Raw genomic sequence first — 143,750 nt, forward strand, 5'->3', positions numbered from 1 at the left:
AGTCCCCCTGGTCAAGCTTCTCTCTTAGAGACTCCAGATCCTCACTTTGACTTTTCCACTGCTCCCTTTGTTTTGCATTTACTCTCTTTCCTATGAGCCTTCACTCCCTTGCTGCCGTCCTGCAGTTCCAGAGCATTGTCTCACTCAAAGCAATTATTTATAGTCAATTAGAAGGTGTCCTGTAGTCAATTTTGTAGTCAAGTGGTGCACCAACTTTACCTGTGATTTTACCTCAAAGTGAATTTATATAGCCCCCCCATGTAACTTATTTTGATAATGTGTGTTGCTATTTTGAAGTTTTCTTTTAATCAAACTGATCATCTGTCTTAAGTTATCGTATAAAAAATGCAGTTTTTTTTGGTGTGCATTCTAAAGTTAACAATGAGGTGTTTGTTTCCACTCTTTCCACATTTCTGTCTGGACGCATTTATCAACAGCTCGACATGCATTAGATTGAACTGTAGGGTATGAGGAAACACAGCAGAACCACAGTTGTTCACTAATCATTTTAAAATGTAGTTATTTGTATGGTAAGACAGCTTCCTTGTATTCACTCACAATGGTCACCAATGATTCGTTTCCTGGAGCTGGGGAACCAAGCAGTCTGCTGGTTTGGTCTTACTTTGAACTGTGAAAATATCAGAAACAACTTTAGATCCAAATAACCCCGGAATGGTGAGTTAAGTGTGTAACCTGTGGCTCTCTGGGACCTTGCTTGGCCACCTCTGTATTAGGACATCGATGTAACATAAGTACTTGTACTTAAATGCTGTAAATCTATGAAAACGCACCAAGTTATGGAGGTGTACTTCTTTGCCAGTAGCCAGAGCCAAGAATTGAGAAACAACCTTTTGAGTCGAAAGTGAATTCCACATTTCCATCGGCTGCAGTCAAACCGTCTCGTAGCCATATCCTCGAGCTGTGAGCGCGGAGACATCCTGTCTTCCCTGCCAGACGCACACCCCGGCCCTCCCTGGTGCCCTGGCTGTATGTTTGAAGCTCGTTTTGTCTGCGCATACCGTGCACGCAGACATGGATGGTAATTTTTTATGACTTCCAATTTTGTGTCATCTCAGCATCTGTAATTAGTCATGCAGGGAGAGGGGCTCAGGGAAATTCCCAGGACAGACTGAACCGATGACACAGAGCAAAAATTTTTAAAAAAAAAAAATCTCACTGGCCTTTATATAGCAACATTCTTTACTATATTCGTTGACACTTTCATAGGTTCCCAGAAACTGGGGCGTTACAGCTTTTCGTCCATGTTTTTAGCAGTACCACTGGGGCATTCGTGTTGTTGGGAATAATTGTGAAGTGTCCTGGTGTGAAGCAAGGCCAATGTGCCTGTTTGGAAAAAGTCTTTGTTCAGTTGTTGACAGCTGAGGCCCTGAGGTCAATGTCCCATCTCACTCCAGGAATCCCCCAGAACATCACAAACATTTTTCCAGGAAATTATAGTGACTTGCCCAGGGTCTCTTATATTGCATGTTTAGCATTTTTCCAGCTGCAGATGGATGTCCAAGGAGCAATTCTTGTCAAAAGCCGCAGCTTCTCTTTACTCCTGTGAGTCCAGTACCGTGAGTGAAGAATTGCATTATTCAGTGTGTGTAGCTATATAATACACTTTTAAAATTGGATGGTATCTTGCCAGTGCCGAGCTCCTTGCAATGCTGTGGCCGCGTGCTAACCTCAGAAGCCTTAACTGCCAGGTTTCACTGCTTTACGACTTGGAATGTTTCCATTTCTTATTCAAACTTCTGGCATTTTTATTACCTGGCAGACCTGAAAATGAATAAAATGTATTGGCCTGACAAGATAGCGAATGAAAATGAAAAGCTCAATTCACAAACACAATGTTTTTTCTTCTGTAATGACTATACAACAAACAATGAAAGCAAATCAGCTGGATATTTAATTTGCCCTTTTCAGTCCATAGGAAATACTGTATATGAGTATTTTCAGATAGCTTAGCTAGGAGATCTGTATTTTGGTGAAAAATAAAGCCATTATATACTGGCATTAGTTGGTCTATCTGGATAAAATCGAAGCATGTGCTCTAGAACTAGCAACCCTGTGTATCAGTAATCAAATTTACTCTTGTGATTGCAAATCTCAGATTATTCATACAAGTCTGGCCTTTTGTCTCTATGGGACAGATGCGTGTTTCTCTCAGCTGTCATACTGTACCTGTCTTTAAATAATTCAAACCTCTGGCACCGGTGAGGGCTGGCCCTCTTGTCCCCAGTGCTCTGTCCAGTGTATTCATTGTCTGGGCCTGTGTGGCCAGTCCCTACACAATAGGCAGGCTTTGTTGGGTAACAGAATAAGGAGGGTGCCTGGATAGAAGGCCCCAGATGGGGCCCTAGTGAATGAGGACGAACCCCGTGCTGGTGTGGAGCCCACAGGAAGTGTGAAGGTCAGCTGGAACAGGAACAATGGCAGCCTTTCTGTTTGGACCGTGGCCCTGGACAGACAATGGAGTGGGCCATGTCACAAACGTGCCATCTACAGCATCTACGAGCTCTTGTTTGTTTGTGCTCTTGCCATCCCCCTTCCACACCACCCCAGCCCCTCCTGCCTATATTGACCATCAAACATCACTAGGTTTGGCCCCTCAAAAACACACACACAATCAGTGTTCATCCCAGCCCTTGCTCAGTAAGCAGTAAGCATTATATATGACCTCTAGGTTGAGAGTCACCTGTTGTCTTTTGTGATTTTCTATTCACAGTGGTCTCCTTCCATCGTACACTGCAAGAGTCAGCATTTACAAAAAAAAGTTTTTAAATTCAAGTGTTGTCATACTAAAAAAATTTAACTCCTGTACGTGCACACACATAAAATATGTGTCCACAAAACATGATATGCACGGGTGACTCACACATACCCGCAGGGAGAAAGATAGGCATGTACACGCACCTACAACTGCAGCTGTACAGCTGTGTCCTCCCAAAATGGAGGGTTGTCAGCAACGGTGATGGCTGCAGGAATTGTGCGAGATACTGGATCTTGCTTGAAAGAGCGCTGGGACACAGCTGGGCCCATGGCACAAGATTGTTATTGCTATGAGAGAAAAATTGTGGGAAAGGACCTACAAACACATTTTTTTCTGAATGTCAGTGGATCTCGGAAAAAGTCAGACCATTCAGAGGACAAGTGGAGCAGCTACATTAAAATGGGGGAGAGGAGTCATGGTAGCCTTGCTTTAACCTCCAGTTGGCTAACCAGATGTTGGAGCGTTTCCATTCTCTCAAAAAGAAACAAACCTCAACCACCCCTTCCATTCCACTCAGTATTAGAAACCACAACCCAAATTTGAGGGAAGTTGGGAAATTCTGGCCACAATTCTGATTCTGGAATTTTGGGAATTTCACAAGCAGAGGAGCTCTACAGCCAAGAAAATCTTAATGGGCTCTGACCAAAGAACTGTGATCCGAATGCCTCATTGGGGGTTGATGGTAAATGATCCTTCCTAATGAGGGAAATATGTCTGGAGTCAGACCCTGCAAATGGTGACTTTGGAGGATGGAGCGGGAAATGTTTTAGTGAGCGCGGTTGGGAACTGCCCCAAGGAGATTCGGAATTTTCTCTGGGTTCAAGAAGTCAAAAACACCATTTGATCAGTATTTTAATGAAGTGACATTCATTTCGCATCAGACTGAGTGCATGAAGTCAAAGGAGGAATTCTCTGTGGGGAGACATGTATTTCACAAAGCAGGACTTCCCCTAAAAATTCCCCAGAATCAAGTCAATATGGTATTCAAGTCATGTTTATGGCCACCTTCATATTAGAAAGCGTACATGAAATCCATTAGGGAAAATGCTGCATATATGCTACAACCTATGAATCATATAGGGTATTTGTAGTTTTCCTCAGAATTAAATAATTAATATGTAATATGTGAAAGTAATATGTATTGTACAATTAATACATTTAATACAACAAAAGTACATGTGTTGAAACATTAAACTAATGCAAAAGGCTTGGGGTTGAAGGGCTGTTTAGGCTATCATTTGGGTACAAATGGACATTGCAATACTAAAACATCTATTTGGGAAAGGATTTCCACATACTGGATTTTGTATGACCACATACAGTGATCTCAGTCTCGCACATTTCTCACCTTCCTATAATCTAACATAAATTTTCCATGTGTGTTTGCTGCCATATGTGTTAATAATATGATTTGTATTGAACACATAAGAATCTTGTAGATTTTGATACTTTTCCCTTTGGGTGTAGGAAGCTAAGTTTGTCCGAATGCTTCTTAATAAACAAGAGCATCAGTGCACCAGACAATTTATACTTTGCTCTCACTGTCAGCACTAGCATTTGGTGTAGGTTTTACACCATTCAGGGCTGCAGAAGAGGTGGTCCCCACCTTTACCCCAGTGTTCACTGAGAATGTGAACCCATGACCTTCTAGCTAAAGTTTCCATTTTTAGCACTGCTTCACATGGTTGTGGATTTCAGCTTAAGCCATGTTGGAGTAATATGGCTGATACTCCGGGGGAAGGGATACTCAAACTGCTCATTCTTCCACTCTTAATTAGGGCTTAATTACAACCAGGGACACCAGACAAGTTAAATCCCTGGCCAATCGATTGATGCTTGGCATTAATCGATCAATTAACTATCAGATAGAAAATGAATCTAGGAGTACTACTGGCCTGGAGGGTGGGATTTGAGTATCCCTGCCCATGGGCTTTTTGGCCACATCGCAGGCCTGCCATATATTTTAATACCCTTGGAGGTACTGGCAGTGGAGATTAGTGGGAGACGTGGAGAGGGTATGACAAAGGGCAGGTTTCTGGGGGGAACAGGCCCCGTCCCAAAGCCATAAACAAACACCTTTTCCGCCTCTCTCCTACCACGGGCTGTCGATTGGAGTGCTGCCATTTTTAATTCCTTCCTTCTTGCTAACATGTGCAAAGAGTCCCGGAGCAAGAGGGACGCATGTAGAACACAGCGCGCAGTGAAGGAGAGGAGACATTCCTGTATCCTGGCCAAACATTACATATGTTTTGATTTCCCTTTTTGGAGAGAAGAATTTCTTCATGAAAAAAAGCAAACAAACAAAAACAGCGACTCTAGCATTTCAGCTTTTAGTTGCTTTTGGCTGGAACCACCAACGGTTTTTATGCCTTTTTTGGGTTATAGATAGGGGCGAAGGCACTCTGGCGCTGATAATGCATATTCTGGCACCAGATGAGATTGTGCCCTGACAGCGGTGGTTCTGAAGGCTCTTCCTGCCTCTGAGCGCTGGGCTCTCACTGGGACACGGTCGCACAGGAGCCCCGGTGGTGACCGAGGGCTGAACCCCGCGCTCAGTCCGTCCGCGCGCCTCCTGGACTTCAGTCCGGCTACACTGTGCCTGCAAAATACTGCAGGGTCCCCAGTCGCAATAATACTCTGTGCAATTCTTTCTTGGCTTTATAATCAAAGAATAATCCTTTTGTATTTTTATCAAGCCCTTTAAGAAACAAAACAAAGAAATCATTTTGAATAAATGAATATATATTGGATTTTATGTGCAGGAATGTGGTAATTATTTACATGTCAAATCCTGCCTCTATATTTTTATCCTGCCATGCTCCTTGAGAAGTCTAGGTATGCATTTCATGAATATTGCTTATCAGAATCAATGTCAGGTAGTTTTGGGATGACATTTTTTAATGCAGTCACCAGCAATGGACGAGGAGTCCTCCAATCGTGCACATCTGTGAAACTCAAGGGTGGGGTTTTCTATGTCTGGTACACTACCGTACCGTGTCACTGATGAGTTCCTGTTCTCCGTAGGACTCCATTTCCTGTGACAGCAACGCAACATGCCTGAGGGGGCGCAACGCGGCAGCCAAAGAAAGCACAGAGCCGAAGGTCAGCGTGCGTGTGTGTGTGTGCGAGTGTGTGTACGCCTCTGTGTGTGTGTATGAGTGTATGAGTGTGTGAGTGTGTGTGAGTGTGTGTGAGTGTGTGTGTGTGTGTGTGTGTGTGTGAGTGTGTGTATGTTTTTGGTTTTTATGTTTACATTGGGATTATTGTTTTATGTTATGTCTTGTTTGTTGATTATAATTTATAGGTTGACTCATATCAATAAATAATTTATATGCACTCAACATGACTTTTTGACCATGGCATTAGTTTAGCCAGTCACAACCATTAGCACAGACTGCAAGAAAGTTAAGATGTACTGAAATTGTCATAGGTGAGAAACAATGCATACAATTCAGGAAATACATTCCAGAAACCTATGTTCTTCTTAATAATTGTGCAAAAGAAAATGGTCAAACTTAGTTTACATTACTGTACTACTATTGCACTCAAAAACATTATCCACGGAGCAGACAAATAATTGCCAAGATTCTGTCATTAAATAATGGGAAAAATAAATCACACAGCAGCTACACCCAACAGCATTGGTTAATTTGGACCCACACGTATTTAGCTTTTGACTGTTGGAAAGGTAGAATAATTTCTGTTCTCTTCAGACAGATGGATGTCCGTTTTACTAGATGCTGCTGGGCCTGCACTCAGTATTTTGTCAAAGCAATGAAAGTGATGAGGGAAATAGAGCCTTTGAAAATGCAGAGGAGGATCCATACTCTTTTTAAGAATACAAACTGGCGGGCACTGAATCTAAGAAGAGGCAGAAGTGTATTCTGAACTGTCTCATTTTTCTTACAAGATGAGGTGACATTATTCACTATTAATGCTGTAAAATAAATAGTTTACTCTTGCACTTGCAAAGATTAAACTACAGTATATGCATTGTAATATGGCCTGTGTTTACATTACTACTGTAGCTGCTTGGTGGCCTGAAACAGTACAGGAAGCTGTCTTGCTAACAGACATCCACCATCCGTGTGGTATAGTTCTGATATATTTTGTGCGGGAAAGGAAATTGGGTTTGATGCTATGTATGGCATGCTTGTCTGTGAACAACACATTTCACTGACAGTTCATTTCTGTATCTGCCCCAATTTCTGAATACCCAACCAAGATAATTTCCATACACTCAAAAAAATACTTGTTGGACTTACTTAATAAAATTGTGGACAGTGTTTACAAGCAATATGATTAAGTGTATACGAATTCAACAGATTAAGTAAGCACTTATTTCAAGTCACATATTCTGAGTAATATTGTGTGCAACCATTGGCCATAATTTTATTAAATTATTATTATTATTTTTGCATAGTCTAACATTTGAGGAAGTTGGGGGGCTTTTAAAAGACCTCATTCAGACATGAAAGCTGTAAGAGACATGGAAGTGTAGCTTTTAACCTCCCTCAGTTGAAAAGTTTAAGTATCTCATTCCTAGAATACAAATGCTATAAAACCGCCCAAGATAAGGACTTCCGCTCGCAAATTGCAGAACAATTTCGTTAGTCAGAACTGATCAAAGAAAGGAGAATGAAGAATTCTGGGAGGGAACAAAGCTTATCTATTTTTAGGTATGTTTTCTTCCGGGTTTTGCTTTAGAGAATGGCTGCTTACATTATGAAAGTCAAACAAGCCATAAGTGTCCTGGAAATACAGGACAATTACAATTGTTTCGGAGGTGGTGGTTGGGGGGGGGTCCAGCTCTCATTGGATAAGTGCTCCATAAACATGCTATAGAAACTAGAATGTGCCCCTGGTGTGCAGATCTAAAGCTGAAATGTGAGGCCGGTTGCAGTCAGGCCTGCGAGGACCTGTGATGGCTCTCGGCGTTTTTCATAATCAGCCACCTGGGTCTCAATATATACCCGGAAAGGGCCTAGGTGCCCACAGCTCCACTAACCCCATTCAACCCCAGAGTATATCTTCACATTTTATTTATTTATTTTTAAATTGCCTTGTGGAACGTCCAAGCAGTTATTTACTGCTGTGCTCATGTGGCATTCCCTGTGGTCCCGCTTCAGGTGGGTTTAGACCCCCTGTTTTTGTCCGAAACACACGGTGTGACCAGCCTGCTTCTTTTCACTCCGCAGCCTGCAGGCCCGGCTTGTGAAGCCAAGCTACAAGCACTGGCCGCCTGAGAGTTTCTTTACAGTGTTGACTTAAATCTACACTCAACAAGCACTTTATTAGGAACATTTTTACTTTATCACGCCTACTTATTCATATGATTATCTAAGTAGCCAATTGTGTGGCAGCAGTATAGTGCATACAATCATGTAGACACGGGTCAGGAGCTTTGGTAAATGTTCACATCAACCATCAGAATGGGGGAGAAAATGTGATCTAAGTGACTTTGACTGTGGAATGATTGTTGGTGGTAGACAAGGTAGTTTGAGTATCTCAGAAACTGAAATAAATCCAGTGAGCAGCATTTCTGCAGACAGAAATGCCTTGTTAATGAGAGACGTAGGAGGAGAATGGCCAGACTGGTCAAAGCTGACAGGAAGGTGACAGTAACGCAAATAACCACACATTACAACAGTGGTGTGCAGAACAGTATCACAATGCACACAATGCAACATAACTCCAAGTGGATAGGCTACAGCCGTAGAAGTCTAAAAAATAAGTCTAATAAATACCTAATTAAGTGCTCAATGAGTGTATATGTTCATTAGTTTGTTACTCCAGCACAGCCACAGGCTTCTGTTATTTATCTTAACCAGTTATTATTTTAGGTTTAAGGCCTTAGGTAATTTACCAAAAACAGTTACCTGCTCTCAGCCCCTTTTAGGTAAGTCAGGGTGCCTGCACTTGTCATGGCCATAGGAAACCAATGGGAAGCTTTTCACACTGACACAAAGAGGGAATTTAGTATACTGATATTTCAACCCCTTTAATGGATTCTGAAGTGCAGTCCAAGATGAGAGAGCTGCTTTCTGAGCCGACTGAGTGCTCTATTTCACCCGAGTACTGTATTTCTGCGTGGGAGCGGAGGCCTTTTGGTCCTCTTGGTTTGCTCTCAACAAACTTTGAGAGCCTCCTCTGCTTGCTTCTTATTAGGCTAAATTGAGCTTTTATCCGGTCGCTTGGCAACTACCCGAGATTGGCCTCTGAATGAAATGAATGAAACGGAGGCCGGGTTGGGCCGGGTGGGCTCATCACGTGCAGACTCCTGTGTGCAGTGCGGAGAGGGGTGGTTGTGTCAGCTACATGCGAGCTCCCCACCAGGGGCCTCCCCGCAATGCTGTCATCTGTTTGCAGAGGTCTCAAGCCGTGCCCCAAAGTTACCCATATTCCTCAACACCAAACACCTCCTCAGAGAGTGTATGGAGCCAGGTGCTGTTTTGGTGCCTGTGTTCATGGCACAAGCAACCCTGCTGACTACATTTACTGAAACAGGAAGCCGTGGTTGAAAAAGAGAAGGTGCAAGCATATGCAGAGACACAGACACACACACGCGCACACGCATGTACGTACGCAGACACGCACATACACAGTCTGATGGATTAAAAAAGGCGTGGTTTCCGGCCGGATGTGCTTCAGTCATATGAAGAGTATTGGGGCGAGTGTGCTCACAGTAAGCAGGACGAAGCAGCACTATCGTCATTGGAAAGTCATCGATTTAATTTTATTTAGTGAGTTTGGGGTTAGAACACAGAGTGGTGCCGTTGTGCTGAGGACCGCAGGTATCAGTGTGGGGTAAGACACCCGGAGGGGTACGCTGCTTCCCCCAGTGCTGAGGCAGTGAGGAATTGTTTGGGTATGGAAGATAACCCATGAATGATGTGTTTTTCTGGGGTTGAGGCATAGACAGCCTGATCTTGTGTGTTCTGGAGGACTGGTGAGATGGTGATCTCACTGTTGCAGGTAGGTGACATTTTTCTAACAGCTTGCATGAAAGAGCATTTTATACGTAACTCATTAAGGTAGTTGCAAGGTGGTATCCAGGTCTCACAAACATTCTGTGTTTTGACTAGATCTTAAGATGAATAATATTTATCTGTCCCTGTGGGCCACAGATGCATATTCCTCTTGCTCCTCTGACTCTTTAGGGGATGACCTAACAAGCAGTCATTTAAAGCTTAGATAAGACAGTACTGTGAATAATCCAGCACAGAAATCACACTTTCTATAGAATGTGATTTGAGTGTGCATTTCCCTCCTTGTCTGATGCAATCGATATTTTTTTATTTTTTTTTGGAAATTGGTGAACCAAGAGAAAGACAACCCTTAGAAAATGTACACAGTGAGTGGTGAAAATGAAATGAAATAGTGTTTTTACAAATTTTGATGTCATGGGTTTATATTGGTACTGTTGAAGAGTGTGATGAGCTCACGTTGATCCGTGCTTCGACAGTGGGACCTAGGTTCGGGTCGAGGAGAAGGAATCAGTTGATAGTGTGCTCCGGAGCCAAATGCCTAAATATGGAGTTGTTGTTTTTGTGAGTATTCGAGGCGCAGAACAGTGACAGGTAGTTCGGTTTTCTGCAGGAAGTGGTGGTTACCTTTTGCCCCCCCGCCGCCATGTAGCTCTGGCAGCCTCCACTTTCCCTTGCCATCACAAATGCTTTTTTTTTAAAAAGAACAATGCACAAAGCTGGGATTAGTCTGTTCTGAGTAGTTATGATCATTGTTTTCATTATTTGAGTGATTTGCCAGCTGCTTGGTGTGCAAAAGGTTAAATTTCATATTCTGGTTTTGACTAAATGTTTCTGACCTTTGATCTGCTGATTTTTGAAGTGCTGTTTTTCAACCACGATAGGCCACACGATGAGCCACAGAATTGGCAGAGTAAAGTTAGCTTTGCTCACAGCCAGGGAAGGCTTTCACCGAAGGATTGCAACCGATCACTAATAGAAAAACAGAAAAAAACAGCCAAGCTCGGTTTTATAGCAGCTTGTAGCAGGTTGACTGGTTAGACCAGCTCCATACTCAACATGGTTTGGCCAGCTCAAGCTTTGTTTTGAAACAGCTGGCAGTTGGTATTTGAAGCTGGTCATAGCTGGGTTTTATACCAGGCTTGACCACTGCTTGGTGTGAAAAGGTTGAATTCGCTAATTTCACATTCTGGTTTTTTTCAATGGTTTTTGACCGTTGGTCTGCTGATTGGTAGTGCTTTTCAACCAAGATACTGTAGTCCAGTAATCTTGATTTGCTCTCAGGGAAGGATTTCTCAACAGAAATGAAGATAGATTACTAATAGAAAAAACAAATACATACATTTCTGTGCTATATTGTTGAAAATTTGGATTCTGTGATACGGGAAGTGTTCTGTGAAATGTGTGCTGTTGAATTTGCGTGTTTTGGGGGCTGGGATATGGGTGAGGGGGTTAGTGCTGTCTGTTTCCTGTGGAGTGTTTCTGTGCAACAGTGGTGCCTGCTGTTTTGTAGCAGTGTGTGGTTTGTGTCAAACTGATTTTCTAATTCACACCTTTGAGGTCGTGCTCATTTCCTGCTTTGCAGAGAGCTGTAACAGGTGCAGCAGTGCATGAAAAAGTAGGCTGCAGGCTTCTGGCCTTCTACAGCAAGTGTGAATTACGGATGTTGTGATCATGAACAGTTTACCTTCCTTGAAAAACAAGTCTTTCTGTGTAATTGGTAATGGCTTGGTTCTGTCATAATGCAGCAAGTACAGTTGGTTGGCACATGATTGTTTAGTCCTGGGGTGCCACAAGGCCAGTAGTACTGCTGGTTGTCTTTCATAAGTAGTTAATTCATTGACTAATGCCACTGATTGGCCAATTATTCTCCTGGTGTCCCTGGTTCAAATCAGTAGGAATGAAATCAGTCCCTCGCTTGTGAACCTGCAATATTTTCACCTAGTATATTTAAATTATTGAGCAAAAATATAAAAATATAGGCTCAGGCGGTAAGAGCAGTCTGAACAAGACACCTAACCCCTAAATGCTCCTGACGGGCTGGTTGGTGCCTTGCATGGCAGCCATTTGCTATTGGGGTGAGATATGTACAGTAGAACCCTATCCTTCTCAAGCTTTCAAATTACTTGGAGGCTTAGGTGATGGTATGATGTGTGTTCTGAGTCACAGTGACAGTGATCCTGATGCATGCTGCCCCCTACCCCCCCCAGCTGCCCAACGCCCGTCCTCCGTGTCCTCGCTGAGCGGCATTGTGGGAAGGATGGCCTCCTCGGAGCGGGCCTCCCGCGGGAGCTGCACCTCCGTCAACACCGTGTGCTCTGACAGCGACCGCGCCGCCAGCCTGAGCTCCTCAGCCTCCTCTGCCTCCCTCCAGGAGGGGCAGTCCTCCTCCTCCTCCTCCCTGCCCGCCTACGCCCCGCCCCAGCGCAACGGCTCCGACATCAGCCTGGACCTCACCCCGCTCTCCCAGCTGCTGGAGGAGCGTGGCAGGGGGGCCGGCTGCACCTCCCCGAACGCCTCCGCCCCCAAGCTGTCCCGCCTGGAGAGGGTGGTGCTGGAGATTGTGGAGACGGAGCAGGCCTACGTGCGAGACCTGAAGAGCATGGTGGAGGTGAGACCCCTTCCCCACCCGACCTCGGTCGCCGCACAAAAGCACACTGCGCAAGTCAAACATATTTCTGTCTAGCTCACATTTCAACACTGATTTGTTGCCCCTAGATAAAGACACAGTGTTGGCGCCACAAAGCAAGCTGTATTATATGTTTGCTAAAGGGTGCCAGGAGTCCATGGAATGTGCAAAAATATTGGAAAAAATACAATACAATTTTGACTCTCTTGGGTTCAAAACTGCTTTTTTGACCAAGACCTTTGTCAAATGCCTGTATATAATTCTTGGTTCTCCTCCCCATACCACTTATGACTTTTTTGACTGTGACCTCAAGACAATCTGTGTAGGCTATGACTTTCTCAGTGTGTTGTCAGCTAGGGGCAGAATTAAGATGGCCGCTGATTAAAGATAGTCAATTCTCCAGTCACTTGAGAAAGAGCTCTTCTGCTTCTGCAGTGGGGCCTGGCTCCCTCCAAAGAGCAGAGGCTGTTGGAAACTCCCTGTGATGCGTATCAGAATTACGGGCGGTGATTTGCTCTGGAGGCTTTGTGTTCTGCTGTCAGCATGTTTATTATGTTCTGGTGGCTGGAGTCGGGAGAGGGAGAGTGTGTGTGTGCTTTAGGAGGGGAAAGTGAAAGGGTGGGGGGTGAGAAAAATGTTTTTTTCCCCCAGGAATTTTGAAAGAAAGGAGCTTGTTGGATTTTGTAACTGTTCCATTTCGCTCAGTTCATTAACTGGCAGAAAGCTGCCAAGCAGGCACGGGACACACACACGCTGGCATATACCCTCCACCCTCAGACAGGGAAAGTGCCCTTTTGGCTGCATGGGGTTTTTCTTAAAGCACACATGCCCTTAGTGATTGCTCCTTCTCACCCCCTGCCAGATTGCAGAGATTTTGCCTAGAATGACAGGGTTTGCAGCTTGACATCAGACTGATATTGAGACATGACGGCTGCTGTTACCTGTGAGGTTGGGTGCGACCAGCTGAAATTCTCCAGGAGCAAGAAGCAGTGCACAGTACCCAGATTGATGGGCAGCAGCATGTGTGAGTGGGTGGGTGTGTCTGTGTGTCACTGTGTGGGGGTGCGCGTATGTTCGTCCTCATTTTGGATGCAGATAGAGACGTTCTGTGGCTTTGAGCACACTTGAAAGGTATAGAGGTTTGCCCCATGCAAAGGATGTTGATTGACATAGTGCCAGCACCATTTGGAATGGTTGGTGATGAAATCTGTATGACATCACATTATGAGAAGTGACGCATTCTGTGGATCCTTCAGTGGCATGACTCCCACCAAAATATGAAGATTGTGGGGGACCGGATGAAACTGGGGGGGGGGGCAGAACATTTGCACTGTCAATGGTACAAGTAACGCCTGCAAGCTCAGACATTAACTGGGTTCGTCTTGGCAGAGGGAGTCTGGTTTTAATTGAGAGCCCAGGGAAAGATGATGTCAAAACCGCTAGTAATAGAAACCAACCATGACAAGAAAGAGTTTCTGTGTGTGCATGTGTGTGTGTGTGTGTGTACAGTATGTGTGTGTTTCTCCCTGTGTGCATGCATGCCAGTGTGTGAGTGTGCTTGTGTAATTGCATGCATGTGTGTGCGCGTGTGCATGTCTGCCTTCATGTGAGTGTGCGTGTGTGATTGCATGTATGTGTGAGTGTGTGTGTGCATGTGTGTCTGTGGAAAAGGGACCAGGAGAGTGCAAGAGAACAAGAGAGTGAAGCCCCTTCTTCCCTACTTCTGTATCCCAGCCAACTAGGACAGGAAATTGGGGGGAGGGAAAGGTTTTTTTGGCTGTAACCCCTTTTTGGAGAACTCAGGGGAGCAAACAGAGGGGGAGACAGAGAGGGGCCCACACTTTGTGAAGGGGCAGGGCTCCTCAAATCTCTGACCTACTTTCTGAGCCCAGTCCCCTCACACAGTCCTGAATACATGGGCCTCTTTGTGCCATTTCTTCTTTCGTTCTTTCGTCCTTTCATCCTTTCTTTCTTTACTTCCTGTCATTCTTTACTTTTTGCTCCTTGTCCTTTCTCTCTATTTCTGTCAGTTTTCCTGTCTCTCTCTTCTCTCTTTTTTCCTGCTCTTTCATCCATTTCCATTGCAATCAAGATTAGAATTCTTTACACCGATTGCCAACTCGAGTCTGAAATGAGTCTGCAACTAGAGATGCTGCTACAGCACTCCTTTGCCTGTTCAAGGTGAAGAATTTTACACCAACACCCAATCCCACCATCATTTTCCCTCCACGCAGCCTGACCCTGCATTGTTTGACTTTTACAGCACTCTGCAAAAAGAAGAGACATGCCTCTCTCCCGGAATGTGCAGAGGGGGTACAGTTTCCCCCGGCCTGGGCTGCATTCTTTTGTTTGTTTGTTTACTTGCGACGATTTATTTTTAAAGGGTTGGGTTGAAACTTTTTGGGCCGATTTGTTTTCACTCACCGACCTTGTTTGGACGTGGGCCCGCCGTCCCGGGAGAGTTAGCTTTCATGGTAACGGAATTCTCCGGCATCGCCGTCGGCACTCAGTGATTTTCCAGTTTGCCCAGTGCTCGGAAGAATCTCCTGTCCTTCCAAGGGGCTTTTTATCAGATGAGCGAGTTAGGCTGTTGAAAGGGACAGCAATTTAGGGTAAATGGGGCTGAAATGTTTCTGATAAGCGCCGAGAAATCATGCGGGTAAGTGCTGTTTGGTGATTAGACCCGGTTTAGGTTCAGGATGGCATCAGTTGGTACGCACTGCTACACCACATCGCCGCCTCGCAGGAGAGCATTCAGTTCTTCAAGTTCCTTACAGAACATAATACAAACACTGGCAAGCCCAAAAGCACTTAAATATTTTGCTGATCATGCTACAAATATGTTAAAAGTAAAGAGAAAAGTAAACTTTTATTATTAAAAAAGACAAGTTAATCACATATACAAATACATAGCGAATGGAATGTTCAGACGACTTGCGCTTGTGAGTCACTTGCCTTTTTTATGCTTAAACATAAATACACACACACACACACATGCACAGACACACACACATACACACACACAGTATACACACACACATATGCACACACACATGCACAGACACGCACACACATACAGTATACACACACATATGCACACACACACATACACACAGACACACACACATACACACACATACAGTATACACACACATATGCACACACACACACATGCACAGATACACACACATTCACACACTCATGCAAACACACACACATGCACAGATACACACACATACACACACACGCACAGACACACTCACATACACACATACATGCACACACATACGGTATACACTCACATATGCACTCACACACACACACACACACACTCGCACGCAGGCATGTACATGCATTCAGAGCTGCCAGGTGTAGCGTTTTTGTGCAGAATAGTTTGGATTGTCACTGACAAATCCTTGATTTTCTTCAGCTTGACAGGAACACATTTTGCTACAATAGTGAGATAGACTGGATCCTGAGCATGGATAGCCATGTTAGCTCTTTTGTGACTAGCTCAGTCATTTGGCAGTTTGGTCTGTTTTTGGCCTTTTCCAAAATAGACATTCTTGAGGGCACTTAAGAGTTTAGCTTTTATGTTAGCTGTGGTAATATCATGGCTTGTGCTTTGGCTGTCAAATGTCGGTTTGGGATTTTGAGGTCAGCTGGGAAACCATAATGTATATCTATAGCTGACATGTAATGTATGTACATGCAATATATCGATGTACATGAATGTATACATTCATGCAGATATGCACATACACACATGCATGTATACATGCATGCATACATTGGTATGTACATACATATACCCATTTCACAATTTTATGTTTTTTATTATAGATATGTAGTTATTTTGTGCACGGACATTATTCATGGAGATGAGTATTTTTGGATTTTTGCATATTTTCAAATTTGTAGCAAACAAAGTAGCTCATCCCTAAATAAATGCCAGATCATTAGCCAATTACTGCAGCCATTGACCCAATATAAACTAATCAAATGAGTTGAGGCCAAAGCACATTTAAATTTTGACATGAATCTCAAATTCATGCCAGCAGTGTAAAAAATAAATGGCGGTGTGAAGATTTGTGAATGACGGGGGCTGTGTGTCCAAACCGCCTCTGGCCGAACAGCTTGTGTTGGGCTTTCACCAACGCCAACTTGCTTGGCTTGTGAGTAACACTGACACATTTTCTGAGGTCTAACTGAGGCTAGGGGTTATGTGGAGGGGGGGTCAGGGGAGGGCCGGTGTTATGGATTCTTGGTGTTGGTATGGGTTTTCTCACGAGACTAACGCATATGTCTTTTTCCCAGGTTAGAGGGGAAACATGGGGAAAAGAAAAGACAAATATTATAACAGTGAGGCCTTTAATGTAGTATTAATTGCTTAGTTTGCTTTCTTGGGCAGCTCAAAGTGTTTATATTTGGGACCGGAGTAGAGATCAAGTATACATATTTTCTCAGGGGGAAAGCTTCCTGGATAATTCAATTAGGACAGACAAAGAGATATCTCAGAATGTGTGTACGCTAGGCAGCCCATGGAAGAGACAGGGATGTAAAAGGGAGGGCTATTGCCCCCCCCCCCCCCCCCCCACCCACCCCTTGAAGAAGATACAATAAGATTATGACTGTGTGTAACCAATAAAACCAATCTTAGCATTTACATTGATCTGCTCCATGTTACTCCAGTGCTTTTGTGGCTAACTCATGTAATACAGTCTAAAGTAACACCCCAGATAATACTTTATAACCTGCTTGCCTGAATTAAATTCTGGCAAACATTGATTTCACAGAACTCCCAATGGGCCAAAAAAAAAAATCCTCATCAGTCAAAAACTAAATATAGCATGTGTGGTCATTGCTGTGGTTATGTCTGTGTCTGCTGTTTGTTTGATCAGGTTTAAATGTCCACTCAGCACATTATAGCGTCAACTGGGGCCTGGAATTCATAAATGAATGATCTGTGATAATGGATAAAATCATTTGATACAGGCTGTAAAATCTGAATATTTTTAAACATCCTATTGGGTATAAATTGTGCCAGTAGTCTTAATTTACAGATCATGTAACCATAACACCGTGGCTGCTTTGTAGTGCCTTTATTGGCATAAATGTGACATACTTCATCTGTGTATTGTTTTGTGTTGTCAGTGTATAATTTTTGGAAATGCTCAAAGTAAGGTCTATGTCCCTTTTACTCAGGATTACTTGGGCTGCATCATCGACTGCGGGGATCTGCCTCTCAAACCGGAGGAGGTCAGTGCCCTCTTCTGCAATATTGAGGACATCTACGAATTCAACAGGTGAGCAGTCTCGTTCCTAAGTGAGTTTTTCACCCGGTTTCTATCTTCGCCGAGACTCATCGTTGAGCTTGTATGGGTCTGGTAAACTGTCCAAATGCTGATTGCGTCATAAACAATCTGCTGGACTGACTGCTGTGGGTTTGTTGTGCTGCTGCCGAACCAGAACTGCTTCATGCATCAAATTTTGAGGACGGTCTGTGTTTTCCTGAGAGGCTGCAGAGGGATTCGTTCCCTGGCAGGGTGGAAACCTCCAGCTGAAATTACAGAGACTGCAAAGTGGCTTAGAAGACTGAGTAATGGAATGCGACAGGGTTTATTTGAAAAATGAAAAAAATAAATAAAATAAAATCAGCACGTTTTTTTTCTCCACCAGTCCCCCCATCTCTCCCTTCATCGCTCTGCCTGATATTACCCAGCTCTGGGCGGCTGCTGCGCTCACTGTCTTTGCCAAACCCGGGCCCTGGTGGTGTTTACACCTGCCTGGGTGGCCGTAATATCCTTTTAATGTTCCTCCGACCAAAAGCCTTAGTGCGCAGGCCAGGCTGATGCAGACAGTGAGCAGACATCGGTGTTACCCTTCCCTCTGTGTCCTTTCCCTCATATCTGCGCAGCTGCTCCCCATCAATGCGAAACGGATCATCGGCTTATCCTCTGCGTTGTTAGCGGTATGAGTAGGACTGCAGTTTCAAGTGTAAGTGTGAGTTATGAGAGCAAAGGGAGCCGTATGGTCTGGTCCAGTTTGAGCCTGAGATCAGTGACCGCTTTCTGGCCTCTTCGTAGAGTGGTTGGCTTCTTTCTCTATGCAAAATAGCTTTTTGCGTGTGGCGAACAAACATACTACACATATACTTAGAAATATATATAGTGAACAGAGGTGGGTAATTCGACGTGTCTGTGGCCGCAGGAGAATGTGTTTTCTCCAGTGCACCAATCACACAATGTAGCACCTCTATAGAGGACAGATCTGTATGTGACAAGTCACTTTCTCTGGTTTTCATTTTCTCGCAGGACAGCTTTATAGGGGTCCTTTAGCTTATTTCCGTGGTCTACATCGGAAAATATGGAAAAAAAGGTTTCGCTGTCAGACAATTTGTCTGTGATCCAGCAGGAGTTATTGATTCAGGGTGTTATATGTTATGGAAGGACATGAACAAAGAGTGTGAGGGAGGGAGGGGTTGGAGCAGACCCAGAAGCAACTGCTTCTTTTTCTTCATGTTTCCACATCATCACACTCCCAGATGGTGTGAGTGTGTGTGTGTGTGTGTGTGTCCCATCCCCCATCCCCTCCACTGTGTGCCTTGTTTTCACACTTGTCTTTGCTCCAGGGCCAGACCCCTTATATGTGGTTTTACCCAGACCCCGGAGTGCCATGACTAAGTGCACGTCTGCTGCAGAAATCTGACGTGGCTCTCCTCTCCTCTCTCCGCATACTGGTTCACATGGGAAGATATGCTCCTTTTCACGGCAAAGAAGAGGGGATTTTAGTCTGAGACGTGGTGGTTCTCAAAATATGAGACTGTCCTGATGTCTTTACCCCTGCCATACTACACTGGTGCGTGCTGTTGTAAATTTGAGACAGACAGACCTCTTGTTCTACCACTTCTTTCATGAAACCCATTCCAGCACCTCCCCTCTGAGCAGTTGCTGACTCCTAATTTTTTTCTTCTACTATTTCATTTTCAGAGTTTTCTTGACTTCTTTTGTTCACTCTCTCCCTCTTTCTTCTTGATCTCTGTCTCTCAGAGGAATGAGAGAGATTGGTTTTTTTTTTTCTTAAATCATCTCATCACCTCCAAAGAATGTGGTTCCAAGTACCCATGCCGGTGTTGTTATGTCTACTTTCTTGGCACCGACCACCTCACTCGGCAACATAGGGACGTCGTTTTTCCTTTAGCCTTAGCCAAGACCTGAGATAGTTCCTCTCCTCCGAGCAGAATGACCTATAAAAGTGAGCAGTCAGGCAAAAGGGCAAGCAGTAGGCCAAAAGGACAGACAGTAGGCAAAATAGACAGACAGAAGGGGAAAAGGACTGACAGTAGGCCTCTATGCTCACAGCTTTCTCTGTTCTGACAACCATCTGTCAAGGGCTATTAGAGCAACAGCCATCAGCCCCCCTAAGTTGTGGGCTTACTATAGCAGTGAGACATACACATTTGCTGTGAAATTTCCACTTGTCTGTTCAGATTATGTCTTCCCTGACATATGTTCACACGAAATGCATTTTTTAAGAGGTCTCTTAGAAAGTGGAGCCTCAGAGAACTATTACTTGCTTCCAAGATTCAGTTTAGTTAATTTTTCTCGAAAGAAAAAACCGCAAGAAAATGACCAAGGATCATTTTACCAAACTTAAATCCATGGGACAGCCATTAATACACCAATGGTTAACACTGATCCAGGATAAGTACTTGTGGGAAACTATGGAAACTATCCACGGTGCACGCGGTTACAGAGCTACTGGCCAATAAGACCCAGCATTCTTAAATAGATTGTACATGGAATCATGGTGCTAATGCATTTGACCAAAATGTTCCCCTTCAGTTTTAAGGTAGGAAAAGTGTCTAAAAAGGTACAAATGCTTGTCGCTGGGGCAGTACCCTATAGGTGCATAGGTTGCACCAGTCTTTGCAAACTCTAGAGGCTGGAGAAAATCCCTGGAGATCAGCAGTTTCTCAGATACTCAAGCCACCCTGTCTGCCACCAACAATCTTTCCATGGTCGAAGTCACTTTGATCACATTTTTCCCCCCATTCTGATAGTTGAGTAACTGAAGCTCCTGACCCATATCTACAGGATTGTATGCATTGCACGGCTGCCACACGATTGGCTGATTAGATAATTGCATGAATAAGTAGGTTTAATTAAGTAATAATTTGTTTAATTTGTGGTCCTTTTTATATGGTAGAGTAGGGATTCTTGCTGAGAATAATGGGAGTTTGGCTTTGCCATGCCTGAGAAGAGCAGTGGACCAGGGGAAATGGTCTTATGAATTAGGCTGGAGCGTGATGGGGAAACAGCCAACTGTCTGCTTAGTGTCAGACCTCTCTGGCACTGACAGTAAACAAGAATGTCATCTCTGCATCATGTCAACAGCTTAAGAGCTTTGATTTGGTTCCAGCCCAAATGATATGCTGAGAACTGTACTCAATGGCAGTAGTCATTTCTGACTGCCTTCTGTACGTAATTATAAGCACTGTAAAGCGTTTCCAGTATACCTGCAAACTTATATTTGGCTGCTTGACTTGGCATTCTCGTTCATCCATAGTGGATGATTTTGTAGACAGTCTTTAGATAAAGTAGCCCAAGGGAGTGATACGCATTTGGGAGAGATTGCCAGATCATCCTCGATGAAGGATCTTCCTCAGTTGATCTCCTCTCCAACACATCCACCACATTAAGGGATCTAATCTCCTCCTTTTTTTACTGCTTAATTTCTCTTCTCTGTCATTAATTTACAACTGGGCTGATTCAAAGTTGAGCCAGTCTTGCTAAAAGTAAGGTAGGTAGAGAGCAGCCGGAGGGGTGGGGTGATGTGACGCAGCAGGTGACGGTCATGAGAGGCACGTGGCGTGTCTTTGGCGTGAGGTATGGCGCGTGGGAGGCCAGACCTGACACGAACACTTCATCACCCACTCAAAGGCTCATCGCTCATGCTGGCAGCCGTCAAGGGGGGCTCTCCTGAAAGACTCCTTCCGCTGCGTGCCGTCAGGGCCTCATCTAGCACAAACGCCGGGGTCCGCTGGGTCACACTTCCCATGAAGGGGAGCAGGGAGACGCCGTTCATCACATTCCCTGTCTTATCGCTCCCGCCTCCCCTGGGTCAGGAGTCACCTTCCCCTGGCTGGAGTCCGCATCTCCCTGCCAGGCTTCTCCTCCAACACTACTGAGACAGAAGGCCTTTATCTGATGGGCTAAGAGGGGTTTGGGAGAAAGAGAGAGCCCGAAAGAGAGAGAAAGAGAGAGTGAAATAGAGGTGGAGGCACACTGGGGGGAGAAGTAGAGTGGCACCCTGAAAAGCCATGCCATTTAAGAATTTCTACATTGGTGATGGTGAATGGTGGCAGTGTGAGGGAGCTTAGTTTGATAAGGAAGGAGCATTAGTAAATGTTTGGGCGGAAGGAGATAAAGGAGACGGAGTGGAAGGATTTGGAGAGGAGGAAAGAAAGAAGGGGAAATGGAAGGAGGGAGTGGGAGTGACCAGAGTGATGGAAAGAAAGGGATAAAGGAAGAAAGGGAGGGAGTTCATTAGTCTGTGCATTGAAAGGGCTGTGTGAGTGACTCCCTCACACGGTCATAACTCTTCTACAGCATGTGATCCTGTAAAATTGTAAGTGGCCTCATTGAATGCCTAGGAGAGGATGGGGAACAGGAGTCTGTCATAGGGAGTATTATTATTACTTTGCAAATCTGACAGTTGCTCACATGGTTTCTGTTAGCATTCTTGATGGCAGATCTTGAGGGTAGTCTGATCTGCCCTTTCATTTGCCTCTGATAGTGACATTCACACACACTTCAGCTGTCTCAAGCTACCACAAAACCTGAAACTGCTCCTCTTGTGTGTGCTAACTACAAGTGCTTTTACTTTGCACTTAAAGCTGGCAGTCTAGTCCTGAACTGAAGTTTAGGAGTGACCCTCCGGTTTGCGTTTACAGAACCTCATTCAAAATCAAAAGATGCAGAAAACCTGTACAATGAGTAATATTAACTTTACGTGTATGAGAACTAAAGGTCTTTGATTAGGTTGTCTGGATGTGGAAGATTTCCTGTTGATGCGCCGTTGCTTTTATTTTGTCCTGAAGGTATTTGTTAAATGGCATTAAAATGTGTTCTTTGGCACTAATCCAATATTGTTTCATTGTTTGAACAAACTATATGCATTTACCACCGGTTTGTCAGTGTCCAGTAATTCACCGTAATCTTTAGTGGCCAGCTGGAAAATGCATATCAAGCCATTTTGTGCAATAGTGTTCACCATATGTTCACTAAAGTGGACCTTCATCTGGCCAGTGAGAGGATGTTTATTTGACCAAATATCTAGAATTAGAAATTTGACCAGGACACCAAGGAGCACACAACTTTTTAAGGTTGCTTCCATGGGAACTGATACCTCCTGAGACCAAACTTCCAGCAGAAACCTGGTTTTCCAAAGAGGTTTCCTATACAAATACTTTACATGAACACAGCAGGTCCACTGTAGCTTCAAGTAGCGGTAGAACAGCTTTTGTGGGTTTTTCCTATGATCTAGTAGTACTGTAATTGTATGTTTGAACAAATCACTGAAAACAATCCTTTGTGTTTGTGTTGATGCCTGTTTGCATTCCTTGGCAGTACAAATTTAAAAGATTGATGACCATTATTTCATTACCAGTCCATCATCATTACAGTTTTTCAGCATTTCACAGGAACTCTTTGCCACACTGAACTGAAGTATTACAGTTGTTATTTCTAATTGGTTATGATTGTTAAAATTCACATAAGACAATCATCTCTCCATAATATCCAGTTTGGTCACAGCGATTTGTGATTAGTTAATTAACTTCCCCCTTTTACAAGATTCAGATGTCATCAGACGTGTCACCCAAAGAAAATCCACAGGCCTCCATTTTCCTGAAAAGAAAAAAAAAACACTGCAAATTTCCGCCCATCATTATGAATGGAAATGAAGTCTTTCACCACAGAACATGCTGTAGTGGGGCCGCGGTGAAGGGAAGAGAGCCCGACACGAAAGGGAAAAGTGCCGTGGTTTACCCCCAAACCATTCCCCCGGCCACTTTAAAGCGGAAAGCTCCAGCATGTTTACAGTGCGCCTCTCAGTTTTATCTTGAAAGACATGATCCCCAGGAGACGCGATGGCTCAGTCAAACCCCGGGGCTTCTCTGAAATGGCCGTAGCCGCAAATGAGGTGATGTCTCTGGTGGGGCACTGCAAAGTTTTGCTGAGGCCCACGAAAAACAAGGCATCCATGCCCCCCAACCCAGGGATGCCGAGCTGAGCTTTCCTGTCGAAAAAAAATGTCAAAAGAAGGCCTCCACGCCATCAGAGGAGGTTTTCAACCTCAGCAGCTCCACAATTCTGATAAAGACTGCCTCACCACATGCTAATCCTATGAGAGTAACAGCCTCAAATCAGATCTCTACTATTGTGTTTTCTGGTCTTGTTGCTCTTGCGTGTTGTTGTGGAACTAAATCATTGCCTGACTGTTTTTGATTCATTTATGTCCTGAAATAAAGTATATGTGAAACCTCCACACCCTGGCTGCCTTTTAGAGAGCTTGTTTGTGTGTGGTTCATGAGGCCGATGTCTGGGTTTCGTTGAGCCTTGATGTCGTGGGATCAGAGCTGGTGACTAGTCGATAGTCGAAGCCTTCCGCTCCATTGGCCGTTAGGTCTGCTGTTGGGGGATGGGGAGGGAGGTGTTGATTTGGAACCAGCATCTCATAAACCCCGTCTGCATTCGTTTAAGGGATTGCCAACTCCAGTCTGACGGAGAGGAACACAAAAAGGCAGGATTTGGGATTTACCCGCACACCGACTCCAAGGATGATTTTGCCGTCCTAGCATGGGAAATGCAAGACTGGTTCTCCTAAATGAGGCTGATAATTGTTGCTATTTCATGGGAAGTTCTGACTCCAGACCTTGAATCTCGTGGAGGGCACAGATGCCCTCCTTACTGCAAGGGTCTGCACAAGTTACGCAAAAGGATTTCAGGAAAAGCTAATGACATTTTACATGCAGCAGGAGCAAGTTTTGTCTACAATGGAAGCTGACACCGTGCCTGGCCTTTCTGTAGTTCGACAAGCCAAGACATGCTTGTTTCTCATGCAAGACAAATCTCCCACCAATAAATAAATAAATAAATAAATATAACTAATTCTAGATTGGCAAGGGGTTTACAGATAAATGAGATATGTTGATTTCTAGATATCGTGCATTTGCTTGTACCCTTATTTTGGGACTAGTTCTCATAAACTTCAAGCACTATGGATACTTTGTATATCATGTGAGCAACTTAAGTCTCCCCAGAATAGGGTGACTATTTGGGCCAAAGGTATGCTGTGGCAATTTAAAAGCTGGAAAAGTCTGCCTGTGACCTCAAAACCTCAGTAGTTACCAAGTGATCAGGGGCTGTGGTCCCCGGTTAGCCTAGTATTTTCCTAAGTGGTAGTGTTCCTCAGTGTCAGTCCCCATAAGGTTTTATGTTTCGTTTTTTTTCATTTAGCCAAGTACTTGATGACAGAACTCACTCCTTTTAACCAAAGAGTTCTTGGCAATCAGTGAAGCAATGTTTGTGACTGCACCCTCAGTTTGCTGCAGTTGTACAATTTATTTCCATATGCCCTTTGAAATGACTGTATAATGAAGACTTGAAATGGAGCCCTCAATTTACATCCAAATTTCTTTTGAGAAATGCACTGTAAAACATGATCTTCTCAAGCCCGGAGCTAAAATGCACTGGCAATGGAAGAAGCAAGTGCACTGGGTTAAAATCCCCCAATACTGTTGTTTCTAGGCATAGAGACTGATGACTCTAAAGAAACACAGTAAGGACAAAGACTTCAATTACTGTGATCACATGAAAAAGAACGATGTGATTTTACATCAGAAAGTCTCTAAATTCTCCGCTCTTGAAAATATGGACATAGTTACAGCATAGACACTAACACACCTGTTCGAAAGGTGCCCTGAGTGAATTGCCTTGAACAGTCCAGCACACCGCAGAATAATTCGAAGTAGTAATATGGTTAATTCTATTGTAAGAAAGCCTTAATGCAGCGTACAATCTGGCTGGAGTCGGGTGAGCCTAAAATGGCAGTGGTGGACCATGTGATGGACCTCCCTGGACAGACTGCGGGGTGTCCTGTTTCCCCGCTGTCCATTGTAAAGGCTCTTCTCTCTCCACAGTGAGCTACTGGAGGACCTGGAGCGAAGTCCCCATGTGGCAGCCATCGCAGAGTGCTTCGTGGAGAGGGTGAGTCTACAGTCCAGTACCCCGCTAATTCTGCACACATTACCAACAGGAAACCAAACCGTAGTCCACCTAGGCCAGGTCCTGCTATTTCCCACCAGTGCTTCTTGGTAAGCGCTGACTGGCTTTGTCAATGTTGTGGCTGTCTGAACTTCCTCCCTGCCCTGGCTGTGGACAGGCATCAAGTATGCAGCGCCCCCTTCAGGCTCTTTTTATAGCCCCGAGATTGAACTCATTTCAGACTGTTAAATGCATTGTTTGTATGAAATACAGGGTGTGAGTGCTGTGCTGTGTGAGGGCGACGATTCTGTTTCCAGATAACAGAAGAGAATGAGCCACCAGTCATCTCCATGCATTGACCTTTTCAATGTATGCACACATCATAGCTCTGTGGGTTTGTGCTCCTGTTTTGGGTGTCACAGTTGTTAGGAGTAATGTCATAACTATTCTATTCTGTAACGATGACAAGAGCAATAACACTGGGGCCCAACAAGAAGGCCTTTGTGTTGGTCGGGAGGGGAGCCAATGAGCCAAAGAGACCCTCAGGAGTTGGATGCACCTCCCCTCCCCCTCCCCGCCAGACAGTCCAAGAGGCCCGGCCGGTCCTTTCCCAGGCAGAGCAGAGCAGGCCCGGCCAGTAACCCCCCCAGCCCGACCAATCCAGGCAGTCAATGGTCCACTGTTTCAGAGAATGAGAAAATGAGGAGCGGAAACGCACACTATATTCAATAAAGCTATTAGCAGGAAGATATTTTTGGGCTTAGCTCACATGAAGCCTGGTCACGTTCCTTGCCTGAGAAGAGATTTGATTTAGTCCTTAGCTCGGCCCCTTCTAGAAGGAAACGCAGGTGCTAGCATGAGGCCTAAGTCACTGTGCTTGCCCTGGACTGTGCACCAACACATCGGCCAACTATAAGTCTTGTGCTCATAGACTGTACCAAACCGCTAGGTGAACAGAACTGTTTGGTTGAGGGTTCTTAGGAGGTGAGTCTGCATTGCTAATATCACCCAAAATAACTAATGCCACCTGTAACTTCTCTCTTCAGAGTGAGGCCTTCGACATATACACCCTCTACTGTATGAACTACCCCAAGTAAGTATGTAACTGTGTATACTGTAGCACGAGCACTGTATTTCACCTTGGGCTGGCCATCCCTGTTCCTGGAGATCTACCATCCTGTAGGTTTTCACTCCAACCCTGACAAAGCACGCCTCATTCAACAGGATCTTATAGAGCTGTTAATTAGCACTAGTGTGCCGAATCAGGGTTGAAATGAAAACTTACGGGACGGTAGATCTCCAGGAACAGGGTTGGGCAGCCCTGCCTTTGATAGAACTAGACTATAAAATGGCCTGTCACTAGATATACAGATGAACATACAGAACGGCATACGTGCTTATTTTTACCTGTGTATTTGTGTATTGCTTCTGGTAAACTTAACCAAGATATAACTTTAGTCTTTAGACATCTGTGTGACTTATGTAGTGTCACATATGTCACACAGATGTCAAAATATGAAAAGGAATAATGTCTCAGTGCAGGTCTGCACTGTAAGTCATGGGCTCTTTTCCTGTAAGGCCACTGCTTGACGATGATATCATTAACAGACAGCGAGCCATCAGCTGAGAAAGAGATTACAGTGGCTTTAGTTCTGTATGTTGTGAGATAAATATTTGTCTTGAGAGGAGGATTTGAAGCAGACGAGAAGCATAAGCTAAAGGCATTATGCTGCATGGTAAGATTAACTGCAGTCCTGCTTAATCTCCAACCCATGTGCCTCCACAATCCCCTCTGTCCTCTCTTCTCCTCATCTCCGTCCCTCGACCAGTCTCTTTTCTTTCTGTCCTCTTCCCCTCATACCTCTCCTTTGTATCTTTCCCTCTCGATTTTTTGCTTTCCCCCGCCTTACTTTCTGTCTCTCTCTCTCTCCCTTATGTGACTGTGCAGTTTTGTTTGTTTAATAATGGAAAATCAATAGTTCCCCCCCCCCTTCCACAGCTCAGTGGCTGTTCTGAGAGACTGCATGAAGAACGAGACTCTGGTCCGCTTCTTCCAGGAGAGGCAGGCCACCCTCTGTCACTCTCTACCTCTGGAAACCTACCTGCTCAAGCCGGTGCAACGGATCCTGAAATACCACCTGTTACTGCAGGTCAGAGTGCGTCGCTGCGGTCCACCGCTCTAGACACTGCCTTCTGATTGGCTGGGAAGTTCCAGGCTGGGAGCCTAATCACCTTGCCTCACAGCGATGTACCTGTATTACAGAAAGACTACAGGGTACACTCCAAGCATAAAGTGACAAGATGACTGAATAAGAAGAGTGTATTGTACATTCCTGGTGACTAATCTCACTATCTCTCTGTCATAGGGCTTATTGGTAGCACATATCCTATCAGACATTGTGAGCAGCAAGTTATAATGTAGCATATAAACTGTGAGCACTCTATTAGGTAGACCTGTACACCAGCTTGTTAATGCGAATATTAATCAGTAATCAGCCAGTCATGTGGCATTAACTAAATACATAAAAGCATGCAGACATGGTCAGCTGTTTTTCGGACCACATGTTTAGAATGGGGAGGAAATGTGATCTAAGTGACTTTGACCATGAAATGATTTTTGGTGCCAGACAGGGTGATTTGAGTATCTCATAACTTGCTGATCTTCTGGGATTTTCATGCACACCAATCTCTAGAGTTAGCAGAGAATGTCAAGAACAAAAAACATCCATTGATCAGCAGTTCTGTGGGCAGAAATGCATTGTTAATTAGAGAGGTCAGAGGAAAAGGGCCAGACTGGTTGAAGCTGTCAGGAATGTGACAGGAATGCAAATAACCACGCATTACAACAGTGGTATGCAGAAGAGCATCTCTGAACACACAACACGTGAAACCTCTAAGTGAATAGGCTACAGCAGCAGAAGACTTAATAAGTTTTTAAAAAGTGCAATAAATACCTAATAAAGTGCTCATTGAGTGTACTCATGGAAACGTAACGCACGTAAGCCTAATGCTGCCCTCATCTGTGAAGTAATGGCTCAATGTCGGCCCCTTGTGGTAGGAGCTGTCCAAGCACTTTGACAAGAGTGACCCAGGGTATGAGGTTGTGGAGGATGCAATTATCACCATGACAGCCGTGGCCTGGTACATCAATGACATGAAGAGGAAGCAGGAACATGCTGTCAGACTACAGGTACACTGCCCAGGAAGCGCTTGTGACATCACAAGGTTCACCTCATGATTTAAACCAGTTTGAAACGGGAATTTATTTCAGTCACCTTTCCACTCATTTGATTTAGGTCTTATTGTAATCCTATCCCCCGATTCAAACATTCAACAAGATCCGCAACTGTTTAAAAGTGTTTTCATTGATTTGTATTTCATTCAAAATATGACTGCAAAGTTTCATATCCATATTTTTCACATAAAATGAAAATTTATCACTGTACTTATACTGCAATATACTGAAAGAAAATTCAGGACAGGAAAGGTATTATAACACTTTGAAATATAAAGACAAATATACAAACTGTTGCTACTTTCAGGTATTGCAGTCCTTTGGAAAAAAACTATAGTTGAAGAATGTATATAACCTTATATTTAAAATGCATATTGCAAAGGCAAATATTGACATTATAGTAAATATAATTTTATACTTGTTATGCGTAGGGGTGCTGTTTGATTAACATCAGTGCTAGTCGGGGCAGGAAGACAGTGTGTGAGCTTAAAACTGTGTAAACTGTAAACTGCACCGTGCTGCCGGTAGGAGATCGAGAGCCTGCTGTTGAACTGGGCCGGGCCGGATCTCAGGGGGTTTGGGGAGCTGGTTCTGGAGGGCTCATTCCGTGTCCAACGGGTCAAGAAGGAGAGGGCTTTCTTCCTCTTCGACAAGATGCTCCTCATCGCCAAGAAGCGGGCGGAGCACTTCATCTACAGCACCCACATCTTCGTAAGTGCTGCCATGTCGCCGATTCAATGAATGAAAGAGCGCATCTATGCAGGTACTCAAGTCATCACTTGTCCTCCTTAAAAGTGAAAAGGACAAAGTCCACGCAGCCAGCAAACATACAGTGCGCACTAGTTGCACAAGAGTGGCCTGCTTTTTGCATGACTGTCATTCCGCCAGTTCACAATGTGGCAGTTCGCAAGTGGACAGAGGCAAGGAAGTGGACAAGTGTGTCACCAGTTTGAGACCTTAGAATGATATGGTTATAAAAATATGAGTTGGTGTCATAAATATGTTATTTATAGGGCAATTTGATAGGATTTTGATACTGTACATTCAGAGTAATTTTGGGGTGTCTGTCATTTTGATAGATAAAGAACTGCCCCGCATTTCAGTTTTTCTGTGTTAGGATGTGAAAGTTTCAAAGCTCAATATCTCAAAACTACTCTAGGTCATGGGTCGGTGAAAGGCCATGCCACCATAGAGCTGATTTAGAAAATGTTCCTGCACTCACTGCTAGCTACCATCAGCATTCCAGTGGGTGCTGGCTTGCTTCTCTAACTCTCTTCTTCTTCACTCTCTCTAGTGTTGTAACCTCCTTCTAGTAGAAAGTATGAAGGACCCCCTGTGCTTCAAGGTTTCTGACCAGACCATCCCCAAGCAGCTGCATGTTGTCCAGGTGAGAGGAAGGATAAAGGAGCGTGGGCATGTTCCCAAGGAGGGAGGGGGCATACCCTGCTGCTGTGTTTCTTGTGGTATATTTGCTTCACAAAAGATTTTCGTCTTAAGCAAGACAGTATCATAGGATCCATTTGTCCTTAACATTTCTTACAGAACAATTCAGGTGCTAGTTGCTTTCTTCACAAATGCAGTTTCTCAAGTGCATTATGACAATTGCTGTATTCACCAAGCAATTGAGTATAAAGCCAATGTAGTCAATGTAAGGACATGTCTTGATTGAACCTTGCTCAACACCATGTTTGTTTGCATTTATTTGCAAATGGGTGGCTTGTAGCATAGTAGTTAAGGTAAATGGGTGGCTTGTAGTGTAGTGGTTAAGGTAAATGACTGGGACAGGCAAAGTTGGTGGTTCGACTCCCAGTGTAGCCACAATAAGATCCGCACAGCCATTGGGCCCTTGAGCAAGGCCCTTAACCCTGCATTGCTCCAGGGGAGGATTGTCTCCTGCTTAGTCTAATCAACTGTACGTCGCTCTGGATAAGAGCATCTGCCAAATGCCAATAATGCAATGTAATTTATAATCAGCCATGAGAAAGTGTTGCATTAATTGAGATTGGGCAACTGAAGTGGGCATCCATCCTGGCCGGAGCCGTCACATTGCCTGGGCATCACTGTAGGGTGATAGAGCCTGATACACTAATGAGGCCTCTCTCTCTCTTTCTCTCTCTCTCACCCTCTGCAGGCCAAGAACCAGGAGGAAAAGCGACTATGGCTGCACTACCTCAAGAGACTGATTGTGGAGAACCACCCTGCTTCTCTGCCCCAGAAGGTGAATTCCAAGGCTTTCCTGAATTCCAACACACTTTCTGCCCAGGAGTCCAATCTGTGACACATAGGATTTAACAGCAGTGCGCAGGCCTGCAGTCTCACTTGGATACAAGTTTTTAAGTTCCCCTTGGTACATGCTTCATGCTGGACTTTTACTCAGCAGATGGTTCTTCTGTTCACTGCTTAAGCTGTTGAAGAACATCAGTATTAAATAATTCATTGGCAGGCCTAATTTATGTAATGTAGAAAGATTGCAAGGATTTGCAGGAAAGCACAACTAAAGCCATTAATCTTTGGTAGCTTTCTTCTGGTTTAGATGTTTTCCTTGTGAGGATGTACTGCCCCCTTGTGGCCACATATATTCACAGGGCTTCCGTGTAGGTATCAATAAAGTAAATAAGCTTGCTTAGAAAAGGACAAAATTGGATCATGGGGACTTGGTTTCTGAAATGGGTAGATATTATACTATTTTCTTAAACTTTTTATTTTTATTTTCACACTGTAGGCAAGACAGGTCCTTGGGGACAACATTTGCCAATGTAAGTATCAACTTTACTTTTATACTTTAACAGATTCAGGAACATTTTTAAGTGTAAGTTTCATTATTCATGAAATGCTATGATGACAACATAACCGTTTTTTGATGAACAGCTCTGCAGTTTGACCAGGAGCCCATCAGAAGACACGCCCCCTCCCCGCGATTGGATGACTCACGAGGATACCACCGCGGCAGGCGGCAGTCAGGTTAGCGCAGCTCGGATCTGGCTTTTCTAAAACGTGGGACTGTGGTTTTGGCCCATGGCTGATTGTACTCAGTGAGTCAAGGCTTTGTGAGGATGAAAAAATGTGGCATCTGGTCCTTCTTACAGAGCCTCCAGAGTTCATCTATACCCCAGAGAAAGCCAAGAAGAGCCTCCCTTTACTAATGGAGGGCAACCTGCCCTACCGCCGGGGCAGGAGGCAGTCTGGTGGGTACCCCAAGCAACAGTAATATGCACCACTGGGCTGACAGACAGCAGGTCCCTGGTTTGGATCCTTCCTGGCAGTAGCTGCAGTTCCTTTTATATTGTATGTCCTAGCTAGTATGTGACTACCTCCCTCCCCTCTTCCATAATCAAAATACCCTCCCACCGCCCTCCTACCTGCCAACCCCACCCAAACTCGGTTCATATTTTCAGCAAATCATGAGTAGGACACTCGTTTTTTAGACCCATAAAAAATGTGAACATGGATCATGCTGAATAATGCTAATAATGATGCTACTGACTTGGTACTTTTGTCTAAACTTTTTCAGAATAAAATCCTTTTCGAGCTGACTGGCAAAAAGTAGAAAACAGCGAAGCAAAAAATTAATATACAGATATTGCTATACTCTGAATTCAGGCTGCCAGGTTATTCAGTTGTCTGTCTTCTTTGTTTAACACAGCCCCTGCCAAAGACATCGAGGCATTGTTTCAGCCCAGTGGTGAGTACATCTCTTTACAGCTTTAACTGCCTTATTCTCATGAGCTACTGATTGGTTGAGAGGTGTCCAGGGGCTGGAATGGAGTGTTATTTGTTCACAAAGTCAGAGCTCACAATATGTCTGTGGCAGGAAGCGGAGCCATTTATTCATTTATTAACCATTAAACTATCAGTTCCTTAAAGGACATGTTTGTTTTGAGAAGTTTTGCCCCATATTTAGGAAACGGCTACACTGATGGTGATACACTGAATAAGATCAACTGAAACAAGCGTAACAGCGCTCCTCTAAAGCTCAACACCAGCTATGGTGCCACTTTTGGTATCAAATCATACACAATTTATGGACACCTTGCAGGTCAAGGTGAAAATTGCTGGGTGGGTTATGAACAATGTGATTAATAATGCTTTCACAAACAGTTTTGGAGTATTGTCATAGCCTGAGTTAGCTGCAATGTTGGTCCATACTGTCTAATGTCTTGTGTTTTTTTTTTTTTTTAAACCCTTCTCACAATGATCTGCCTGGAATACTGCTGATAGTCGCTTTGAAGGTGAGCAAAAATATACCTTTCTTTCCCACGTGACTTGACCCATACCTCATAGCATCTTATCACAGCACTGAACTTTAACATCAAAATACAACTCACAATGAATTAAGCAATATTTATTGAGGTAAACTTTGGCATCGGCAGGGAAACAGGGAGTGACTACAACCCCCCCACCCTCACGCCCCCCCCCCCCCCATTGGAATCTTGGGAAGCAGAGCTGGGGTGGTGGTGATGAATTAGGCATAGCAGGATAATTCTAGCAAAAGCAGCTATCAAAAATCAAAAGTGGCCATAACATGCAATATGGGCAATGGTAGCATTCTGAAACAGGCAGTGCAGCAGCAAGAGCCAGACAGTGCAATGGCTTTAGCATGCAGAATGAACCAGGCAGCAGGGCAGCTTTTTATGATTGCATCAGGGCAGATGCAGCAACAGTTAGGAGGCAGCGTAGCATGGCAGAGCATGCAAAATGAGCAAGGGCCTAAACAGGTAAGGTTAGGGGTTTATATAGCCCCTCCCATTAAACATAAGCATCATGTGAGGGGACGCCACTTCTCAAGTTGTCTGCCCGAAATAGCTCTGCAGGCTTCGCATCATTAAAATGAATATTGTCCAAATGTTCTAGCAGTTTTGTCATGTCTGACAAATCAGTACAGATCTAGATGGGTTTGTGCAACCATATTAGGTACCATACTGGACTGTGTATTACTGCCATTGTGATTTAATTCCAGTGATACAATGCTTTCTTTGTAGGTCGGTACTAATGTTTGAGAAATATTCTAGGCACTACATAATGAATCACAGTCCCAAAATAACATGTTTTAAGTTTGGAGCACTTCAGATATTTCAATAGAATGCCCGTAGTGCTTCATTATTGCAGTCCTGTGCTATACTCTACCCTTCATGTGGCTGTGTGTTTTCACACCTGCAGGCATGCAGCGAGAGTGAGCTGTACCCCCAGGCAGACAGTTTGGGCTCCTCTGGCAGCACCAGCACCCTGGCGTCCTCGGTTATCGAGGTGGAAGCCGGGCAGGACGACCTGGGGCTGGGCCCAGATGAGGACATGACCCCTCCCACCCTGTCAATAACAGAGGAGATCCTGCAGTTCATCAACCAGAGCCGCGCACGGGAGGGCCTTCCCGATCTGCTGCCCGACACAGTACGCAAGACCTGCTGCGCATATACAGATTTTCAAAACAATCAGGGTTGTAAATAAACATTTTGGCGCATTAGCCAAAGTGGCTAGTTGATCTCAGCCACTAGCCAAAATGCTTTTTCTTAAGATCATGAAAATATAGGAAGCACCTGCATCCATTGCATTGTATTTATTCAGAATGATCATTGTTACATAAAATAACATTGCATTGCAATTTAGGCAATTTGTTTCACATGTATCGGCACATGTAACTCCTGCAATCCTCAGTTTCATTGTCATCTTCTGCTTCTTATGGCCTTTTTGCATCGACAATGCAGTGCCACATTCTAGCTCATCGAAATGAACTTTGATCACTTTTTTGATCACAAATTATGCTGGTTATTCTCTAGACATTCATGATGCCAGCAGCATTTTAGCACACCCCAAAACTTGAGTGTTCATGGGAACTGTAATATCAATTCTTACCCCTAGTACATTACATGTTATTTGGCTGACACTTTCATCAAAGGAGACAATCCCAACAACAGTTGATTAAGCAGGAGGCAATCCCCCTGGAGCAATGTGGGATTAAGGGCAAAAGGCCTCGTGGTCTCAGACCTTTGGACCCCACTGTGAATGTTTTCTATCACATAGCTTAACAGTTATTTAGCTTAACAGACAACTTTCAAGTGCAAAATTCCAGAATATTAAGACATGCAGAGAATATGCAGATAATATGCTACATTTTTCAAATTACATTTTGCAACCAAAAGTTACTTGTATGACGTAAATGCAGCTATGTGCAATAATTCTGGAAAGAAAATTTTGAACTTTTTTTCTTGTTATAATGGATTATTTTCTATGATTGTGAACAGGAGCAGTCCTCCTCTGGGCCCGTTAATGATGCCAGCAGTGGGCAGGATTTGGCTGCTGTGGCCCAGAGGCAGGAGAAGGACCAGGGCCAATCCCAAAACCTGGGCCAATCCCACTGGGATTACTACTGCAATAACCTCCAAGGGGAGAGGTCGGGGCAACTTCTGGGAGGGGAAGGAGCTAACGGCCAAGCTCTGGCCAGTCAGGCAAATGAGTGCTCTGAAGAGAAGAACATGGGAAAGGAGAGGTACATGCTGCCTCCATTGTGCATGCTGGAAGAGGTTCCAGCCCTGGTGGAAGAGATGACGGCCCCTCTTAGTAGTTCAGAAGCCCTGCCAGACCCACAGGAGTTGTTAGCGAGCCCCCTGTCTGACGGGGTGGTGGAAGCACATCCTAAAGACTCCATTCTGGATGCACCAGCAGGTCTTACGGCAGAGTCCTCCTGCCCTCCTATTGGGGAGGAAGGGCCTGGAACAGGACCCCATAGTGACGACAAAGACACATGCCCCAGCGGCTCTCCCCCGACTGAGTCTGGCAGTAAAGGCCTTCAACCACCAAAGTGTGAGGCTGCACTGACCAAGAATGACCGTCAGATCATTGACAAGATCCGAAACTACTACGAGTCAGCCGAGGTAGCAGAGGACCAGCTGCCCCGGAGGAACAGCATCTCCCACATCCCCTCTGGCCTGGTCAAGGAGTCGGTGTCCCTCTTCACCGTCTCTGATCACCTCTGCGATCTGCAGGGCGGGCGTTCAGAGGAGGCCAAGGCAGAGTTGCTGCCTCTCCATCAGAAGAGCCCTCAGGTGGAGGAGGACTCCCCTGGACTGGTGATAGGCTGTCCTACGGAGGCTGAAGCCCCCAATGGGCTGGGCGCCCATGGAGAGCTGAGTTCTGCAGAGTGCACTGGGGTGGAGCCCCCCTGCAAGTTCCGATCCTGCCGGGAGCTGATGAAGGTGTGGCAGGAGAAAGAGCAAAAGGAAACTGCGGAGTGCACAGAGGGGGGAAAGAGACATACACCACACAAAGGGGAAAGTTACAAACTGCAGGAGAGAGAGGAGCACTCTGGAGGCATCAGAATGACCACTGGGTGCAACCTCCCTACCCCTGCAGAAAAGGGAGGGTCCACTGTATTGGGCCCTGACACCTGCCCTAAACCGGACACCGAAGGCCAGTCTGAGACCACTTCCCAGGTGACTGACACAGCAGCTGTACCTCAGATTTTTGGGAAGACCCGGTCCAGGTGTAGACCACACCACAGGACAGTCCTGCAGGGGAGCCTAGATGGCCTGCCCAGCCAGATCAGTGTGGGAAAGTGGTCTGGGCATGGCCAGGGGCCCTCTGGTCATCACCTCTTTGACGGGACCCCCGATGTGACAGGAATTGGACTGTTTGAGGGTGGGGCAGACCTCTGCCTGGTCGAGAACTCAGAGAAAATCCTCAGTAAGGTTCAGATGCTGGCACGCATGTACAGTGCCAAGGTCAGCAACATGAAGATGCCCCTTCACAAAAGGACATGGGAGAGCCGGGCACCAGCTGGAGGGCGGGAGAGCAACCCTAAGGAATTTCAGAAGGACAGGAGGACACAGAGCCTGGCCACAGGTGCAGGTTAGGCCCTGTCTCTTCTCTTTACTGTAATTGTTTGAGACCCTGAATTGTGGACTAGGCATAGGACTGGTGTATTCTGGTCAGGTTTGATTTCTAACCTAATAAGTAGACAAACATCAAATTCAGTACATAAATATCTGTTTGAATATGTAATCCTGGAGGCAGTATCTCCCACTGCAAATAAGATCTAATTGAGTGAATGTAGTCTATGAAGACCAGCACCTTTAACCATTCAGTCTCAACTAATTCTGTATACCTATGTACATGAAAGTTCCAATTTAATACTAGGCACAACAATATGGGTAACACGAGCTGGTTTACAAGGGCCAGCATCTGTCATAGTGATTGGATAATGGACTGAGCCTATATTCACATTTCTCGAATGCTGAATATTCAAATAAAACAATATCAATCACAAAAAACCACTCTCAAATTTGCAATGCATTGCAATACACAGTTGATTGAATACACTGATCAGCCACAACATAAAAAGCACATGCTTATTTTCATGATTAAAAAATGCTTTAAACTGTAAACTTGTCTATAAACACTTAATATTTCATTATATGATATGTGTACTTATATAAGCAGATAATCATAAGTGAATTGCATTCAAAAGTTTAATTTTTAAATCGAAATTGAAATTTTGTAAGCTCATTGTTTATAATTTTTTATGTTAAAAATTCTACAGGCACTGGAGTACCTGTTAAGATAGACACATATTTAAAGATATTTAAATAACAAAACATCCCCCCCTCCCAATGACCTTACAATATTTCTATTTAAAAATGAAACTTTTTAATGCAATTCACTTATGATGATCTGCTTATATAAGTACTCATATGATATAATGGAATATTAAGTGTTTATAGACAAGTTTAAAGCATTAAAAAAATGGTTTGAGCAGGTGGTTTTAATGTTGCGGCTGATCGGTGTATGCCTGCCATTGTATGAAGCATTTTGTGAATCTACAAGTTAAAAAATGTAAATGGCTTGGTATTCAACTAAGGCATTTGGCTCCTTCAGAGGCAAACCATAGCTGACTATGCTTTTGTGTCACTGGTCTTCTAGGATGTCCTTCTGTCAGCCCCCTGTCTTCTGAGCCCCAGTTGTTTGGCCACATCTTTGTTCGAGAGCAGTTGTCTGCCACCTACCTCCAGGAAAATGGCTGTGTTCTGACTGGACCCAAGGATAGCACTTCTGAGCTGGAGGGTACCCCCACATCTCCTGCTTCCTCCCCCACCTCCAAAATATTCCTGGAGGAAGCGGAGACTGAAACTATGCCATCACATATGGGTGTTGCCAGCAGCCCATCAGAAGCTATGCTTGTAGATGAGTCGTTGTCACCTACACAGCCCCAACTGAAGGATGCAGATCCAGAAACCCAAGAGTTTCACATCCAGAGAGATGCAGACATTTCACAGGTTGAGTTTTTTCAGGATTTATCTGACAATGAACCACTATCCCAAACTGATGACTGTCCATGCACTCCTGAGCAATCTGTGGGTGCCAATAATTTTGTCATTGAGCAGAATCCAGAACATCCTTTGTACCCCACCAGGGAAGACCGTCCATTCAGATCCCCTGCTTCTTTTCTGGCTGCTGGAATGAGCGAGCACGTTATGAAATCAGAATTGGCTGAGGCGGTGCTGGAGGTTGCAAAGGGCCAGGCTCTTGCTGAGTCTGATACCTCACTGGTACGGCTGACAGAGGTCCCCTGCATCAGCTCTGCAGAGGAAAGTCACAGTGTGGATGAAGGGGAGAGAGTCCATCTGGAAGGACATTGTGAGGAAGACTTTGTGGTCACAGCAGGAATGTTAAATGGCTCACCAGGGGGTAATGAAGGTGCCCCTTGTGCTCTGACTGCGGAAGCAGAAAGCACTGGAAGTCCTGGACATCCAGGCAGCCGTGTTACGGAAACTTCCTCTCCCACACCAACCTGCTTCAGAGCTTGCCCTCCTGCGGATTCTGCATTGCCTCCAGCACCTGTGCCAGACAATGCACCTGGAAGCAAACTGCTGGAGCTCAGAGCAGGAGCAGGATGTTCTGATCAGATTCAAGCATTATCCCCACCCCCACCTCAGATGCTTGAACATACATCTGAAGGAGAGAGTCCCAAGATCTTGCCCAATGCCTGCTCCATTGAAATGGCTCAGTGTACAGATAAGCAGGCCAATCCTGATGGGAAGTACGGAGTGATCCTTAATGGCGGTATGACAGCCTGTAGTCCAGCCACTTCTCCACTTGGTACACAATGTTCAGATGATCTGCCAAAGTTCACCAGCCAAAGACCTCCTGATCTGCCAACAACAAAGGGAAGAAGGAGCCTACCTCTGAGTCTGGAGGCTGTGTCTCCAGGCAGAAGTGCTGTAAGTTCAAGGTACGTCATTGAGAAGATCCGTCACATATCACATCAAACTCTGATTACCTAGTTACCTAAATTCACCTACCTAAAACTATTAACCTTATCCAGGGACAGTGTATGAGGATCATATTTTAATATACTGTTGTATGTCATTTCAATGATGTGCAATATTTGAATCAACCCATTTCTAGAATGATGTGTGTTATCAGTATGAGGATAAGATACAATTATTCCAGGGGCCCTGAAAGGCTGTTCCTTGGAAAATTATCAGTTAAGTCTAAAGTGCATACATTCCCTGGAAAACGCCCTAGGAGCTAGTAATGCAATAGGAATATGAATGATAATTAAACTGAAAAGCATTTAGTTGGATAGTCAAAGATAGTGAAAAAGTACCTAATCTCTCCTGTGTAGCTGCAATAATAATTGATCTCACCCTGTGTACTGCTACCTGAAATCACACTGCTGTTGTTTCAGACTTGCCTCTTCCTCATTCAGGTACCGAGACCCCTCCCAGAATGTGTCCACGTTGATCTCAGGAACATCGCCCACTAGGAGGCCACATTCCCAGCCGTGCTTTGACAGGCCTGGCCACCCTGCAGCTGCCAACAACTTAAACAGCAAGCCTCCATCTGCCTTCAGCACAGGCCTTCGCTCCCCCTCCCCTGTGAGAAGCCTCCTGCCTGCCTGCTCATCCTCCATGCCCAGTGGCCTGACTAGGTCTCTGGCAGCCTCCTGCATCAGCCAGACCATCACCCAGAGCCTGGCCAAGAGGAGCACTCGCACCCAATCACCTGCTCAGAAGAACCCCAGCTCCACTCTTCTTCCGACTACATCTGATTCGTCTCTAAGAGTGAGGGCCTCCTCACCCAAACAATACTCCCTGTCAGGCTCAAATGCGAGCTCGGGCACCTCTAGCATGTCCACATGTGGTATCCCCAGCTCCCCAAGGGCCAGGGCCACCCCATCCCCTGTGTCCTCCCCCCCACCCTTCCGTAGCCAGAGGTCCATGTCCCCCGCCCCTGCCACCAGCCTCCAGCAGAAGTCCACCACTTCTCGCCCCCGGTCAACTGCCCTGGAGCAACCGGCACGTGCTAATTGGAACACCAACAACAACAACAACAACAGCAACAGCATCGTCAGTGCACGTTATGGGAAGCCACCGTTGGCAAATGTGGGTCGGGCAGTGCTGTCCCCTGACCCTCTCCGGAGCGCCTCACAAAACCGGGTGGCCCGACCTTTCTCTTCCACTTCTGAACCAAGCTCCCGGGTCCAGTCCCCTTCTCCTTCCCCCTCTCCCTCCCCATCCCCTTCCTGCACCTATATCTACTCACCCCTTCCTGCCCAGAGACAGGAGGGCACTCTGATGAACAAGCCACCTAACCCAAAAAATCCCAGGGCTGGGGGCCCACGCAACTTTGCCCCACTCTGCCTCTCTTTGGAACATGAAGGAACCTCCTTTTCCTGCACCTCACCACCCTGCAGGAGTCCCCGGGTCACCTCACCACTGCCCATAGGCATCCCCACCAACATGTGGGGGACCACTAACCCCCAGCCACGAAAGCCCACCTCTGCTGGGGTTACTGCTGCCCAGCCACAATGCCCCAGAATCAACTCCCCTCCCATGCCAGGAGCATCCTGTGGAAATGGGCCCTCTGCCCAAAGCTTGAGGTGGCAAAGGGGAGGCAGTCTTGCCTTTGTCAGCCTGGCAGACAGACCCCCTAGCCCGATGCAGAATGGGCGCAGGTCTTGGGCAGATAGTCGTCGTCACTCTGTAGGGGTGGAACATGAAGAAGGGCTAAGAAGCCCCCAGAGCGCCTACAGCACCCCTTCATCCTGCATGAGCCCTGGTACCTTGTCCCCTGCCATGCTGGGCCCTGGGCACTTCACCACCATTACCTCGCAAGATGTGCATGAACTCCTGACCAAGTACAGCACCAGAGAAACCCCAGAGGGTGAAAGCATGCCATCCCTCACCAGCTCAGAGGACGGTCAGAGTGACAGCAAGCTCCAGGAGGGCAACTGCCGGAGCACCCTCATCTGTGCCTACATGACCCGCTTGCCCCCCACCCCAGATACTGGCACTCCTGTCCCGGGCCCACAGGTGGAGCCGGCACCCCCTTCACAGCCACAAGGGGGCAAGGGGCCAGCAAAAACCAGCTATGCCACGACTGTCAACCTGCAGATTGCTGGCAGTGGCCGTATCACTGCTTTGAGCAATGCCCAGGTAAGCCTTACACAGACCCTGGCACCTGCATCTGACATCCAGGCCCGGCGGCGAGTCAGCATGAATGGATGCAACCTCTCTCAGTCCCAGAACTGCCAGAGGCTTTGAGGAACAGACAATGGGAAGGGGCACCCCCCGCTGTGCCTGTCATTTCAGTGTTTCAGTGACAGTCTTACCAGCCACCATACCCAACAGACTGACCCTCTAATAATCCTATGTAGTTATTTTTAGCAGTGTTATTTTTGTATTTTTAAAATTTTTTTTATACATGTGTCCCTTTGCAATAGCTTTTCCTTTTCGCAGAGAAGCGCAGCCTTGATCCCCCTCCTGAAGGTAGCGTTATGTCAAAGCATGTTGTGGCTCTTATTTATGAAGAAGTTTTTGTTGGTGTTGTTTGTCCATGTATGTGGCACTTAATGCTGTCTCTTTACTTTGCACAATGTCTTAAGCTGTGTGTTTTTCGGACGTGTCTGTGAAATGTACTTTTATTTCAGGCCAAACATAGGATGTTGATGTTTTTTTATGTATGTTTCTCTCACAAGTTGCCGGAGGGGCATCAGTGGTAAATCCTGCAAAATAATGTAAATTTTTTGAGATAGCAGATAGGGATGAGTTTTAAAGTAGCTGCTTTGTGCTTTTATTAAAGTGCAACAAACAAAATCTCTCCTCCAAAGATAAGATAATGTTACCAATAATGTTCAAACAGGTAGTTGGCATCCAAAAGGAGGTAAACAAATGAAAACAACATAAATACACCATATATTACAGGGGAAAATACCTGCTGATATTTGATCAGTTTGTGACATTATAAAATGCATCTTGCTGAAGTCACTTAATAAACACCTAGTCTTAATTTGATTTTTTTTTGTTCATTGGGTTCTAGCTTTAAATCGAGTCCTACTCTCGTTCATTGCTCTGATATACCACCTGTTATTGAAATTAAGTCAAGTGCCTACCCCAGCTAACAATTTGGTTCTCAGAACATTCCTAGCACTCAGAGAGTTAGGGTAAACATAACTTGCAAGTACATTTTCCAAGTTTCCTGGATGTCCCTTGAACGTGTGAAACAAATTTGCCATTTCAATATTTTAATTCAGCATTTTTATCTGTATTTGACATGTGTCCGCCATGAAGTTTTTTCTTGAAGCAATTATAAACACCAGGTGATGTTAATTTTGTTAAAAAAAAGATTCTTATCAAAATGCTATGTCACAACCAAATGGGAATATGATCAGAATCCTCCCCATAATTCTTTGGAAACATTTTTGTTAGCTGGGTACAAATCAGGAAAAGGCAACCATACAATATTCATGACACAGAGATGAAGTAGTTTCCCTTCTCTGCAGGAAAACTTTGTGTTGTTTTGTCCAGTTACTCGCACCCCAGTAATAAACATAAATGAAAAGATGTCTTGGCCTTGTTTCATTAAAAGGAAATGGTGCATGTTCTTTTTGTATTTATTTTGTATTTCCACAATGTAGGATTAATCTAACAACAGTTGTATTACATACATTGTGCAATATGTCAGCAATTTACCATCCAGTAGTGGTCCAGTTATGTTACATGCTGCACACCACAAGATGAATATCATACATTTTTCTTGCATTCTTTTTCTTGTATTTCCACTCCTGTTTCAAAGAGGACTATCAAGGCCGAAATCACTGATTTATGTACAGTAGCAAATGTTGCTACTGTATATGCATATAATGTCAAATTCAAATAATACACACTAAAATTGAATACTTAGACAAAAGCATCAGAACCTTAACTTTTTGTAATCATGCCTTTAACAAAGGTACCAAAAGTACAAACACATTTTCTGCTTTGCACTAAGTTTGCAATTCTGCAACACACTTCTTGCAAAACACAACACACTGTTTCATATATTAGACACTTTGTTCAAGAATGAAATCTCTTGCAATCATTGTGCCAATTACACACCTGTAATTGGCAACACCAACACACACACAAGAAAACACTTATCTTAGCACTACAAATAGACCTCAGGTAAGCTCACCTCTTTTGTGAGAACTTTGCAAATATGGAGGCAGTGAGAGCAAGAGGAAGAGATAGAGAGGAGAAGGAGGAGGACAAAGACAAGAACAAAGAAGGGGACCAGCCATAGACGGAGACATATTTCCGAAGATATCCCACTGGACCATGTCATAAATCATGATGAGGGAGAATCCAGCCCAACCTGAGTCGCTACACGGTAGCATCCATAATACGGACATTCAGACTGGAGAACATGAATGCCTTAAACTTTCTACACTAGACCGTACCTATGTCATTGTTGCACATCATTCTGTATCACAGTACAATACAATATAGCCAATATTAGGTCTGTGTTCCACAGTAAAAAAATAAATAAAAATAAAATAGTGTTGTGAAGTACATTTAATACAGTTTTGATGTTACTGTGTTACGATCTCCTGAGGGTGGAAGGCAACATCTGTTCACCCATGAACAGGAACTGGTCATTGTCAATACAATGTTGGCAAACGACACCATCCGCCTACATCAACTACAAAAGCACATCATCGCAGATCACACATTCCATAATATGAACCGTGTCAGTATATCGACACTGCCGCATCTTGTGATTCAGAGGAACAGTTACAGTTTTTTCTGATTTCTGCCGACACACTTGTTGTGAAATTTGGCTAATTGTGTCAAAACTCTAAACACAAACCAAATGAGACAAAACACTTGGAGATAAACATCTCACTTATATGGCAAAATGAAACTTTTTAATCAAAACCTAACAATCCTTTTTCAAAATGGCATTTTTTACAACAAAATGATATGCACATACACCATTTGAATTACTCTTTCAAAGCAGCAACAACACACTGATGTACAGTACTTTACACAAAACACTGCTGCCTTTAGTACTTTGTACACCTTTTACATTTTATCATACAGGCTTCTGTGAAAGATTGTCCCAGTACAGTACATCTACTCACATTTCAATGAGCGCAAAAATAGAAAGGCTTCAGAGAAAAATATATACAGGTTTACGGATCCTGGCTTCTGTTAAGGTCTGGCCACATCACAAGCAATGTCATGCCTGGCCAGGCAATGGAGAAAATATGGCCCCCAAAAAAGGCACCTTTCTAGGTCACATACTGCTTTGTCTGAATGTATCAATGCAGTGCCAAAAGGACACAATCTACTGGCATTACTATATTAGAGTATAGTAATGTGACACTAACTTGCACATAGCGAAGCTCTTTGACTCTAATGCAGTTTCTCTCAAATGGAACCCTGTAAAATTGTTTCATTTGTAAGCTGGTGTTGACGCAATATGTGGCAGTGTTGATATACTGACACGCAGTTCCTGTTCATGGGTGAACAGACGTTGCCTTCCACCCTCAGGAGGTCATAACACAGTAACATCAAAACTGTATTACATGTACTTCACAGGACTATACCTATTTTTTGGTTCACTGAGGATCACAGATCTAGTATTGTAGGACTACAATGTATTGTACTGTGATACAGAATGATGTGCAACAATTACATAGGTACAGTCTAGTGTAGAAAGTTGAAGACATACCTCTTCTCCAGTCTAAATGTCTGTATTGTAGATGCTACCGTGTAGCGACTCAGGTTGCGCTGTACTCCCCGCCCAGCCTCCTTCATGATTTATTACATAGTCCACCAAAGTAGCCCTAATATCGTCGGAAATACGTTTCCATCTATTTCCTGGTCCCCTTCTCTGTTCGTCTTTGTCCTCCTCCTACTCCTCTACCTCTACCTTTTCCTCTTCCTCTGCCCCTTGCCCTCACTGCCTCCAAGTTTGCAAAGTTCTCACAAAATAGGTTACCTTACCTGAGGTCTATTTATAGTGCTAAGACTGATTGGTATTGGTAATTAGTGCCTACGTGTTTTCACGTGTGTGTGTGTTCAGGTGTGTTTTCCCAATGATTGCAAGAGATTTCATTCATGAACGAAGTGTCTAATATAAGAAACAGTTTGTAGTGTTTTGCAAGAAGTGTGTTGCAACCTTCAGGATGCGGTGGATGGTGTAGGCAGGGCTGCATCTGATGAGACGGGAGGGTGGAGCGGGTTTGACAGGGGGGCTAGGTGGGGACGTGACTACAGGTTTCACCCGTGATACGTGGAACACTGGATGGATGCGGGGTAGGGGAGGTGGGATGTGTTGTGAGTTCCCAGGCCAACAAATTATCAGTCCAATTACAAATATACGATCCAATTTATAAAATCAGGAGTCTTGTAGTAAAGTGTCGAATAATAGGCTTGGTAAATGGTTGGCATTTACAGTGGTGTGAAAAAGTGTTTGCCCCCTTCCTGATTTCTTATTCTTTTGCATGTTTGTCACACTTAAATGTTTCAGATCATTAAACAAATTTAAATATTAGTCAAAGACAACACAAGTAAACACAAAATGCAGTTTTTAAATGAAGGTTTTTATTATTAAGAGAGAAAAAAAAATCCAAACCTACATGGCCCTGTGTGAAAAAGTGTGACAAACATGCAAAAAAATAAGAAATCAGGAAATTTTTCACACCACTGTATATAGCGCTTTTATCCAAAGCGCTGTACAATTGATGCTTCTCATTCACCCATTCATACATACACTCACACACTGACAGCGATTGGCTGCCATGCAAGGCACCGACCAGCTCGTCAGGAGCATTTAGGGGTTAGGTGTCTTGCTCAGGGACACTTCAACACAGCGAACCGGCAACCCTCCGACTGCCAGACGACTGCTATTACTGCCTGAGCCATGTCGCCCCATGAACTGTGTAGACAGTCAAGGACATTGGGCAGTCTGATATGCCTGTACAGCTGGTTTCTCCAAAACTCTTAATGATTCATGCCAGAAGTGCATCTATATGTAAGTGGCTTATAATCAATATATCACATGTACGCTGCTTGTTATCCAATCAAATGAACCTAGAACATTAAGTAGAGCTGAGCTTATGAAAACGCAAGAAACCAGTGAAAACTGTTGAAATGAGAGCAAAGAATGCAAAGAATGCAACGTACATTTACTCACTTAAAAGAGAATATTAATCAAATGTTTAGTATGTCTGTATATTACAAAAAGAATATTAGAAGAGAATATTAATCAAATGTTGAATATGTCTGTATATTTTCAATGATTTACTGCTGATAAGTTTGTGTTAGAAGTGCATAAGTGACCCATGTGTAATCTAAAGTTGAGTAAAAGAATTAATATGAAGTGGAAAGTACCAAAAATGATTATTATGCTGTGAAAAGTACCAAAAATGATCTTTAGGTCGTAGAAATTTCCGGAAAGCACTATATAGTGAATAGCACCGTGTTTTACATGATTCCTATGTTAATGATTCCATTTTGTTAAAAAAACAGCTTACAAAGCAAGATGTATGTAATAAGATCCTTTATTTTTCAGGAAATCAATAGGGCAATTCGCCACCATGGTTTCAGAACCGAGAAGGTAGCGCTGCCAAGTCAGCTGAAGTTTTAGGAGGAGTTAAGATAAGAACAGTGTGGGTGATTGGCCACAATGATGTTTTAACTGTGTATAAAATGGGTGTATAAAATCCATGTTTATGAAAAAACTGGTCCGGCTTTATGCACTTGTGCTAAATAAAGTCTGATTTTCCTGAAGAGCTTGCTGCTGTGGTATCTTTTCCCTCGTCAAGATGTTTTTTGACAAATTGGAGATTTGGACTCGTTTCCTAGACACAAAAAATCTAAATGTGGAATTTGGGGACGAAACAGGTCGTAAGTGAATCCGATCAGAAAATGCTGGAAATTATGGACACATATGACACATAACAATCTGGTGGGGAAAAACTTTATTTAAACCAGTGTGGTCAAATCTTAATCTGGATATAAATACCTCCACTCTTCTGCTTCACCCTTTAACACCCTGTGCTCTAACGGACTTTTGTACCCTATAGTATATTCTACCCTTATTCTCCTCATCCAACTTTTTCTGTCAGCGTTCCAATATTTTCTTTTTAATTATTGCTTTACCTTCCCCTATTCCAAATGCTATATTAATTATGTGCGTCATATTTAGTGATCTTTTTGCCATCCTGCCGTCTGCAATTTCATTACCCTCTAATCCCACATGTGCAGGTACCCAACAAAATATTATTTCTATTCCCAATCTCTGCGTTCTAAATAAACATTGAAACATTTCATATATTAGGTCTTCCCTAACTGAGTTCATCATCTGTAGGCTAAAAAGAACTGCTGCAGAATCGATACACAGCACCACCCTGGTCACACTTCTTCTACCCATTGGAGACTAACAATCACTGCCATCATCTCAGCTGTATAAACTGATAATTTATCAGAAATTATCTTTCCTATGTGTATTTTAAATTGTGAAATATATTCTCCTATTCCTACATGGTCATTTTGATCTGTTGATCTGTCAGTAAATATTTGTTTATTTTATGCTGGTTTGCATAGTATCCTATTTCATGTTCCACACAATTTTTATTTAGTTCCAGGATACTAAAATCAACTTTAGCCTTAGGGAAGAGCCATGGGGGAACATTACTTATTGGAGTAGGGGAATTGAAATTTATTCAATCTAGGTCATATTCTTCTGATTTATCTTTTATCGTCCATCCAAAACCATTTCCGTTATATCTATACTCCCAGCATTTATTTAGGACACTTTTACTGGTATTTTCAGCCCCACATCCTCTAAGCCGAATCCAATATGTTCGAGTCAGTTTGTCTCGCCTGAGCTCTAGTGGGATTTCCCCTGATTCTACTAACACGGCATTACATGGCGTTGATCTCATTACATTTACATTTACATTTTAGTCATTTGGCAGACGCTTTTAATCTAGGAACTAGGAAAATACACCTGGACTGCTGTTCTAAACATATAGTCGTCATCATAAGTGCAATTTTTTTTTTTTTTTTTTTTTTTTTTGGGGGGGGGGGGGGGGGGGGGGTTAGACAGGGATAGGGGTATCAGAAGGGGGGGGTGGGGTAAATCAGGAGGGAGGACTAAGGTAGAGTTTGAAGAGGTGTGTTTTGAGTCTGCGTCGAAATAGGGGGAGGGATTCTGCTGTCCTGACAGTGGTAGGCAAGTCATTCCACCACTGAGGAACCAGAACGGAAAACAGGCGTGAACGTGCAGCTCGACCGCCAGGTGCCCGTAGAGAGGGAACCGTAAGGCGACCAGAGCTGGCAGACCGGAGTGGTCTAGCTGGGGAGTAGGGGGTGATCAGGGATTGTATGTAATGTGGGGCAGTCCCCTTAGCAGCCTGAAATGCCAACACTAGGGCCTTGAATCGGATGCGTGCGGCAATAGGAAGCCAGTGGAGGCCAATGAGAAGTGGGGTGACATGAGCCGACCTGGGCTGACTGGTGATCAAGCGGGCTGCAGGATTCTGGACCAGCTGGAGGGGCTTGATGGCGCACGCTGGAAGACCGGCTAGGAGGGAGTTGCAGTAATCCAGGCGGGAAATGACGAGCGCCTGGACTAGGAGCTGGGTGGCTTTCTCCGTCAGGAGATGACGGATGCGGCGTATATTATACAGAAAGAACCTGCAGGTTCTGGCAGTGGAGGATACTTGTGGAGCCAGGGAGAGGCAGTTATCAAGAGTTATCAAGAGTTATCAAGAGTCACCCCAAGATCTCATTGCACCAATGCTAAGCCTCAAGGCTTTGCTTTGCATTTTATTAATTCTAAGTACGATTAAGCTGCTGCCCCATAAACAAAACACCCATAATCAATTGCTGATCTCATCAAAGCCCTATATATATCTATTAATGCCTGCTTATCTGCTCCCCATGTATATCCAGATATATCCCTCACTAAATGTATTACTTTTTTACATTTAGTTTCTAGTTTTTCAACATATGTCTTCCATGTACATCTGTCATCTACCCAAAATCCCAAATATTTAAATTCATTTATTTTTCCATTGGTTGTCCATATAAAAGAAGACACTGCACAAGTACATGTAGCAACACTTAGGCCTTCTTGATGAGATCTTAAAACCCCAATTGGATGACCATTTCTCTACCTTTACAATAGCTTTCTTAATCTCTCAGCACACTTATGTTGTCTCTCCATATAGTTCCGTCATCTGCATATAATGATGAGCATATCCTTTCGTAAGGGCGGCACGGATGGTGCAGTGGGTAGCACTGCCGCCTCACAGCAAGGAGGTCCTGGGTTTGAATCCCCGTCGGCTGGGGCCTCTCTGTGTGGAGTTTGCATGTTCTCCCCGTGTTTGCGTGGGTTTCCTCCGGGTACTCCGGTTTCCTCCCACAGTCCAAAGACATGCAGGTTAGGCTGATTGGAGAGTCTAAATTGCCCGTAGGTGTGAGTGAATGGTATGTGTGCCCTGCGATGGACTGGCGACCTGTCCAGGGTGTATTCCTGCCTTTCTCCCAATGTATGCTGGGATAGGCTCCAGCCCCCCTGCGACCCTGTTCAGGATAAGCGGGTTAATATAATGGATGGATGGATGGATGGATGGATGGATGGATGGATGGATGGATGGATGGATATCCTTTTGTATTCATTTATGAATATACCATTGATCATAATGTTAAATAACACCAGAGGAATGACTCTTCATTGTGGAATTCCATGAACTATATCATACTCATCGGATAACTCTGGTCCTACCTTAACTCTAAACTTTCGTTCTGATAGAAAATCTAGTACCCAGTGGAAAAATATTCCACTTATGCCCATTCTATTAATTTGAATTAGTAGCCCTTCCCTCCACATAGAATCGTACGCTTTCGATATCAAAGAAAATCAATTATCAATTATTTCATCTTAAATGCTTTTTCTATTTCATTGCTAACTTTAACAAGTGCGTCCATGGATGACCTACCTTTCCTGAAAACATTCCAGTGCGATGCAATTAAACCTCTCTTTTCTAAAAAAATAGTTAAGTCATTCATTATCCTAACCCGCTTATCCTGAACAGGGTCGCAGGGGGGCTGGAGCCTATCCCAGCATACATTGGGCGAAAGGCAGGAATACACCCTGGACAGGTCGCCAGTCCATCGCAGGGCACACACACCATTCACTCACACACTCATAGCTACAGGCAATTTAGACTCTCTAATCAGCCTAACCTGCATGTCTTTGGACTGTGGGAAAACCGGAGTACCCGGAGGAAACCCACGCAGACATGGGGAGAACATGCAAACTCCGCACAGAGAGGCCCCGGTCCACAGGGATTCGAACCCAGGACCTCCTTGCTGTGAGGCGGCAGTGCTACCCACTGCACCATACGTGCCGCCAAAAATAGTTAAGTCTTCGGACCAAAATCTTTTCCATCCATTTGGACAGATGCGAAGTTAATGCAATAGGTCTATCGTTTCCAGCATTATTTAGGCTTTTACCGGGTTTGCTAAAAGGTAAAACGAGTGCCTTCTCTCCATATCTTATTGAACAGTTTCAGCATTATTCTCAGTACTTGATCAGGTAATTTACGAAACATAGCGTAACTTAGTCAATATTTCTAACTCACTCATAGTCAGCTCAGCATCAAGATTTGTGTCTATATTATCATTTTTCACCCTAAATATATAGGCTATCTCTTTCCTCTTTTTATGCAGATCGTCTAAGTGATTCCCACTGTGTATATTAGCAAAGCTCTTTCCCAATATATTAGCCTTTTCTGTATCTGCTACAGCTATTGTTTCTCCATCCCCTAACACTGGATTTTTACTACATTTCCTTTTGCTATTCATTTTCTTTAACATTTGCCATACATCTCCTAATTTCACTTCTCTGCCTACAGTAGAGCAGTATTCCCTCTGTGCATTCTTTTTACTAGATTTGATCATTCTACGAGTCTGAGGTTTTTTCTTTTCATAATCCATTAAGTTTTCTTGATTCAAGTTACTCCTTAATACTCGTAATGCTTTATTTCGTTCTCTAATAGCTTGAATGCATTCTTCATTCCACCATGGTACTGCTTTCCCTTTCCCCGTTATTCTATTCATGGGTATGCGCTTTGATGCAGCATTCAAAAAAGTTTATTTGTAGCAGAGATAAGGATTTTTCGGTTGTTAAGGAATTTGGCAAGTCTAAAAGTTTTCCAATTTCTTTTTCAATTACTTTAGTCATTTTTACTTGGTGAAACTGCCCTGTCTCCCTCCCAAACACAATTACAACTTTCCACTACTTTTCCATCTCTTGCACCTTTCCTAACTGTCCTGTATTGGCTCGATTATTGTTTACTTTTTTAGCAGCGCCCCCTTCTCCTTGACTACCATGAACTGATCTTCTGTTCTACCTTGTTGTGGCTTGCCTTTTGCACATAAATCACCAGATACACGCAAATGGTTGGGAGCTGTTTTAGGTTTTATTCCTCACCTCATGGATGGCACACTCTCATGCGCCGGTACGGTCTTGATTCATAATGCTAGATCCGGTTCACGTGCATTACGCGATAAAGGTCCTGCTTATAGCAGTTCTGACATAGTATACCACTCCATATTTTCTTCTTCACCACCCTCAGAGCTGTCACCCATTCTACACTCACGATACGGTTTATTGCAATCCGCCTTGCTTCCGGATTCCTCCGATCGCGGTGGTGGTGGCTACGGTGTGCACAGGGGTAAGAAAAACACGGAAACGCTAACGACATAGAATACGATACATAGATAAACACGAAACCTAACAGAGTGAGCTTATCTCTAAGTCAGGGGTCGGCAACCCTGGTCCTGGAGAGCCGCAGGGTGTGCTGGCTTTCGTCTCCACCTTAAAATAAGCACCCAAGAAACCAGGTGAGGTGAGTTAACTGTGTAATCAACGGCTTTCATTGATCAATTAATGCCAAGTAGCAACGAAAGCCAGCACACCCTGCGGCTCTCCAGGACCAGGGTTGCCGACCACTGCTCTAAGTGTTGTGTTTTATTTGCCTTGTGTGTCATTGTGTTTTGACACAATGAGCCAAATTCTGCAACAAGTGTGTAAGTAATCAGAAAAAAACCGGTAAATTACGTGTCGTCTCATATGGTTAAATGAAACGTTTTAGGATTTAATTTAATTTCAGCATTTGTTATAAATTGTGTCAAAGTTCAACTGAATATGATCATGTCCTACGAAATCTGTATTGTCGCTTAGCTTCGCAATAACACTTGTAGCAATAAAACCGTTTTAGCAAACACAACCCTGTTAACAATTGTGATAACTAAAATAAATAGCTTACAAAGTCAATTAGAAGGAAGGTGGGAAGGGGTGGAGAGGTACGGCGAGAAGAGGTGTGTCGCCGTACTGCAGTCAGTGATCTAATAGGCTAAGGTAACAGAGTTATTTCATGTGTCGAGTGCCAAGTAACCCACGGGGCTGGGAGCACCAATTAAAAATAATTTATATACCCAAGTGTAATAATAAAAAGGGTAATAGTGCAGTATTGACTCAGTTGTGGTTCAAGCTCGTCACAGTAAGCTAGTTGCACAATGGACCTCAAACTTTCACTAACAGTTCTATGGTTCTAGGCTGCGGAATATTACGGGAACACCATTTTTACAACATAAATACATTTTTACAAGGATTTAAGGTCAGTTATTTTATGGCTTTTACTTTCAGAATCGTTTTATTTTTGTTATCACTTGGCAATTGCTTTAAGTTCTGTTAGCTACTGTTTGATTTAAAACAAAAATAATTTCCAACATTTAACAAAAGGAAAGTCAGAATGGCCCAGGAATGCGTTCCTTACGCTACGTCGTTCCTAAGTTATACCTTAATAATAATACAGTTAATACAATAATTCAGATTGCTTACACACTAAAATTGAATACTAACAGAAGCATCAGAACTGCGTTTCCGGAAGCCTTCTTAACGCTATGTCGTTCGTAAATTATACCTTGCGGAATTGTGTCAAAACTCTACACACAAGCCAAACAAGACACAACACTTGGAGATAACCCCCTATGCTAGTGTAGGCAAGGTCGGTGGTTCGTTCCCCGGTGTAGCTACAATAATATCCGCATGGCCCTTAACCCTACATTGCTCCAGGGGAGGATTGTCTCCTGCTTAGTCTCATCAACTGTACGTCGCTCTGGATAAGAGCGTCTGCCAAATGCCATCAATGTAATGTTAAGAAATGCATGGCTATATTCAGTTCTAAAATGTGACATTCGCTCACACTTGCATAACCTTATTGGCCTATCTTAATTAAATGCATGGGTTGCAAGATGGCTAGATGTGCAGTGACGAAACTGTCAAATTCTTACCAGCAGGATTTATACTTGACATTAATAATACAATGATAGAATTACCAACGTCATTTTCTTACTGCCTTCCCATATATTTTAATGTAAATTGTTCTGTTATTGCGTTGGCATTTGCAAGGCATCTAATAGTTTCAAAAGCCAAGCCAAGTTTTATTTTAGTCTGTGCAATAATATCACTACTACTGATAACAGTGGGTCGTCAGGTTACTGATGTTGTAATGTTTTTTTCATGAACACAACTGTAGGTCTGTAGTTGCTTAGGACACTAGAATCTAAATTTTTTGTTTCACAACTGCAGTTTCAAAAGCCTTGGCATAATGTCCAGTCACCAGAGATGTGTTGACTATCTTAAGAGCAGTTAAGAGCAGTTGTGGAGACACTTAAAAACATTTTTAAAAAGGCTCAAAATGACATGTTGGACGTTTCTAATCGTGGCTGGCTTGTTACAGGGCAGATCATCTAAATTACCAGTGTTTCTAACAATACCAGCTCTAATCGTTACTTTATAATTTTTTTGGCAAATTCCTCACACTTTGAGGGTAAAGCTTGGCAAAGAATCTCAGAGAATGGCCTGGGATTTAATAATTTGATTCTCGGGTGGCCATTGTACTCTTATGAAAGGCAGTGGCGCCGGCAGCCGTAATCCTGTACGTACATTTTTAAAAATGATTCTGTTCGGGTTTTTTTATTTTTATATTAAACATATATTTACATGAAATTGTGACAATAGAAAATCCTGTCTTTGGATTCTTTTTTATTGAATAATGTGCTTGAGATGCATTTTTTAACTCTCTAACGTTACCCTAAGCCAACGAACACTCGAGCCGTTTGACGCAAATACATTTGGTGGATTAACGTTTTAGGCTATTGCAGGATCAACATTTCTGCCGCTTAATCGTGACGTTGGCAATGTTGGATTTAGCTTACCGGTATCTTGTGTGCTAGCAAGCAAATAAGTAGTCTAGAAATGAGCAAACGAAACGTTGGGTTAAGGTCTCGCCTGTAGTGTCAGCTATAGATAAAAAATCCTCTCGTACTGAGTAGCTGCTTGAACAATGCACGTGCCGAACTACACGAGCCTCCCAGCTCACACGAGCGCACAGCTGAATTTCTTAACGTTGCCTTGGGAAATAGCCATCTATCTATTCCAAGTTAGATCGCTCACGCCAACAAGCAATAGAGCGCAATAAATATGGAGTCAAAGCAGTAATCGATCTAATTTCCGTTTGCGGACAGCAAAACATACCCGTTCGGGGCCACACGGATGAGTGTAGTAATTCTCAGGCACTTCTGAACTAACGTGCTGAGGGAGATGAGTTATGGTGCCGTGGGTAGCACTGCCGCCTCACAGCAAGGAGGTCCTGGGTTCAAATCCCCCGTCGGCCGGGGCCTCTCTGTGCGGAGTTTGCATGTTCTCCCCGTGTCTGCGTGGGTTTCCTCCGGGTATTCCTGGGTTTCCTCCCACAGTCCAAAGACATGCAGGTTAGGCTGATTGGAGAGTCTAAATTGCCTGTAGGTATGAGTGTGTGAGTGAATGGTGTGTGTGCCCTGTGATGGACTGGCGACCTGTCCAGGGTGTATTCCTGCCTTTTGCCCAATGTATGCTGGGATAGGCTCCAGCCCCCCTGCGACCCTGTTCAGGATAAGCGGGTTAAGATAATGGATGGATGGATGGAAATTCAGAACGAGCTGATTGAGATATGTGGAAAACCGATTCAAGACAAAGTTCTCCCCAAATGCAGGGATGCCAAGTGATTTTCCATATTGGCTGATGAGACGGCTGATATTAGTAACGTTGACCAAGTCGCCCTTGCAGTTCGGTTCATGGAGTGTTCTGCCATCTACTCAGTGCGAGGATTTTTGGGGATTTTTTTTCTGCAGCTGACACTACAGGCGAGACCTTAACCCAACTTTTGCGCTTAATGCCGCCTTTAATTTCTTGTTTCTCTGGGCTATATTGTAGCCTATTATTTAGCTAGCTGTTGTTTTTCAGGTCTCTCTCTCTCTCTCTCTCTCTCTCTCTCTCTTTCTCTGTAACTGTAGCCCCACCTCTGTCTGTTCTATGGTCTTTGTCAGGTAGACCCCTCTGCCATGTCAAAGAGGCTAAGGACAGACATTTCCAGCTGCTGTCCGTCCACTACTGCAATGATTCTGCTGCACCTGGTCATCATGCCAACAGTGTGTGCAAAGAGCCTGCTGCCGTGTAGCCCTGAACTCTTTGAATTGGTGGAGGCCATTCTGAAAGATACTGTTGTGATGGTAAGAGAGGCTGTCATCAATTCATATTGGTGTCATTTCTTGGAGATTTACTTGGTTATCCCATGCGTGAAAATAGTAATCAAGAAGGCGCACTTTGGAAGACATCTGTACAGTTTAAGAAAAGACTCTGGCTAATGTCCAGCACATTGCATTTGAAATGAAACGACCATATGAGGTTAATTTGCAGACTATCACCTTTAATTTGAGGGTATTTACATCCATATTGGGTGATCTGAGTAAGAATTACATCCCGTTTTGTACACAGTCCCACCAATTTAGGGGACAAAAAGTAATTGGACAGCTGAGAAGCTACCTGTCCAATTACCGTAATTCCTATATGGACAACCCAATATGGACACACCCAATGTATAGCCTCAAATTAGAGGTGACAGTCTCAAATTTCAAATATAATGTGCTGGAGTACAGCCAAAAGAACATGTATATCGTGCAGCACCCCACACTGAGTGAGAGGCAGACCCAAACCAAAAACTGGAATGCTTTATAGAGTGCAGCCCAGGTGCAAATCAATCAGGAGGAGATGTCAGAAGAATTTAGCCATAGGTTATATTTTAATTGGTGAATCCAGGGTAATCTGACTAACATTTCAGGTATTTCAATAACTTTGAGTCAGAGCTTGTCAGAACCAAAACAAGGGTCTCCTTATTTTTTTTTGCTTTTTGTTCTAGCAGCCTGCAATGTGGCAAGACATCTGTTATCTAACTATTGTGGCATGACTACATTCTCCCTTAACAGAGCTCCATTGAAGAAAGACTATATACACCAAATGAAACTGATTATAAGGTATGTGAGCAGCATTGACAAATGGGCTCTATCTCCCAGGGATCCATGCGTATTTGCATCAAAAGCATTCGATTTTAGTGTGTTGGCAACACCAACACACACACACACACACACACACACACACACACACACACACACACACACACACACACACACACACACACACACACAGAAACCACTTATATACTAAGTAACCACTAATCAGTCTGAGCCTTGAGTCTTGAGACTGTAACTAGTCATTGAGGTATTTGAACCAGGGCTTGCTGGTCCCAAAACAAATAGCTGTTTTTGAGGGTATGCAAGGAGTTTTACTGTCCAATCGACCATATTTACCGCTATCAAGGAGGTTATGTAATGACATCTGCCTGTCCGTCCACCTATTTTCCTGTGACAGACATCTTGAAAAGTAATGCCTGGACTGCCATGAAATTTGTTTCATTCACGATTCATTGATTTTGGTGACCTTTCCTGTAATGCCACCATCAGGCCAAACATATATGTAATGCTGGATTGCGAAGAAATTTTCTGTGTGTCACGGTGGGGGGGACAGAGGAACCAGAAGCTGACACAGGGGTGTGGAAAAATGGCAGGTTTAATGGCAGATGAAGGGGCAGACAGAGCGTAATCAAAAACAGGCCAAGATCAAAAACCAGGGGGTCAGTCCACACAGGCAAAGGTATAAAAGCTGATCCAAAAAGAAGAGTCCAAAAAGCAGGCAGGGTTCAAAAACAAGAAAAACAGAAAACCAAAAACCAACCGGACGGAATGCCGCAAGGGCAAGGGCAAATTAAGTGACTGTTAGTTTGTTAGTTTGACAGAGAGTAAGTGTATTAATATGATTAGTACTGTACAATATCTAAATTAGTAGTTGTTAGTAAGAATAGTGCTTTACAACATTAACTAGCGAAAGAAGCTGGAAGTAAGGAATGCAAGATCGGAAGGAAGGTTGAACCCCGGAACTTTCGTAAAACACCCGAATAGTGGAGCACGCAGACAGGGGAGTGACTCATAAACATTCAGACTCAGACATTACAGGGGAAGACGAGTGCAAAGACTAATGAATGTAAACACCAGAACACCAGACATGAATATGAAAAATAATACATTACAAGAATAACGATAATATGCACTTGTAAATCGCTTTGGATTAAAAGCGCCTGCCAAATGACCAAAAAAATGTAAATGTAAATGTAATAAATAATCGTAAACTAACAGACAGAACTCTGGAACATGACACTGTGCACATTCATAACAACGTAACATAACATAAAACATAACAACATAACATAAAACAACAAACAGTACTGTGCAAAAGTCTTAGGCACCTGTGTAACATTCTGTACAGATAAGATTCTTTCAAAAATAATTCAGTGAAAGGTCCTAAATAAACGTACTATACATTTGACATTACATTTTAGTAATTTGGCAGAATAGTTAAAAACTGAATCAAATCAATATTTTTTGTGACCACCCTTCGGTATTAAAACTGCATCACTTTTCTGAGATATAGAACTGCAGGACAGCATTGGCTAAGACAATCAGCAGGGAGGTTGATCAAAGTATGTTGGAGAACTTGCCACAGTTCTTCTGCAGCCTTGATCAAGTTTTGTATGTGTTTCCTTGCTCAGGAATTCAGTCAGGCTTCAGAACAATAGGACCCAGTAGCAAGACCCCAGAAGTGAGTTCAGAGTTTTTATTGACTTGGTAGCAGAGTATACAGGTGAGGGTTGATAGCCAGCAAACAGAATCAGCAGGGAATAGGCAGTTTGTTAACCTTCCTAATGTGTTAGAAAGTTGCCCACACCTTTTTTGTTAGCGTGTCAAATTTGACCCATGATTTATCTCAGTCCAAAACACTCAAAAAACAATGATTATAATCCAATATTGCTTTTTACCTCATAACTAACTTATTATGCATTCATAATCATACAATCACTGCTTTAAATGTTATTTTTATGGTCCCAAGACCATTATTTTAAAATATAGCACTTCTTTTCAGTTAAAAAAAAAAAAGGTTTAAATTCACTCATTATATTTCCTATAGTGAAGACAATGTTATCTGACTATAATAGACTAATAGAACACACCTTCTATAATAAATTGCTTGTGGGTTTTTAGAACTTCATATTATTAACCATAGTGACATCTGTGGTGGTATGGGTCAAAATTGACCCCTATAGATCTATGTGAGGAAAAAGATCAAAAGGTCAATATTCAAATTTTACATTGAACAGGAACAAGATGGTTTGTGTGTGTGTGTGTCTTCGAAATAACACATTTAAATTGAACATTGAACAAGAACAAGATGGTTTGTGTGTGTGTGTGTGTGTGTGTGTGTGTGTGTGTTCACATGCATCACAGGACAGGGCAGACACAGGGCAGGACTGTCACCTCTTTCTCTTGTTCCCCCTGGCAGATTCCTTGTGCGGGTTGCTGGTGTGGGTGTAGTGAAGCTCTCTCACAAAATTGGCAGAGGCAGGGGTTTGGGGAAGCTGCTGTCCTTTTTCAATGTGGGGATTCACCAGAGCCCTCCCCTTGGGTTTCATAAGGGATCGAGTACCATGATATATTGGCATTTTTTGACATGAAGACCTCCTGTTGAGCTTCTGTCTCATACTCAACATCATCCTCAATTTCAACATGCTCTCTCTCCTCCATATTACTTTCGTGATCAAAGATATGATCAGTAGCCTCATAGACAGTGAATTTCTTGCTCTGGTTGAAGTAGACAGATGCTGCTGCAGAATGAAACTGACAAGAACTCAAACAAGTCTTATTTATAGATACCAGTGTTGCAAGAAATCTGTGCAATGTTGTTCATGCCAGGCCCCCACAAGATGACACTGTGCTTGTCTGTGAGAGAAAAAATGTCCTGTGTATGTAGACATAATATTATGAAGGCGAGGAGTTGTGATGACAGAGCAATGGGTATCCTTTTTGAGTGTGTGTGGGAGATGTATAGATAGAGAAAAGAGAGATAGGGAGATAGAGAGAGAGGTTGTATGCATAATGTGGTTGCCAATTGCCTATGTACTGTAACTGACTCAGAGTATCTGATTGCATTGAGAGTATTTATGTCCTTTGCATACTTGTATTTATGTGGACATAAATAAATCATTTATCTCTGTGTGTGTGTGTGTGTGTGTGTGTGTGTGAGAGAGAGAGAGACAGAGAGAGAGAGAGAAAGAGAAAGAGAAAGAGAAAGTGTCGTGTCTCTAATTTGTCGAAAAACAACTTCACGAGAGAAAAGACACTTCTTTCAACATAACTCCTCCTAAAAAATACCAGCTGATCTCTGACACGATTTCAGCACTCTTGGGTGCCAACATCATTGTGGCAATCGCCCAAATTATAATTTCGCTTTGTATGCTATTCTCTAAAAATAAATGTTTTCTTTAAACATGACGTTTGTTTTGTAAACTATTCTTAAATGTTCTCTTGTCCAAAACATAAATGACATTTTGTATCATAAGCTATTCTTAAAATAAATGTTCTTATCACATTGTACAGGCATACAGCTGTTCTGCAAACTGTCCTTGACAAAGCTAGCCCACCCCCACAATGTAAGCCCTGCAAGCTGTTTTTTAACAAAGAGGAATCATAAAAGATGAATCATGCAAAACATGGTGTTATTCTGTACTTTCCAAGTTTCCTTTTAAGCATACACATTATTTTATTCAATTCAGGTTACATATGGGTCACTATACTTCTAGCACAAATTAAGAGTTAATCAGTTTGAAAATATATAGGCATACTCAATCATACTTTGGGGGGCGACATGGCTCAGGCAGTAAGAGCAGTCGTCTGGCAGTCAGAGGGTTGCTGGTTCGATTCCCCGCCCGGGCTGTGTTGAAGTGTTCTTGAGCAAGACACCTAACCCCTAAATGATCTTGACGAGCTGGTCAGTGCCTTGCATGGCAGCCAATCGCCGTTGGTGTGTGTGTGTGTGTGTATGAATGGGTGAATGAGAAGCATCAATTGTACAGTGCTTTGGATAAAGGCGGTATATAAATGCCAACCCTTTATCATTTACTTTAACATTTGATTAATGGTGGTTTCTTGCGTTTCCATAAACTCATCTGTAATAAATGACATAGGTTCATTGGATTACATATTCTACAGTTGACATTGTGGTTTCTTGCGTTTCCTTAAGCTCATCTGCAATTAATGATATAGGTTCATTGGCTTGCATATTGATTACATGAGTAATTGGCAGCATACATGTGATATATATTGATTATAGGCCGCATACACATTGGTATACTTTTGGAGGAACCAGCTTGCTCAACTCTAACGGTTTGATTTTTAAAATTTTATTTATTAATTTTTTATTTTAAAGATATTTTTTAGGCCTTTTTCAGCTTTATTGGACAGTATATAGTACAGAGAGACAGGAAGAATGGGAGCGAGAGAGAGGGGAAGACATGCAACAAATGTCGGATGGTCGGATTCGAACCGCCAACGTCGCGGCTCGCAATGAGCATGCAGTCAGTGCTCTACAGGCTACGCCACCGAGACACCCAACGGTTTGATGTTTTAGCCTGATTTTGACTTGTGATCGATTGTCATAAAACAGGGGAAGAACATCTTGTTCTGTTAATTTTTCCTACAAAAGAGAAAGAGAAAGAGAGTCCACAGTGTCCAAATTCTGTGAGAAAGGTTAATTCACGTGGGGGAGGGATGCCACCGTGCGGGGAGGGGTGGGGTGTCTAGAGTCAAAGATGAATCTTGTTTGACCCAAATTTTATCCACAGAGCTACCCACAACTTTTCAATGATGCATGCCATACCATCAACAGCCAATATTCTCTGCCGGGTCATATTTGACCCATAACACCACAGATGTAAATTTTCTTGTAAGAGACCTTCAGAATTTACTAAAATGATGACAATTAGTTTTGTTGTGTTTATATAGCTATTTTTGAGGATATCATGAAGCCTTGTTCCAATGAAAAAAACAAGATATGCAATAAATAACGACCCTAACACAATAGAAGGGTTAGCAAGTGTCCAGAGGTTCAGTATACCAGCAAACAGAGATAACAGGTGTAGGGACCACATTTCCCGCAATCCCACAGGACAATTCAGCGACATCCACCCCGCATGACGTCTAGTTTGGTTCAGCCAATCCCAAAACGGCAGGAGCAATAAACTTTCCCCGTATAAAAGCAAGGCACACTCTTAAGAAACTCTTCTTTCTTCCGACACATTTCTCTTTTTGGCCATTCTCTTCACCTCATCTGCTCCGAGACTCGGACAGAGGCTGAATTCTGCACAGTGCACCACCAGACCTACGGACACACCTAGTTTACCTCGCGGTAACTTAGTGGCCTATAGTGAGTGGAAACGGGTCTACTGCTACATCAATTCACTAACGAACAAGAGCAACAAACTTTAACACACGGAAAACGGACCATCGGACATTTTTCAGATCCAAACGGACCAGAACACCCCAGCTTTGTTTACCTCTCCAGGACATCATTCACACCACCATCGTGGCTCTTGGATCCAGCAATGTGTATGGGCTCAGTAAGACAACAAACATTCAGGCATAGCCAGTGTTTAGTTTAGTCTTAACTGATATTGTGAATCTGTGTTTCTATATTTGCAAGGACCCCACACAGGGATGATCCAAAATGAAGTCGAAGTCACAGGCAAAGGATCGATAACAAACAGGCAAGCCAAACAAAAACAGAATCCAGAAACGAAAGTCACTAAACTATGGATCAAAACAAAGCAGAAGGATAAAGCAAGAGGCGGAAGTCTAAGACAAAACAAATCATAACAAAAATCTATCAGAAATAATCGCTGGGGAGGATGGTCGGGCACATAACAATCTGGCAACGAAAGACAGAAACAAAAGGGTTTACACAGGGTAACAATAAACGGAAAAGCTAAGCAAAACTAGATAAATGAAAACACAGAACCTGACAGTAATGTAGACACGCCTTTTGGCTAAAATCCAGGAAGTACAATAATTTGAGTACAAAGGCATGCCTTTGGTCTTCATTTGGTGCTCTTTTCCTGAACAGATATGTCCCACATCCACGCTGGCATGCTTTGCAGATGAAGTGAAAGTGCTTGTGTATCACAGTCCTGCATTGCGTGAAACACTCCTAACCAGAAGACTGATGTCCATTAACACAAGGGTGAGCATCTCTGAAAAACTAGGCCTCCACAAGACCTGTTATACTTTTATAACCAAACTGTGCACCAGTTTACAGTTTTTGATGATTGCTTACACACTGATGAAACAGATCCCAGTAAAATCAACAATAGCTATTCTTGAGTTTAACTTTCTCATTTATTTGATCAAACAGAATAAGAGAGTGTAAGGCCTAACAGCTTTCTGATAGTCTTCAATTTGCACATACACACACACAGTATGACTTAAATACAGTTTTCAGTATACTGCCCCAGAAGGGGGCATCAGTATTTTGTCTTCACTGTTCTGTAAGACTGGAATGTGCTAGCTACCCCCTTCTGGGTGAAGCAGAGACACACAGGTGAAAGGCTGTCTGCCTGCTGGGAGAGAGACAAAGAATTTTTCAAAATGGCACTTTTGCAACAAAATTATACACACATGCACCATTTGAATTACTCTTTCAAAGCAGCAACAACACAAAGATGTACTTTATACAAAACACTGGTGGCTTTAGTACTTTGTATACCTTTTACATTTTCTCATACAGGCTTCTGTGAAAGATTGTTTCAGGACAGTACATCTACTCATATAGCAATGAACACAAATAGAAATGCTTCAGAGAAAAATATATACAGCCTATTTTTGCCTATTGCAGGTTTTTACAACAACAAAAATACACAGAAGTAGAATTATATTCCAGTAATCAATACAATATGTTGTAATATACATTTGTCTGAATGTATCTATGCAGTGCCGATATGAGACAATCTAATGCTATTACTGTATGAGAGTATAGTGCAGTGACACTTACTTGCACATAGTCATAGCGAATGTCTCTGACTGTAACACTGTTCTTCTCAAACAAGAACATTGCTTCATCGCAAGATGCGGCAGTGTGTTTTCGATATGCTAACACGGTTCATATTATGGAATGTGTGATCTGCGATGATGTGCTCTCGTAGTTGATGTAGGTGGATGGTGTTGTTTGCCAAAACTGTATTGACAATGACCAGTTCCTGTTCATGGGTGAACAGATGTTGCCTTCCACCCTCAGGAGGTCATAACACAGTAACATCAAAACTATTACATTTACCCTACAGCACTATTTCTTTTTTGTTCACTGAGGATCACAGACCTAATATTGTAGGACTATATTGTATTGTACTGTGATACAGAATGATATGCAACAATTACATAGGTACAGTCTAGTGTAGAAAGTTGAAGACATACCTGTTCTCCAGTCTAAATGTCTGTATTGTGGATGCTACCATGTAGCGACTCAGGTTGCGCTGGACTCTCTGCCCAGCCTCCCTCATCATGATTTATGACATGGTCCACCAAAGTAGCACTAATATCGTCGGAAATATGTCTCCGTCTATTTCCGGGTCCCCTTCTCTGTTCTTGTCTTTGTCCTCCTCCTACTCCTTTCTCTCTTCCTCTATCTCTTCCTCTACCTCTTGCTCTCACTGCCTCCATGTTTGTTCTCACAAAAGAGGTGAGCTTACCTGAGGTCTATTTGTAGTGCTAAGGCTCAGACTGATTGGTGTTCAATTAGTTTATACGTTTTCATATGTGTAGGGGTGTTGCCAAGTTCAGGTGTGTTTTCCCAATGATTGCAAGAGATTTCATTCATGGACAAAGTGTCTAATGTAAGAAGCAGTGTGTAGTGTTTCGCAAGAAGTGTGTTGCAGAACTGCAAACAAAGTGAAAAGCAGAAAATGTGTTTGTACTTTTGGTGCCTTTGTTTAAGGCATGATTACAAAAGGTTTACTGCACTCTATCTTAACTGAATTCTTTAAATTATGTCTGTATCTCTGTACTCTTAACTATTTTATGCTTTTATGTTGCTTTTTGACTATTCTTATGTAAAGCACATTGAATTGCCTCCGTGTATGAAATGTGCTATACAAATAAACTTGCCTTGCCTAAACAGACCAGCGTTGTATTTGATCATCTGACCATTTTTCATGACCGTTGAAATGTATTGTCATTCCCAAGCCTTTCTATGTGTTTTCTATAGTACGCCTTAGTCCATCTGGGGTTAAGTCTTTTACTGCTGTAGGGTATCCACTTAGAGGTTTGACGTGTTTTGTATACAGAGATGCTCTTCTGCATACCACTGCACACCACATAACGTATGGTTATTTGCGTTACTGTCACCTTCCTGTCAGCTTTTACCAGTCTGGCCCTTTTCCTCTGACCTCTCTCATTAACATGGTGTTTCTGCCTGCTGCTCACGGGATGTTTTTTGTTTTTTGCACCATTCTCTGCATGCACTAGAGACTGTTGTGTGTGAAAATCCCAGGAGATCAGCAGTTTCTGAGATACTCTGAGATGTCTGGCACCAACAATCATTCCACAGTCAAAGTCACATTTTTTCCCCATTCTGATGGTTGATGATAACTGATAACTGAAGCTCCTGACCCATACCTGCATGATTTTATGCATTGCATTGCTGCCACACGATTGGCTGATTAGATAATCGCATAAATAAGTAGGTGTACAGGTGTTCCTGATAAATAATATATACAGTTAGAGTGGTGTTTATTATATGCAGCTTTAAATAAATAAATAAAAATTATTAAGGGTGCTGTTAATTCTGGATCCCACTGTATATTTCCCTCTAGGGTCTTTCAGCGAACTTATCCCTGGTTATGGGTATGCACTTTGTTGTACGTCGCTCTGGATAAGAGCGTCTGCCAAATTCCAATAATGTAATGTAATGTATATATACAGTAGGCCGCTAAGTAAAATGATATGGACAACATGTTAACCTTTCAATGTGAACAGTTTAACCTGAACCTGAATGGCCAATCTTGTTACTCAGGCAATCCAAATAATTTTATTAACTAAAAAGAAACATCAACCCGTGTCTTGTGACTCGTCCAATAAAGTTCAGTTTCCAATGTGGTTATTATGAGTACACAGATACAGAAGTGCAGGTAGAACAGCAGGAAACATGTGTGAGAGCTTCCCAAAACAATGGAATGTTTGGATTTTGTTGGAGCCAAACATCCAACAAAATCCAAACATTCCATTGTTTTGGGAAGCTCTCACACGTTTCCTGTTGTTCTACCTGCACTTCTCACAGATATGCCCAGATCCCAGTTTGGGAACGCCTAAGGAAAAACCTAATGTATTCAGCAGCAAAATTAAGTATGGAAGCTTTTGCTCCAGTTGTCATTGGGGTCAGTGGCTGTGATCCAGTATGGTTTTTACTCAGCTGAGTTGTGTCTGTTCTTGCAGAAGGATAGCGGACGCTGTCGGCAGTGTGAGGCCAACAACTTGGAGCGTGCAGAGACGTTTCTGAGCACACTGAGAAGCATCCTGCAGCAGATCAATGCATATGGCTGTGGACGGCAGCCATGATGGCCGTGGAAAGGGAAGCGCTTGCATACGCTCCCCGGCTGATGACAGATGTCCTAGCCTTCATGCAATACATTTCCTACTGTTACTTTGGAATACTCCGGTCTCTTGAAGCTTCTCGCACGGAGCACACAGATTCCCCAGATTAATCTGTTTTATTTTAAACTAAAGATTTGTAGTTTGAACAACTATTGACTGAGTGGTTTTTCAATATCACTGCTCATTGGGACTGTTTGTCCAAAGCCAAATAAAACAGTTTGACCTACATATTAAGATGACACTCAAGTTTGTTTTTCCCCAAGAAAAACATTGTGATAAAAAAAAGAATTGTGGAAATTAAATATTTCACTCTCTGGATGAAGAGTGGAAGGTTATACATGTATATACACTCACTGAGCACTTTATGAGGTATTTATTAGACTTACTATTTTTGACTTATTGGTCCTCTGTTGCTGTAGCCTATGCACTTAGATGTTTGATGCGCTGTGTGTTCAGAGATGCTCTTCTGCATACCACTGTTGTAATGTGTGGTTATTTGCATTCCTGTCACCTTCCTGTCAGCTTTGAAAAGACCGGCCCTTCTCCTCTGGCCTCTGTCATCAATGCTGTTCTGCCCGCAGAGCTGCTGCTCACTGGATGTTTTTTGTTTTTCCCACCATTCTCTGCAAACTAGAGACTGCTGTGCGTGAAAATCCCAGAAGATCAGCAGTTTCTTAGACACCCAAACCACTCTGTCTCACACCAACACTCATTCCACAGTCAATGTCAGTTAGCTCACATTTCTTCTCCATTCTGAAATTTGGTCTGAAAAACAGCTGAACCTCTTGATCATGTCTGCATGCTTTTATGCTGCTGCCACATGATTGGCTGATTAAATGTTTGCATTAACAAGCTGGTGTCTTTCATTCAGAAAAACACTTTAATTACTCAAATTCAGAACTAGCAAGCATGGATTTGGATAAACAAGATGAGGCATCTTGACAACATACTCTCCATTCCTGTAATTTACAGTAGACTTTATGGAAGCACCTTTAGAGATGTCGTTTATGTTTGTCATGGGTTAGCACTCAATTTATTCAAAAACACAAGGGATACCTCTCCCCTCGTGATTATTCATAAAATAAAATTGACGGAATATCTAGTTAGAATGGGAAGAAATCACGAGTACATTCAGACTGTAAAGAAAGGAAATAAATTATGCGTTTATATAAATTTCATGAGCTAGATAGAATGCATTTAATAAAGCCCCGAACTTGAAAAACGACCAGCAGCCAGAGGCAAGACAGGAGTTATCCTTTCTAAGCTGTATTCTATCACCGCTATCACAAGCAACATTACTACAACTGTTCCTCCCATTTTCTCAGCTTTGATTCCCGACCTGCTGTGAAATGACGGAAGTACCGTCTTGGAGGGTCCTTTCTCGCGATATTTTCGTTTAGTAGCACTTAGCGAGGGACCTGGAAGTAAAAACTACGGTATTAAGTCGGATATTTCATTCTTTAAAAGGGGTAAGGAATTGGTTTGGTGAAATTGAATGGACAGGATAATTAATTACAGATATGCGATTAAAACGAAACGCAATTGTGGCGGGATATTGTCTACAATGTGACGCTTGGTGGGAAGCCAGCGTTAACTAGCTGGGTAGCTAGATGAATAGTAATTTGGATAACCAGATAGCTAGGCCTGCTTATCTTTATCTAATGTTAACTATTAGCGTTAACAGTTAGCTGACAAATACCTCTGTCCACTTGACGTCTGTTCAATAATTTCTGAATCTCGGGCAATTATAACCTTAGATTTCTAGTGTGGCCAACATCGTAGACAAGTAAATGTTTTGGTTAGCTAGCTAGCACGCAAACTTAGCAAGCAACCTATTGCGTGCCAGTCGCAATTCCTACGTTTTTGTCTTCAGTCGTTTGTGTGCTTGCAGGTTTTAGCGACATTCTCAGGATTATCTACGTAATAAATAAAATTGTCGAATATGCGTTCTATATTCTTGGACATTCGGTTCTGTGTCTTAGACTTGTGCATGTACAGTATTGTCGAGTTGCTGTTTGACGTTGTACGTAGGTCTACTTAACGTTAGCTAGCTAGGTAGACTAGTTAAGTAACTTTGCAAACGTTAGCTCGGTGACGACCTAGCTAATACAAGTTACTGGATAATGATAAGACCAACCATGTTGCAAGACACCTAGCTACATATCGAATTAATAGTATTATTTACCTTCATGTACGGTGATTTAGATGAACAGTAGTTCCCTTAGAGCACGTGTAGCTAGCTAACTCCTGCCGACTTTTGTGTTTCAAAAAAGGGACGCTCAAACTAAGATGTCAGATAGTGATGATAGCGACTTCTCCGACAATCCGAGCGAGCACAGCAGCGAGGCGGAGGAGGTTGAAGAAAATGAGGTAAGTTTGTTTACATTTTACTTGGCTGCGTTCCCGTCATAATCACTCTAAGGCACAGGTGTCAAACTCCAGTCCTGGAGGGCCGTAGTGTCTGCTGGTTTTTTGGGTGTTCGGGGTTCATTCAATTGGTTAAAGTATCCACACGCCTTGTTCTCAAGGTCTTAATTGGCTCAATTGGCAGCTGATTGAAAGGAAACCACAAAAACCCGCAGACACTGCGGCCCCTTGGGAATTCAGTTTGACACCCCTGCTCTAAGGGATACTCTCCTAATTCAATATCGTACTATGCGATCATAAAGGAATAAGTCGTTTAGCCAAAGGGTTCACTATCAGTACTCAAAGTTCAGGTGCCATTAAATGTTCACGTTTAAGTATTGCTTTCTCATGTATTGTATTGTAAGGGTGAAAACACTGACACGTTTAAACGGCTTTGTTGCACATACATTTTAAAAGTTTTGCACGCTTCAATCCATAGCTTGACGCTGCTTTTAATGTAAGCCATGGAAGCATATCCCTGGAATTGAAATAACTTTTTCCACTTCCAATGTAAAAATTATTTTTGAAAACTCTTTCGACTTGGTTTGCTTCTACAACTAGCACCATTAGGGTTAGTTTTTGGTTTCAAGTCTGTTGGGGCAGACCAATAGCCAAGATCTGTCACTGGGGACTTTCAGGAGGAGGGCCAAGGCAGTGTCGCAGGCAGCGACAAAGGAGAGGAGGATGCTGAAGACATAGAGGAAGATGAGGAAGAGTATGATGAAGAGGAGGAGGAGGATGACGATGACCGGCCTAGGAAGAAACCAAGACACGGAGGGTTCATCCTGGATGAAGCTGGTAAGGTCCCTGTGCTATAGAGAAGGAACCTTCAGCAATTGATGTGGAAGGATTGTAAATGTTGTGCTTAAGTCCTACCACTGACACTTGTACTCTACTTTCTGTCTATGCTAGATGTGGATGATGAATACGAAGATGAAGACCCATGGGAGGAGGGGGCTGAAGATATTCTGGAGAAAGGTTTGTGAATTGAGGATTGAAAAGAGGGCTCAGAGCAGAGGTGGAAAAATCTAGGTTCAGAAAATAAGTCCACCCCAGTATTTGAGAATTGGCACAATTCTTCAGCCAGCTAATGAATGAAATCACCTGGCTGGAAGAAACACATGGCAGAACTTTTACTTTCTGACCCCATGACTGTACACCTTTGGCCCATAGTACAATAGTGGTCCCAGTATAAGAAAGGTGGCTGCCTTCAAAGCAGTGTTTGTGAAGTCCAGAATATCCCCTTTTGCAAGTGACTGCTGTAATGTTTGTATGGGGTACTTGTTCTAGTTTCTAAAAGTGGCTTCAGTAATTTATGAAACTGATTGTATGTCGCATAAAATTAAGTAGCTTTAAGTCCTCGTGTTTAATAATGTTCATTTGTGTGTGAAAATGAAGTGCTCTTTAAAGGCGTATTTCAGTGCTCTGCATCCAAATTTGAGTTGAGTTGCTTGCTCCTGTGGGTCCAAGCAGAGTTGCATCTGAAGACATTGCGAATATCTGACACAAAATGTATAGCATTCTGACTATCTGGGTGTTTTTGGGTGAGAATTAATCCTGCTTGGTTGTATACTTGCAACTTATTTAAGGCATTACCCCTATATTGGGCAATATGTGGTGACTACTGTGTTAACCTAGTAATTCAATTTGGCAAATTTTAGCTCCAAATTGATTAGTCTAAAGCTTTCTTATCATATCTGGTTTTAATGTAATACTCACGGTGAAGTAATTGAAGTCTCATGAAATGGTAACAATGAACCTTTTAGGGTGCTTGATTTCGCTTCCGGAGGTGAATTCTGGGAAGGGAGTCCATGTGAGAGTGCTTGGTATCTCTTCTTTAGACACACCTGCACTTCCTGAAATTTGGATAATGGGATTTGGTGTTGCCAAGCATTCTGTGTAGAAGTGGAAGGCAATGGGGGGAGGTAACATTGGCAAAATACAATGTGTGGTTACTGCGTTAAATTAGTCCATTTAACATAATTAGTCTTGGGTTTGGCTAGTGGCAATTTATACCACGCATTGGGAGAAAACATATGAACCTCTTGTTCCTTGAAGGGTAATGCTGTCATGCCATGTCACTGGTCTTTGTGCCCCAAAGAGATGCTCCATATGCAGGATAATACCCTCATAAAAACTAATTTCTTGAAGACAGTTTGGTGTGGCAGTACACAAGTAATCTTTTAATAAAATAAAACATTTAATTCCTTGACAGCCCTGCTCATGGAGTGCCAAATTATGAAATATGAAAGCCAGGCAATTTTCTGTTTTAGTTTAATAAAAAAAGTAATTGCATTTATTGTTGATTCTAATCTTCCCTTAATGGAAAGACTGTAGACAATTTCTTTACTTATTCAATAATTCATTCAAGTAATTTACATCAAAAGTCTGCAAGTTACTGTTAACTCAATACATTTTTAAAAAGGAATTCAAGATTTGATTGCATCAAAACGTATTTTATAGTGATGGAATTCCCTTTTGCTGGCTAATTGACAAAAATCCAATTAAGTAGTGTCTGTTGGTGTTCTTGTTGAAGTTATTAATCTGAAAGGTAGAACACTTGTGAAGGTAGCTGCGCGGCGATATGTGTATCTCAATAGGCAACAGAATGTAAATGTTATTAGACAACGGTTGCATCTTAAAGGCTACTGGTGGTGGTAAAGCCAGATGTAAAATAATCTTGAACATCGTTCATCTGGGAGTTTGCATCTGGGAGAAAATGCCTGGTGCCATTTCTCTTCTTTTTAATGTGTGGTACCAGTCACCTCAGGGCAAATATTTGATTGACTGCTTAGTTTATGTGTCGGTCGATCAAAGCAAGTGATCTTCATGTCCCATGCACTTCTGGTCTTCTTATTATGCATTGTATTTACATTACGTTTACTGCACGTGCCAAAAAAGTCCCTTAGATGTGCGAAAGATTAAAAGATAGGGGGCCTATGTTATTTAAGCCAGTGAAATCCATGTCTGCTCTTTTGATTATTTACCTGGACATACTATATGTACTGCAGGTTTACATTGAGCGTGGCACCTTAAAATATGTGCAGTTGCTACTTTGTGCACCAGCCTTGTTTTAGTGCTGCCAGTAATGCAATATCTGTCTGTTTTTTCTATGCTCACAACTCTTTATTTCTTGTGCATGCCTCCTACAGTTAACGGTAAATCAACTCAAGATCTTATGCTACTTGTTGCCTTTTTTTATTTAATCAAATGTATTGCTTCACTAAAAAAACCACTCATTTGTACAGTAACTGTCATCATTCTCATGCGCATATTGCCACGCATGATTTGTCCAATGTTTGCACTTGATCATGAAGCCACTTTGCTTTAACAGTATGGGAGCAAATGAGGCAATGGTAATAGCAGTCTTTTAAACCACTATTCAAGCCTGCTGTCCAGTCACAAGCATTGACATTGACAGATAACAATTAAGATGAGGATAAAGCAGAAAGTGTATAATTGCATTTTAGTTATTCAAATTAATCACAAATATTTTCCCCAGACGTTCCATGTTTCCGGAATCTTCTATGAGAGGTTAGAATGGCTAGCATGAACTCTTGCCTTAAATTGCTCTCCTAGTAAATAATCGAGTGAGCTGGTTATTTGTGTGAATGGATTGTAAACACATCTTCTGTGTGTCGCACCAGCGGCGGCTCTTTCAGGGCAAAACAAACCCGCTCCTCATGCATTCACATCTCATTTGGTCTCTCCCCAGTTCTGTTTGTAACATTTATTTTTGTTGTCTTGTTGTTGTTTTTTTTGCCCCTGCCTGTGCCCTTGCCACCTTTTGCTGTTTGCCACTGGTGATATAATTTGACTCTTGTGTGCCTCCCTCCTCTACACCTGTGCCATGCTGAACAGAGGAAGCTGAAGGTGCGTTTCCATTTAAACCCCGCCTCTCGCCGCACACCCCCACTACAGCCATGTACAGTTCCAGCCCCAGCTGTCACCATTGTGAACAGGCCTAGTGGTCCAGTGTCAAATCCAGACCGCGCCACTGCCAACTGTGGCTGGCGTCTCTGTAAAGCCAGGTTCGCAACTACACTACACAATTTTAAGAATCGTAACATCGGTGAGCAGCTCACATTTATCACCCAGATTTTCTCGCAGCTCTGTCTTAATGGTGCACCCATTTATCGATTTGGCAAATCTTTTCACGGCAAACATGCCCCACGGTCTGCTTTCTCAAGCTGCACACGATGCTGTCTTGCTCTTGCCTGTGCAAGCTCAGCTGTGGGCTGTGGTGTAAACAGACGCAGTGACCTGACCGTGTTTGGGAGGAGGCTTGTCTGCACTCTCCTGAATTGAATGCAGAGGTTGTAGCAATGAGTGGAGTTGCCATGCTTGCTTTGTTCGGCAGTGTCCAACATCGACCATGTGGTCCTGGATGAAGACAACTCGGGCTCCCGCAGACTGCAGAACCTGTGGCGGTAAGTAGGCTATTTATTTATTATTATTATTATTTGTTTGGGAACCCCTCTGTACCTCTACTTCAGAATTCTGATTTCTGCTTATTTACAGTGGGCAGGGTTTACTCTATGATGTGTCACTGATCTGTAGCGGATGTAATGACATGATGCCGGTTTGTTTATGGTTCCCTTGTTCTTGTGTGTGACTGTTCATCGTCTCTCCTCCCCTCCATAGGTGGGAGGGAGGGGGGGGGAGCTGTGGGTGTGGGGCAGGTGATCCTGGAAGATGTCTGATTTTGTGTGTTGGTTGCATCTTTTAGAGACTCCAGAGAAGAGGCTCTGGGGGAATACTACATGAGAAAATATGCAAAGTCTTCTGGAGGAGAACAGTAAGTTCAGTCCTTTTTAATTTTTTATATTCATCACATCTTCATCACATCAAATCTTTCAATCAAGGCGAATGTGCATGGTTAAAAGAGGTTGAAACAAAATGTAATTAGCTTTTTGATGTGTTTTTGTGTTTACCATGTTAACTACTGTGTCTTCCAGTTTCTATGGTGGATCAGAGGAGCTCTCCGATGACATCACCCAACAGCAGCTGCTCCCTGGAGTGAAGTACGAGTCCTACCACTGTCAGGACGGCAGAATCCCTACCCCTATTTCGACGCAGACTAAAAACACACCTCTTCAAACTCTACCTTAGTCCTCCCTCCTGATTTCCCCTGCCCCCCTTTCTGATATCCCTATCCCTCTTGTCTAATCCCCCCCAAAAAAAATAAAAAAAATATTGCACTTATGATGACTATATGTTTAGAACAACACTTCATGTGTATTTTACGAGTTATGGATGTGATGCTTTAACTTGTGGAAGAACCTACGCATTTGTAAGTCGTTTTGGATTAAAAGCGTCTGCTAAATGACGTAAATGTAAATGTGGTCCCCTTCACTTTATTTGCCTTCAGACATTAGGGACATGCATTATACATGTGTACTTAATGGAAGTTTACCACAGTCCACAGAAATTTCTACATTTAGGAATGTAACTTCAGTTGTAAATTAGCGTTTTTTAATTTTGTAATTTTTATACAAATATCACTATTATTTGCATTATAACACTATTTCTCATTATTGTAACCTGTGTAGTTGAACATGCTCTACTAATGCTGTGATAACTTGTTTCTAAAGGGATCCTAATTTATGGACAGTCAAGTGTAAGGTATGTCATTGCATTTATTTATTGGTGCTACTGCCATCACATGTAGAATTTGATTCCTGTGTATTCATATGTTCTTATTTGTGTTTTGAATGACTAATTTTCTCTCTCTTGTTCTTGCTCTCCACCATCTCTCTGTTTCTCTCACCCCCCTCACCCCGCTCTCTTTCTCACCCCCCTCTCTCTTTCTCTCACCCCCTCTCACTCCCTCTCTCACCCCCCCTCTATCTCTCTCTTACCCTCTCTCTCTCTTTCTCTCACCGCTCTCTTTTTCTCTCTCACCCCCCTCTCTTTCTCTCTCTCTCTCTCTCTCTCTCTCTCGGTCATTCTTGCTTTGTTCATCCTCCCCCACCCTTAGATAGGAGAAGAGCGAGCCACTGCCATTGCGCTGATGAGGAAATTCATTGCCTACCAGTTCACTGACACAGTATGTTTCGCTGAGCACATCCTGCACAAGCCATTCCATTTAGGGACAAATTCTGTTTGCCTATTTCTTTAACCTTAAGAGTCCTAAGTCTCCCTCCCTCCTTTTTTTTTTACCAAATAGGGTTATAACTTCTGTAATTTCATCACATTATGGACAACGTGCATTTATTGTGTTATTATTTTGAGTTTGCATATTATGACAGAAAGAGTCATTTTTATCAGAACGCCAGCGAATTGGTGTTAAAACGCGGTTATGAAATGTCCTGGACGGAATCCCATGGGCTGCTTCAACCAGTGAATGTGTAGACTGGTCATATCGAACATGCTAGTCAAAATGTTAACAATATTTTAAGATAAGATCACTTGCGTAATACATTAAGCTGGTAGTTTTGATGTTTGGCTTTGGTCTTACCGTTCTTACCTGTGACCATCCGCAGCCCCTCCAGATCAAATCGGTGGTGGCTCCCGAGCACGTCAAGGGCTACATCTACGTGGAGTCCTACAAACAGACGCACGTGAAGGCTGCCATCGAGGGTGTGGGCAACCTGCGCATGGGCTTCTGGAACCAGCAGATGGTGCCCATCAAGGAGATGACCGACGTCCTCAAGGTCGTCAAGGAGGTGACCAACCTCAAGCCCAAGTCCTGGGTCAGGCTGAAACGAGGCCTGTACAAAGACGACATCGCTCAGGTACATCTCGCAGTGCGAAAGGTTGTAACGTAGGAACATTGTGTGTGATTTTTGCAGTTGAGGAGTTGTAAGGTACCGTCATGGTTAGTGAGTATCAAAGGAAGAGAATACCATAGTCCGAACTGAAGTTGTTTGTGATTTCTTTTGGTTAAGTCATTATGTGTGTTATATGTCTTTATGTGTGTTGAGTTCTGAAGAGTGTGACAGTCGATTTGGTTCTTTTATTTTAAGGTGGACTACGTTGAACCCAGCCAAAACACTATATCATTAAAGATGATTCCTCGGATAGATTTGGACCGCATTAAGGCACGCATGAGTCTGGTAAGCATAAAGGGAATCATTTCATTATTTTATTTCTGTATCTTTTTTAAAATGTTAGCGATTCTATTAAAGCCTCTTGTGCCCAAAGAAAATATCTCTCCTGGATGGAGAATCCACTATTAGTGAAAATTGTTCAGTATTGAACAGTATTATCCTGTGACAAGAATTAATGCTTATATTGAGACCATATATTTATTGATATCGCTTTTATTGATGCTATGCCACACTCTTGGTGTAGTCTATCACCCAGCTAACAACACTGTTCTCACAGTGATGTAGTGCCAATGTTATAACTTTGTTTGTTCTCTCAATGTTACTGGAATGCTTTGTTATTCTGTGTTAGCTGGGCTTGTTCATCAGTCTTTGAATTTGTAGCTGTCGGATTTTGATGTCCTAAGATTTGTGGCCCAGTTTGAATGGGATAAACCTGGTGAATATTAGTGACCCTGTTCCTGGAGCCGGGCGGTTTTTAATCTCTGAACTGTTTCTTGTTGTAATCCCACTGTTTCTTGTTGTAATCCCACAGAAAGACTGGTTTGCCAAGAGGAAGAAGTTCAAAAGACCTTCTCAGAGACTCTTTGATCCTGAGAAAATCAGGTACGGTGAGAGGGCTCTCCGCCTTCCCCTGTCTTTGTCAAGGGATGGGAATAGCACCACGAAGGCATAGCAGTTTGCATCACTCCCATGTTTTATGTAGCAGGAAACATGGTAGTGTATTGAATAAACACTCACTGTAAGGCAGAGCACAATCTATAGGAACTTGTTTGCTCAGAGAGTTTGTTGTTTAGTTCAGTGCTAGCCTAGCATAGCCAGGAATCGGTAGCTACGCCTCTGGGTTATGCATGCATGTTCATATGGGCCAAGTAGGAATGGGCCAAACTTCTATTTTAGTTGATAGTTCTTAGGGAATGGCAGTTGCATTGTGTTGGGTTGTGGTGAAAAATCCACCTTTGTCTTGTACGAGAGGCAATCCAATCAGGAAAACACTTCACTCTAGATACAATTATTATCTTTTTTTATTTCTGTAGAAACTGTATGCCTGCTGATGGTCAACGTCAGTCTTGCTTACAGGGATCCTTTATAACCTTATAAAAGGATTTAAGTCCTTGTATAAAGGATATAAAAGTTATCTTGTACTAAAAGTTATCTTTCATACAAGGCTGTAGGCTAGAGGTTAGGATCCACCATGTAACCTAGGCATCTGACTTCCTCTGTTACTCAGCCAGCTCTGATCAGATGAAGATGACAAGCAAGTTTGAATAGAACGGGAGCATTTATGTTACCTCTAACACCCAGACACCCAGAGGAGGTGGCACAGGTCTCCTAATCTCATCCTCATGGAGATCTAGTGTCTTCTCCTCATCCTTCTCCTTCTCCTCTTTTGAATTTCTTACGGTTTCTGTTACTTTCCCATGCAATCTCTTTATTATTGTTGTTTATCGCCCCAGGGTCCTCTGGGGAGCTTCTTGGATGAGATGGACATCCTCCTTAGCTCCTCACCAGTCAATGACACTCCCCTGATCCTCCTGGGTGACTTCAATCTCAACTCAGAGTCCACCCAGTCTACCTTTCTCTCCCTCCTTTCTTCTTTTGACCTTACCCTCACACTTTCCCCTCCCACCCACAAAGCAGGCAACCTTCTTGACCTCATCTTCACAAGGAGCTGCACAACAACCAACCTCTCTGTAACACCACTCCATATATCTGACCACTCCTTCATCTCTTTTTCTCTTCCACTCTCCTCTAACACAGTGGTTCTTAAACTTTTTGTCTGGCGACCCCACAAAAGAAAAGTGGAGAGGTCTGGCGACCCCACTTTCCCAAAACCCATTCCAAACCCATGTTAACAACTGTCAATCAACAAAAACGAATAAGGCAATGTAAGAAATAGCCTAGGCTACAACAATTTATTAAAACGAACAAGAACCGGAACAAAGCAATCGCGATTAAACAAATGCACAAATCATCAGATCCAGTCCAAGGCAAACAACGTCTGTAATGTGCGGTCTCTGGACAGCTCAATCAGCGCATCCTCGAGCTCAGATGGCAGGTCGTTTGAAGAGCAGCTGGTGAATGGTTGTCGTATCCAGTCATAATGCTCAACATTTTCCGTGAGAAAATATTGATGGAATTTGTCGAGGAGACTTCGGAGATGAATGGTAATTGAGGCTTTCAATGAATTGGCATTCATATCATTCTCCTCCAAAAAGTCATGCAGCTCCGAAAACATTTCAAAATCCCCACTCTCTGCACGGGCTGCCCAACGCTGCAACTTTTTTGTGAAAGCATTCACTTTGTCCGAGAGGGTCAGGATGTTAGTGTTGAGGCCTTGTAGTGACAGGTTGAGAGTGTTTAATTTGTCAAATATGCATGCCAGCTAAGCAAGACGTGATATCCATTTCGAGTCAGTGAGATCGTGCGCAAGAGGGGAGTGCGTGTCTGAGAGGAAGGTGCGCACCTCGCTTCGCAACTCAAACAGGCGTGTAAGAACCTTGCCCCGTGAAAGCCACCTTACTTCTGAATGGAAAAGAAGGGATTCATGTGTAGACCCCATTTCCTGACAGGGAAGGGCGAAGAGTCTGGAATTTAGTGGGCGCGATTTCATGAAATTCACTATTTTGATTGCTGTTTGGAGAACATCGTTAAGATCGGGCTCAAGTGTCTTGGATGCCAGGGCCTCCCTGTGGATAATGCAGTGCGTGAACTTGACGTGTGGTGCAGCGCTATGGACCTTTGCTTTCAGTCCTTTATTTTTCCCCAGCATAGCTCCGGCACCGTCAGCGCATATGCTTATGCAGTTATCCCAATACAGCCCTGCCTCCTCCATCCAACCATTAAGATAGTTAAAAATGTCACCACCGGTACACCTTCCTTCCATTGGAGAGCTGAACAGCATGTCCTCATGAAGTTTCCCGTCATAACTGTAGCGAATAAATACCATTAAGTGCGCGACATTAATCAAGTCAGTAGACTCGTCTAACTGCAAAGAAAACTGGCAGTTTTTTACTCTCTCGATTAGCTGGCATTTCATGTCATTAGCAATCTCGTTAATGCGCTTGGACATGGTATCTTTGGAGAGGGGGATTTGTTTGAGTGCACTTGGAATCTTTTCACCATGCATTGCGGTGGTCATCGCAATTGCTGCAGGAAGGATGAGGCTTTCAGCAATTGTGTGTGGCTTTTGCTACAAGGTGGGCCACTTCGTAGGATGCTGCCAAGGCTTTGGTGGGCATAGTAGCTTGCCCATGCACTACAGTCTTTTGCCCATGCAGTGCAGCTTCTTTTCGCAGAAAGAATGTCACAGGTTTCTGAGCATCATCGGGATGTCGGCTTTCGAGATGTCGTTTCATTTTGACATGTTTTAAACTCTCATTTGCCAGAACATCGCCGCAAATTACACATTGTGGGTGGTCAAGCTCATTTTTAACTTGGCACGTGAATCCATATTTCAGAAATTCTTTCTGATAGTGGCGACGCCTTGTGGGTGTTTCTTTTTTATTCTCACCGGCCTGTAGACTTGTCACATCTGAGGATCGCGGAAGAGTAGACGCACTGGTAGATGGCACTTCTGAGCTTTTATCAGATTTCTTTAGCAGCCACCTGTCCATTTTCCATGCAAGTTATCGTGGCTAGTAACGCAAGAAACGTGGCTAGTAGGCTGTGTCGTTTTGTTTGTTTTTTTTTATTTTTTTAAACGGGAAGAAGTTGAGTTTGAGTTTGCGTAGTGGGAGCAGATGGTTACATTGTTTCTATCGGAGGACCAGTAGCCCATACTAAACCAGAGCCATTGAAAGACAGAACTTTTTCTCTCTCTCTTCTCTTAACAGCGTGTAGGAATTAGATAAAAGCAGATTTACATTTCATTGACATTTTATTTTTCATTGTTTCACCTGGCGTAATAACAGGCTAATTTCCGACTGAAGAAACAAATCATTTGCCGACCCCACGAATGTTTTTGGCGACCCCATTTAGGGTCGCGACCCCTAGTTTAAGAATCACTGCTCTAACACCCATCCATCTCTCCCACCATCCACTGTCACCTGTCGGCAGAACCTACGCCACCTGTCTACCTCCACCCTCTCGTCTACAATCCTCTCTCGACTGTCTCCCGACGATGCTGCTACAACTCTCATGTCCTCCCTCTCATCTTCCTAATCAACACCTCCCTCTCTTCCGGCACCATGCCCTCTTCCCTGAAGAGGGTCAGAGTCACTCCCCTGCTCAAAAAAACCTACTCATGACCCCTCTGCTCTGAACAACTACTGGCCTGTCTCTCTTCTTCCCTTTCTCACTAAAACTGTCCCAACTGTCCACTTATCTTCTTCACAGCAATCTCCACGATCCCAACCAGTCCGGCTTCAAGAGTGGCCACTCCACTGAGACCGCCCTGCTTGTGGTCACTGAGGCACTCCACTCTGCTAAAGCCAAATCCCTCTCCTCTGTCCTCATCTTCCTTGACCTGTCGGCCGCCAACCATGAAATTCTGCTCTCATCGCTGTCCGGGATGGGTGTCACAGGATCTGCACTCGCTTGGTTTTCCTCCTACCTCTCTGGTCGTTCCTACCAGGTGACTTGGAGGGCCTCAGTCTCTGACCCTCACCCCCTACAAACTGGAGTCCTGCAGGGCTCAATTTTTGGTCCTCTCCTCTTCTCGCTATACACCATGTCTCTTGGTTCTGTTATATCTTCCCATGGCTTTTCTTACCACTCTTACGCCGATGACACCCAACTCTTTATTTCCTGCCCCCCCGATACCCAGGTCACCACACAGATCTCTGCCTGCTTGGCTGATATCTCTGCGTGGATGGCTTCCCACCACCTGAAGCTTAACCTTGCCAAAACTGAGCCTCTCTACATCCCTGCTAAGTCCTCTCCGACAATCGACCTCTCACTGACTGACTTTGTAGTTTCCTCCTCCCATACGGCAATGAATCTTGGGGTGACTCTTGATCACTGCCTCACCCTGGCTCCACAAGTATCCTCCACTGCCAGAACCTGCAGGTTCTTCCTCTACAATGTACGCCGTATCCGTCATCCCCTAACGGAGAAAGCCACCCAGCTCCTAGTCCAGGCGCTTGTCATTTTCCACCTGGATTACTGCAACTCCCTCCTAGCCGGTCTCCCAGCTTGTGCCATCAAGCCCCTCCAGCTGGTCCAGAATGCTGCAGCCCACCTGATTACCAGTCAGCCCTGGTCGGCTCATGTCACCCCGCTTCTCATTGGCCTCCACTGACTTCCTGTTGTCGCACGCATCCGATTGAAGGCCCTACTGTTAGCATTTCAGGCTGCTAAGGGGACTGCCCCACCTTACATACAATCCTTAATCACTCCCTACTCCCCAGCTAGACCACTCCGGTCTGCCAGCTCTCGTCGCCTTATGGTTCCCTCACTAAGAGCACCTGGTGGTCGAGCTGCACGTTCACGCCTGTTTTCTGTTCTGGTTCCTCAGTGGTGGAATGACTTGCCTACCACTGTCAGGACAGCAGAATCCCTCCCCCTATTTCAACGCAGACTAAAAACACACCTTTTCAAACTGTACCTTAGTCCTACCCCCTGATTTCCCCCGCCCCCCTTTCTGATAGCCCTATCCCTCTGGTCTAACCCCCCCCCCTAGTTATGGATGTGATGCTTTAACTTGTGGAAGAACCTATGCACTTGTAAATCGCTTTGGATTAAAAGCGTCAGCAAAATGACAAAAAAAATAAAATGCAACGTGATTCTGATCTGGATTGAAAACGTGTCAAGTTCAGTTGTGAAAGCTTGGACCTTGCTTCCTCTGCCATGGCAGCATCACAGCTCAAGGGTGGATCCCCCTACTCACAGCATTGCACTCATGGTCTGTTCTGAAAATATAGTTCTAGTGTGTGATCTCAGCAGTTTGCGCAAGGGCATTGCCTGGTTGGGTAAGAGTTTCTGGTCCTGCAGGTCACTCGGCGGAGAGGTCAGTCACGATGGAGACTTCATGATATTTGAAGGCAACCGCTACAGCCGCAAGGGATTCCTCTTCAAGAGCTTCGCCATGTCTGCTGTGGTAAGAGTCGGCAACACGCTGCCCCCTTCTGGCACCATGAAGTTATTACATTACATTACATCACATGGCATTTAGCAGACGCTCTTATCCAGAGCAACGTACAACAAAGTGCAAATCAAACACAAGAACAAGTGCAAAGAGGACCTGAGAGGACCGTACAGTTCCGAGTCCTAGTGTAGACATACAGAAAATCTGAACCCTTGAAGAGTACAATCAACTTTCAAACTAGCATACCACAGATGGCAGCTAGAATACAACAATACAACAGCCAATAAAAACAACAATACCTATACAAGTAACAATATCTATACATAAGTGCCATTACAGCCTAAGGCTAATCATGGTGGTGAGTTGGGGAGGGAAAGGTGTAGCCTGAAGAGATGGGTCTTCAGTCTGCGCTTGAAGGAGGTCAGAGACTCTGCCGTTCTGACATCCACCGGGAGGTCATTCCACTACCGTGGGACCAGGACAGACAGCAGTCGTGAGCGTGAAGTGCAGGTGTGGTGAGGGGGAGGCGCCAGACGGCACGAAGTGGCAGAATGGAGGGGTCTTGTTGGTGTATAGGTCTTGATAAGCGATTGAATATATCAAATGCAGTGTTTGTGAGGCCATCATGCAGGACTGGTTTGTCTACGTATGTTCTCGTTTTGCCATGTACTGTATATTCCCTTGTCTATCGCTGTGTTGTCCTTGTTCAGCGGATGTTCATCTCCTGTTTCTGCCGCAGATTACAGAGGGGGTGAAGCCCACGCTGTCTGAGCTGGAAAAATTTGAGGACCAGCCGGAGGGCATCGATCTGGAAGTTGTCACAGAAACCTCAGGTATCAACTTCAACCCCACGCCCCTATCTTTGTTGGTGTTATTACCCATGTACTCTGTGACCAGTGAGGCTTTGCCATTTTCTAATGGTAACGAGACGTCACAACCATCTTCTATCTTTTTCATTATCCCGTCTCTAAACCACCCTCCTTCCTCACTCTGCACTGTGGTTCTGCCAGTGGCTGGGTTGATATGGTGTATACCAGGGATACCCAGTCCCACCTTTGCCAGTGCTACTGCTGGTGTTCCTTCTTTGGCTGACACTTTTATCCAAAGCCACTTACTGTTGATTAGACTAAGCAGGAGACAATTGGTGTTGGTCAGTTGGTGGCATGGGGCCGGATTTGAGTGTCCGTGAGGTATGGCGTGTGTGTGAGGCCAGAGGGGCTTGTGGGATTGCGTCTTCAGGGAAGGAGCGGGAGCACAGCCTGCAGGCCGGGGACAATGTGGAGGTGTGCGAGGGGGAGCTGATCAACCTGCAGGGCAAGATCCTCAGCGTGGAGGGCAACAAGATCACCATCATGCCCAAACACGAGGACCTGAAGGTACGGGAGCCAGCCCAGGTCCCATGGCATGTTGTCCAGTCACTGCACCACGAGGGATTCGTGAAACAAGGAAAAATATGCGTAAACCTATGGGTTGCTGACCTGACCGCTTCAGTGTATTTAGCGCCATTATTAAGGCATTAGAACTGCATTTAGCCTATATTCCTGTGGTCCATTTGCTGCCAGAACAGAATACTTAATTCTTCATTGTATAAACACACTCCATTTGTTAAAGGTATAATAGGTAATTTCGTACTTCTAAGGAGAGAAATTGCAGCAACAAACACACTCAAACCGCAACACTGTTTATCCCCTCTCCTTCTCTGTGAACGTGCTGACGTTGAAACGCCATTGGCTGTGGCAATTAGAACCAATTTTCAACCAATGAGCTTGAATTATTGTACAGCTATGCAATGTTTTTGTGCAGTGTGCTGGCCCGTCAACTGCATATTTTGAAACCAGAATTTAAGGACTATAAACAGAAGCAGAGGGTGCGGTGCGTCTTTTATAATGATAGGTAGGGATTTACAATCGTCTTGTAACAGTGTTTTAACACAAAAATCTTAGCTATTGTACCTTCAATTAAATTGAGTAATCTATATAGAAGGAGGGCACATCAATGGACGTAATCAAGCATTTTCAGATCTTTCTATCAAATGCTGGTGTCAGCCATCAAATTCCTTTTGTTCTCCTTTGGTCCGTCACGTGAGCGTTCATGGGAGTGCTTTTGCTTTCTTAGGACCCTCTGGAGTTTCCAGCTCACGAGCTGAGGAAGTATTTCAAGATGGGCGACCACGTGAAGGTGATCGCGGGTCGCTACGAGGGCGACACGGGCCTCATCGTGCGCGTGGAGGAGAACTTCGTCATCCTCTTCTCGGACCTCACCATGCACGAGGTAAAGGGCGCCCTTCACAGGGATTGGAGTTTGCGTGTGCGGCGCCCGCCTGACTGCGCCTCCCTGTGTCCCCGCAGCTGAAGGTCCTCCCCCGCGACCTGCAGCTGTGCTCAGAGACCGCGTCGGGAGTGGACGCCGGGGGCCAGCACGAGTGGGGGGAGCTGGTGCAGCTCGACCCACAGACGGTGGGGGTCATCGTGCGGCTGGAGAGGGAGACCTTCCAGGTACATACACCCCCCCCCGTGCCCCTAATACACCCCTGTGTAATTTCAGAGTGTGTCCTGGTCGTTATTGTTGAGTGCCTTTCTGCAGCCCCTTTCAGTATCGTATCAGATGGGTACACCAGGGAGGGGTGTAGACTGGTACACCAGGGAGGCCAAGCCTGTGCGTGAGTGTCCGTGTGCCGTGTGCCGTGCAGGTGCTGAACATGCACGGGAAGGTGCTGACCGTGCGCCACCAGGCTGTGAACCGGCGGAAGGACAACCGTTTTGCCGTGGCCCTGGACTCTGAGCAGAACAACATCCACGTCAAGGACATCGTCAAAGTCATCGACGGACCCCACTCGGTAAGTCTCTAGGGCTGGGGCTCTTTATGCAGTCAATCGCATGACCGCCCCTGTGGCTTGGGATCCATCTTTTGAGACATTCATCAACTCCCAGCACAGGCTCCAATGCAGTGGCTGTTTAACACAGTAGTACATCATGTGTTAAATAATTGTTGAGGTGTGCATATTTAACTGACAAATTTATCTTTGCTATGATTTTTGTAATATAGGAATATTAATGGAATATTGTTGGAGAAGCAAAATAGTGCTGCTGTACGGTAAGCCAAGGTGACGTGTGTGTGTGTGTGTCTGTGTCTGCGTGTGTTTGTGTGTTTGTGCGTGTGTGTGTGTGTGTGTGTGTGTGTCTGCGTGTGTTTGTGCTCGTGTTTGTGTCTGCGTGCGTCTGCTCTCTGACAGGGGCGTGAAGGGGAGATCCGTCACCTCTTCCGCGGGTTCGCCTTCTTGCACTGTAAGAAGCTGGTGGAGAACGGAGGCATGTTCGTCTGCAAGACGCGCCATGTGGTCCTGGCTGGAGGCTCCAAGGTGAAGCTTTGGCACACCGCTAACCCACGATGCTTTCATTAGGCCTGGTGTGGAAATGCATAAGCCTGTTGTGGGATGGAGTCCCAGAACAGAGCAGTACTCATGCTGAAGCACTAATGTCCTGGTACTGATCCTGCAGCAGGCTCCTTGCATGCCTGTGTGCCTGGGCACTGCACATAGATATTAACCCTGAATGCTCATACACTCACGTATCGTCATGATTAACCGGGCCGCTAATAGCCTGGGCCCTGGGGACGAATGTGGCCTGCCTTTTTGACCCTCGTGCCCCTGAGTGTTATTAATTTGTTAACTCCAGGTTGGCATGTGCTCAGATTGAGCTAACCTCCCTTTTGCGACAAAATGATAGATGGTAAATGATAAAATGGTAAATGATGGGTAGATGCGTGCAAATGCATATTTTAAAAAGGCATCTGTATGCATCTTTAAGTATAATCTAAATCTAAGAAATGAAGCTGCGAGCCGGTCTCTTCTGAAGCTGGATCTGTGCCACTAGGCTGTGTGAACGCTGGACGTTTCACAAGCTCCTGAATGTCTCCATCTTGTCTCCGTCTTGTCTCCGCAGCCCAGAGACGTGACCAACTTCACGGTTGGCGGCTTTGCGCCCATGAGCCCCCGCATCAGCAGCCCCATGCACCCGGGAGGAGGCGGCGGTGAGCACACACATGCAGGGTTCCGCGCATGCAGGGTTCTTTTCGTGTCCTCTCACCCAGGCTTCATGCGCCATGCGCTGTTCGATCCTGTGTTTTTAAGAGGTTCAAGAAGTCACCAGCCGTTATAGTGGAGAATGCCAGGCATTATGCACTAACCAGATGGTCAACTCCAGCATTCCTTCCGTCTTCATTTTTTCCTCATCTATAAGAGGCTAAGTCCTTACAGGCGTTTCCAGGCCAGCAGAACATCATTTCCCGCAGGATTGTGCTGAGTCACATTAGTGAGAAGTTGAAGTAAATCTCTTCTTCATCAATGGAACAGGTTACCCAGTCAATCATCTGCAGGGTTTTCGAGTTGGGTTGATGAGTAAAACCTGGAACAGCTGTTTTTACTTCCAGCCCATGTTCCAGTTTTGAAAGGGTTTTATGTTTTACTCGGTGAGCTTATCCCGCTAACTCCGTATTCCTGCTTTGTGATATACTGCTGGTTTTCCACCCTCTCTTTCCCTAGGTGTCAGATGTGAAGAGAGTCTGGCCAATTGGTAGCACTAATTGTTCAGCTAATTACCTGGGAGAAAAGAAAACCAGGCAGATTTGGATTTGAGGGCGAGATTTTATGATTGCTAATCTATAATGATATGTGGGAGAGCTAAAGAGCAAAACTAAATGCGTTCATTCAATAATTAATTGGTTGTGGTTGGGTGGTTGGTTGACCGGCTGGAAGAAAAGCCTTCCTATGATTAAGGCTTGTTAAATACTCCAGGTTTTGAGCTGTGGTTTTACTCATTTAATGTAAAGCAGAGTGCAAGTTTAAACTGCGTTTAAAGAAGCGGAATTTCAGATGTACAGCATTTGTGAATATTGTAGTGGGCTTGTACCTCTTCTATGAACTTAAAATGCAGAGAATGGGAAATTAAGAGTGTCTTCTTTGGTTCCCTTTTCAAAGTTGCTTGCTTTCAGTTATTTGCTCTTAAATCTTTGCCCTTCGTTAATACGCTTATTGCAGTCTAGTGTGGTTTTGTTGGCTTTTTGGCATTGGGTATCGACTGTTTTTATGAGTAAAATGTTACTTGTCTGCCCACGTGTATGGCAGTTGATGCTTCTCCGTCTTTAATATCAGGTCAACAGCAAAGAGGTGGAGGTGGTGGCGGCATGGGGCGTGGCCGGGGCCGACGGGACAACGACCTCATTGGACAGACGGTCCGCATTTCCCAAGGACCGTACAAGGGTGAGGCCAGACTCCCCCACCCCTCCTCATTGGTCAGGGGGGCAGGGGGGGTGACGTGCGTGCCAAGATCGTTCTGCCGTGTAAACAGCCTGTGTTCCATTGACCCGGTCTTGACTAAACCGACCGTTTCCCAGGGTACATCGGGGTAGTGAAGGACGCCACGGAGTCCACTGCTCGAGTAGAGCTGCATTCCACATGCCAGACCATCTCTGTGGACCGGCAGCGTCTCACCACTGTGTAAGCTCAAAAGTTCACTTCCAGGAGAACTGTGGCATGTAGGGGGGTTGTCATGGTTCCTTATAACCAGCAAGCTATTAAACCTAATGAGCTGAGTTAGCTGTGCAATAAATGGCCATCATTGATAAATTGAGTAAGATATGAAAGCTAGCAGTCCCTGTGGCCCGCTGGAACCAGATAAGAAAACTCTGATATTATGCTGTGAATTGAATTTAAATTTTATTTGCAAGTAATGTAATTTAGGGAAAAACACTGCCTGCAGGATCACAGCATTGAAGGATCAGGACATCACAGGATTGAAGTTTAGCATCCTGAATACCTGTAGCTGCATGAGGTGCCCCTTTGGCGCTGAGTTTAGTGGTCCAACACAAATGAGCTGCTTAGCTTTCACTGGTGTCAGTGTATTGCATCCTGGGTAATGTAGTTTGTATTTTTTGTTTTTCGCAGTGGTGCTAAGAGGCACGCAGGAATGACCTCCACCCACGGGAGGACCCCCATGTATGGCTCACAGACCCCAATGTACGGGACCGGCTCCCGGACCCCCATGTACGGGTCTCAGACCCCTCTCCACGACGGTGAGAACTCGCTGCTTTACTGCCGTCTTGTGATGTATCTTCTATTATGTGACTACACTGTTGATTTTTTTAAGATTATGTAAAAAAAAAAAAAAAAAATTATATATATATACACAGTACTGTGCAAAGGTTTTAGGTAGGTGTGAAAAAATGCTGTAAAATAAGAATGCTTTCAAAAATAGAAATGTTAATAGTTTTATTTTTGTCAATTAACAAAATGCATGAACAGAAGAAGTGAATGAACTGAGTGATCTAAATCAAATCAATATTTGGTGTGACCACCCTTTGCCTTCAAAAGAGCATCAATTCTTCTAGGTATACTTGCACACAGTTTTTGAAGGAACTCGGCGGGTAGGTTGTTCCAAACATCTTGGAGAACTAGCCACAGTTCTTCTATGGATTTAGGCAGTCTTGAATGCTTCTATCTCTTCATGTAATCCCAGACAGACTGGATGATGTTGAGATCAGGGCTCTGTGGGGGTCTTACCATCACTTCCAGGACTCCTTGTTCTTCTTTACACTGATAATTTTAATTGATAAAAATAAACTATTAACATTTCTATTTTTGAAAGCATTCTTACTTCGCAGCATTTTTTCCACACCTGCCTAAAACTTTTGCGCAATACTGTGTATATATTTTGAGACCAATAATAGCTACCTTTGTAACACTTGTTGTGCTTCCATATGCCAATATGATATGATTAATGATTCATTTAAGTGTTTGCAGGGCCAGTTTAATTGGTACTGCACTCTTTATTGTGTACATTTGTGTTCTACATTGTCACCTTTTCCTGCGATTCCTGTTAGGAATTCTGTGTCTTGGCTTTAATCAGTGGTGGTTTACCCACCCAGATTAGGTTGGTTTTGATGCCGGTGGTTCGCTCCTTCTCTCGACAGGAAGCCGCACCCCTCATTATGGCTCGCAGACCCCTATTCATGATGGGAGCAGGACTCCAGGGCAGAGCGGAGCGTGGGACCCCAATAACCCCAACACACCGTCCCGGTATGGGCTCCTCCGTTAGCCCCTGCGCATGTCTGTAGTCACCCCTCCCGTGTCTGTAGTCAGCCCTCCCGTGTCTGTATTCACCCCTCCCCGTGTCTGTATTCACCCCTCCCCGTGTCTGTATTCACCCCTCCCCGTGTCTGTATTCACCCCTCCCCGTGTCTGTATTCACCCCTCCCCGTGTCTGTATTCACCCCTCCCCGTGTCTGTATTCACCCCTCCCCGTGTCTGTATTCACCCCTCCCCGTGTCTGTATTCAGCCCTCCCCGTGTCTGTAGTCAGCCCTCCCCGTGTCTGTATTCAGCCCTCCCGTGGGTCTCTGATGTTTGGATGTGGGCTAACTTTGACGTATTTTTATAATACGCATTCAGTTAATTTTATTGTGATTAAGTGCACATGCAGTATGATGCCGCATTTATTGCTCAGAACAGAGACAAAGCTTTGCATTATATGTGTTCCAGTTGAAATGGAACCGTGAGAATTGATATTTAGGTTCCTGGAAAAGTCCATAAATGTCATCGTACAGATGTTGCAGAATTACCATAGGAAACTGCTTCTAAGGGCAGCCAAGTTTGCTTTGAGAATGAGAGGTTTTGACTCGCTTTATTTCTTTGGATACATTCCTAGCTGTATTTATGAATCTATAACTTTATGGTTTATACATTTTCTGTAAGAAATATGTCATACCTGGATATCATTTTTGACAGATTAAGTGTCAAGCTTAAATGTGTAATTTTATCCCCGAGCCAGATGCACTGACAGGGAACCGTTGATTTAAGGTTAGAATGGCTGCTTAATTTTTCACCACATAAAGTGAAGTGAACTCTACCATGGCTGTCAAATGGGCTACCTTACACCTGGCTCTCCATTGTGATTTCTAACTGCACGTAACAGCGTGTTCTTGTTTATTTGCACGGAAGTGGAACAGAGCAGCTCAAAGCATGCCTGGTGAGTCTGCTCTGACTCCAAATTGTCCATCAAAACACATAGTTGTGCTTTCTCAACAGGAGCTTTTGCCAAGTTTAATTGCCAAATTACTCCTCCCTTGATGCATTCAGTTGCAACGGAATTTGGCGCCGATTGAAGTTGGTGTTCTTCCTTCAGGGCTGTTCTCCACCCTGAGGGGCTGAGGCTGGGCTTTGATTTAAAGCTCCTTTCCTGGGCTTGCTGAGTGTCTCTCTGTAGTGCCGCCGTGGTTGGCTCCAGTATATCCAGTCTTTTAGCCACCCAGTTTATTCCAAGTTAACACAGTAAAAAAAAAAACAGACATACAGCACATGTGGACGCAGTAAACTTTTCCTCTTCATCTGCTGTCTCTACGTGTTATTGTGTCATTTGCACAATATTTAAATGTTTCGGTGACCAGTCGGAGATAGTTTGTGCCCCCCGGATGGTCTGGCCTGGACTCCTTTTCCCCGCTGCAATCTCTGACTAAAATCTGCAGTGCCATGGCTTCAGAGTGCCTTTCGCCAGCCTGGGGCGAGTGTGTGCGGGCCCCGTGTCGGGCCCCGTGTCGGGGCCCCGTGTCGGGCCCCGTGTCGGGCCCCGTGTCGGGCCCCGTGTCGGGGCCCCCCGTGTCGGGGCCCCCCGTGTCGGGCCCCGTACTCTTAACAGCGTTTCTCCCCCAGGGCTGAGGAGGAGTACGAGTTCGGCTACGACGACGAGCCCTCCCCTTCGCCGCAGGGCTACGGCGGCACGCCCAACCCCCAGACCCCAGGGTACCCCGAGGTGCCCTCTCCGCAGGTCAACCCGCAGTACAACCCCCAGACCCCCGGCACCCCTGCCATGTAAGTGTCCGTTTTCTCCTCTCTCTCCCCCCTTTCCTTGTGGCAGCTGCTCTGAGTGATGTTTGTGCTGCCGTTCCAGGTACAACACGGACCAGTACTCCCCCTACGCTGCACCCTCCCCTCAGGGCTCTTATCAGCCCAGCCCGAGTCCGCAGAGCTACCACCAGGTGGCCCCCAGCCCTGTGGGCTACCAGAACACGCACTCTCCAGCCAGCTACCACCCCACCCCCTCGCCCATGGCCTACCAGGTACCCTGACCCTGCAGGCCTTTCTTTTTTTTTCCTTTTTTTTACTATACGGAGCTCTTGTTGGAAGCGGGTGTTTCCTGTCATTTAATTATCCATCGAAACTGATTTATTTGCTTATCAATTTTCAAAAGATGCATCAAATTGAAATCAATGGAGGGAAGACGTGTAATGCATCCTTTTGTTTTTGACTTCACAAGTGATTTTTTTGAGTGCTGAGATTGTCTTTCATCGACTACATTATTACACGGTGTTAGTTCTGAGGATGCGTCTTAAATGGCAGGTACTGATTGGTTATCCCCCCCTTCTCCAGGCCAGCCCCAGCCCCAGCCCGGTAGGGTACAGCCCCATGACCCCCGGAGCCCCCTCTCCTGGAGGTTATAACCCCCACACCCCTGGGTCCAACATCGACCAGACCTCCTGCGACTGGGTCACTACCGACATCCTGGTGCGGGTCAAAGACACCTTCATGGACGGGCAGGTCATGAACCAGACCGGGGTGATTCGCAGCGTGACGGTAGGTCCCTGTCCTGTAGCCACTGGCTTCTGCACTGCAGCTGACCAGCAAAGAGATGATCTTTTGAGTTGTTTTTTTTTTTTTTTTTTTTACTTGCACTGTTTTTTTTGTTAAACTGTTCCGTTGACTGTTTGAGAAAAGAACATTTATTTTATTTGGAAGTGACTTAATGTCAATGTAAAACCGTAATGTCAGCACTGGAACAGCCATGTGAGGTGTTCACATCTGGGAATAACTCTGCAGTCAGTAAAACTTCCCCATTTGTCACTTTTACTAAATGTGTGACTTAAAAATATGCCATTGTTAAAATTAAAAATACATATGAGATAGGCAGCCTCTCCGGTCTGGGTTTGAGACGGATCACATTGTATGTGGTAATGCCGTAATCAATAGCCTGCTAATTACAGCATAATTATGTGACTAAAATATGATCCGTCCATGCCGGTAGAATCAATTGTTTAAAGTTTTGCAGAGACCTACTGCTATTCAGATGGTAGTAAATTGTTATATTTAATACTGCACTTCACAGTTTGTTAACTTTGGCAATTTGTCCTGGCAAGAAGCCCATGGATGCATATTCTTCCAGCATGTATGAAATGGGAGCCCTATCTATCTTTGTCTCTATAACATGGCATTCTTATTGTCATACATAGTGCTGTAGTGGAGCTGTTCTCAGCGTGGACATGTATGTTACTTGTTACAGAAAGTCGTCTTTATTGTGGGTTGCACGCAGTTTGGTGGCAGAGCTTGAGTATGGCGGCTGGTCTTTGCCCCCTGTTCCTGCCCCTCCTCCCCAGCTAACGTTCGCATTCCGCATCTCCCCAGGGCGGAATGTGTTCCGTCTTCCTTCAGGACACGGAGAAGGTGGTGAGCATCTCCAGTGAACACCTGGAGCCGGTGACTCCAACCAAGAACAACAAGGTACGGCCGTTTAGTCTGTTCACTCCAGCTATTTTACTGTTGTTTTACTGCAGGTTTTAGAGGAGTACCATGGTGGTTGAGTGTAACACTTGCCAGTTGTCTTTAGGCAACAATAAAACAAATTTGCATAATTATTCAGTCATTTAAAGTCTTTTTTTTCTTTTTCACCCGAACTGCCTGGGTAATGAGAACTGTCAATAAGCAATGACATGCCCCCACTTTCCTATAGGCCAGCAGTGCAAACTGTGGGTCATGAGTTATAGGAAAGGGATGAGGGGAGTGGTTATCCTCATACCATGTGACATGGTAGAAGGAGAATATTCTCAACTGGTTGAAAGTATGACGATAAATTTAAAATGGTTACTTCTCCAAAACTAAAGAACGGACATATTTCATACTTTCATCATGTTTCTTCATTGTCCTCTTGTGCAAATTCCATATAAAGACCTAGAAAGTGTGACCAACCACCATGTTACACCTTTAAATATATGTCAACTTCTCCAGTAATATAAAAACAACAGAGTAATTGACTCATTCATTGAAAGGGCGTGTTCAAAATAATAGCAGTGTGGAATTTAATTAGAGAATTCATTTATTCTGTGAAAAGACAGGTGTCATTAATTGTCCTTTATTAAGGAAGAAGGGAAGCAAATGTTTCACACATTGTTATAAAATATATTTCCTTCTGAATTGCTAAGTAAAATGGGCCGTTCCAAAACATTGTTCGGAGGAACAGCGTAATTTGATTAAAAAGTTGATTGGAGTGGGGAAAACGTATAGACGTACAGCAAATTATAGGATGCTCAGCTCAAATGATCTCGTATACTTTAAAATGGCAACAAAAACCCAAAACAAGCTGAAGAAAATGAGCAACTACCATTAAAACGGATTGAAGCATAGTCAGAATGGCAAAGATTCAGCCATTCATCAGCTCCAGAAAGTTCAAAGATGATCTACAAATACCTGTAAATGCTGCTACAGTCAGAAGACATTTGATTGAAGCTAAGCTATTGGCAAGAACCCCCCGTAAATCACCATTGTTGAAAAAAGAGCATGTGCAGAATTGGTTAAAATTTGCCAAGGAACACATCAATTGGCCCAAAGAGACATGGCGTAACATTCTGTGGACTGTTGAGAGTAGAATTGTTCTTTTCGGGTCTAGTGGTCGCCGACAGTACATCAGACAACCCCCCCGAGTACTGAATTCAAGCCACAGTACACTGTGAAGACAGTGAAGCATGGTGGCGCAAAAATCATGAGGATGTTTTTCATACTACGGTGTTGGGTTTGTATACCAGGGATCATGGATCAGTTTGAATACATCAAAATTCTTGAAGAGATTATGTTGCCATATGCCAAAGAGGAAATGCCCCTGAAATGCGTGTTTCAACAACATAACGACCCCAAACACACAAATAAGTGAGCAACATCTTGGTTCCAGACAAAAAGGATTGAGGTAATAGAGTGGCCAGCTCAATCCCCTGACCTCAACCCCATTGAAAACTTTTTTAATGTAGGGTGACATTAAAAATGCAGTTTCTGAAGCAAAACCCAAAAATTCACAGGAACTGTGGAATTTAGTTAGTTCATCCTGGGCTGAAATGCTTGTTTCTAGGTGCCAGAAGTTGGTTAACTCGATGGAACGCAGATGTGCAGCAGTTACAATGGTTATGCAACTAAATTAAATTAGTTCAGTAATTTAAAGTGCAGTTAAATCTTGAAAAATTTCTTCAGTTTATATAATTTGAAGAGAGTTTAAAGAGAAAAATGTCGAGACTGCCTTTTTTTTTTTGAACAGATTAGTATTCCTTTTCTTTGCTTCCTGTAAAAGAATAATGCAGACTTGATAAAATTTGCTCATGCTTTGATTTGGAATTTAATGAGTAATGTTTCCACTACATTTGAAATACTGATTAGCTATTAAATAGTTGCACTTTATTCACGCATTGCTGTTTATTTGAACACAAATGTATATCTTGTTTGGTTAACATTTTTCCTTGTATAAAGTTTTATTTTAAATGCAGTCCTGCTGGGTTTGTCCTTGATTTAAGCCCTGATGTCGTTTCATTCGTTTAGCCCTGATGTCATTAAGCCCTGATTTCTCTCTGTCTCTCTGTCTCTCTGTCTCTCTGTCTCTCTGTCTCTCTGTCTCTCTGTCTCTCTGTCTCTCTGTCTCCCTGTGAAATGTAATGGGTGTCCTGCGCTCCAGGTGAAGGTGATTTTGGGAGAGGACAGGGAGGCCACCGGGGTGCTTCTGAGCATCGACGGGGAGGATGGCATCGTGAGGATGGAGCTGGACGAGGCGCTGAAGATCCTCAACCTCCGTTTCCTCGGGAAACTGGAAGTGTGACACCGCCCTCACCCCTCCCCTGCGCAGCCACGCAGTGCTTAGAATGTAAGCCAGCAAGAAAATGTGCGCGCGCTTCTGCAATGGGTTTTTTATTTTTATTTTTCATTTTCCCCCTCCATTACTTCCTTCACAGAGATTTGAAATATGATGGTAGGTGGAGTATTTGGCTATTTTTCCATTTAGATTAAACCTGTTTCCAGTACCCGTGCTCTTTGGTGTAGTCTACATGTACCTTTTATTTTGTTTTTGGTGTATTCATTTCCTCTTGGGAAAGTGAATTCCACCTCAATAAATTTCTGAAATTGATCATTTTTGTATCTTTTTCTGTCGCCCCCACAATTGAACTGTCATCACCAGGGATGACTCACAAAATAAAAATGCGTGCAGTAGTAAGAGATTCAAGGCTATTTTATTGTGTGAACACACATTTTTCACTCGCATGATTGTAGGCTAGGTATTTATGGTGCGAATAAATTTGTTGCACTCAAAATTGTGTTTATGGACATTGAATTGTCCTCAAATTGGTTTACAGTCTTGAGAATCTTGACACCATACTCATCCACTGGGACCTTTGCTGAAGACGAACCCTTCACACACACGTGGATTGGCAGAGCTCGATCTATGCAGGGCCTGCGTTGGGCGTGGCCTCAGTCACAGGGGTTTTGGGGGTGCTCGTGACTGATGGGCAAATAGTACACAGGACTGTTCTGGGGACAGGGGTGTCCGGGACTGTCTTTCCAGGACGTTTGGACATGAGCTGGCGGCCCTGGTTGCTTGTGGTCACACCCCAGGGTGTAGTTCTTGTACATGGTGATCTTCAGCTGGACCAGTAGCTCTCGACCCTACATGTGGAGGAGACGGGGTTAGGAGGGAAGGGAATGACATTACTTCTGTGCCTTTAGTGGTATGGCATTTTTTGCGTTAATTTAACAACATTGTTAGAAATAGAGCGTGCTGAAATTACATTAATAAAAAACAATTACCACATTAAACAAAGTTAACTCCATGTTGCACATTGCTAGGTTTGGTCTTTGATGAAGCGCTGCTTTTCACTGAATGTTGCCTATATTATTGACAGGGACTTTCAAACATCTGATTGCAACCACTGACGACGACAGAAATATTGATCCCAGCACATTCCAAATATCTGTACTCATTGTTTCACTTTGAAAATATTGCAAAAATGCGTATGCCTATGAAAACAACACTTGGCTTCATTAAGGTTGATTTATGATGCAATAGTGCCAGAAAATCCCTAGAAATTGAGGAAATGTCAGAAGGCTTAGTCATACAACCCCAGGCTAATTATGGAATGGGCCCACCGCTTTTTTACTTCATAGCAAATTAACAAATCACGGATCTGTGATTAACAGCTGAACATTCTGGCTTGGTGAAACATCGCTCAAATAAATGAAATGCGCAACAGGCTAAGATGCAGCGAGGGGGGGACTCGGCGGGGTTAGCGCATCGCCGCGCACAACAGCGCTCTGGGCGCCTCGGAATCACGGTCACAAGCATGAGGCGGTGTGTCTCCCAGCTAACACTAATTGGATTAGATGGGGTACAATTGGTTACCAAATGTTTGCTGGCCATGTCATTGAGTTGATATGGCCTTCCTGAAGAAAAGCTTTAACCCTCTTTTCTCTGTGGCAAGATGCATTGTCGTCCTGTAAAATGACTTCCTCATCACCAAACCTTTTTTCTCTCGATGGAATAAGAAAAGTATCCAAAATTTCAATGTACACCTGCGCATTGACTGTTGAGATAATGATTGCCATCTCCCCTGGTCCTTTACCTGACATGCAACCCATAAATGACTGGGGAAATCTGCTTGTTTTCTTTAGGCAGTTATCTTTTTTAATTTAATTTAATTTTTTAATTTAGGCAGTTATCTTTTTTAATTTTAATTTTAATATATCACTTTAATCCAATCATCCACACTCCTTGATTTCTTCTCTTTAGCCCACTGCAACCTTTTCTTCTGTTTAGGTGTTCTGTTTAGGTGTTAGTGCAGGTTTTTGTTTGGCTTTTATGTATGTATTTCATTCAACCGATTTCTTACAGTTCTGTCACAAACATCACTGTTTCTGCCCATTTGTTTTTCATTTTGTTTTGTTGTCGTCTGTGGTCTACCTGTATTTTCCTTTTATAACCTACCCATTTTGTTTATACCTGCACCAAATTTTACACAGCTGACCGGGAACAACCAACATCTTTTGCCACACTGCGTGTTGGATTTCGCTCTTGAAGGAGTTTCATAATCCTTTCCATTGTTTCACTTGACAGCTCTCTTCTTGGAGCCATGTTTCACTTCAATTAGCCAAGTCCAACATCTTGTTAAGGTCCGCAAACTCTCCCTTCTAACTTCAGACTAATTTGCATTTTCATACTTGTACTTGTACAAGTATTTCATACTTGTGCTGAGTGATTCCATATTTTCCTCTGCTTGATCTGGAAAAAAGTATGTCATTCATAAAAAAATTTAATCTAATTTGTTTGAGGTATGTCTCATGAAGCCGGAATGTTCAGCTATTAATCAAAATTAGTTTTGTGTCAGATCTGTGATTTCTTTATTTGGTATGACGTAAAAAAGCTGAATAAACATCCTGTAAGTATGCTGATTCCATCATTTTTGACAGGAGTTGTAAATCATTTAAATACAATGTCTGTCTTTAGTAGGGAGCATAGTGAAAAGTAGCCATCTACTGCCTAAATATAAATGGGTTACTGTATACCCAGCAGTATTTATAATATGTATACAAAATGGCTGCCATTTCTACATGGTTCACCTGCTATGGATGTAAATACCATTTAACCTGACAGTCTGCACCTTAACCTTTAACTCCAAATCCAATATGCTGGATTACAAAGCAAAAACAACAAAAATGGCGTTACTGTCCAAATACTGCCTAAATACAAAGACTGCTCGGTAGGTGCAGTTTCTCTGGTTTGATTAGGTCTGAACGTGAGCAGAGTTTGAAACTGCACAAAAGACTCACATTCTTGTCCTTCTGACACTGAATCTCAAACCTGTCCCCTGCGATGGGGGCCAGCGCGGCATGGAGGTCCGCCACCTAAACACAGAAGGAGAAGAGTGACCGGGGCCCCAGACCAAACCAGCCTGCTTTCATCCTGCTTTCATCCCTTTCTTCTGAAGTGTCCGTAAACGCTTGATCCTTACCTTGTAAGTTTGATTACAGGTAGGCTTGATACTTGCATCCATGAAAGCTCTAAGAGAGAAGGGAGGGGTTCAAGTCGGCAACAACGTGGCCTAGATCATGACCTAAACACCGCACTCACTGGCTGGCCACTAGGTGGCAGTGCAGCGGTATGCTCGCCAACAGTTTGTATAGGGCACTACACTGGTCCACTCCACTTACTTCCACAAGACATACACTCACAACACTGCTGCGTTTCAGTCATCCCAGTGTACCGGGGCCCATAAATACCAATCGAGGTTGTTAAGAGTGTTCATCTGGCTGGTTTAAGGGGTTTGAAAGGTAGGGGAGACATTGCTGTGTGGTAGCCTGTGCTTGTGCAGCTCACCGGTCGACATCAAAGTGGCCTCGTAGTTTGAGTGTGGCCTGAAAGTATTGGGTGGGAGAGTTCAGACCCTCCACACAGGCTGCACACGTTCCGTGCTTGTTCCATTCATCCTTCCTAAGGGAAACAATACCCAGTGAGCAAATAGCCCAAGCAGACCTGGGCCATTTCATTATTTGAACCACCCTCTACATCAGTTCAATGCCTGGCAGTTACTGATAGTTGTAAAGGAAGAATGCATCTTCAGTTTAAATGAATCCGTTAAGTGCAGAGCACACCAAAAACCACGGGATGCGGTGGCCCTCCGGGATTTGAGTTTCATCGCTGATCTAATGTATTTACTATAAGCTACTTGGCTGACCCCGGTGTGCTTCCAGTCAGAATATGTGTATTAAAACCGCAATGAAACGAGAATCGGATGCGCGTTGGAATCAGCAAGCTGTGGGGGAAGGGCTTACCAGAAAGTCATGTTTGACCTGCTCTTCACCAGGGTTGGCCACAGGCGCGAGAGCTGGGGCTCCAGCCCCTGGTGGAAGAACAAGGGGGCTGCTGTGGTTAACTGGCCTTGAGAATGTTTCTATCACATTTTTTACATTTACATTTTAGTCATTTGGCATACGCTTTTAATCCAAAGCGACTTACAAGTGCATAGGTTCTTCCACAAGTTAAGGCAACACATCCATAACTAGTAAAATACAGATGAAGTGCTGTTCTAAACATACAGTCGTCATAAGTGCAATGAAATGTTTTTTTTTTGGTTTTGTTTTTTGGGGTTAGACAAGAGGGATTGGGATATCGGAAGGGGCGGGGGGGGGGGGGGGGGTCTTCTCAGGCATAGAAATGTGTTGATAGTCTGCATGTACCTAACACTTCAATCACAATCTTCACCCACAAAGAATTTGATTCCCTTTGAGATTTATCACTGTTCTGCCATTGTACAAAACGGTATTATGATTCTCACCTCAAGGTCTGATCGGAAAATTGGCCAGCAGCCACAGCAGCCTGTTTCATGCATGGGCCTTGACCAAAGACATTATAAACAGTGTTATATAAAATAAACCAGTGTACTAGTGAACTATTGAGTAGGTCAGATAATAAAGACAATTAATATACAATGAACACAATGCTGCTTCTTATGTTTAACTAAATGTCCATCCATCCATTATCTTAACCCGAACAGGGTCCCAGGGGGGCTGGAGCCTATCCCAGCATACATTGGGCGAAAGGCAGGAATACACCCTGGACAGGTCGCCAGTCCATCGCAGGGCACACACACCATTCACTCACACACTCATACCTAAGGGCAATTTAGACTCTCCAATCAGCCTAACCTGCATGTCTTTGGACTGTGGGAGGAAACTAGAGTACCCGGAGGAAACCCACGCAAACACGGGGAGAACATGAAAACTCCACACAGAGAGGCCCCTCCCGACCTGGATTCAAACCCAGAACCTCCTTGCTGTGAGACGGCAGTGCTACCCACCGCACCGTCCATGCCACCCCTAAACTAAATGTTTTTTGTTTTTTTCAATTTCAAATTTTTTGGTACAGAAATTCTTTGAAAGCAATTAAATGCATTTACATATATACAGTCTCCTCCAAAAGTATTGGAACAGCAAGGTCAATTCCTTTGTCTTCGCTGTACACAGAAGACAATTGAGATCAAAAGATGTACACAAAATGACAGATTCGAATTTCATCTTTTATTTCCTGATATTTGTATCTAGATTTGTTAAACAACATAGAACATATCACCTTTTGTATTAGACCACCCAATTTGTAGGTGAGCAAAACTATTGGTTAAACAATAAATAGTTCTGAATGTCTACTCTTGGTTTTAGCCTTGGTTTTTGCCTGTGAAGACTGCATTTGTGTTACAAAAGATAAACCAAAATGAAGACTTTGGGAGAAAAGCAAACCATTTTGAAAAGGGGAAATCGATCAGAGCCATTGCACAAGCATTGGGGATAGCTTGTACAACAGCTTGGAATGTCCAGAAAAAGAGAGAAACTGCTGGCGTACTGAGCAACAGACATCGAACAGGTCGACCAAGGAAAACAACAGCAGTTGATGACAGAAATACTGTGAGAGCTGTGAAGAAAAACCCCTAAACTGCTCCTAAGTAACTAGGATGGGTCAAATGCAGAGGACAAATTAACCCACAGGGTTCAATAAAGTATATCTTATCTTAAAACATTGGTCAGTGACATCACAAACAATCTCCACAGTAGGGATCTGCTCATGATCCAAAACATACAAGCTGAACTATGAAGCACGGTAGAGAAAGTATCATGGCTTGGGCTTGCATGGTTGCTTCTGGAGTGAGCTCACTAAACTTTATTGATGATGTAACTCATGATGGTAGCAGCAGGATGAATTCAGAAGTCTACAAAAATATTCTGTCTGCCAACTTACGGAGAAATGCGTCCAAACAAGACAATGAACCAAAACACATTTCCAACACAACAAATGACTTCATTAGGGAGAAAAAATGGGTTTTAGACTGGCCAAGTCAATCACCATACCCTAAGTAAGTCACTAGACCCTAACCCAATTCAGCTTGCATTTCACCTCCTGTAGAGGAGATTGAAGGCAAAATCCCGCAACACAAAAACAACTGAAAGAGATGCAGTAAAAGCCTGGAAAAGCATCACAAAGAACGCAACAATTGTTGTTTGTGGTTATGTCAATGGGTCGTAGGCTTGATGCAGTCATTGCAAGCAAGGGATATGCTACCAAATATTAAGTGTTATTTACTTTCATGTACTTAAATACTCTCTGTTCCAATACTTTTGCTCACCTAAAAATGTGGTGGTCTGATACCACAAGTAGTTTATCACATCTAAGTGTAAATACCAGGTAATAAAAGCTGAAATTCTGAACTCCTGTCTTTTATTCATCTTTTTATCACAAACACAAATGGTACTCAGTGTATTGGAAAAACAAATGAATTGACCTTGCTGTTCAATAGTTTTGGAGGAGACTGTATGTCATACTTAATGAGTATGTAAAATTTTAAAATAATAAACATATAGGAAGAAGTAAATTGGTAACTTCTAGATTGCATATCATTTCAAAAAAGGAAGAGGAATCTCTACCAAAGTTGTTTTAAAGGGGGCGTCATTGGCTCAGGCGGTAAGAGCAGTCGTCTGGCAGTCAGAGGGTTACCAGTTCGTAACCCCCAAATGCTCCTGACGAGCTGGTCGGTACCTGGCATTACAGCTGTTTGGTGTGTGTATGAATGGATGGATGAATGTGAAATTGTACAGCGCTTTGAATAAAGGTGCCAACCATTTACGATTTAAATATGCATATATGAGAGTAAATACATATAAATAAAAAAGGGCACAGTAACAAAACCTGCCCTGACATGCTGACAGGAGAATGACAGGTGGTATTCCTTGGCAAGCCTGTGATAGGCTGGGACATTATGAGCTGTGGAAAACAACACTGCACCTACATCCCAACAGCCTTTCCTCATCGTCTCCTTTCACTTCCCCAGGGAATACTTACCCTTGTATACTTCACTGCACAGTTCACTGCACAAAACACCAGAGGAAGAGGAGCAGCGAACACAGTGGTACAGGATGGGAAAAGGCACCTTATAATTATGCCTTGATTATAACCATCAAGCGGCCGTTGAAGTTGCCCAGGTCAGGATGCACTTTGGGGGAAATGGTGCTGAACGTTTGGGGTGCAGTTTACCATAGGCCGTGGATGGTCCAACTCTGGATGGCGTCTGGTATAATGCATTCCAGTGGCTTCTTCAGGCCCTGAAAATTGTCACACGTTACTTTCACCAGACAGCTCATTGGAAAGGCCTGTCCAATAAACAAACAAATGTTTCAGAAAACAGAAAAGGGGCCTTGACAGATTTCTGAACAAAAGCCAGTTTATTTAATTTAGTCATTTTTACAAGTTTTAACCAAGATTAGTCAGATTCCTCTCAATTTTCTCATCTCTATAATCCCCACAGCCAATTTAGGAGAGCATGAACACAAAGGTGACATTCTAAACTCTCCCTTGAAACATGCGTTACTGTCTGATGACGTCCATCCATCCATTATCTGAACCCGCTTATCCCGAACAGGGTCGCAGGGGGGCTGGAGCCTATCCCAGCATACATTGGGCGAAAGGCAGGAATACACCCTGGACAGGTCGCCAGTCCATCGCAGGGCACACACACCATTCACTCACACACTCATACCTATGGGCAATTTAGACTCTCCAATCAGCCTAACGTGCATGTCTTTGGACTGTGGGAGGAAACCGGAGTACCCGGAGGAAACCCACGCAGACACGGGGAGAACATGCAAACTCCGCACAGAGAGGCCCCGGCCGACGGGGATTCGAACCCAGGACCTCCTTGCTGTGAGGCGACAGTGCTAACCACTGCACCATCCGTGCCGCCTGTCTGATGACGTATCAGAGTATATTTAATTTGACCTCTCAGGTTGCAGATGACCAATAGGCCACAGGGAGTGCTGCTGAGCTACAAGACGTCATCACTGAATCCCTCCCTACCCGATTAACACAATGGCCAGATGCACCACAGACCACAGGGGCACACCCACACACTAGAACAATGCCATTCCCCTTCAGTTCTCCATTTTCTCTCTGAAACTAAGCAAAATGCCTTGATATTTTGTCATTCACTGATCATTCTGCAGATCTGGTTGTCATTAAAAATAGTTTTGTCACCAAACATATTTCAGAAGTTTTTTTATATCTATCATGATTTTACTCTTTGGCTCATCAAGGTCTTGTCACATGAGGTTAAGGTCATACTGTTAGGTCTAGATGAGGGTCCTAATATGTAAAACCATAGATTTGAAAGAGGGTGTACTTTCTTCACATCACTCTACATTAGGGAAAATATTTGTTTTTCTTGGTGTAGCAATAAGTCTTATTATTCTTCATGAAGATGATCAAGCACAATTGAGAATGTATTCCCTGCAGAACTGTTCTTGCTCTTAGTGCATACAGTAAGCTGTGCAGTTTCCAATAAAAACATGTTTCTGTCTTGCTCTCTCGTTTCCTTGGGGGCATTTGACGTTTCCAGACTGAAATCTTTGAGGAGATTTGCAAAACTTTACCGCACAGAAGGCTCCAGGCCACACTAGGGCAAACGTCATGCATTTCCATGTACAGGACCTGCACAAGGGGAGCAGAAAACACCACTAAAAACCGCTCATCACTGACACCAAATGCTAAATGTTCTGTGTCTCACCTTTGCTGATACCAATAACCATGAAAACAGTTACAAGAATGCAGAATATACATAACCAACACTCAGTGAGCACATTATTAGGTATTTATTAGACTTAATAAATACCCACAGAGCTGCTGCTCACTGGATGTTTTTTATTTTTTCGTACCAATCTCTGCAAACTCTAGAGATTGCTGTTTGTGAAAATCATTTGGTTGCTGCCACATGATTGGCTAATTAAATATTTGTATTAACAAGCTGTTGGACAACTCTACCTAATACATTACATTACATTATTGGCATTTGGCAGACGCTCTTATCCAGAGCGACGTACAGTTGATTAGACTAAGCAGAAGACAATCCTCCCCTGGAGCAATGCAGGGTTAAGGGCCTTGCTCAAGGGCCCAACGGCTGTGCGGATATTATTGTGGCTACACCGGGATTAGAACCACCAACCTTTTGTGTCCCAGTCATGTACCTTAACCACTACGCTACAGGCCGCCCTGTGAGTGCTCTGTGAGTGTACGTGCAAATGTTTATTACTTAAAACTTCCCCCAGGCTATAATAAGAACCAGCTAAACTGACTATATTAAAAACCGGTTTCCTTTTACTGTAAACCTAGCAATATTTTGTCTTGCTTAGGTATAGCACAGGTATTGCGCCATTTCATTTCCCATCTTCCATTTGTGACCCTATGGACATTGCATTTATCTACAACTGAGATAATGTCTACTGTACCAGAGTTTATTCAGCTCTTTATTAATGCTGAAATGTTTGGTCTTTTCTTTTATGCTCTTACATAAAAGGCCCAGTATTGTGTAACAGTATATGAAATAATAGAAACACAAGTATCTCTACTGGTAGACAATTTCTCAGCATAAGAACCTTGAACCTGTTCTCATTGTAATGAGTACCAGAACGGTTGAAGCCCTGGCCAAATAGGGGTACCCATCCATTACATCACATTACATCACATTACATTAATGGCATTTGGCAGACACTCTTATCCAGAGCGACGTACAGTTGATTAGACATAGCAGGAGACAATCCCCCCTGGAGCAATGCAGTTAAGGGCCTTGCTCAATGGCCCAACAGCTGTGTGGATCTTATTGTGGCTACACTGGGAATTAAACCGCCGACCTTGCGGGTCCCAGTCATGTACCTTAACCAATACACTACTGGCCGCCCATCCCTGCCTCCCCCCTCCCGGTGGATGACCTTACGATTTCTCCATCTGGAACACGTCATTGGTGCATTGGCAAGTGAGGGCATGTCCACAGAGCAGGATGGCAACCAACAGCAATGGAGCACCCATGTCAACCCTGTGTATATAGTATATGTACAGACTATGTCAGATATGGTTTGATATACAGAGCAGACTGGCTAACATGGTTGGATGTACAAAGGAATTATAAACCAGCCATGCCAGGCTTTCTTGATGTGTTCCCTGGGATGTCCAAGTAAACACTTTATTATTTTTATTTTATTTTATTACATTACATTATTGGCATTTGGCAGACGCTCTCATCCAGAGTACATTTGATTAGACTAAGCAGGAGACAATCCTCCCCTGGAGCAATGCATTGGGCCCTTGCTCTGCAGATCTTATTGTGGCTACTCCGGGATTAGAACCACCTACCTTGCAGGTCCCAGTCATTTAACTTAACCACTACACTACAGGCCTCCCCTGGAAATATGTCACATGCATGTCAAATGCATCTTACATCATGATAATTACTCTGTATTCTACTCAGCACATGTCCAAGATGTATGAAATGATAGCTTTACTAATGGTAATGATATTGCCTGTGATGAGCTTTAATATCAGCAGACACCATAGCAATCCTTGCTTGCACGTTTATAATTAACACACAGAATGCAGAACACTTCCAAGATAAACAACACTTTGAGATTACAGAGGACAGAAATTCATTGCTAGACCATAGGAGGATAATTAATTAAAATAAACATGGAGGTGATCATATGCATATTGACTCACCAGCGTAAAAGTTCAGAGCTCAATGAATCTTGTCTACCAAGACTGAAATGTCTGTCCGACTGCAAGAAACCAGCTCAAATGACTGAAAGTTATAGTTCCCTTTTCACCAAGCTGCAGAAAAAAAATTCCGTGGAGAGTTTCAATTCCTTATTATCATTATTTTTGCTGTTGTTATGGTTTTTTTTTTAAACTGGCCTTATTTAATGGAGTTACATTACATTACGTTACGTTATAGTCATTTAGCAGACGCGCTTATCCAGAGCCGCGTACAATAAAGTGCAGACCACGGTGTAGGCACGGAATTGGAGGCCATTGTGACAGATAACATGACCAATTGGAAGCGTGCAGGGGAAGCAGGGCGGCCCAAAGGCAGGCCGAGGACTGCTGCTTCTGCACCTTCCCTTTCCCTCGCAGTCAGGTGACAGTCAGTCAGTAGCACTAAATGTTCAGCTAAATACCTGGGAGAAAAGTAAACCAGGGCCAGATTTGGATTTGAGGTCCAGATTTGATGATGGCTGATGCAGAGTGCTACTCAACTCCACCCTAGCTCAACCAATCAGAAAATTTGAAAAATAAACTTGCATTATTTCACAATTGACAAGATGTTAATCTAATATGAATACTACAATGTCTGGGCAGGACTGTGTGCCAATTTTCACACGGAAAGTCATACAGGGACATTATTGATGACATTTGGAAATGGAAAATGTGTTATAGTTTACAATTTAGGGTTATATTTTCAACCTCTTACATACAAGCCATTGGTATGTATATCAGTTCTGTACATTGTTTAGTTGTCTGCTCATCCCAATGCTGAAACTGATGTGTCAGCCAACTGATATTTAGAACCAGCCCTACTCCAGCACATGGATTTGAGAGAAAAGTGCTTTAAAACCTTATATATGTATATGTATATATATGTATGTAAATACCATGAAATAAAAGATGATTTTATTTCTCATAATCTTATGTATACAGCAAAAATAACACTCTAATTTTTCAATGACTAAATACATTCAAGTAATTGAATTTCAGGTGGGCCATCACCTTTCTGTAAACCAGTAAAAAAGCTGGATGCTGCACTGTTACTGATTTAAGTCCATTGTAACTACTGTTTTTTTTTAATCATGTGAGGAATGCACTTCATTGAGACCACAAGACAAAAATGGTGAGGGGGACATGACAGTCCCAAAAAGAGGAAATTTGAATTTAGAAATTTGAATTTGACTCAGTTATGAATTTAATATTGGAGAGGACAAATTGACCTTGACAAAGGCTAATCCAGGCTTGTTTTCTGTCATATTTATTGACACTAATATTGATCCCATTAATAGTAATTAACGGTGCATAAACTATAGAATAGTGGCGTAAGCTGCATTTTGATTTACACGTCACAAATCATAACATATGTGAAAGCACTCTGCTGAAGTGTGTGCTGAAGTTCGAGGCAGAGTTTGTTCTCACCCGGAGTCCATACTTTGGCTCCAGTTCAGAAGTGCTGCAATATCTGCGCCTGCCCTATCCTGGGCCACGCTTAGAGAACCAGCTAGAGGCTCAGCACAGGACAACACACAGTATGAGACACTTACAGGTAAAAGCCAAAGATTTCCCGCATGTATTTTCCTTGCTGCAGATCATTAGACACGGTGTCAGACAAGGGCAGCCATAAGACTGCTACCATGGTTGAAAATGAGGGTTCCTGTCTTTATTAAGCACTTTAATTTGTCTGACATGACGTGTGTTAGAATGTAGACCAAATCACTCCATACTGTGGGTGAGTTTTACTTGTCAGTGTTGTTGATAGACGTTCACAGTACATGATTATGAAAACAGATGGCAGGGTTTTATAGGAAAGGGGGTTCATGGCCTTTATATTGTTTGCTGGAAGATGGGATGTGCTCTCCATTCCGACAGATTTTAATGTTCACTGTAAGTTCCAGAAATGGTTGTCCTTGCAAAAGCCCTCGCCCGGGTGAAGGGCTTTACCTGTGTTATAGCTTCTTCTCCCTGCCATCTTGGTGTGTTATTGACCCTCACTCTACAGGGTGGTATTTTTTCTGGCCAGGAATTGCAAGCATTTCCTCATAAGTTTATTCAACAAAGGAAATACAGTATAAATTTGATTTCACTTTGTGGGTATGCTCTCATTTCCTGTGATGCAAGTGTAATGTTTTAGTGGCAGCATGTCACAGTTCCCATATCAAGATAAACATAGAGCTGTTTCTACATTTAGTTTTGACAGTTGCAGCCAAGATGGTGGCTGGTGGTAAGTCAACCCCTTCAGATGACATAAAGATCAGTCCCTCCCTCCTTCCCTGTAGACCGAGTCATCTGATTGGATAGTTCAGTGAACAGAGTGGTACCCATTGGCTGGTGGGCATAGCATTCTGTCCATATTGGTTTGCTGTCCCAATTTGACCTTGACAAGCAAGAATAAATAATGATATAAACTTTTGTGCCTGTAGCCAGCCAAACTTTAAACTATATACTGTATATAGGCTAAACTATTCATTTCACATTTGATTCTGAACATTTGTCAAATTCATTGGAATTACTGTTGTCTGGGAATTGCAATGACATTGTTTTGAAATGTATACTTTCTATTGATTGTTGCACTGTTAATAATGTAGTTCAGAAGCAAATGTGCAATTAATAGTTTATAGTTTAAGGTGGCAATTACTTTCTTCACAGGTGTGATTTGGGTGTTCAAATGAAATAGTAATTTATGAAATGTGTTTTGTGTTTACTCGGATTCCCTTTTTTCGTCTAAAGATCTAAAAGCATTCAGTGGGACAAATATGCAATAACAGAGAAGGGGAGCAAATCCCTTTAATGGCACTGCACTTTATCGAAAGGGAACTGAGACTGATTTACTTTGTTCATTCCCCTCAGCAGGGGAAGTTTATTTTCTATTCTTGGAAAGCACCGTGCACTCTAAAAAAGTGAAAGTGTTCACCGATACAGGTGCACAAACATTCTCCTGCTTTTTAAAAAAACCGCTGGCCAATTCCATAGTGCTCACACACCACTCTTGCTTTGTGCCGTTCCTGGTTTCCCCTGCACAGCTCCATTTGTTATCGGTGGGGTATTTCAGGTGAAGGAACGTGTGCCATTTGTGCTGGGAGCTAACATTCCAATCTGGGTCACACACTCAGTGACTGCAGCCTGTGACCAGGACTGTGTCGAGCGGCTTATTTGAAATATGATATTTGTCACAGGGCTTCACCTCGTTGGGTAGGAATATGACTCCACCAAAAGGCTTCAGCTCATTACCAGTTGAAAGCGAAAGTTATAGTTAAATCAGAGGACTGTAGCATAATAAAATGTAAACTATATTTTAATATTAAACTGCACTCTTATGATTTTATTTCTATTGTCTTATTTCTAAAAGGTGGGCATATCCTTGTCATGAAACCACTTGATTTCCAGTGAACACAGCTAATTTAGCCACAGCACACACACTGCTCATTACAGCTTTTTAAAGGAGAGCCTTATGAATGCATTGCATTCTGGTCTGGATCTCAGAGGGGAATGAACTGCTGGTTTAGGATGTGGGGTGAACTTCCAAGGCACTTTGCTTTACTGCCCTCTCCCTCTTTTTCCTTCCCTGTAAATCATTCACCTTATCTGTTATATACTGTAGGCAACAGAAAAGATGTATTACTGTAGAATCTCTCCCCACCTTCAAGCGCAAACTGAAGACGTACCTCTTCAAGCAGCACCTCTCCCGATCCCTCCCTTCTTCCCTGTGAACCTTAATTGTTGTCTTTGTGATTTATGTTGTGTTTCGGTATTTTTTAGTTGGCTAGGTAAGCAGTATTTGGATAGTTAAGTTTGGTCACTTTTGCTTTGTTGTTTGTTTATTTGTTGTTTAAAAAAAAAAAATCTTTGTTGTATGGGTAGCAATTGAAATTGTACTTCCCTCTAGGGTCTTTCAGCGCACTTATCCCTGGTTATGGGTATGCACTTTGTTGTATGTCGCTCTGGATAAGAGTGTCTGCCAAATGCCAATAATGTAATGTAATGCAATGTATTAATTAATGATTGGATAACCTTTGCCCTTGGATAAGGATTGGCTGAGCGTGCCAGGTTAAATAGCGCCACCCTGTGCATTTGGGCACTCTCAAGTTGAATGCATAAAAATGTGCTCCTTGTCTGTTTTGCAAGTGCTGAGCATGAATGATTGGGTTAGCAAATAAAAAGAACTAAGTAAAAGAACCTGTCATTGTGTTTACTTTCATTTTGAGTAGATACATGACATTATCAAAGCCAGCAGTGGTGAGGCTTCATGACATCAACAATGGACAGAGATACCATATGCTACCACAGACTCACTGATTTGAGCCAATATTTTGCTATGGGGGTAAACACTTTTGTTTGGTGCAAAGTAAATGGTAAATGGACGGTGTGTATATGGCGCTTTTATCTAAAGCACTTCACAACCAATGCCTCTCATTCGCCCACACCTGATCACACTCTCCCATTGCTGGTGGAAAGGTCCGGCGTTTGGCCTGCCTCACATTCTGTCCTTGTTTTCAGAGACTTCAGCAGCTCACGCTCCGTGCCTTCAGCACGACGACCAGGCAGATGAGGAACACGGTCCCAGAGCAGCAGAGGATATTCCAGGCAAGATTTTTTGCAATTGATTTATTTACCTGGGACAGTGCACATGAATCAGTTTCCACATCAACGTAAATGTGCCAGAGTTAGCCAATGGGCTCATTTTTGTCCGTAGTCCCTAACCTGCATGTCTTTGGACTGTGTAGAAGTGAAGTGTGTGAAGGGATGGTGAGTGCACTCTCCAGGACAAATCTTGCTTTTATTCACCAATGAATGTATCATTACATTTATAGAAAATTACAGTTAGACAGACATTTCTTTCAGTTGCTACACTCTCTAGTACACTGGCATTTCTAAAGTTTAAAATATATATATTTTGGTTTAAAAATGGCCTAAAAGTAATAGCTTTCTCTAAAACAGGGGCGCACAACTCCGGTCCCTGAGGGCCTGTCTGTGTACCTGTTTCTGTTCCAACCAGTTGTTTTTAATTTGTTGACAGCTCTATAAATTACCCTGGTTCAAGCCTGTACTTGCAGCCTGCAGCTGTAGCCGGTACTCAAAACACATGTCAGATAAGATCTGATTGAGCAAATTAGTTGTGCACCCATGCTCTCGAACATCAGCATTAATATTATTTACCATTACATACGTGAGATTGCAAGAAACTGAAGAATTCATACACAGGTGTGTACTACCATCTTATAAGGAGAAGGGAAAGTAAGAAACAGGATCTGAGCAGGACAGAAAGAGAAGTAAAAGACCCAGGTGTGTGACAGCGACTACACCAGAGTCTCATGTCTGAATAACAGATGCTTCACAGGCCCTCAGCTGGCAGCTTCAACTCAAAACAATCGACTGATACTAAAGAAAGTTGTTTCTTCTCGGCCATTTAGTTTTTTTAAAACTAATTCTGTGGGGTCTCAGGGGGATAAATGGGAAATGTAATCTAGCTTGCACTGTTCTGTGCCTGGAGAAAGGTTCAACAGTCCACATGCTTTGGGCCAAGACCAATAGGGTAAGTGGTTGAGTGGTGTGGTTAAAGGTTAACTGTGTGCCTGTTTCGATGGCTTCAGGCGGATAATGGCCTTCCCGTTCACATCAAGGGAGGGACTGTTGATGTCATTCTCTACCGTATCACCATGACAATCACCCTAGCAGGTGGGGATCACTGCCATAACCAGTTTTTCATTCATGAGCACAAAACTTCATTCATATGGTGACATGTTTTTTTCATGTGTATCTATTGTTTTTAGGAACAGCATACTCCTTGTACTGTCTTCTTACTGCCTGCTACCCGAAGAAAAAGTAGGCAAAAAGAAAGAAGGAAAACCTGCTTAACGTTATAACACAAACCACTGTGTGGCCTTTCAGTGTAATTATCACTTTGTATTGATGAAATAAAGCTTGAAAAAATTAACTCAATCACCATCTTCCCACATGCTTGTTTTTGTTTCAAGTGCAGAGGAGCGTGTTAAAGTTTGCTTTTGGTAAGAGTTGTCCTTTACTGTTGCATAACTGAACATGACACATCAAGTCTGACAATGGAATATTTTTCAGTTTCGTTACGGATTCCACACCGTCCGCTCACATGGACTTCCTATTCTTTATTTTTCACAAAATGCATCTCTAGGGCCTTTCATGCCCCCTAGTGTTTGAATGTGGATATTACCTCTACTTCGCTCAGAGTGAGGAGATGGTAGCGGTTGAATGTAAACCTCAATGAACACCATAAACATGGACAAAAGTTTTCCGAAAATTCCCACATAAAAGCAACATGCTTAATTCTATTGTTTTTTGCACCATTCTTTGCAAAATCTAGAAACTAGTGTGCATGAAAATCCCAGATCAACAGTTTCTGAGATACTCACCTGTCTGCCACCAACAATCATTCCAAGGTTAATTGAAGCTCATTGAAGATTGAAGATGCATTGCACTGCTGCCACACAATTGGCTGATTAGACAATCGCATGAATAAGCAGGTGTAATGAAGTAAAAATGTTCCTCAACGTGCTCGGTGAGTGTGTATATAGGTCTGCATGTATTCAATGAGCAATTACATTGGCAATTCAATCTGTGAAGGAAGTATACAGTTGGGGTTGATGGCTAGCTGTTCAACTAAGTGCAGTTTAAATTCTCAATGAAACCATACTACTACTGTATATTTCTGTAGCACAGGGATGACATGTAATTGGTCTTCCTTTGAACAGGACACTCGCAGCTTATTTTGAAATTACAAAAAAAACAAAAAACCTTACCTTGATAAAGAACAAATATTTGAGTCAACTACTGTCCTTCCCCACACACACACACACACACACACACACACACACACATACATACATGCACACGCACAAGCACACACATTTCTTTCCATATACAGTAGAATGTGACTAGTTTTAGGCAATATAACACAATTTACATACGTGTGGCATGAAAAGTGATTAACAAAAAGAAAAAAAGCATCAAATGCAAAGATTTTACAAAACGCCTTCATTGGGATAAGAAAAGCATTGTTACAGTTGTAGTAGCTATGATTCCTTTCATGAGTCAGAGCAAATTATACATTCTGCTAAGTAGTGTTCAACCAGACAGACTTCCAAACCTCTGTAAAGTGCTCATTGTGCAAACAGACAGCATGGTTGCAGATGGGGCTGGGTAGAATTGGCTGCTGATCACAACAGTTCCATTTTCACACTGCAATGTTTCACACTCCAAATCCAAGCGTTCTAGTCAAAACTTAGCTATTACTGGGAGCACACTGAATGCTTATGTCTTCTAAGGAAATTCAGTATTCATGTATTTTGGGGAAAGAAGACTGCCGAGACGACCAACAGAGTCATCTGACATTCTAATATTGAGCAACATATCAAGGCTAATTTTCAAGACACTTTTTGGATTTTAGGCACTTGCTCTCACATTCGGCATCCATGTTCCTCTGCGTGCATAATCACATCTAAAGACTTAGCAAATAGAGGAGCAGTTATAGAATTCAAGCACACTAAATCCACATTGCTACACAAATGCTATCATGAAAAGATATCAAAGATGGCATTTTTTTCATATGAAAGGACTGACTTGAAGGTGTAATGTTTTTTCATCAGTTAAGTCCATTATTTAGTGATTTCATTAGGAAAAAAACAGATTGTTTGGAAGCTGTGTTCTAGTTGCATAAACTGCCATGTAATCTCAGCAAGAGGCATGATGGGAGATCACCAGCAAAATACGGAATCAGTAGTGCTCCTTCACAAGCATTTGTTACCTTACAGCTACTTTGAGGATTTCACTGTTTTCACAAAATAACTGACACCTAAGGTGCAAAGTTAGTCTTTTAACATTCTTCATTCAATAGTGCATGAATATACCTAAATATTAATTTACTGATTAAATTGTAAACATAGTAAACATAATATTATATATTCAGTAAAGCAGCATGTACATGGCAGGCACTTTGAATTTACTGCAGATATAAATATTCCAGTTGAAAAATATCCCTTTTGTTGAATGGTGCCGCTTCAGTTCCTTCGGCTCTCTGGAGAAGGAAGGCCAGTCACCCTCCCAGGAGGCTGCCAGAAGCTGCTCTAGCGCAAGAAGCGAATGCTCATCTTATGGTCAATGTTCACCTTCTCCAGGGACTGTGGGGACAGACAGTTCATGCATGTACCTCTGTGTATGACGTGCGGCCCTTCGGCTGACACATGTCACATATCGCAGGAAGAACATGCACGATAATGCAGGTTTTCCAGTGAAAATATGCACGCCTTTACCATGTTAAAGCCCGGGCACATAGTAAACCAGCTGTGACCCACCTGTTGTCCTCTGTGTTACATCTAACTGAACTGTGTATGCTTTAGCAGGCACAGAAAAACAAAGTCCCCCCCCCCCCCCCCCCCACGGAGTCCAGAAAAGACAGAGTCCATTCTTCATAGTTTCCTAGCAACTGGATCAGCAACTATGTAGTGGCTAAAGCATTTTACGGGGCTTTGCAACTACGTAAAAGGCCCGTAAGAAAGCATGTAGCTCCTATAGTTGGCAATTTTGTTGGATGTCGTGTCTGCCAATGTTATTATTGACTGCTAATCACAGCAGGCGGAATTTTCTTTGTAACCAATGGATCACAAATATGCTAGACAGCGGAAAGATTTGAAGTTTCCCCTCATTAGAGGCGGCTCTGACAGAAAGACTGGGGCTGAAACAGAGGCACAGTGAGAGACTGGCTCCGCTGCATTACAAGCCCATTCACTGGTCACTCTCACACAGCTGGAGTGAGCCCACTGGCACCAGCACCACTGCACGGCTGACCTTCAGCACTCCCTCCCTGGACAACACATTAGCCAATTTAATGCCACTCCACAGGGCAGGTGACCACAGCCAAATTACGTATAAAAAAAAAAAACTCACGTTCAATCACATTCAGATATGTATTAACATAAGATGTATAGGATTCTTTTAGGTGCTTCCTGTTACGTGTGTTATGTCCTGAAGGGGGTACGAAGCCAAAGAAAGGTAATGTCCCCATGAACGCTTTTAAATAAATCATTAAATTGTGACAAAATAGAGGTTGGTCTACCCTTCTTTCCTACAGGTAAACTGCCTGAATCATTATCCTTTGTAACAACAACCTGAAGTAAACAAAAACTAGAATGAAACTTCAGGATTTCACCTCTTGTGCTGTTCCCATAAAACAAAATTGTCTCAACACTAGTGGCATTCAACGGAAAATAGCATGAATTGCATTAACGGTGCTAGGAGAATCAGGCGAGGATAGAGGATACCTTCCTAAACTCATCGAAGGAGATGGCATGGTCCCCATCCACATCGGCCTCCGTGATGGTGCGATCGACGATGCTTTCCAGCTGCTCCTCCGTCACCTGCATCTCCATCATCATACGCAGCACCTGTCAATCACAGCCCAGCCCCACCTCCATCAGCCCGCCCCGTGCAGCCATTGGACTGGCAAAAGGAAATCACCAAACTTTCAGCCCCGACATTCTCAAATGCTACAAAGCCTGATTAATAACAACTGGGCAACTGGGAATCTCTAAGTCAGAGGTCAAATTGAATACAACCACTGCAGTGAACATTAATGCACAATTATTTTTTTATTGGCTGAATTTAACAAATAATTCAATAAAAAAAATGTTTGGGCACCATGTTTATGAGCATGTCCCTCAGCAGAAATGACTTCAACCATTTGTTGTAGATGTTAGCCAGCTAACAGTCTTTCTGCTTGGTACTCACGTGTAAAAGCTCAGCCCGAGAGATCTTGCCATCCTTGTCCTGGTCATACAACTGAAAGGCAACTGGAGAGGAGGTGGGCTTCTTTTTATAGTCTGTCTGATGCAAGACTCAAATACTTTTCAATTACCTAATGTCTAAATGAATAATCTTACATTGGATATTAGTAAAATTAAATTATAGCTAGCTGACGAGAAAGCCTTTTTCCTGACACAGTAACCAGCTTATGAAGGACATTGTATTCTTTAGGAAAGAAATGCTGATGTAACTGAAATCACAGCTGTGTGGATTTCCATAGTATTATATTTGTACAGTGGAAATTCAAACCAGCCCCGTATCAATATATTGCAAATATATGGATATGATGCATATTATAGAAAATGTTACTTTATATAAATCCATAAATATTGTGAAGTGTGAAGCTATAACATATTTTCATATATAACATATCCTAGCAGAAGGCCAAGCTCAGCAGTTCACTAAGAGTCCGATAGCTCTATGACGTCCCGCCATGTTCTGCCACGCCTACTCACATCTGAGCTTGTTGGTCCGGCTGTTGATGGCTTCCGGAGTGTTGGGCTCCCTGGGTTGGTTCTTGTCCAAGGGCCGGAAGTGAGCTAGAATCCTCACAAAGGTGTGGAAGTCCACGGTCTCCTGTCTGTCAGAGACATCACACCCTGAAGCATGTTACCCTGCGTCCACCCTGCCTCAAGCTATCCACAGTATGAGTGCCACGCTCTGAACCTTCCACGAAGCACCATTAAGTTCATTAAGTTCATTTTTGTTAAGAAAAAAAAAAGGGAAAAAAAAGAGGTTTGGCCCTGGGACCTTCTGGAAGATTATTTATTTAATCTGATGAGTCTAAAGAGCTATTTGGGCCCAAAGTCAAAGGACTGGTACTAACCACAGCCCATCACCGAGGTAACACCATCCCAATCTTCATGCATGCTGATGGCAGAATCATGCTATTACATTTTCAGCAGGACAGACTAGGAATCTAGTTGCATCAAGGGCAAGATAGAAGGCAACTGTACAGTATAGGAATAGGAATACCGAGTGGTCCACCAACCCTGAAGTGAAGAATGCTCCAATTATACGATCTCCTATTGGGTTCAATGCCAGCCCCTTAATGGATCCAAAATCTTTGAGACTAGGGAAATAACAGAAAGGTAGGGTGAAATATTTTTGAAAGCATTAGACCTCGTATTAAAACAGAGTTCCACAATCTAAGACCTAAGCAAATCAGTAACTCATATCTAATCTTACCAAGGCCACGCACCGAACTTAACCTTAGTGTATGTGTCTTACCTCAAGTAGCCTTTCTTATCTCTATCCAGAGTCTCGAAGCGGTCGTACAGACGTATGATATGTGCGGGGGTAACTGCAAAAACAAGTAGCAATCGTTACACATATTGAAATTATATTGTAATTTCGTCCAGTCTCTGACATGGGTCAGCGCATGCGGCAAAATTAGAAAGACATAATGTTGCGCTGGACTATGTTATTGTGAGCGGAATATACTCTGGTCAGTAGTTCCAGCGTCAGTACGGAACTGGTACGTCCTCTAAAAAGCTCCATGCGAATTCCAAGCCTTCAAATTACAGTGATTTACAGTAAAACATAATGTCAGTTTGGAAAAATATGAACGATATAATCAGCAAGTTAGCAAAACATTAATTTCTTGTCACACAAGCTGGGTAGCACACTAAACGGGTACGTAGCCTAGTACAATATAGCCTATTGTGCATAAACAGCGATTGAAAACACAGCTGCTAAGAAGAAAATCAGTTTCTAGACTACGGCAGCGAAGTGAGTAATCAGCCATATAGCTTTGCACAAAAATGCTGTTCACGATATTATAAGATTGGCCTACTATATGTTTGTGCAACCTTAACAGACTATTTCAAAAGAACAGCAAAAACATCAACTTACAACCCGTTTCTTGCATCAAGTCACCCACGTTTGGAATTTTTGATAGGGTGGAGTTGTTCGAGCCCATATTCAGCACAGACTGTATCGTTTAATTAAAATATAATATATATAAATATAATAGCAATGTCTTCTTAAACCTCAATTTCAAATGAATTTTCTTTCGAATAGAAAAATAACTCCGGAGAGGTTAAATTAAACTTCACAGTTCGATTACTGTTATTTGGGACTGAAGTTCAGTGTTTTCCGATGGACACTGTTTCTATCCAATCACTGTCGAAATAAGGATGTCTGAAATGACCAATGGGAATGTGTTAGAGTTCCGCTAGCCCAGTTTAGCCCTACTTGTTTACATGTTATATCAAATTATTATATTTAAATAACGAATATTTATTTTGGAAATTCAGGAGTCAGATAAGATTGTCTATTTTTAGCTTTTATTAATGTTTACATTTTGAGCTATTTTTGCAAACTAAACCGTATATGCTTTTTATACACACACAACACATTTTATATATTAAGTAACAGATGGAACCTTAAATCGGATGATAAGCAATTGTAGGCTAGTAGTTTTACAGTAAAAAAGTTTGAAAACAAATTAAAATTCAAACCCAACATTTTAAAATATAAATGCAGTACTTCATGCTCTATATTGTGCTTATTGTACTATATTGCAAACAACTGCAAAAATAAGTAAATTATTAACTGATCAAATCAACAAATCAATATGCTCCTAATTGGTGAAAGTGTGGACACCTGGCCACTAAAACTAACCATCAGGAAGATAGTGAAAAAAAAAATTCAAAGAAAATGATAATGAACCAAACTTGTATGGTGTTAATTATTAATTAAATAAAGCAGCTTTTTGATTAACCTCAGTCTTGCATTTGCTCCAAAAATGTCACCTCATTTTATGTAATTGTTTTCAATATGGCACAATATGAGCTTGTGAATTTTATTCTTCATGGAATTAATAGTTATTTTCTAAACATGAAGCACCTAATTAAGCAACATTAACTGACCAGCATACACAGGGGGTCCTGGGAACGAGCTTGAGACCACTGCTCTAAATTATATTCAGTTAAATAATCAAGGTGTGTGTGAGGCCCTGATCCATCTAAATTGAGATCCAGAAATAAAATAAATATTTATTGTGACACTCCACTATCTTTGCTTTTTTTTCTCCCTGCAGGCTACCAAACAAAGCTTGACTTCTGTTTTCACTAAAATCTTGTTGCTTCATTATGTTTAAGTGTCACAAGATGGCGCCATTACTTTTCAAATATCCTAATAAAGTGGTCACTGAGCGTGCACTTGGAATTTTCGTTCTGTTTAACTGAAGACGCCGTTGGCATTAATCGTATACAATATTTATCAGTGCGTCTTTTAGAGAATTATTTCCTGAATAATTTACTAAACTTGATAAATGGTCAATTCAATATACAAGTTCCAAAGGCCAGTTCCAGTGCACCAGCTCTCAACACTCATTCTATCAGTGTGAAGTCAATTGCACCTTGATTAAGGGACACACACATACACATGCACATTCACAAGCATGCACACACATTCATTTAAGAAAGATCATTGAGACATCAAGATAACATTTCTGGCCTCTTTGTGAATTTAGGAATTTATTTATATATTTATTTTATTATATATTTGTACCTTAGAACCATTTGACAACCAAGCTGTTCTGTTTGAGGTTTATTATTAGGCGCATCTCTCTACATCTCAACCACCCATCCCTGATATCCCATGATCCTTTCACTAAGCAGTTGATGCCAGTAAAGCATTGCTTGAGAGTTTTCTGTCTACATTCAATCTAGCAACAAGATGACTTGTTTGAGTTATACTACTGTTTTGTGGAGGATTAAGTGACAAGACCAAATATATTGAGACTGTTTTCCGAAGTAAAATTCCTACAATGGTAGATCGGTGACTTAAATGTGTGGTAAAATGTCTCACATGTGTAGATTTATCACACATAGTAAAAAAAAGACATTCAACATAGAACAGTCTCACTTTTTAAGTCTTACAACCTATGTCCTATTTCTGAAGCACTTTAGATCTAAGTGCCTTGCTAAAAGGTTCTGTGCCCCACCAAGTAGTTGAATGTGTAACCCAAACCTAGTTATTGGCCTGGTTCCCTAACCCTTTTACTATTCTGACAAACCATCCCCTGCCCAGACATGAAAGGGACCACTTTTTTTCTGCAATGGCAGTGAATTATATAAAATTTATTTGAAGGAGTAGACGCTGGGGCCTCCACCAAAATCCTTGCAACATCAAACTTACTGAGATAATGTACAGAGACATACTGTATAAGTGCCTCCACTGGGGGACATACTGTAAAAATCTGATATGGTCTTTGTTCATAATCCAATGTTTGCACTTCCAGCTGGACCCTTTTGCATTTTATTGCCCTGGCTAAATTCCCAACCTGGCTCTCTCAACATGTCACCTAATCACCCCCAAGTTTAACTTGCTAGAATGTGTTCATTCTCTCCCCACCCCAGCTGTGTGTGGACCCTGGGAATAATAGCTGCTGCCTCTGCTGGAGCTAATGGGGATCCTAATAAATTAAATGACGTATGGTGAGTGTTCTGGCACAAAATGGCTGCTGTGCATCACCCAGGTAAGTGCTAGACATTGGTTGTAGTTGAGGTGAGTTTCATTACATTACATTAATGGCATTTGGCAGATGCTCTTATCCAGAGCGACGTACAGTTGTTTAGACTAAGCAGGAGACAATCCTCCCCTGGAGCAATGCAGGGTAAAGGGCCTTGTTCAAGGGCCCAACGGCTGTGCGGTATTGTGGCTACACCAGGATTAGAACCACCAACCTTGCATATCCCAGTCATTTACCTTAACCACTTTAACCACTACGCTACAGTTTCCCCCTTGAACAGATGAAGAGGGTTTACATGTAATGGTTTAGTTGATGATTGACTAGTTTTTCAGTTTATTTGAAATGTTAGCTTTCAAGACTGTTCTTTATATTGACTAAACATTTGTTAGATTTGTTAACTGATCTCCACTAAAAATATCTGTTCTAAGATGATTTAGGTGCTTTAAATGCTCAGAAAATGTATTTATTCTAATTGCAATATATAATTGCTATCATGTAAGCAATTCATTAGACAATAATATGTTTGAGACATACTAACAATTATTAAACTGAATTGTTTCATAATAGTATAAGATGTGGTTGTAAAGGTCACCTGAACTGCTGTTTTCTCTCTTTGTTTGAACCGTCATTTCCAATAAGCCACACCTTTTAAAATCAGTCTCACAGCAATCCCAGAACGCACAGCGATACCATATTGAGGACACCTGTGACGTAGCACTTAACAATGGATTCCAATGCATCTGCACAGAGGCTGCCAAATATTTGTTTTTTTTTCTGCACAGGCAATTCAAAACCAAACTGGATTAGTCTGAAATACATACATATGGAAACCACAAAAGGATTTCAAGTAAGTGCTGTCACTGTTGATGTGTAACTGAATAAATAAATGCCCCTTTACAAATGTATCCTTGCTTCTTATTCACAATAATTCGCACATTCAAAACCGATGAAAACGAAAGTCCATCTGAGAGACAATATCAGGCACTGGGCCAGAAGGCAAGAATGAAGTTTTCCTGCCTGTTTGTACTTTGACCCTACTGATAAAAGAACAGTAAACAGCAGCCACTGTTTAACAAAAAATTCACATACAAAGATCAGCTGTCTTTCTTTTCGTCCAGTGCAAAGGCAGCATAAAATTAACCCCTTCCCTGTTAATGGGAAACAATAGAAGAAAACAGATTTAAGATTCTAGTAGCCGGCTGTGACAGTTTAGAGATTTGTGGGATGTAAGATTCAAGGGCTGATTACTTGAACAATGAAAATGCTAGGAAAGACCACAGTGTACAAATTAAGTTTTGAAACAGGACAGAGGGTTGTACTGTGTACCGTGAATGCATTGTGGCAGAAGAAGCTGAAGGATTGTGCTGCTTTTTTTGGGGTGGTAAAATTACTACCACCTGCTGGCTATATAAATATGTGCAACATTCTGGCGGTGAATTTAAACAGCCGGCTGCAGAGGTGTGAGGAGGAAAGAGGAGTGAGTCCAGGCCTCCATCTCCGCCATAGCCCGAGCCAGGCCTCTCTGAGCCTACCCCCACGCTGGGGGCACCTCCTGCGGGCTCCCAGCGCCCAACCCACGGGACAACACCCCAAATTCTGGAGTGTGCCGAGGCGCAAACTGGGTCAATTAACCTTAATTGGGACAGGAGGCCTCAGCCTTTATTTTTCTGTGGCACAGGGCGAAGGAGCCGTGCTCAGCGGGGCCCCCTGCTGGGCGGGGGCAGGCGGGTAATGAAAGGAGAAGATTCCGGGCCACTGGAGAGCAGGGAGAGCAGACGCATTGTGACAGGCGCAGGAAATCACAGCGAGACCAGCCCAGTACCACCCCCACCCCCACTGCAGCCACAGCCTGAGAGCGTATCCTTAAGTATCCTCCAGATTTTACTGTGCTCCGGGGGTGAACCGCCATAGTTTATAGAGCTGTCAAAAAACCAAAACTAAGGTATTTGGTTGGACCAAAAACCAGCATGCACACCGGCCCGACAGGACAGGAGTTGTTGTAGCTGTTACAGTAGAATGAGAAATACTAAATATATAAACTTTGAGGTGCAACAAGTCTAGGCAAACAAATCTGAATCCATTATCATATTGGATTCCGATAAGGGATTGGCGATCTCCTGTGGGAATGATGACAGTGAAGAGTAAATGCCTGACTCCTTTGACTACATTTTTAAAGGCGTGATTAGAGAGAGGCCAAGCAGAGCGAGCTCAGCGTGCAGTGGCAGGGCAGGCAGTCTCTCCGGAGCTCTCCCCACTCCGCTGGCCTCTAGCCAGGCTCCGGGCCCTTGGCTGTCCTGCCCACACTCACCACGGCTCTCCGGTTCGGCACGTGCATGCCAAAACCGCACGGGGCGGCTGCCAAAACACACAGCCAGCACCTACCCAGAGGGCACTTCTCACCGCTACTCGGATGTTGCCCATGTTCTTTTAAGCTAGGCCTTGTTAATGTTTGCGACATTGCGCTCATTCCAGTTTGTTCTAGATCACCAGGTAAATGCCTAAAGGGTCATGCAAATCCAGAAGAGAGTGACATGTTGAGGGGGGGTTTGGCAAGCAGGCATCCGGGGTGGAGATGTCACTCCTCTCTGCAGGCCTGCTCCCTGTAATCAGAACACACCCTGCAGCGCTGCTCATCTGTAACTTTCAGGATCTGTGAGTTCCAGCTCACTACCAGGGACAGAGTGGGAGGAGGAAGAGGGGAAACCGCAAAGCAGCTTGGGAAATGGGTTCTGCTTTATTCTCTTCCTCCCTTTCAGGGAAACCGCGCTGGCCCCAATCGGCGCAAGCAAAGAAAAGAAAAGAGAAAGATTAAAAAGGGGGTACCCCCAACTGATGCCGGCGCAGGGCCTGAGTATGGAGCAGATCGATACCCCTCCTGAGACAAGAGGAGGTGTCAGACAAGAATTTGGGAGACGTTAAAAGTGACGAGAGGAGAACACAGTCAGAGGGGTTGAACAATGCGCTCCTTGCCTTGCGGACAGATGGCAGGGAGAAAGTTTTTTGGAGTGCACCCAGCTCGTAATTACTCGTTTCTGAATGGAAGGGGGTGTCTCATTAGGGACTGACAACATTTCCACAGGACCTTAATTGCACAAATTGCTGGAACTCCATCGCCGCGGTAACACTTCACCACACAAGGGCTTGCTCCAGAGGGGTTGGAGCAGTTGGGTGGGGAGGGGGGGTGGGGGGCGGTGTGTGGGGGTCTCATAGAGTAAACCCAAACATCACTGCAACTCCACAGGTCTGAATGAAAGCTGCCAGACCCAGAGAAAAGTACAGGAACTAGTTAAGTAACGGAAACTTTGATTTAAAAAGTTTCAAAACTCTGCAGCTCTTAGTTCTTGAGATGAATGACTGCGGCTAAAACAAAAACATAACGTTTTATAATTATTTTGTGTGCACACTTGGCAAGAAACAATACAGTAATTACATATGAAAGGCTTCTATATCACATTTTAACAGCTTAAAAAAAAAATTGGGACGAAAGTAAATGTTTGTTTTTGATAGGTTGCCATACACTTATGCTCAAACATAACTGTATTTCCACACAAGTTGTTTCAGGTAAAATCTCAAATACCTAGAGATTACCTATAGATTAAAAGCATGGCCTCTGAACTGAAATTTTTAATTTTATTCAATTGTTACAATTAAAAAATAGCTCAAATATCACCTCACGGTTTCATGGCAAATATTTTGCCCATATCTGTTATGTGATTGGATGATGAAGCTTGTGTGGTGTAGAATCATTTTTATTTCTAGTCTATGTTGTAACACATATATAAGGGTACTCAAGAAACTATTTACCAGTCACCATTTTCAAGAATGACCACCTTGTGGCCTAAGTGAAGAAGAGTGACCGGTAAAATATTTGTACTTGTGAAACCAACTACATTTAAGGGGTTATATGGAAAGTTTTACCATTACATTCTTTCATATCAGTTACTCTACATCACTCCATCAAAAGTCCCGCTGTTGAGACCTGGGGAAATTCCAGCTGTTTACCCCGTCAATAAACCTGGTTTCTTTTTCATGTGTTGTTCTTCTGCATGGTAACATCCAGGATTTACAGCAAACTAATTACGAAGCCACCCACTTCCTAAACCAAGACTAAACACAAACTTCCTGTTCAGCTTCTATTCCGGCCTTGTTAGCTCAGCTTCTGAGGGCAGAGAGGAATTATCAGTTTGGCAGTTTTATGTTTATTTATTTTGGTGAGATGCAGGCTGGGAAGGGGACTTCCAATAGGCAGAGGAGCCTGTTTGGGCCCTTAGGATTCCAGGTTTTTATCAATATCCTAAATCTGTCAACACTCCCAAAAGAGTTGCTCAACACACTTAACTTTTTCCAAGGTTGTTTCCTACAATAGATTTTTCAGTTCATACAGATTTCAACCAAATATTTGACAGCAGCCTGACTCAGTAGATAGGAATCCAGAAAATTTCTAGATTATGTGTGAGAAGAGCCAATGTTGGCAATGGGTCGTTCAAAAACCTGTCCAGATTAAGATCAGGTTAATGTCATTCATTGTCTGTGGCAAGATAAAGTCTGTGACTGGTTTGTGAAAGAGCCTATTATCACAGTACATCACAAGAGAATACATAACATATACAGTATAAGAATCATAGTAAAGTGATGTGTAAGTGCTTAGTCTAAATTATATGGTTTTATATTTGGGGCGACATGGCTCAGGCAGTAAGAGCAGTCGTCTGGCAGTTGGAGGGTTGCCGGTTCGATCCCCGCCTGGGCTATGTTGAAGTGTCCCTGAGCAAGACACCCAACCCCCAAATGCTCCTGGTCGGTGCCTTGCACGATTGCCAAACGCCGTCGGTGTGAGTGTGTGTATGAATGGGAGAATGAGAAGCATCAATTGTACAGTGCTGTGGATAAAGGTGCTATATAAATGCCAACCATTTACATATTAGGAGAAACAGTATATATCCTGCACTAACTGTCAGTGGCTGTAAAGTTTTTAATCTGAGCCTGTTCATTTACAGCTAAATTTGGCAACCCCACCACCAGGAAAATGTAAACTTTGTGTACAGTTAATTTTGCACTCAGTCATAAACTGTAAAATATTGTATTCTTTTGTATAAGAATAACAAATATAATTCTTCCAAATTGGGGTGATATAGTTACTCAGTTTACTTAATTCTGCCCTTGCTCACTTTCACTCTGAACGGCACAGATGCAGGTGTTAAATGACGCCATACACTCCTCATAGGGACATGGGGGAATATCCTGTGATCACTACCCGGTGACCCTACTAATGTGGTGAAATGCAGCAAGCCTGCCGGAAACACCCCTCCTCTTAAGCTCTTCATGACTTGCTCAGGCCAGTGAAGATATTAAATGACAAGACCAGTCACAATCCTCCCAACTGTGTGAAAAGTCTCAAAATACAGGTATAACATTATGCATTCCCAGATTTAGTGAACAAGTAAAACCCCAAGCTGGGAACCAGGAAGGTCTGGCATTTTTGTGGGGTTTTTTTTCAGTTGGCACCTCCATTGTCAGGCAGTATTTAAGATAATATGTCCTCCCATATGTACACAGGGCTCCTGTCTCTTGCCGTTGAATTTCACTGGCAAACCAGACAGTTGAACGATATTGTGACCAAACCGGTTTTTGTGTTATGTTCAGAAATTCTGAAATGGGTTTTTATTCATTTATTTATTTATTTTTGTTTCGTGGCTGGATATGTTAAAAAGATCGGGGTTTTATTGGTCAATTCAGATTCAATCATTTGTCATTCCAAAAATCAATTCCTGAAGAAGATTCAGTATGGAGTCTATTCCACCGACACCTTTTTCCAGATAGGACATACAGTGATTTGGCATTCATTTAAATACATTATTCAAGACATTAAACTTGGCAAAGACATCTGGAAAATGAATAAATTAATATGTTTGCATCATGAGCATTTCCCAGGAACTTGTCATTCATCCCAACTGTCATTCACTTTACTTATTACATACTGTCTTGTACCACAATCATAAACCACAATCTAAAATAGTCATTTTAAGATTAATGGAGGCTCATTTGAGCATTGAATATGAATTCACTTTAATGTAGCTAACATTATTTAATGATGTCCAATTCCATTAACAGCTGTACACGTTAATATTAAGAGGTACTCCTCAGCCATGAAATATGTGGTTCTTGCTCCCTTCATGAATCTGTGTGATTGGCGTGTTGTTAACTGTGCTAACACACACCCCCAGCTGTTTCTGGGAAACCCAATCATGCTTAAGAGCTGAGTTCCCAAACTTCAATAGAAATTCACGCATATTGAGAAACAATGCGTCACTACAATGGTGGCCAGATGTTGTCCATTAATGCTTGTTCGTCATTGATTGAAACTATTCCTGGCCTCCCTGTGATTTAGTACTGCAAATTAGGATGCCTTTTGCCCCTAGCAAGAAAATGTGATCCATTTGAATTAGTCTGAATAAATCTGTTTATGCATGAATTATATATAATTACATTACATTGATGTGAACAGAGTGAGAGAATTTATTTCACTCTTGTGAAGTCAATTTGGTGTGCAATTCTACCTCACAAACTGCAGATGTGATAACTTAGCCATCAAAGCCAACATTTAAGGCCCCCAGGGACATTTTATGTGAATATAAAACCATGTTAACTCACTTCGTTTAACACATGAAACATAAATCAATGCAATAAAGGAAACTTTGCCAAACGCATGACAAAAATATTCTGGGGTTTGTTTCAAGATACTTTCCCCCATGACACTTGTATATTTTAGATGTAAACTTAAATTTGAGATACACATTAAATTATATGATCATGTTTTTCCATACTCAATTTCCATAGCATATCCAGGTATAAATATTCTTTGAGTGAAATAAAGTGAATCATTTATTGTCCATTTTTCACCTGGTAGTGCACAAACATTCTTCATCAAAAGCAGGGCTGCCCAACCCTGTTTCTGGAGGTCTACTGTCCTGTAGGTTTTCATTTCAATCCAAATTTTTGTCACACCTGATTCTAATAATTTACTGCTCAACAAGATCCATAGCTGTTGAATGAGGTGTGCACTCTTACGGTTGGACGGTAGAGCTCCTGGAGTTGGGCAGCCCTGATGAAAAGGCTTCTTTGGGCTTCTGACTTCTCAGTCATACTTCCTGAGGGGCATCTCCCAACAGGATTATGAGCAGGAAAAACCACACAGGTGTGAAAGTGAAAGGTGTGACATCAGAGCAGTTGATGAGCTCAGTTGCTCTGCGGGTTGAGAGCCAGGTTTACTGGAAAGCTTGCAAGCAAAAGGAATGCAGCACAGAAAGAAAAACCCATTGAACAGGAGACTTTACACTCCTGAGACGAAGGCCCGTTCGCTTCCTCTTTTTCTATAATTTGAACTTCAAAGGTTATGCAATACAAGAATAAGATGCATAACCAGAGTTATTTTTGATATGTGTAAATGTTTTACAGCCTATGACTCATTAATTCAGCTGGACTTTTACAATAACAAGAGCAATTTCAGTAATGAACCTGCAACTGCAGGGTACAGCCAGGGCAGTGTCCTGGATATCATCCTGCTTGTAGGTGGGTATATCATTGGCTCAGGTGGTAAGAGCAGGGTTGCCAGTTCGTTTCCCGCCCTGGGTGTGTCGAAGTGTCCCTGAGCAAGATACCTAACCCTTAAATGCTCCTGACAAGCTGGTTGGTACAGTGTGCATAGAGTTCTGAATTATGAATTAATAATAATAATAATAATAATAATAATAATAATAAAAACAATAACAACAATAATAATCCATCCATCCATCCATCCATTATCTGAACCCGCTTATCCGGAACAGGGTCGCAGGGGGCTGGAGCCTATCCCAGCATACATTGGGCGAAAGGCAGGAATACACCCTGGACAGGTCGCCAGTCCATCGCAGGGCACACACACCATTCACTCACACACTCATACCTACGGGCAATTTAGACTCTCCAATCAGCCTAACCTGCATGTCTTTGGACTGTGGGAGGAAACCGGAGTACCCGGAGGAAACCCACGCAGACACGGGGAGAACATGCAAACTCCGCACAGAGAGGCCCCGGCCGACGGGGATTCGAACCCAGGACCTCCTTGCTGTGAGGCGGCAGTGCTACCCACTGCGCCATCCGTGCCGCCTACAATAATAATCCTCATAATCATAATCATAAATGTTATTGATATAGGATCTCAAACATCCATCCATCCATCCATCCATTATCTGAACCCGCTTATCCTGAACAGGGTCGCAGGGGGGGTGGAGCCTATCCCACCATACATTGGGCGAAAGGCAGGAATACACCCTGGACATGTCGCCAGTCCATCGCAGGGCACACACACCATTCACTCACACACTCACACCTATGGGCAATTTAGACTCTCCAATCAGCCTAACCTGCATGTCTTTGGACTGTGGGAGGAAACCAGAGTTCCCGGAGGAAACCCACGCAGACACGGGGAGAACATGCAAACTCCACACAGAGAGGCCCCGGCCGACGGGGATTCGAACCCAGGACCTCCTTGCTGTGAGGCTACCCACTGCACCATCTGTGCCGCCCTGATCTCAAACATACAACAACAATATAATTTATATATAATTAGTAATTTAGCTGATGCTTTTATGCAAAGGGAATTACAGTTGATTACACTATGCAGGGGACAATACCCCCTTGCCCAAGGGCCCAACAGTGGATGTTATCGTGGCTACAATGGGGCTAATAATAATAATAATAATAATAAATAAATAAAATGGCGGCACGGATGGTACAGTGGGTAGCACTGCCGCCTCACAGCAAGGAGGTCCTGGGTTCCCCTCTCTGTGTGGAGTTTGCATGTTCTCCCCGTGTCTGCGTGGGTTTCCTCCGGGTACTCCGGTTTCCTCCCACTGTTCAAAGACATGCAGGTTAGGCTGATTGGAGAGTCTAAATTGCCCATAGGTATGAGTGTGTGAGTGAATGGTGTGTGAGTGAATTGTGTGTGTGCCCTGTGATGGACTGGTGACCTGTCCAGGGTGTATTCCTGTCTTTCGCCCAATGTATGCTGGGATAGGCTCCAGCCCCCCTGTGATCCTGTTCAGGATAAGCGGGTTAGGATAATGAATTAATGAATGAATAGTAATAATATAGAAACTTTAATTTAACAATGGCAAGCTGAGAATCCAAATCTAAATGGTAAATGGTTGGCATTTATATAGCACCTTTATCCAAAGCACTGCACAATTGATGCTTTTCATTCACCCATTCATACATACACTCACGGCGATTGGCTGCCATGCAAGGCGCCAAACCAGCTCATCAGGAGCATTTCGGGGTCAGATGACTTGCTCAGGGACACTTCGACACAGTCCAGGCGGGGGATTGAACGAGCAACCCTCCGACTGCCAGACAACTGCTCTTACTGCCTGAGCCATGTCACCCCACACCCAAATCTAAAATCTAAACAAGGGCAAGTACATTACTTTGCATTACAGTGACTGGGCAGAAATTCTTATAAGGAGCAACAGGAGTACAGTAGCGAAGAACATCAATGTTTCTCTCAGAGATAGAAAAATGTGCCATCACTTAAGGAGGGAGTTGCAGTAGTCCAGCTGGATCACTGGTGGCTGGACAAAGAAATCCATGTACTGGGTACTGGTGGTTTGCCCTTTGATCTGCTCCCTTCTCACTTGGATTTCTGGTCTTGATGACAAAAAGATTTTCATAAATGCACTTCTTGCTATCTACCAGTGACCACAGACAGTGAGACGCATTAAACCCACATCTTATTTCTGGCTACGAGAGACTGTTAATGTTATGCATGCCTGATGACGCATTTCATCCTGTTTATATATTAACTTGAATGATGCCTTCGCTTCAGGTGACAAGTCCATCAAAGTCAAAGGTGAAACAGTACATATGAGAAGAGCTGTAGAACCACATGTATACAGTATGTACAGTACATAATAAAATGTATATTGCTCACAAGTGTGTACCCATCAGTTAGTCAAACAGTCTTTCTTTTTTGTCCCTGTGTAGCCTAGTTAAAATCTCAACATAAAACAATAAAAGACAGATGTAAGATTGAATAAGTTAAATATATTCATATGTAAATTGTTAGCAAAGACCAATGGGCCAGTTTATAGTAACATGAGTAATAAAAAAGAATAATAAATAAATAGATACGAAAAACAAGCCAGGCCACACCATAAGCAATGGTTAATCACGCTCAAATTAGGGGCTGCTAGCCCCCCACAGCCGGAGGCTGCCAATAAAATGTTGCTGAGCATATTGTTTGCCCTAAACAAGAAAGGCCAACACCATGCAATGTCTTAAAAGCCAGTAACAGTCAATCCTGAAGCTGACAAGAAGCCAGTGGAGTGCATCCAAGACAGGAGAGATTTGCTCAAATTTACAATAACAGACCCCAAAGGCCATCGAAAGCCACCAAAGGCCATAGAATCAAAACTACATATTGACAACTCTCTCTCTCTGAACACACCTGACTAATCAGAAATGCCTGTAGCTATTTGTCCCAAATATTATGATGTCTTGAAATGAGGTGTCTATGTATGAAAATTGCTGTCATTTCTACATGGTGAAATCAAAATGTAGAATATTTAATAAAAGCTGAAAATCTCCACTTTAACCGCATGTGGATTGTTTGTTGATCTAAAATTGTGGAGTACAGAGCCGAATCAAGAAAAATATGTCTTTGTCCCAAGGCTTTCGGAGCTCACTGTATATGTAGTTGAAACTCCTGCAGTAAGATGTAAGATGACGTAACTGTTCTTTGTGAGAATTTTAAAGAGGTAAAGTGAGAACTGCTTTCATTTCCTTGTTTCCACCTACAGAATGAACTACCCCTGAACTGCAAAGCTTAATTCATCATCCTGCCAGTGCTCAGTGTTTGAAGCCACCAAAAGATTTCACAATATGTTGGCATGTCATCTGTTGTGGAAGCATTATGAGAAAAGAAACTGCAGGAATCTTCTAATTTTCTATTGCCAGAGTTAATAGCCATTCACAATAAAATAGCCATTCTGGGTAGGAAAAAGGTGAGTAAAAATATGAGTAAATAGTGGGGTTGAAAGCAGTTCAGAAACTATGGCTGGGAGGATCTGCAGGGCGGTGTTAGTACATGAGTTATTGGGGTGTGTAGTTAGTGTGTGAAATAGCGGGGGAGTGTAGATAGTATGTGTAAGAGTAGTGAGAGAGTAAACAGAATTAAACTTGCCAAGTTGACCTCCCATTGCTCAGACAGTACACATAACACAGCTCTCCTGTGTCTGGCCCTCTTACAGTTATTGGGTTACTTGTGTGTGGGAAGAGCCATTATACTTTCACCTTTCTTGACTGAGTGCTCCTCATACATTGTTTTATGGTTCTTTGTGGTCTCCTTATGATCTTACTACTCAGTACTATCACCCCCTCCAGCTTTGTTTGTCTGAGACAAGCCATGCTGTGAGGCTTGCAGAAATATCCTGGTCATTTTTCCATGTTCCAATATGCCGACGTCCCAGCCAGCCATTGCATTGTTTCTGACCCATGCACTCTATCCATGATAGTAGCAATCAGCGGGCAACTTTGCTTTTACTTCATCCATATCAGATGAACTGCAGCTATGTTTAAAAAATCAAGATGAAGACTGAGCCATTTTAGCAGCGTGAACCCTGGTGTCTGGTGCCAGGTCCTGACCTCCCTCCCAGAGGAATCACAGGCATGTGCTGCAGTTCAGTCCTCCCTGTTCTTCACGGGCCTGCTCGCCATCCGGAATGTGTTGTGTAGCGGTTAACAAACTGCAATATTTATGTGCCTTCAACTAGGCTGACCAGACAACCGGACATTTCATCTTTTTGGGACCAAAAATATCCATACATGTAGGATTTCTAAATTCCTAAGTTGGCCTGTTTTTGCTGAATCCATAGACCATGTATAAGCAAATAGCCCAATATTATGTCATTAATATCATTCAGTTCTGAATGAGGTCCAACTATGACCAGTAAAGCTGTATAGACTCATATTTGATTAATGATTTTCAGTAATGTATTTCATACAAGATTCACGATGACCAGCCATTGCTAAGCCTGTGCAGTGAAAGCTGATTGGCTGATGGCAGCCATGTTTTTTCCAGATATGACTTTATCATAATGGGGGCGACATGGCTCAGGCAGAAAGAAGGTTGCCGGTTTGATCCCCCGCCCAGGTTGTGTCGAAGTGTCCCTGAGCAAGACACCTAACCCCCAAATGCTCCTGACAAGCTGGTCGGCACCTTGCATGGCAGCCAATCGCCGTTGGTGTGTGAGTGTGTGTATGAATGGGTGAATGAAAAGCATCAATTGTACAGCGCTTTGGATAAAGGCGCTATATAAATGCTAACCATTTACCATTTACCATCATTGTACTTCCAATTGGGGGCTGATAGAAAGACATAGTACGAAAAGTTTCACTTTGATTGGTAAAGGAATTGAGGAGTTAGAGGCATTTTTATTTATATTCTTCTTACAGTGCCGCCCGTTGATGAAACTTTGTCAAACATTACTAAGTTTGGCAAGTTCAGATCAGAGCATTCAAAAGTTACAACCATTTCAGTAAAAATGGCCATGCCCACAATAATTGACTGACAATTTATTGGGGTTCTGTCTAATTTGGTGAAGATCAGGTGACATTTGTATAAGAAAAAAAATCTAAATGGCAGAAATTGGGTGCTGATGCTTTTTTTTCATCTGAAGGATCAGGAGTAGGTTCTACTGATGTCAGTTATAAGACTGTTCATTAACCATAGCCAAAGATACACTCTTTCAAACCTGCACATTTGCTATAGCACCCCCTCATTTGCTCACTGATCCCAAATTCTATGTGGCAGTCGCAAATCAATACTTCAAGATACTCACTAAGATTTTTAATGTGCAAAGCAAAACAATAATCTATCCATCCATCCATTTTCCTAACCCGCTTATCCTTAACAGGGTCGCAGGGGGGCTGGAGCCTATCCAGCATACATTGGGCGAAAGGCAGGAATACACCCTGGACAGGTCGCCAGTCCATTCGCAATTTAGACTCCAATCAGCCTAACCTGCATGTCTTTGGACTGTGGGAGGAAACCCACGCAGACACGGGGAGAACATGCAAACTTCGCACAGAGAGGTCCCAGCCGACAGGGATTTGAACCCAGGACCTCCTTGCTGTGAGGCGGCAGTGCTACCCACTGCACCATCCGTGCCTCCCAAAGCAATAATGAGTTGAGTTTTTTGTTTTAATAAAAAATGTCCATGCCCATAAGAATTGATTGACGTGTCATGGACAAGCGGTTTGCTACATCAAAACAGTAATAACTTTTTCTCTGGTTACTCCAGGCATGCTCTTTGTCAAATTTGGCACCTTCATGAACACAAAATAAACAAGTGTCTGTGCTTATCTCACCTAAAATCCACAACAGAAAGCCAAATTTTCACTTTTTTCATCAGAGGTGTTATCCTGTTTTTAATGACAGCTATTTGGCTCCAGAACAGACAGTGTATAAAATTAGCTTCAAACAGACAATTTATATATCATCTGTTTTCCTCAGATCTGACAGACACACCCATTACTGCCCTCATTGTTAATGCTGAACGTGATTGTTTTAAAGTACCAAATCATTTATGATGGCCAGACAGATTGCATGCCTTACAAAATGAGACTGCTTTGAGTTTGTGTGAGAACTGGGAATGCTCTCCTATCAGCATAATTGGTTATAATAGTCTATTCTAAAGGCTAAACATTTATATCAGCTCCACCATTTCCCACAACTTCTGAAACTTCTGAAAAGTTTATTTCTGGTACTTTTGAAACAAAAAAAAATTATTGTGAGCCACAGCATAGTCATTTCAGAGATCAAGGTATATTAAGGTTGACATTAAATCTGTCAATCATTGATTTCCAATCAGGCAAAAATCATAATCAATTACATTGAGGACATCACATATCCTAGCATAAGAGTGCATGTGCCATAATCTTTTTTGCTATCTTGTCAGACACTGTGGGAAAAACCTGCCACTCTTGTTGACAAAACGCAACCCCCTCCAGTATCCCATTATGACCAATTACACTGATATGACATAGCTGTTAACTTGTGAGTCATACCACCTTTTATCTGAAGGCATGCTATCCAACAGCAATGCTCTCTAAAGGGAATTTCAATCTGCAGTGTTGTTTATTGTAATTTAACAACTTGTACTGGCAAACCTTGTGGGATTACTGTTCCCTTGGGTCTGCACATCAGTCCACTGATGGATCTAAAAAGCAATTTCTTTTCTTTTTTTTCACAGACAACTCAATACAATTATTTATAGTCCAGGTATAGCGGTCTTGTTCCTTTTCTATTTAATTACAACATTTAGAATTGCTACATCATGCCTTCATAGACTTTAGCTGTATGCACCTACAATTTGTATTATGGTGATAGCTTGGCACAAAGTAGCTTATACACTCACTGACTATACTAATACTGGGTAGGGCCTCCCTTTGCTCTCAAAACAGCCTCAATTCTCTGTGGCATGGATTCCATAAGATGTTCCATTGAGATTGTGTTCTATGTTGACATGATTGCATCACGCAATCTCCTATTCTATTCTATCCTAATCATCCCAAACGTTTTCCATTGGATTCAGATACAGTTACTGGGAAGGCCACTGAAGAACATTACACCACCGCCACCAGCTGTGGTCTTCTGCTGTTGTAGCCTATTCGTCTCAAGGTTCAACATGCTCTGTGAGTGTATGTTTTGCTGTTATGTCAGACATATGACTGCTAGTCAGGGAATGTTGTTAACCAGGTGCAGCACTGTTGTTTATATAACTAATTTTAATGCACATTAATGAATCACTATATTCACAAGTCCCTCTACTATCCACTAAATTAATGAATGTAACGAAGCACCAGTACTTTAGCTGATTTTTCTCTTTTGGGCAAAGGATTACCTTTGGTTAGACCAGGGGTCGGCAACCCTGGTCCTGGAGAGCCGCAGGGTGTGCTGGCTTTCGTTGTTACTTGGCATTAATTGATCAATTGATGAAAGCCGTTGATTACACAGTTAACTCACCTCACCTGGTTTCTTGGGTCTGAATCAGTTGCTTATTTTAAGGTGGAGACGTAAGCCAGCACACCCTGCGGCTCTCCAGGACCAGGGTTGCCGACCCCTGGGTTAGACAAACTGCAGGAAAAAGACATGGGACAAACATCACGGGATACGGTAAATCGATTGTCTCTCTAATCCCTCTTTAATTCTTTTCCTTATTCCTTTCGTCCAACCCACCACATAGTTTGTCAACTCATATATACACACACACTTAAAAAAAAAAAAATCTAATCCAGAGTGATCGGTTTTATTAGGAGCTGACAAAAGACCCTTGGGCTAATGTGGACGGGCTCCTCAAACAGGTGCTTGGGGATTGCAGTGAATGGCTGGCTGGACAGGAGATGGTGGTGAATTAAGCGTGTGTCTAGACTGGGGCAGATGGAAACACTGCACAGACAACAGGATGTTCAGTATCTCCACATGGAAACGAGTCGACAGGAAGATCCGCTTCCCCCAACCAACCCCCAAGCAGAGGTTCCACGCTTTTTTTTAGGCCCCCCATGTTGCAGTGGCAGGAAAACTCCGGAATAAACTTTTACAGCACCCCCTCCCTTCCCTTTTTTTGGGGCATTCTCCCCTCTGCGTGGCCGAACCGAGAGCTGGGCATCTGACCGCACAGAGTTGCTCTTTGCTACTTCCTTTCTCAGGCCCCACTTGTTGTTTCAGCAAAGATTGGAAAAACAAGGGCACAAAAAAACCCTTTCACTGGGCCTTCCTGTGTGGCTTGTATTTGTTTTTGGCCTTTTCAAAATGGCCACTTCTCTTTCTGCTGTTTTGTCCAACCATTCAGTAAAAACACTGCGGAACTCCACTTCCTCTTCAGGCCCAAGTAAAAACAACACAGAATGAGTGAGCGTACTCGCTGTCAAATCCAACATCTGCAAACCTTTCCTTGTCACTTTAGTTGTATTTTCTAGAACAGGGCTAAATCTGTAATGGCTGTAACATTATGGCGTAATTGTAATGGACGCCCTCCCTGCTGAAAAATAAACAACTAAAGCTAGGTTTTGAAACAGCTGGTAGCAGGTTGACCAGTTTGACCAGCTCTACACTCAACATGGTTTGACCAGCTCAAGCTATGTTTTGAAACAGCTGGTAGCTGGTATTTCAAGCTGGTCATAGCTGGATTTTACACCAGGGCTGCCTTAAAAATATAATTTCCCACCTGACCCGGGTGACCTATAGGTTTGTTTACCTGCCTCCAGAACAAGTGTTTCTACATACCTCACATACACAGGCATAATTATTGCTAACTCTTGTGTTCAAATGTTTTTCTGTGCATTGAAGAGATCGCTGCTGAAAAAAAACAGCCAACCTAGGTTTTGAAACAGCTGGTAGCCGGTTGACCAACTCTATACTCAACATGGTTTGACCAGCTCAAGTTATTTTTGAAACAGATGGTAGCTGGTATTTCAAGCTGGTCATAGCTGGATTTTGTCCCAGGGATAACATCAGTTATAGCTTCAAATGACCATTTCCACAGAATCACCATGAAATCTTAGCAGTACCTTTATGTTTCCATCATATTAAAATGTGGTAAAACTAGCTAATGATTGCAAAGAGATACAGTTCTTACAACAATAATACAAAATCCGGAATAACGAAGAACCAAGCAAGGAATCAAGTTAGTGCCTTGCTTAGGATTTGGCCCAACAGCCTCTGTCTACAAATCCACTTCTCTAGCCTGGGCATCCATGTGCCTCTTGTATCAGGGCATCGAGATCCATATTCTGCATCCCTGACACAAGCATCCCAGCACCTGTCATATTTTGCACAGTTTCATGCAAAAAGGTTGAGGATTGGATCTGATGTGTGACCCATAGACTCCTATGACTCGGACTTACCTTGCTTTTTCCACATCGCCTCCTGGCCCAGGCTGGTGTTTATCCATTGCACTCCTGTCAGTTGTTGTTTTAAAATATGCATCCTGTTTTTCCTGTGAGCGCAGAGGCCATGGCAGAGAGGGAAACCATAGAAAACTGGAGAAGGAAACCATCGGCCACATAGCATGTGCGCGCACACACACACACACACACACACGTACACACACACATACACAGGCTTACACACATACACACGCTTACACACACGCATACACACGTGCACACACACACACACACACAAGTACACACACACATACACGCACACACATGCACATACACATGCACATACACACACGCAAACACGCATACACACGCACACACACGCATACACAGACGTGCGTACACACACACACACACACACACACACACAATGTATTAATACATATACAGATTACCAATACATTACGTTACATTACATTACAGTCATTTGGCACTTATCCAGAGCTACATACAGAAAAGAAATAAAACAATAAAGCATATCCTTAACAGGTGTGACTAATCTATTTCCTGATAACATTCAAATTAAACCCACTCACAAAAACCATCCTGCTACCATGACAATTACTCACAATGTTTGTGCACTAGTTCTTGACTAAATTGTATACAAATAGTCCATATGTGCCTTGACTTCAGCCCTTTCCATGAGGAGCTGTCCCTCCAGAACAGACGCATATGTTACATTACAGTAATGGCATTTGGCAGATGCTCGACGTACAGTTTATTAGACTAAGCAAGAGACAATCCTCCCCTGGAGCAATGCAGGGTTAAGGGCCTTGCTCAAGGGCCCAATTGTGGCTTCACCGGAGATCAAAACACCGACCTTGGGGGTCCCAGTCATGTATCTTAAGCACTACGCTACAGGCCGCCCAGCATGTCACACAACTGAAAGCACTTGAAAGTTGTTCCAAATAAACAAGATGTTTTCTTTCAAATTGCTGATGAGGGCAGAGGCTGCGCTGTCCTGAATAACCAGGGGAAATCTCTGCAGAAGGATCCTTATCTCTGTGTCCATTGTGAAGTTTAATGGAATTTTATCTGATATCCCAAGGAAAGTTTTGTACTGTTTTTATGTTCAATCAAAACAAAGACATCCGGTGTACTGAGAACTGCTATACCAGCAAAGAGGGGTATGGGGGGGGGGGGGGGGGGGGGTTTGTACAGGAAGTGGAAGAATTTGGAGCTTGCTGGACCGTCCAGGGGTCTTAGCCATGCACTCACACGTAGAGGCAGATTTCAGGGTAATACCAATCTGTTACTGTTAGCATAAATCAGAGAATCGGAGGTGTGAGCTAACGGTCCAGCAAATCCCCAGTAAAATTTCCCAACAAAATCCTTTTCCTGTTTATGATTAAACAGATTGCAAGCAGAGCAAACTGTTGGTAAGCAAGAGGTGCGTGGCAATTTGCCTCAAATGCTCGGAAGTGTCACATTAATCATTACATTACATTATTGGCATTTGGCAGACGCTCTTATCCAGAGCGACGTACAACAAAGTGCATACCCATAACCAGGGATAAGTTCGCTGAAAGACCCTAGAGGGAAGTACAATTTCAACTGCTACCTGTACAACAAAGATAAGGACGAGGGCCTTTGTTTGTTTTTTTTGGGGGTTTTTTGAGAACAAAGAAACAAACAAACAGAGCAAAAGTGACCAAAGTTAACTATCCAAACACTGCTTACCTAGCCAACTAAAAATTCCGATACACAAAGCAAGTCGCAGAGACAACAATTAAGGTTCACAGGGAGGTAGGGAGGGATGGGGAGAGGTGCTGCTTGAAGAGGTGTGTCTTCAGCTTGCGCTTGAAGGTGGGGAGAGTTTCTACAGTTCTGACCTCAACGGGGAGTTCGTTCCACCACCGTGGAGCCAGAACAGACAGTAGTCGTGAGCGTGATGTGGAGGTTCGGAGAGGGGGAGGTGCCAAGCGGCCTGTGGAGGCTGAGCGAAGAGGTCTGGCAGGGGTGTAGGGTCTGATGATTTTTTGTAGGTAAGCTGGGGAAGACCCCTTAACTGCTTGGAAGGCTAGCACCAATGTTTTGAATTCGATGCGAGCCATGACAGGCAGCCAGTGGAGGGAAGTAAGCAGGGGGGTGACGTGTGAGTATTTGGGAAGGTTGAAGACCAGACGAGCTGCTGCATTCTGGATGAGTTGAAGGGGTCTGATGGCAGACGCTGGGAGGCCAGCCAAGAGGGAATTGCAGTAGTCCAGGCGGGACAGAACCATCGCTTGGACCAGGAGCTGGGTCGAGTAGGGGGTGAGAAAGGGGCGGATTCTCCGTATGTTGTATAGGAAGAACCTGCATGACCGGGTCACCGCCGCAATGTTCTCGGAGAGGGACAGTCTGCTGTCCATCACCACGCCGAGGTTCCTTGCACTGGGTGACGGCGTGAGTGTGGTATCCCCGAGGGAAATGGAGAGATCCAGATGGGGAGAGGCTTTAGCAGGGATGAATATCATTTCAGTCTTGCCTGGGTTGAGCTTTAGATGGTGGTTGTCCATCCAGCTCTGGATGTCCCTCAGGCAAGCAGAGATACGGGCTGAAACCTGCGTATCAGACGGCGAGAACGAGACGAAGAGTTGGGTATCGTCCGCGTAGCAGTGGTAGGATAGCCCATGTGCAGTGATCACAGGGCCAAGGGAGCGAGTGTAAAGAGAAAAAAGAAGCGGGCCTAGGACTGAGCCCTGGGGAACTCCTGTGGCGAGGGGCCGAGGTGTCCCCTCGCCACAGTCCAGTTTCATATGCATGTTCATGGCTTCAACAGAGTCTAGTCCTGTGTATGTTGGTTTCTGTTCTGTAGATTGTAACAAGCTGACAATTGCTCTTCATAAAAGACTTTTAATGACTATTGTATGTTTTTCTGGAAGTGGTTTAGCTCAGGAAATAATTTTGGGATTTATGCATGTTCATGCTTGTTATATGTTTTTTAATGTTACTCATCTGATGTACTGTAATTAGGACAAGCTGTAAAGTATATTTCATTAGCCTGAATTATATTTGCACTAGTGAGTAAATGACATTGTTTGGGAGTTGTTTCTCGCATTGTAATACAACGTATCACTGGAAGGATACTAATACACATAATAAACACTCAGTGATAAATATCAGTGGCTTCATGCCTTTAAGAGTAAACCATGTCATTAGCCAAAGGTATTCATGTAAAAATGAAAAACAGTGTTCTTTGACACCACACAAAAGCATTTATAGGACCATCCAATGCATGCCATATTTCTTATAATTTTATTTTGTGTACAATTTTATTTTGAGTCATAGCTTTTTCTCTTTTTCAGTGTGTACAGGGTCCATGACCCCAAGAGAATAAATCGTTTCCTCTGACTCCTGACGACAGTTGGCAGCTTAGCGCCCAGGCAGAAGGGTCAGAGGTCAAAGAGCTCCCAGTCATCACCAGCCTGACGAATTGGTGTGCAGACTAAAGGAGCAGCTGTCAGACCCTTACAGGAATGCCCTCTTCCAAAAGCAGTCTCCAGTGGAGGTGGGCTTGACCTGGGTTTCTTGTTGTAGTGCCCAATTGCACTGCCCATGAAAGAAAGGCTCATGGAGGGGGAGAGAGAGAGAAAGAGAGAGAGAGTGAGAGAGAGATAGAGAGAGAGAAAGAGAGAAAGATAGAGAGAGAGTGAGAGAGAGATATAGAGAGAGAGCGAGAGAGAGAGAGAGAGAGAGAGAGAGATGGTGAATGCCATTGCTTTCCGAAAGACCAGGTCACTCCAAAAAATTGTCCATGTAGCTTCGTGTTAGAGGCAGGGCACCACTCTGTCATGCCAAAAAATATTTTGTAAGTTTCATATTTCTTAAAATAGAGCCTTTAATCACCAGAAGTCTTTCGACAGGTGTGTTGCTCAGGAGAAAGAGGCCAGTGATGCACCGGAGGCTCTCGTTTCTGACTTTAATCCGCGCTCAGCGCAGGTGATGTCTCCACTGCTCAAATACTACACGCAGAGCGAGAGAGGACCCAGGGAAACACAAATACTGCGAACAATGGGGGAGGCAGATGGCACCATTTCTTTGTTAGTCTCTTACATTCAAATCAGTACAATGACTCTAGCATCAACAGTGATGAAGGAAGCGGGGCCTGGTGTGGGCGTAAAGGCTGCCTCTCGGTGGCAAAACCAAATGCGTGCGCTGTCTGTCCGGAGTGCAGCAGTCTACCTCCTGAGGATGATGTCATCATCAGTGTTTAATAAACAGGAAGGGAGGGAGGGTTATGTGTGCAGGGTGACGGTTCTGGAGGATGGTCAGGGATGTGAGGGCTACCCTGCTGTACTTCCTAATGGCTTCAGCAGAGAGGGGGAAAGGGTTCACGCCCTGTAACTTTAGCCATCCTGTACACATGAGCCCTCAAACAGAGGATTAGTGCAGTAAAGCATGTCCACAAGTGGGAATATGATGGGGGTGGGGGTGGGGGGGTGGTCACTGCTTTAACACTTGTTTTTACTTCTTGCCTGGATGAGTTTGTGAAATGTGTGTGTGTGTGTATGTGTGTGTGTCTATACATGAGTTTGAAAGTAGGTGGTCACTGAGAAAACCCAGTCTTTGGACAGGTGGGACTCCACCGCCCCCTATCCTTGACCAGTGAAGCATGTTAGAAATGGGAAAGTGGAGCTTCCAGAAAACACATGGTGGGAGGAGCCATCAATCACCAACTCCTGTGAGCCAATCAAACTTCTTGGCAAGACACAACGATAGGTTGCAATCAATGAGTTGTTAAGTGCACATCTTTGCTCCTCCCATTTTGGGATCTGAGAAGCCCCCTTCTCCCATAAATACAGGAAACGATTCCCCATCCAGGAGGACGCATTGAAGCTGCTGATGGTGCCGGATCAATAACTCCTTCAAGTGGGGCGAGATCCAACCCACATCACCAGGAAGCCTCATCAGCCAAATCTCCTGGCTGTCTACGCAGTATACACTCAGTATATTATATATATATATATATATATATATATATATATATATATATATATATATATATATATATATATACTGAACAGGGAACTGGTTCCATTGCATTGAGGACCATTCAACCTCCTCCACTTAAAGTATGGCCCAGTGACTGCATTAGATGCCACTATTACACCTCGTTCAGGAGGCTTGGTCTTTTTTAGCAGGGAACTCCTTTGAAGTGGCCTCTATAAAACGAGGTGATGGCCTGGGAGAGAGTCGGGATGAAATCGGGGTGCTCTGTTCAGCCTCCTTTGATGCGACCGAAAGGTCATTCAACCCCCTCCTCCCCCCCCTTTCACACCTCTACTGCTTCTAGTCAGACACGCTGGGGAAAAAAAGCTAAACTACCCAGCTGCTCAGTGACTGGCAATGCTTTGTGTTCCTTGTTCTGGAAGAAGCACACTTAAGAGGCATACTTACTCACACCGTTTATCTTCAGTTCTTCAGAAATCCGGGTTGTGTATCATCAGGTTTGTGAGTTTTGGCTCTAGTCTTTTGTAAATATATTCACAGCATTTTTAGTCACCCCGGGACGTGTCTGTGTGGAGTAATTTTTGTGTTGTCAGAGAATGAAATCATCAGAGGTCCACTTACCTAATTATCGTCAGATTTCCTTGTAGACTTACGGTACACAAGGAAGTACTGTAATCTGCTGACAGTGTCACTCTGGGAGTTCCTCTTCCACTGAATGTCATATGTACAGCGTGGGATTGCCTTACGAAGTGTGTGTGAGTTCAAGCTGGTGAACCTGTCCAGTGTTCCCCAAAACATAGCTACAAACTGTGGCAAATTACAGGTTTAAAAAAAAAAAAACCTTTACTGGATTTTCCTAAAATAATTACAAAACTATTATTAATACTCAATATCTAACAAGACATGAACTGAAACTAGAAATATAGAAAATAATAATAATAATAATAATAATAATAATAATAATAATAATAATAATAATAATTAAATACACTTTGTACATAAAAAAAAAACAAATTAAGAGACTGAATTACAGGTTTGCAATGCTGGACTTTCCATAAGGAAATGCAAAAATATGCTGGTCATTGTGCTTGCTAATAAGCTGAGCACAAATGAAAGTTGAGGTTACCAGTAGCAGTACAGTGCAGCCCAGTACAGAACAGAGGAAGTTAACAAGCGTGAATGAATTACAAGTTTCAGATCCTGTTCTGTGGGAGACATTTGCCCCTGAAATCAAAGGCAGGAACCAGACGATGGTCTTCTGGCTTTCAAGTGGCTCTGGGTTGTTAATGGCGTCTTGCACACTTTCTGGGCTGGAGAAGGCCCGGCACACGTTCACACTGGCCCAGCAGAACGAGCTGCGCAGAAGGGTGGGGTCCAGCGAGAGGGAACAACACCTCGCCTAAGCCATCTCCCTTTGAAGTTCTGGGAGAGGGTCTCACGAGCGTAGTTCCCACACACCTCTCTCAACGGGGATTGGTGGAACTGGGGACCCAGACCGTGGCAAAATTTGAGGAGGGAGGGGAGGGGGGGGGGGGGGGGGTGGTCAGGGGGAGCACTGGTCTCTTACTCATGTCAAGCCCCCGTCCCAGAAATGTCTCGGTGTGTTATTTAGGACGAGGCTTTCTCAGCTGTGACACAGCCAAAATAGTCAAAGCAGTTCCCAACAGTGGTCCAATAGGTCCTTGCTTGCTGGGATTTATTTACACAGTGTAAATGAAAGGACCCAATAGCACGACAGCGTCTGCTTACACTGCAAACCACAATCAGGAATGTGAGTCCACATAACCCGGCAGATTTGACCATGGCCCCGGGGCATAGAGCAGGGCTGAAGCGTTGTCATTGCATGACTGAGTCACTGAGTGTATATATATATATATATATATATATATTACATTATTGGCATTTGGCAGATGCTCTTATCCAGAGTGACATACAGTTGATTAGACTAAGCAGGAGACAATCCTCCCCTGGAGCAATGTAGGGTTAAGGGCCTTGCTCAAGGGCCCAACGGCTGTGCGGATCTTATTGTGGCTACACCGGGATTAGAATCACAGACCTTGCGTGTCCCAGTCATTCACCTTAACCACTACGCTACAGGCCGCCCTATATATATACTTTTTACACTTTTGTATTATGTACAAAAAATGTAATCTCTTTTTCTCAGGAGGATATGTATTGAGACTCAAGGCCATTTTCCAGATAAAAGTTACAAAATGTGTTATGCTGCCT

At 43.3% G+C, this 143,750-nt stretch overlaps 6 protein-coding genes across 14 annotated transcripts; 4 read left to right on the forward strand and 2 right to left on the reverse strand.

Moving 5' to 3' along the window:
• Window positions 1-9,439: 9,439 nt before the first annotated feature.
• Window positions 9,440-42,729, forward strand: plekhg2 (pleckstrin homology domain containing, family G (with RhoGef domain) member 2). Of its 3 annotated transcripts, XM_061217343.1 has the most exons (15): window positions 9,440-9,751; window positions 11,973-12,373; window positions 17,597-17,697; window positions 25,596-25,662; window positions 26,706-26,752; window positions 27,659-27,809; window positions 28,718-28,849; window positions 29,423-29,605; window positions 30,189-30,281; window positions 31,026-31,112; window positions 31,617-31,650; window positions 31,763-31,855; window positions 31,981-32,079; window positions 32,538-32,576; window positions 34,052-34,210. In XM_061217343.1, exons 2-15 carry the CDS (start codon window positions 12,023-12,025, stop codon window positions 34,066-34,068), a joined length of 1,494 nt encoding a protein of 497 aa, XP_061073327.1. In that variant the 5' UTR covers window positions 9,440-9,751; window positions 11,973-12,022; the 3' UTR covers window positions 34,069-34,210. The 3 variants fall into 3 exon arrangements, with proteins under 3 accessions (XP_061073327.1, XP_061073325.1, XP_061073326.1); XM_061217341.1 differs by lacking the exons at window positions 9,440-9,751; window positions 11,973-12,373; window positions 17,597-17,697; ... (9 more) ...; window positions 31,981-32,079; window positions 32,538-32,576 and adding exons at window positions 32,588-33,123; window positions 35,131-36,733; window positions 37,805-39,113; window positions 39,594-42,729 and having other exon boundaries at window positions 34,052-34,279; XM_061217342.1 differs by lacking the exons at window positions 9,440-9,751; window positions 11,973-12,373; window positions 17,597-17,697; ... (9 more) ...; window positions 31,981-32,079; window positions 32,538-32,576 and adding exons at window positions 32,588-33,123; window positions 35,131-36,727; window positions 37,805-39,113; window positions 39,594-42,729 and having other exon boundaries at window positions 34,052-34,279.
• Window positions 42,730-51,946: 9,217 nt separating this feature from the next.
• On the forward strand, window positions 51,947-66,940 carry il15l (interleukin 15, like). 7 transcript variants are annotated; one of them, XM_061218019.1, is made up of 5 exons: window positions 51,947-52,076; window positions 55,600-55,782; window positions 56,536-56,583; window positions 62,615-62,731; window positions 65,974-66,940. In XM_061218019.1, exons 2-5 carry the CDS (start codon window positions 55,615-55,617, stop codon window positions 66,094-66,096), a joined length of 456 nt encoding a protein of 151 aa, XP_061074003.1. In that variant the 5' UTR covers window positions 51,947-52,076; window positions 55,600-55,614; the 3' UTR covers window positions 66,097-66,940. The 7 variants fall into 7 exon arrangements, with proteins under 7 accessions (XP_061074003.1, XP_061074002.1, XP_061073998.1 ...); XM_061218018.1 differs by having other exon boundaries at window positions 51,960-52,076; window positions 55,567-55,782; XM_061218014.1 differs by lacking the exon at window positions 51,947-52,076 and adding an exon at window positions 52,715-52,847.
• Window positions 66,941-67,451: 511 nt separating this feature from the next.
• supt5h (SPT5 homolog, DSIF elongation factor subunit) lies at window positions 67,452-94,813 on the forward strand. The gene is made up of 30 exons (XM_061218011.1): window positions 67,452-67,601; window positions 68,406-68,502; window positions 69,177-69,336; window positions 69,451-69,516; window positions 72,400-72,411; window positions 72,899-72,968; window positions 73,268-73,336; window positions 73,497-73,562; window positions 74,133-74,163; window positions 74,519-74,587; window positions 75,024-75,275; window positions 75,507-75,596; window positions 76,123-76,193; window positions 81,522-81,627; window positions 82,355-82,448; window positions 82,855-82,991; window positions 83,731-83,886; window positions 83,964-84,110; window positions 84,305-84,451; window positions 84,848-84,973; window positions 85,557-85,644; window positions 86,765-86,872; window positions 87,007-87,109; window positions 87,557-87,684; window positions 88,582-88,687; window positions 90,316-90,474; window positions 90,554-90,722; window positions 91,033-91,236; window positions 92,062-92,157; window positions 94,367-94,813. The coding sequence occupies exons 2-30, from the start codon at window positions 68,422-68,424 to the stop codon at window positions 94,505-94,507; spliced, it is 3,252 nt and encodes a 1,083-aa protein (XP_061073995.1). The 5' UTR covers window positions 67,452-67,601; window positions 68,406-68,421; the 3' UTR covers window positions 94,508-94,813.
• An 84-nt stretch (window positions 94,814-94,897) lies between these two features.
• On the reverse strand, window positions 94,898-105,342 carry rnaset2l (ribonuclease T2, like). The gene is made up of 10 exons (XM_061218012.1): window positions 105,260-105,342; window positions 104,484-104,582; window positions 103,147-103,204; window positions 101,756-101,823; window positions 99,012-99,069; window positions 98,509-98,576; window positions 98,054-98,167; window positions 97,689-97,737; window positions 97,507-97,581; window positions 94,898-95,349 (listed from the first exon to the last, which is right to left on the reverse strand). The coding sequence occupies exons 2-10, from the start codon at window positions 104,573-104,575 to the stop codon at window positions 95,155-95,157; spliced, it is 777 nt and encodes a 258-aa protein (XP_061073996.1). The 5' UTR covers window positions 104,576-104,582; window positions 105,260-105,342; the 3' UTR covers window positions 94,898-95,154.
• A 1,414-nt stretch (window positions 105,343-106,756) lies between these two features.
• LOC133108375 (cytochrome c oxidase subunit 7A2, mitochondrial) lies at window positions 106,757-111,241 on the forward strand. Its single transcript, XM_061217870.1, has 4 exons — window positions 106,757-106,850; window positions 109,799-109,885; window positions 110,893-110,977; window positions 111,073-111,241. Exons 1-4 carry the CDS (start codon window positions 106,836-106,838, stop codon window positions 111,126-111,128), a joined length of 243 nt encoding a protein of 80 aa, XP_061073854.1. The 5' UTR covers window positions 106,757-106,835; the 3' UTR covers window positions 111,129-111,241.
• A 1,051-nt stretch (window positions 111,242-112,292) lies between these two features.
• chp2 (calcineurin-like EF-hand protein 2) lies at window positions 112,293-117,223 on the reverse strand. Its single transcript, XM_061217967.1, has 7 exons — window positions 116,987-117,223; window positions 116,363-116,435; window positions 116,124-116,204; window positions 115,588-115,712; window positions 115,058-115,119; window positions 114,592-114,714; window positions 112,293-113,451 (listed from the first exon to the last, which is right to left on the reverse strand). Exons 1-7 carry the CDS (start codon window positions 117,051-117,053, stop codon window positions 113,398-113,400), a joined length of 585 nt encoding a protein of 194 aa, XP_061073951.1. The 5' UTR covers window positions 117,054-117,223; the 3' UTR covers window positions 112,293-113,397.
• Window positions 117,224-143,750: the final 26,527 nt, after the last annotated feature.

Source organism: Conger conger, chromosome 13 (assembly GCF_963514075.1).
Source record: "Conger conger chromosome 13, fConCon1.1, whole genome shotgun sequence".
NCBI lineage: Eukaryota > Metazoa > Chordata > Actinopteri > Anguilliformes > Congridae > Conger > Conger conger.

Excerpts from the sequence above, each read along its gene's own strand:
- plekhg2 (XM_061217341.1), top strand. The coding sequence starts at position 34,184 with ATGACCCCTCCCACCCTGTCAATAACAGAGGAGATCCTGCAGTTCATC. Across the intron at positions 34,280-35,130 it reads CCGATCTGCTGCCCGACACA|GAGCAGTCCTCCTCTGGGCC; the intron begins GTACGCAAGACC and ends GATTGTGAACAG. Across the intron at positions 36,734-37,804 it reads GAGCCTGGCCACAGGTGCAG|GATGTCCTTCTGTCAGCCCC; the intron begins GTTAGGCCCTGT and ends CTGGTCTTCTAG.
- il15l (XM_061218013.1), top strand. The coding sequence starts at position 52,776 with ATGGTTCTAGGCTGCGGAATATTACGGGAACACCATTTTTACAACATA. Across the intron at positions 52,848-55,566 it reads CATTTTTACAAGGATTTAAG|CCCCACCTCTGTCTGTTCTA; the intron begins GTCAGTTATTTT and ends CTGTAACTGTAG. Across the intron at positions 56,584-62,614 it reads CAAATGAAACTGATTATAAG|ATATGTCCCACATCCACGCT; the intron begins GTATGTGAGCAG and ends TTTCCTGAACAG.
- supt5h (XM_061218011.1), top strand. The coding sequence starts at position 68,422 with ATGTCAGATAGTGATGATAGCGACTTCTCCGACAATCCGAGCGAGCAC. Across the intron at positions 74,588-75,023 it reads CCTACCAGTTCACTGACACA|CCCCTCCAGATCAAATCGGT; the intron begins GTATGTTTCGCT and ends GACCATCCGCAG. Across the intron at positions 90,475-90,553 it reads ACCCCCGGCACCCCTGCCAT|GTACAACACGGACCAGTACT; the intron begins GTAAGTGTCCGT and ends CTGCCGTTCCAG.
- rnaset2l (XM_061218012.1), bottom strand. The coding sequence starts at position 104,575 with ATGGGTGCTCCATTGCTGTTGGTTGCCATCCTGCTCTGTGGACATGCC. Across the intron at positions 101,824-103,146 it reads GGCCTGGAGCCTTCTGTGCG|GGCCTGAAGAAGCCACTGGA; the intron begins GTAAAGTTTTGC and ends GACAATTTTCAG. Across the intron at positions 98,577-99,011 it reads TTTTCCGATCAGACCTTGAG|GGGCTGGAGCCCCAGCTCTC; the intron begins GTGAGAATCATA and ends TTCTTCCACCAG.
- LOC133108375 (XM_061217870.1), top strand. Across the intron at positions 109,886-110,892 it reads AGCAGCAGAGGATATTCCAG|GCGGATAATGGCCTTCCCGT; the intron begins GCAAGATTTTTT and ends CGATGGCTTCAG. Across the intron at positions 110,978-111,072 it reads CATGACAATCACCCTAGCAG|GAACAGCATACTCCTTGTAC; the intron begins GTGGGGATCACT and ends TATTGTTTTTAG.
- chp2 (XM_061217967.1), bottom strand. The coding sequence starts at position 117,053 with ATGGGCTCGAACAACTCCACCCTATCAAAAATTCCAAACGTGGGTGAC. Across the intron at positions 116,205-116,362 it reads GATAAGAAAGGCTACTTGAG|TCTCAAAGATTTTGGATCCA; the intron begins GTAAGACACATA and ends TTATTTCCCTAG. Across the intron at positions 113,452-114,591 it reads CCTTCGATGAGTTTAGGAAG|TCCCTGGAGAAGGTGAACAT; the intron begins GTATCCTCTATC and ends CTGTCCCCACAG.